At 38.7% G+C, this 143,373-nt stretch overlaps 9 protein-coding genes and 1 long non-coding RNA gene across 15 annotated transcripts in view; 4 read left to right on the top strand and 6 right to left on the bottom strand.

The window, feature by feature from the left end:
• Positions 1-11,515: 11,515 nt before the first annotated feature.
• Positions 11,516-11,926, bottom strand: LOC148854656 (uncharacterized). Its single transcript, XM_088984850.1, has one exon. It carries the CDS (start codon positions 11,924-11,926, stop codon positions 11,516-11,518), a length of 411 nt encoding a protein of 136 aa, XP_088840976.1.
• Positions 11,927-28,563: 16,637 nt separating this feature from the next.
• On the top strand, positions 28,564-34,449 carry LOC148854655 (enolase 1, chloroplastic-like). Its single transcript, XM_088986162.1, has 7 exons — positions 28,564-29,308; positions 30,231-30,538; positions 30,913-31,067; positions 31,624-31,941; positions 33,092-33,238; positions 33,330-33,380; positions 34,035-34,449. Exons 1-7 carry the CDS (start codon positions 28,872-28,874, stop codon positions 34,098-34,100), a joined length of 1,482 nt encoding a protein of 493 aa, XP_088842288.1. The 5' UTR covers positions 28,564-28,871; the 3' UTR covers positions 34,101-34,449.
• Positions 34,450-39,804: 5,355 nt separating this feature from the next.
• Positions 39,805-43,211, top strand: LOC148854654 (uncharacterized). 3 transcript variants are annotated; one of them, XR_016113185.1, is made up of 8 exons: positions 39,805-40,325; positions 41,002-41,082; positions 41,183-41,242; positions 42,082-42,125; positions 42,349-42,391; positions 42,494-42,516; positions 42,645-42,746; positions 42,850-43,211. XR_016113185.1 is itself a non-coding variant. In XM_088985726.1 (8 exons), exons 1-8 carry the CDS (start codon positions 39,966-39,968, stop codon positions 42,967-42,969), a joined length of 882 nt encoding a protein of 293 aa, XP_088841852.1. In that variant the 5' UTR covers positions 39,805-39,965; the 3' UTR covers positions 42,970-43,211. The 3 variants fall into 3 exon arrangements, 2 of the variants coding, with proteins under 2 accessions (XP_088841852.1, XP_088841854.1); XM_088985726.1 differs by having other exon boundaries at positions 42,494-42,565; XM_088985728.1 differs by lacking the exon at positions 42,349-42,391.
• Positions 43,212-53,993: 10,782 nt separating this feature from the next.
• On the bottom strand, positions 53,994-68,321 carry LOC148854653 (uncharacterized). Its single transcript, XM_088984663.1, has 6 exons — positions 68,064-68,321; positions 65,461-65,876; positions 56,111-56,256; positions 55,538-55,814; positions 54,878-55,150; positions 53,994-54,617 (listed from the first exon to the last, which is right to left on the bottom strand). The coding sequence occupies exons 2-6, from the start codon at positions 65,767-65,769 to the stop codon at positions 54,141-54,143; spliced, it is 1,482 nt and encodes a 493-aa protein (XP_088840789.1). The 5' UTR covers positions 65,770-65,876; positions 68,064-68,321; the 3' UTR covers positions 53,994-54,140.
• Positions 68,322-69,483: 1,162 nt separating this feature from the next.
• On the top strand, positions 69,484-82,469 carry LOC148854652 (NAD(P)-binding Rossmann-fold superfamily protein). The gene is made up of 10 exons (XM_088985621.1): positions 69,484-70,059; positions 71,255-71,372; positions 71,483-71,571; positions 73,794-73,849; positions 73,941-73,996; positions 74,890-74,983; positions 79,935-80,014; positions 80,529-80,571; positions 81,691-81,782; positions 82,068-82,469. Exons 1-10 carry the CDS (start codon positions 70,004-70,006, stop codon positions 82,239-82,241), a joined length of 858 nt encoding a protein of 285 aa, XP_088841747.1. The 5' UTR covers positions 69,484-70,003; the 3' UTR covers positions 82,242-82,469.
• An 8,216-nt stretch (positions 82,470-90,685) lies between these two features.
• Positions 90,686-91,624, bottom strand: LOC148854651 (stress-induced protein KIN2-like). The gene is made up of 3 exons (XM_088985620.1): positions 91,419-91,624; positions 91,225-91,293; positions 90,686-90,929 (listed from the first exon to the last, which is right to left on the bottom strand). The coding sequence occupies exons 1-3, from the start codon at positions 91,476-91,478 to the stop codon at positions 90,855-90,857; spliced, it is 204 nt and encodes a 67-aa protein (XP_088841746.1). The 5' UTR covers positions 91,479-91,624; the 3' UTR covers positions 90,686-90,854.
• Positions 91,625-104,060: 12,436 nt separating this feature from the next.
• LOC148854649 (proline dehydrogenase 2, mitochondrial-like) lies at positions 104,061-107,086 on the top strand. Its single transcript, XM_088983325.1, has 4 exons — positions 104,061-104,849; positions 105,821-106,466; positions 106,591-106,831; positions 106,937-107,086. Exons 1-4 carry the CDS (start codon positions 104,307-104,309, stop codon positions 106,992-106,994), a joined length of 1,488 nt encoding a protein of 495 aa, XP_088839451.1. The 5' UTR covers positions 104,061-104,306; the 3' UTR covers positions 106,995-107,086.
• Positions 105,571-107,073, bottom strand: LOC148854650 (uncharacterized). The gene is made up of 2 exons (XR_016112666.1): positions 106,764-107,073; positions 105,571-106,121 (listed from the first exon to the last, which is right to left on the bottom strand). It is a non-coding gene; the product is annotated as an uncharacterized LOC148854650 (long non-coding RNA).
• Positions 107,087-109,643: 2,557 nt separating the features above from the next.
• LOC148854648 (choline/ethanolaminephosphotransferase 1-like) lies at positions 109,644-128,048 on the bottom strand. 3 transcript variants are annotated; one of them, XM_088983324.1, is made up of 19 exons: positions 127,928-128,048; positions 127,224-127,421; positions 123,096-123,105; positions 122,935-122,985; positions 121,457-121,534; positions 118,066-118,141; positions 117,950-117,972; positions 117,769-117,869; positions 116,124-116,218; positions 115,902-115,970; positions 113,454-113,523; positions 112,936-112,999; positions 112,822-112,862; positions 112,639-112,723; positions 111,472-111,534; positions 111,286-111,344; positions 110,962-111,014; positions 110,480-110,552; positions 109,644-110,033 (listed from the first exon to the last, which is right to left on the bottom strand). In XM_088983324.1, exons 2-19 carry the CDS (start codon positions 127,358-127,360, stop codon positions 110,012-110,014), a joined length of 1,170 nt encoding a protein of 389 aa, XP_088839450.1. In that variant the 5' UTR covers positions 127,361-127,421; positions 127,928-128,048; the 3' UTR covers positions 109,644-110,011. The 3 variants fall into 3 exon arrangements, 2 of the variants coding, with proteins under 2 accessions (XP_088839450.1, XP_088839449.1); XR_016112665.1 differs by lacking the exons at positions 123,096-123,105; positions 127,224-127,421; positions 127,928-128,048 and having other exon boundaries at positions 109,644-109,826; positions 109,950-110,033; positions 122,935-123,090; XM_088983323.1 differs by lacking the exons at positions 123,096-123,105; positions 127,224-127,421; positions 127,928-128,048 and having other exon boundaries at positions 109,644-109,822; positions 109,964-110,033; positions 122,935-123,090.
• Positions 128,049-141,095: 13,047 nt separating this feature from the next.
• Positions 141,096-143,373, bottom strand: part of LOC148854647 (cell division protein ftsH) — a 7,042-nt gene continuing 4,764 nt past the window's right edge. For both annotated transcript variants that reach the window (XM_088941299.1, XM_088941298.1), the window contains 3 exons: positions 142,625-142,948; positions 142,241-142,541; positions 141,096-141,510 (listed from right to left, as the gene is read on the bottom strand). In XM_088941299.1, coding sequence (XP_088797425.1) covers positions 141,311-141,510; positions 142,241-142,541; positions 142,625-142,948 — 825 coding nt within the window. In that variant the 3' untranslated portion in view covers positions 141,096-141,310. The remainder of the gene's footprint in view (positions 141,511-142,240; positions 142,542-142,624; positions 142,949-143,373) is intronic.

Raw genomic sequence — 143,373 nt, 5'->3', positions numbered from 1 at the left:
AGATAGTTTAACCACTAACCCTCCACTTGGTTGGAAAAACCATTTTGCTTTTTCAATTGATTTTAAATCATGTATTCTATTTTCATCATCGATTAAAAGTAATTCTTATTTTCACATTTATTTTTGTTTATTATGGTGAATATATAATAATAGAAATATATCAAAATTGCTTTATACAAAGCTTACATTTTTCTTTGAGTTTATATATATATATATATATATATATATATATTCGTTACCTAGTTATTAAATCATAGATTGACCCATTTGACCCGGAACATTAGATCATTGACCTACCTAACATCTAGATATGGAATTGGTTTTAAATTTTGCATTTCATTTATATCATTGATAAAATAATTATTGTTTATCATACTTATTTTTGTTTACATTATTAGTATAAATATTACAGATGTGTCCAAAATTGTTTCATTTTTTTGTACTATTCTATTTAAAAAAATTAATTATACATCCTGCGTTAATTTCCCATCGATTTGAAGTTGTATATTTGATGTCCATCATTAATAAAATTATGTTTATTTTATCATACTTGTTTTTTAATATGACAAAATATATAATAATAAAAATGTGTCCAATTTTTTTTAATTTCTTTTTTTCTATATTTTTTATATTTCTAAATTTGTATTATTTATTTATGACATCATGAAATTATCCATTTGACCCAAATGGTTGAAGTACTTACCCACCACCTAGATGGAAACTGTGACTTCATTTCTAGGTTTATTTTAAAAATATAAAATTTCAGTCTATTAATAACTATTGTGTATAGATTTATTAGTGGAATTTAATGGTGATAAACAAAAGTATAAATGATGGATTTAATGAGAAAGAATGTGATTTATTTAATGACTTAAATGTGAGACTTAATGAGAGGTAATTAAATATACTTAATGGTATTCTACTACTTATATTTTCTGCCATTTTCAGTGGAGATGAACTAAATTCAAGAGGAAGGGTATTTTAGTAAAGAAAATTTTCAAAAGCCACTACCTCCTCATTCACACTTTTATAAGTAGAATAGATATAGATATATGGGGAAAGGTTCCAATTGTGTTGTGTATTCCCATGCTTTCACAATGTGTATAGAGTTTTCACTTGCAGAGAATCTCATTGCCTTTAACCATTATTAAATGCCACCTCAAAGGCAAATTGTTAATTAGAAACTCAATTCAACAAATTTGGCATTAATTTGACATCAAACCAAAAGAGGTGCAACTTCGGTTGGCTCAATCAAGTTGGCATTTTCCATGACTTCAAGTTTAGGCCTTCATGCTAGGCCCATTCAAATCTATAAATATAATAGAAAAAGGAAAGAAGGGAAGTAACTATTAAGGGTTTTTTCACCACAAAACTCACACATACCTGCCCCTCTTATTTCTCACAAATACATTTAGTTAATTATTTTTAAATTAAGTCATAAAAATATAAAAAACCCAATAAAACCCTTTCTAGTCTTAATTGTCTCTAATAAAATCCATCAAATACTCGAATTAAAACCCTCTTATGTCTTAATTATTTCTAAAAAAATCCATTATTACTCTTTAGTATTACTCTCTCTCTCTCTCTCTCTCTCTCTCTCTCTCTCTCTCTCTCTCTCTCTCTCTCTCTCTCTCTCTCTCTCTCTCTCTCTCTGCAATAGTCAATGTTTGTAACATCTTATCTCATCTCATTAAATCCTAAATCCCAAATCTGTAGCTATATATATTAAAGCAAGGTTATCCAATCATACTTCTTTTTTCTGTTTTTTTTTTTTAGTTTTTTCTTTTTTTTTTATAAATGTTATAAACTCTAACAGTTACAATGATGACAGTGGTCTTGAGTGCTCATAAAATGAAATTTACTAATATGTGGCAATCTTGGGCACTCACAAATTGAAGAGAAGTTAACAAACTGGTAACCCGAAAAAGTTTTACCCAGAGTATTACTTTATTGGCAATTTCTTCCAAATTTTTCCCATAGAAAGTATTGTGGCAATCCCTTCCCTTCACTCTAATATACTTTCTTGGCATAATTTCCAATAAAAAAGGATTTTAATGTTTGATAAGGTAGACAAAACAGGTTCCATTGTAAATTGAATGATTAATTTATGGTACAATATACAATATAGGAAAATAAATTTTCTTATAATAATTACTGATTGTGATAATAAATAATAATTATCAAAATTAATAATTTGTATTTTATCTTGCCCATTGATTTTACTTTGACAATATTCATTTGCCCATTGATTTTATTCCCCACTATGATGTTATGGTTCCACGTAAAAAATGTCATAAAAATTATTTGACTTTTGGCACAAATTATTTTCAGGCACACCAATTTAGTTTAATATATGCACACTGCAGTGATTTAATTTGATATGACCACATCACATTTTGCATGATATTATGTGCATGAGGTATAGATGAACGGAGTAGGGTTGCAAATGCATGGTAGTTACCTCCACTAAAAGGCTCATTTCAAATGAGTTATTGCTTCCAGATAAAATTTGATTTAATCTCTTTCATTAATTAAAATATTAAATAACAGATCTATATATCAATAAAAATATCAAATAAAGCACTAACCAAAATTTATTATATAAATAATGGTGTCAAACAAAATTGATTAGAATACCAACCCCATACTTAGTAATGGGGTCATTCTCTAATTTTTACAAAAAACCCAACTTGAGCCCATCTCAGTTGCACTCATACACAAAGCATTGTGCATTGAGTTATAGGAGGAAAGGAAAAAAAAGAACCTTTCTTCTATAACAAACAACTTTGTTACCTTTTTCCAATTAGAGCCCATTTGGGAGGGCTTCTGCAATGATGGAGCCACACCGACTGAACCACTTCCAAGAAGCTACCTACAATCTTCATCAAAAAGTCTATTTTTGGCTCATATAAACCTTCTTTCAACTTCCGGATTTTTACCAAACACAATATAATGACCTTTTGAGTTTCCTGGCACATGTAATGCTAGAAGCGGCTATGTGAATGCTTCACAAACAGGCACTAATGTTGTAGAAAATGGCTTAAAAAGTAAAGGCCATTTACTAAAACATCCACTGTAGTTTAATGGACTTATTAAAACCTACCCTATAATTAGTGTTTTATACTAGAACACCCATATAGTTAGCAACCGATTTACTTAATCAACCTTCCATTAGATTGAAGTGGAAAATTACAATTTTGGCTTTAGCATTTGTTTGGACGAATTTAATCTATAGAAAATATAAAAAGAAAATGCCACTCTTACCCTTAATAAAACATGGGAAACAATTTTTTTTGCTTAATTTTGTTCTTTATTTGAATAAGGAAGACAATGCCACTCTTACCCTTAATAAAACATGGGAAACAATTTTTTTTGCTTAATTTTGTTCTTTATTTGAATAAGGAAGACATGTTGTTGCAAATTAATAACACGGGATGCATTGTTCTCTCTTCTTCATTCTGTTGAAACCAAAAATTGTGTGGTAGATTTGAAATGCAAACAATAGTTCATTTTAAAGGTTTGGTGTAAAGTGATAAGGTACTCTGAATAAAATACCATGGGTCCATGCCCTTAAACATTTTTCACTCAGTATGGGTGGTCAATTTACCTTTTTCAGACAGTAATATAAAAGATTCTTGATACAAGGTCGGCTAAGTAAATCAGTTGCAAACTATAGGGAGTTTTAGAAAAACATAAATTATAGGTAGCTTTTAGTAAATCTGTGAAACTATAATGGGTGTTTTAGTAAATGATCCAAAAATAATGTCATAAAAAGCATATTTTGTGATGACAAAATCCGAATTTGGGTAGTGGAACACATTGGTGCCTAGCTCTAGTACATTTACCACCAATTTGAAAGATCACCATGATAATTAGTCCATCAACATCAACTTTCAACTATCAACTACATTTAAAAGCTAATATACGCGAATTAAAAACCCCATAACTAGAGATGTCAACTAGTTAGGTTTGGCACGGGTTTGCCTTAACCCAAACTCAAACCCGACCCAAATGAAAAATACATAATTTCTGAACCCGACTCAACCCTATAGGGTTTAACCTGATATTGACCCAATTTGACCCATAGTATTTCAATTGTATTTTTTAACACGTTTTGAAAACCTAAAAGCCATCAATTAAGTTAGACATATGTTTTATAGATTCCAAGGTATCACTTATTTTCCATTAAAAAAAAAACTAAAATCAACATATAAAGAAATCCTAACCTTGAAAGATATGAAACTCGAAGTGAAAAGGTTACAAGAATACTATGTGTATATGTAGGAGTATCATGACCCAATGTGGAGGGTAAGCCAAAACCAGAATCCAACTCACGCGAGTCAAAGAATCAAAATCCTAATCCGACCCTAAAGCTGAATATGCCCGATCTATAGGGTTGGGTCAAGCAGGGTTTACCATTTAACCCGACCCATTGACGTCCTTACCCACAACTACCTTCTCTTTTAATTGCGGTCTAGTATTAGGAAGAGGGTCCCCAATTAAAATGGTGTTTGGTTATGTGGCCTTTTTTTGTTTGAAAAACAACACCAGCTCGTCACCATATAGGAATTTATTCCAAAATGCTATTTGGTAAGATGGTTATTAGATAGATGTTTGTCTTAGTTTGTGTAAGAGTCAACCATTGAAAGCAACACCATTTTTAATATTTCTACAATACACTTTTTGATTCCATGTATCTCATATACATTTTATGGGAGATCTACACAGTCGATCATAAATGTCTAATTTTTGCATTTTATATGGTAAATAAATTGACAAAAAAAGGCATCAATATGTAGACAACACTTTCATTTTTAAATAATTAAAAATATATATTATTTTAAATATTAAAAATAAAAAAATGAGTATTTTTAATATTATTTTATTGATAAAAATATTAAAAAATAATATTTAAATAATGAAAAAAGAGTTGAGAAGGAGAACTGTTGGACTTGTGCTAGAATTAACATTAAAATTATTATTTTATTAATAAAATATTAAATTTAAAAATTTAAAAAGTATTAAAATATTAAATAAAATGAGAGTAATTGGACCAATGTAACGCAAGTGCATTACACTGAAACCTTCCCACAATTCGTTGTATATATGCTGATATTGCACATACAAACATGTGTACTTTGTCATATGCACTCATCGTCGTGATTAATTATGTAGCCAAACACTCAAATGTTATTGTGTACCATTCACTAGACCTTTTTATGGGCCAGGCTTCTACCTCGGCCCCAAGAACATTTTTTACACTACTTTAGTTGGGTCTTTTCAAAATTTGGCAAAACCTCAACCCAACCTCAGCCATGAATACAGAACATTTCACGCCCTTACATAGTGTTGTGCATCAAAAGATGTTCCCAATGCACGGAGTAGTGTTTTGTGGGTAGGTATGGGTGGAGTTGTCGTGGATACTCGAGGGGAATGGTCAATGGACTTTGGATCTACCAATCATAAAATAATTTTGGCCACATCCTATACCCACAACAATAAAGCGAGTTCGCATCTCCGCCCCCACACAACGTGCTAATGCCACATGTCCAGTCACATGCAGTGGGCGTTCCCGCGTGCGGGGCTAAAAAGGCAAAAACTGAGTTTCTCCCATATTCCCGCCCCTCAACCTCAAATCGGAGTGTCTAACCCCATTCTAGCCCGAGCTCGGATCCAACACCATCTTCAAAGTTCAATTCAACCCTAGCCTCTAGTCTGCCTCTAGTCCTATCCATCTTAAAACCAGGAGCTATCTAGAAAAGAATCAAAAAATGAGAGAAGATTGATTAGGAATGAAGAAGCTCTACAGAAATGGCAAAGTTCACTCATCTCCTCCGATTGTCTCTGACCACCTTGCTTTCCTTCCTACGACAATTCTGACGCTCATCGGGGAGAGGACATTGGTGGAGATAAAGAAGTGGAGGAGATGGAAAAGGGTTCCGTGAGGAGGTTTGTGAGTTTCATCGGGAGTGTTTGGGGGCTAATAAAATGAAGGAAATCGAAAAAGGTTAGTATAGTTCAATCCTCTGTTCAAGGAGTTGTTTTTTTTTTTTTTTTGCTCTGTAGTTTTTCCCTTTTCTTCCGCAACTTTGTTTTTGTGTAAATTAACTTTTTTGCAATGTAAAAATTAAAAAGACAATGACTAATTTTTTTTGTTATTCTGAAGCTCCATTTCTTCTACTCATAATTTGTCCTCTCTGTACATTTCTTCCTTTCTATGGGTCTCTCTGTGTATTTTTTTCCTCATAATCAATCGGTGGGCTTGGAAGCAGACCGAATTTTTCTGATAATATGATGAAATTTCAGTGGAGGATTATAGGTTTCATCCACAGCAACTGAAGCGTCATCTTCATTTTTTTTTTCACCTTGTTCTTTATTCCTTTTTCTCTTATTCCAAGTTCCCTTTGAGTGTTGAAACATCAACACAAGTCCCATTTTCCTTATTTTTTATGTTCTCTATTTCTGATCATTCTGATTTTTTTCGTTGGATTGTCTTTAAGTTTGAATCCATTTTTTATATGGTTTGTATATCGGGCAATCGCCGATAACGGTGAACTGGCCGGAACGATCGCCGGTGCCAGAGATGGTATAGGATCTGAGCTCAGGCTAGAACTCAGAGACTCCGATTTGAGGTTGACGGGCGGGACTTCGCACGCGGGAACGCTGCACCGTCTGCAACTGGACATGTGGCAGTTGCAATTGTGTGGGGCTATTGTGGGGCAAAGATGCGAACCAATAAATCCAAGCCACACATTAAAAATATCTCTCCCTGCTTGATGCCCCAACCTGTGTAAAAGCACGACTTGATTCCAGGTCTATGGGACAAGTGAACCCACGAATCACTTTCATCCACGTCGACCAAGAGAAGGAACACCTAAAGTTAACGGTCAAAAGTCCCATTAGGACGGGTTCGGATATTCAACTAAACACTAACAAGACCTGATCTGCTTTTCACATGGTGCATCTCAAACGCACATCATACCATGCATTGGGAATATCTTCCATACTTTTATCTTATTATTCACCGGAGATGTTTCTAATAAATAGTAGATGTGCATGTGAGGCGCCGAAGTGTGTGGAGCAGATCACGTTCCGACTCTAACAGTTAAACTATTGTTCTAACAATACCAGAGCCAGAGGTGGGCCTCTGCTATCCGATTTCTAGAAGAATGCGCCTTCACGATGGAAAACTGTTTTTTTAATGCTAATTCCATTTACCTTTAATTGTAAAAGCCAATTACGTGCCCTAGAGCCGAATCCTCTCTGAAGATGATATGTAGGCAGACTTCCATCCACACAAACTGAAGCAGAAAAAGTAAGAGAGTGAGAGATGGTCAAAATTTGGTAAAATGAAATCTAGATCAACCGGATTAGATTAAAATTGCAGGAAAAGGAAGGAAATGAAAAAAATGAAAAACTGGAATTAAGATTGATTCGAATTCGGTAAGGATATTAAATATTACTTTAAAAAGTACAAATCGCTTTAACAATATTTCTGGAATTTTTAAAGGATAAAATTTATCCCTCTATATTTAAATTTATTGATAAAAAAATGAGGGCAAATAGGGTAATTGGTTCTTGAAAAAAAGTAATTTAAAGATATTCAATTCATTCAATTCTCTTTTATTAAATCCAAAATTTACGTTATTAACTTGCATTCATGTTCATTGAATCGTATATGATGATGTGCGATCTACAAACTCCTATCCGTAAGGTTGCTTGGACGTTGCTCACATGGCGAGCTGGATCAAACTGCAAAATAGGAATTAGGGAGACCGGGGTGGATGACTCGGTGAGGTCGCTCCGATGCTAAAGTTAGTATTCTAGTTGTGATTGCGAGCTAAAACTTGAATGCTAAAGAGTTTGAATGTAAATAATCGAGCATACATTGGCCCTAGAGGGGTTGATGCCTTTATATAAATGAGTTGTCGTAGGTCTCGCGAAATGGTTCCAGGATCTTCGGCCTAAGTAGATGAGATTCGTTTCCACTTTAGTTAATGAGAACGTACCAATCAAAGAAGTCTATCGTTACTGTCCGATCTGGGTGGGGAGAGGATAAGGCATGTCGTTGTGCGGCATGATCTCGGGAGGTTCGGAGCCCCCTGAGAAGTTTCTATAGTCGACTACGTTTCACTTTGATTCCTGGGCCCTGAATTGCCCTAGGTGCTGAGGTGGCTTTGTATCAATGTGATCGAATACCCGAGCTCTGAAAACTACTGACTAGGCTCCTCCTGTTGAGTTGTCATCTTACAGGTAGATCGCGTTCACATGACCTTTACTTACTAGGTCGTGCCAAATTACGCCTCATCAATTGCCCCCCACTCCTCGTGCCAGGGGTCCTAACCCGGTGCGGTGAGTTCACGGAGAGTCCATGTGGTTTTGGCATGAAGTCTAGGTGATATGAAAGGCGGACCATTGGTCGAACCTGTTCAACCGTTTGGCTCAACTAGGAAGTGACCTAGACCGCGTATTAGGTATGCGCGGACGTCAAGCCAATTATAAACTTTGCAGACATCAAAACGCATGCTAAACTGATTTCAACCTCAGGTGGTGTATAGTCGGTATTCCTAGGAGTTGTTGGATCGCGCAGATCTCGGCCATTGATCCTCGGATATATTGGTTATAAATAGGGGCCGAAGAGCCCATTTTCTTTGCCACAAAATCGTGAACCCAAAGTCCTTGAGATCGTGTTCAAGTATTCCAGCTCGGTGTCAGTTATTCCTGGGCCCGAGGTCACCTTGCTTTCTTCGGTCTTCTTTTGGTGAGTTCGTCTTCTTTTGCTTTCGATTCCGTTGTCATTTCCATTAGTATGTCTAGTCTTAGCTTAGATAGCCTTCTAGATGGGAGCGGTGAGTCCGTTAGGACCTCGGCACAGGCCGCAAAGCCTCATCCTGCCGAGGTGGGCACTTCGGCATAGGATGTGGACACTAATCGGTCTAAAGTGGACTCACCTCGATGAGAGCGAGAAGCCTCTAGCAAGTCGCCCTCCACCTCTCACCGATGTCGCCTGCTAGACAACTTCGGTCCATCTACAATGACAGCAGACAGGCTCCTATCTTTAGTAGCTCGGTACAAACTTCCCGATGATTTTGTTTGTAGTATTCCCTTAGGCAACTTTCCTTGGGATCACGGTTATGATGAAATCGTGGTCTTCAAGGAGCAACTCGTAGCCAAGCTATGTCTTCCACTCCACCCTTTCATAGTTGAAGTCGTTAAGTTCTTTCACATCGCAATAGACCAGCTACACCCAAACTCCATCAGTAGCATCGTAGGTACCATTTCCCTTTTCCATGATTACAACCGACCTCTAGACCTCGACATCTTCTCCTTGATCCTTTCCATCAAGAAGAACTTGGCCTGTGTTCTACCCAAGCACAGGCGAAATTACTATATGTCTCCTCGCCCCAGGTACAAGCTGCTGCACAAGCTCCCTAACAAAGTCCCAGCTTGGAAGAGACGCTATTTTGTGGTTTGTAACACCGAGGGGTGGCCTTTCTCGACTTACTGGTGAGTAGCCATCCAGGAGCCCGGCATCAGATTGGACCCAAAGACATGGGAGGAGGTCCGATCTTGGGCTAAGCTTGGCCTGAAGTTCAAAAACTTCGTGACTAAGGAGAAGCTCTTACAAGCTAGTCTAAGCCCTCTTGGTAGGTCACCAACTATTGTACCTTCTTTTCTTTGTTTGTTTTACTTTGATGTTGCATCTAACTTGGTTCGTTATCTTTTTGCACCTACCATAGATGACATCCCCGCCAACGAGCTCTTCGGGAGCATGCAAAAGGGGAAGAAGAAGAAGAGAGCCTCCAAGAAGGCTCGCCTCCACACCGAGACCACCACCTCCAACGTTGGCGCCTCTGTCTCCGAGCATGCACCGGTCACCGATCAGCCTCCCGTGATTGACTTGGTTGAGGAGGACCAAGGCAAGGCTACTCTGCCTCATGTACCCGAGGAGACCACATTGTTTGAGCCTCAACCCGTTCAGGCGACCATCGAGTAGCAATACTTCTATTCGAAGCATTCTGATTCCAAAGTTCGGCCTCCTCAAAAGAAAGGATGCAGTATTTTTCGAGGAGGTAGCTCGTTGGGCTGACTTACCAGCCGCTCAACTCGAGGCCGGAGCGGCCACGCACTACATGGTGGTAGGTATTCAATTCTTCAGGCTGCTTTATACTTAGATTTTTCTTCAAACTTATACTTGGTTTCTTGTTTTAGTAGGTGAACTCCTCGATCCACGCCTTGGCCTACCAGTCTGAGGTAAACTTAAAGCAAGCTCTCAAAACCGAGGAGTCCTCCCGAACTGCCCACTCCAAGCTCAACTTAGCTCATAGGGAGATCGATCAGCTTAAGAATGATGCACGACCCAAAAAGGAGCTATTGACTCTGCCAATGTCAAAGAAGAAGGAGCTCGAAGTGGAGAAGAAGCAGCTTGAGGAATGTGAGGTGGACCTGAAGAGAGAGAACGAGAGCCTCGAGGCGCTTGTGAATGAGCAGACTGGAATTCTGCTCCAGGTTATGGAGGACGCCAAGGCCAAGGCTGTCAAGGAATATAAGTCTTCGGCAGAGTATCATGAGAAGATGGTCGAGGTTGGGACGACGGGCTACCACAAGGGATTTAAGCTCTATAGGTGGTTGACCTAGCATAAATTTCCCCACCTCAACCTCAGCACCATCACGATATATAAGATGACCAAGGAGATGACCGTCGAAGCCACGAAAGACCTAGACTTCGAGTAGGAAAGTGAGGACGACCCTGTCAACGATGAGACAACGGGAGAGGGGGAGGGAGCTGATGCCGCTAAGGACCACATGGAAATAGATCCACCCGTCGATGCCTCTGTTGGGGATGTGAAGCCCGAAAGTGATTGATGCCTCTTTTCTTGGACCCCCCCCCTTTGTAAATACTCGATCTCCCGAGCCTCCAAGCTCAACTAAATAGTTGTAATCTTTCTTCTTCTTTTTTTCTACTATGTACTCGAAGTACTTTATCAATGGAATATAAAATTTTTGTAAAAAACTCATTGTGCGCCAAATTTTTCTAAGTATAGATTACTCCCGAACTGGCGAGCTTGACTCAAATGGGAATAATCTAATCGTTATTGTACACCAGGGTGAGCAGACACTGTAGGTTGTACATGCTCGACCTTTCTGTGCCCGGGCTACTTTGCCTTACCCATGCCAAAGCGATTGGGTTTTAATGAGCTCGTGCCGAAGAGGCGACTAGGACTTCTCTGCCCATGCTAGAGAGGCGACTGGGTCTTATATTGTGCCAAGGTCTCTTGTTAGCTTGACACCATGGCCCTTAGGCTTCTGGGAAGTGACTTGAGGTTTACAGGTAGTATATCCTTAGGTTATCGATATTCCAAGCTCGAGGTACCTGCTTCCCTTCCATGGTCTCGATCTCATAGGTTCCTTCTCCGAACATCCTTCTCCCCCGATAAGGACCTTCCCAATTTGGACCGAGCTTACCCACGCTAGGCTTAGGTACCATTACCTTACAAAGGACCAGGTCGTCGACTCAAAATAGTCGCTTCCTAACACGAACGTTATAATACCGAGCTACTTGCTGCTGGTAAGATGCCATTCGAATGTGGGCCAGATCGCGTACCTCCACAATTAGGTCCAAGATAGTCCTGAGCTCCTCGTCGTTTGTCTCTTCATCGTAGGTTTTGAGCCGCAACGTTGGTACTTCAATCTCTACCGCAGTTACAGCTTCCGTCCCATATGTGAGGTTGAAGGGTGTCTCGTCGATCGCAGTCATAATGGTAGTCCAGTAGGCCCAAAGGACACTAGGTAGTTTGTCCACCCACAGGCCTTTAGCTTGTGCAAGGTGAGCTTTCAATCTGTGGAGGATTGCCCTGTTCATCACTTCGGCCTGTCCATTTGCTTGTGGATGCGCTACCGAGGTGAAGTTTGGCTGAATCCCCATCTTGATGCACTAGTTCTGGAACTTGATGTCTTCGAATTGCTTCCCATTATCTGAAATCAAGACTATGGGCAATCCGAAATGGCACATAATGTTTTTTCCAAAAGAAACTTTGCACGTTCTGAAATGTAATGCTCACCAACGATTAAGCTTCCACTCACTTCGTGAAGTAGTCTATCACCCCGACCAAGAACTTCCTCTACTCGGTTGTGGATGGAAAAGGACCGAGGATGTCGATTCCCCATTGCATGAAGGGCCGTGGGCTAGTGAGATACTTCAAATCGGTAGCAGGTTGATGGAGGATGTTGGTGTGTCTCTGACATCTGTTGCATTTCTTGACAAGCTCGAGTGTGTTCGCCTTCATTATGGACCAATAGTAGCCCTGTCTTAATGCCTTTTGGGCGAGGGCTCTGCCCCCTAAGTGTCCTCCGCATAAACTTTCATGGATATCGCGAAGTACGAACTCAGCTTCCGATGGTCGTAGGCATCATAGTTGGGGAGTGTAAAGGATCTCCTACACAACCGTCCGTTTATAATGTTGTATCGAGCTGATTGATGCTTTACCCTCCAAGTTGCATTGCGTTTTGCAGGTAGGGTCCCATGGAGCAGATAATCAATGAGCGAGTCAATCCAGCTCGATTCCGCTTATAACACGGGAGCGACCTCCTCTACCCCCCGGGGGATGCTGGGCCGAGGCAGATCTTTTATGTACACAGTTCGTATAGTGTTGTCGCTTGTATTTTCTAGTCGTGATAAGGCGTCGGTCTTAGCATTCTCGGACCTCGGAATTTGCCTAATGAAACAAGAGTTGAATCCTGGTAGGATCTCTTTGACTTTGGTTAAGTAGGTTGTCATAGTCGAGTCACATGCTTCATAGTCACCATTGACTTGGTTAACCACCAGTTGAGAATCGCTACAAACGATGATGTGTTTTGTTCTCATTTCCTTTGCTAAGTTTAGCCCGATAATTAGTGTTTCATACTTCACGCCATTGTTTGACGCCTCAAATCCGAACTGAAGAGTATTCCAGCTTGACCTCACTTGGCCCATAGAGTATCTATCCTACGTCGCTTCCTCGCTGGTTGGACGAACCGTCTACGTGGTGGATCCAGGGCTCCTCATCCCACGTCAGTACTACTTTGACCGGGACCTGTGTCGCACTGGTTGATGCCTCCAACGCATTAGCAGGCTTAGTCAATTCAGGGGTCGGTGTGCTGAATGTGCATTCCGCTACCAAGTTTGCCAAGACTTGGGCTTTGATTGTTGGTCGTGGCTCAAACCAGATGTCGTATTTGCTAAGCTTGATGGACCATTTCCTCAATCTTCTTGATACCTCGGGCTTAAGTAGGATTTTCCTCAAGGGTCTATTAGTAAGAATGATGGTGGTATGGGCTTGGAAGTATGGTTGTAGTTTTCGAGTTTCCACTACTAGCGCGTATGCCAGCTTCTCGATGTCGGGGTACCTGGTTTTCGTATCCTGCAACACTTTACTCACATAGTAGATGAGGGTCATTGAACCCGATCTACTTCTCTAATTAATACCGAGTTGACCACCTCGTTACTCGTGAAGAGGTACAGCTTCAATACATCACCTTCCCCGGGTCGGGTTAAAACCAGTGTGGTACTCAAATACCTTTTCAGCTCATCAAACGCGAGCTGGCACTCATCAGTCCATTCGAAAGTCTAGTTCTTTTTAATTGCTTTAAAAAAGGGGAGGCACCGACCTGCCAATTTAGACATAAATCAGTTTAGGGCAGCTACCCGACCAGTTAGTCATTGTACCTCCTTGACTTTTTGGGGTGGTGGCATTTCTAAGATAGCTTTGATTTTATCCGGGTTTGCTTCGATGTCACGTCGGTTAACTATGTAACCGATAAACTTGCCCGATGTGACCTAGAAAATACACTTATTTAGATTCAACTTCATAATATATTTCCTTAAAATTTGAAAAACATCATCTAAATCATCAATTAAGGATGTAGAAAATTGGGTCATCAACATAACATTCCACTTTATCACTGATCAAAGGTTCAAAAATTTTGTTTACAAGCCGTTGGAAAGTTGCTCCAGCATTTTTTTAAGCCAAAGGGCATAACTTTATAATAGTACAGCCCGATCTCAGTTGCAAAAGTAGTCATGTCTTTGTCAGCAGTGTCCATTCTAATCTGATTGTTGCCAGAGTAGGCGTCCATGAAGCTCAGCAACTCATGCCTTGAGGTCATGTCTATCATGCGGTCAATTCTGGGTAGGGGGAAGCAATCCTTTGGGCAGGCTCTGTTAAGGTTGGTATAGTCAACGCACATGCACCATTTGTCGTTGGCCTTCTTCATGAGCAAAGGGCTGGTGATCCAGCTCGGGTAATGGACCTCCCTGATGAAGTCTGTAGCGAGGAGCTTCCCAACCTCCTCATCAACTACCCTCCACCGCTTCGAGGCGAGGTTGCATTTTCTTTGTCTAATTGGCCTGACTAGAGGGTCCACATTAAGCTTGTGAGTTATCACACTAGGGTCTATTTTGGGCATTTCTGCTGCGGACCAGGCAAAATATCTAAATTGTTGAGTAAGAAACTTACTAGCTGTGTTTGGAGTGGCTTGCTTATTAGTGCACCGATCTGGAGAGTCTTGATCAGTTCGATCTCAGAAACCAAAATGTGGGTCATCTCTTCGGTCGGGGCAGCTTGCTCCTCGGTGTAGTCTGTTGGTTGCTCCAATTTGACGTCTTCTGCTAGTTTCGCCTTTCCTTTGAGGGTAGCCATATAACACTTTCGGGATTCTTGTTGGTCACCTGGTATGACCCCTACTTCATAGTCTGTCGAAAACTTCATCGCAAGATAGTAAGTTGACACTATCGCGCGTAAGACATGTATGATAGGGTGACCTATGATCGCTCAAACCAAACTATGTTTGGCCACGTGCCTGCCTCCACTAGTACGATGACCCGACCTAGAGGTCTCACCTCTTTTCTGCTAAACCCTACTAGTGGGATGTTTGCTGGTTTTAGATTGCTCTGTTGTAGCTGCAACTTGTCAAAGGTTTCTTTGAAGAGGATATTGGTCGAACTGCCTAAGTCCACCAAGATCCGCTTCACTTCGAAGTCATTGATAATCATTTTCACAACCAGTGCATCGTCATGAGGATACTGGATCACACGAGCATCCTTCAAATAGATGGGTTCTTCGATTTGAGGTCGCTTGGGCGAGTTCTCTGCCTCGTTTTCTAATTCCCGGATTGAAGCTTTGCTGGCTTCTGCTGAGCACTCCGCTACATTGGATCCTCCAGTGATCATATTGATCACAACATGGATCAGTCTCTCTTCTGGTAGCGAGCGAGGTGGTTGCTCGTTCTGTCTGCTGCTTTCTACGGTGTCTTTCTTCCGATCTCCCTGTCAATCCCCCTATTCTTTTTCCTTGTGCAAGATGTATTTCATCAAGTACCCAAGGAAGATTAGCTCTTTGATCTCGTCGCAGAGGTTTCTACAGTTTTCTATGTTGTGACCATGGTCTCGATAAAAGTGACAATAGACATTTGGGTTTTTGGTCACTAGGTCTCCCCATAGCCTGGGTGGCCATCGAACAATGGAGGAATCTTTAATGGCCATCAAGATCTCTCCTCGCTTCACGTTAAGGTCTTGGAATGCCGACCCGACCTGTAACTTTGTGAGGGGGACTTACTCCTCGAGCTCGGGGACTTGCTTCTTCGCTTAGGAGACTTGCTTTTTTTCCATTTCTTATTGCTCGCTCCTTCTTCCTCTCTCTTCCTCTTCTCTCACCTTGCTAGTTTTCAATTTTCTATTTTATTTCTTCTTCTGTACTGATGAATTGATTTTCCAGCTTAAGGAACTCGGTGATGTTCTTCGGCTTATTTTCCACGATGTGCCACTTGAACTCCTTGTGAGTGATTCCTTTTCACGCTACGATGAGACGTACTGTTGGGTCAAGGTCTGGTATCTGCAGGCATGTCTCGTTGAAGCGCTTGATGTAGCTTTGAATCGACTCTCTTCCCTTTGCACCACATTTAGAAGGCTCTCTTGTGACTTCGGGCACTTCTTACTAGTGATGAAGTGGGTCGTAAACATGTCTACGAACTGTGCCCAGCTTCTAATGGAACCTAGAGCGAGGTTTCTATACCAGATCCAAACTACTCCTTTGAATGTTGTCGAGAAAACCATGCACATGCAAGCCTCATTGGCCCCGACGAGATGCATCTGGGACTAAAATGCATATACATGATCGTTGGGATCAAAGGGCTCATCATACTTGTCTAGCGGCGGTACCTTGAAATCTTTCGGCATTAGGGCTGCTAGGAGCTCGGGTGACAGGGGGATGGCCAGGACAATAGAGCAAGTGTCGTTCTTGTGGCCACCGAGCTCACCTCCTCTCTTTCTCGACCTTGCTCTGCTGGATGGCTAGGCTTCGCTGGTGAACAGTTCCTTGCTGATGAACGGCAAGTCTTGCGGCGTCGCCGCTGCTACTTCTTTGGTGGTGCAACGTTTGTACTGCCAGCGTCAATGTTGTCAGGTACCTTGATCTTACTCCGAATGGTAGGGCGAGGTGGTTCAAGGGTTCTCCTCACCGCGTGTTCGGTGCTGACCGTTGCGGGTAACTGAGGGGTCTCCTCTCAAGTCCTGAGCTGACGATCTACAATACCTTGATGTGGAACTTGTTGACTACATCTCTTGGTCTGGCTAGATTCAGGCCTATCCCTCAAGCTCTCTCTTCAGAAAGAAGGGGGAGTACATCGGTCGCCTACTGTACCCCGCGGCGGGTCCATCTCGAGGGAGGAACCAGTACCTGCAAAGTTCTCTCACCATGGGGAGGGGATTGGCGAACATTCTGATGAGCCCGGTGCTAATTCTGGTTTTGAGTCTGCCCTTGATGATGATTTGCCAGTTGGTTCGGTTGCAGCGGTGGGAACTGCTGCTGGTACTGTTGATAGAAATAGTAGTGCTAAAATTGTTGGGATTGATGGATTTGTTGCATTTGAATCTACAACGCTCGGACACTCTGGACGAGGTCGTTGAATTGGGAGTGCCTGACCCCATAGGGGATCACGGAAGGCTCCGAGAATGTGGCGCTCACTTGGAGGAGTGGAACACTCACCTATTGTGTAGTGTGCGGCAAAGATTGTGATGGAACTTCGAAGACAGTCAGGGAAATGGTGAACTGGCCAATAGTCACCAAGGAACCCCGGGGAGTGATTGTTTGCTACTCTTGCCCTTAGTGATGTTCATGTCACTCTTTCTGTTGTGGCTGGATGATGCATTTGAGGTTGAGATTGAGATTGTAACTATAATTGGAATGACCTTTCAATCATTCCCACGGATGGCGCCAATTGATGATGCACGATCTAGAAGCTCCTAGCTGGAAGGTTGCCTAGACATTGCTCACATGGCAAGCTAGATCAAATTGCAAAACAGGAATCAGAGAGGCTGGGGTGGATGACCCATTGAGGTCCCTCCAATGCTTAAGTTAGTATTCTGGTTGTGGTTGCGAGCGAAAGCTTGAATGCTAGAGAGCTTGAATGTAAATAATCGCGCGTACCTTGGCCCTAGAGAGGTTGATGCCTTTATATATTTGAGATGCCGTGGGTCTCATGAAACGGTTCTGGGATCTTCGGCCTGAGTAGATGAGACATGTTTTCACTTTAGTCGAGGAGTAACGTATCAATCAATGTAGTCTATCGTTACCGCCCAATCCAGGTGGGGAGAGAATAAGGCATGCCATTGCACGGCGTGATCCCGGGAGGTCCGGAGTTCATTGAGAACTTTTTGGAGTCGATTACATGTCACTTTGATTCCTGAGCCCCAAATTGCCTTAGGTGCCGAGGTGCCTCTTTACGGAGGTGGCTTTGTACCAAGGTGATCGAGTACCTAAGCTCTGAAAATTGCTGACTAGGCTTCTCCTGCTAAGTTGTCATCCTACGGGTAGATCGCGTTCATGTGACCTTTACTTACTAGGTCGTGCCAAATTACCCCTCATCAATATATTTGTCATTTTTGTTTCTTCTCATCATTAACTTCTATTACTTAAATCCATACTTAACAAAATAATAATTCCAATAACATAAAATCTTATACTTTTAAAGTCTACCTAGAAAAAAATAGTATTTTCATATAGGTGGTGGTAAGAAATTAAATCATTTTGGGTCAAATGGATTAAAATTAAAAAATAGAAATTAACAAAATTGTGAACATTTTTAACATACATATTAAACAATAAAAATATGGATATAAATTTTAAAACAAATTAGAAATAAAAATATTTTCCTATTCTCTCTCATTAAACCCTATACTTAAGATATATTTTTCTCATCATTAAATTCTTGTAATTAAATCCATACCATTAATTTTAATAGTATAAAAATAAATATTTTGAAAAGTAATTTGAAAACAAAACCATTTTCTTCCCTCCCGTTGGTGGACAAGCAATTCGACCATTTGAGGTCAAATGGATTAAAAAATAATGCCATAATTAAAGGATTTTATGTTGGGGGGGGGGTCAAATACTAATGAATCATCAATGGGGACTGTAGAGATTTTCAAAGCATGGGGGGGGGGGGACTATGAAATGTAAGAAGTATTTTTAATATTGATAAAAATGGAATTCCAAGTTCAAAATATACCTAGAAATTAAATGTCATAGTAAAATAATAAAATTTTTAATTATAGAAAATACAAAGAATCACAAAACTAAAAAAAAGACAGAGAAAATTTTGGGAACATATCTAATGTTATATATTTATAAAAAAATAAAATATTGGATACATCTCTAATATTGTGCATTCATTATATTAAACAAAAATAAGTTTTATAAATAAGAAATAATTTTATCATTGATGGAAATGTAATATAAAATTTAATGTCAACATAAAAATCAAACAATTTTTACTTTTAGATGGTGGATTAGTGGTTTGAGTTAAATGATACCATAGACAAACAAAAATTAAATGTAGAAAGTAAAAAATATTTTATATAATGTAAATGAAATATATAATTTAAAGGGAAAATTATAGTCAAAGTCGGTTGTATATTTAAAATTAGGTTGTAGGTTGGTCTAGAAACCAACAAAGCTCTGATAACCTGCTCAACATTTCAAATTCTAAAAACCCCCGCCATGTCATCGGAGGCTTATGTGGTTGTTGCCAACATGAGACTTTTTAGTCCATGTTGGGCACAACAAAAAACCTATACCGAAAATAGGTTTTTAGTTTCTCTCCCACTCCTTTGTCTCTCACAGTCGATTTCGGCGATTAAAATTTGAGAGTGGAAATGAGATTTTGATCTCCACCCCTTCTCTCTCACTCTCACAGTCATCTCTCATCTCCCCCGTAAAAAAAAAAACTGATATTTTATTTTCGTGAGTTGTAAAGTAAGAAAACCAGGTGATTTCGGCAATTAAAATTTGAGAGTGGAAATGAGATTTTGATCTCTAGGGGAAAAGCATGCAGCTTAAATGCAAAATAAGGTTTGCCATGTCTTTTGATTTCTATTTTGTCATTTTGTGGCCGGTTTTTGTCTGGTTGAACCGCCGAATCCAAACAAACAGGACTTTGACTGTTAACGTTATGTATTCCTTCTCCTGATCAACGTGGACGAAAGTGATTTGCGGGTTCACTCGTCTGGTGCACAGAACACGATGTCCCTTCTTGTGGCCAACGTCTTGTGACCAGCAAATCTTAACTCCCGTGAAGGCCTTATTCGTCCATATATGTTATCCATACAGCTTATAACATGACCTATAGCCACACATCTCAACCATGTTTAATACTTGTGTATATTGTCATATTAATTGAGGGTGTCGATGTTCAGACCTCTTCAAATGGGACCATGATTCTGATGAAGCTATGAATCGGAAAGAATGGACCAAGCGAGATCTAGTATTGCAGAAATAATCACTTACTAGCATGAATTTTTGGTCCTAAGTATAACAACAATGAATAATTGCTTTAGGGCTGTCCTATAGATGCAGTAACAATTTAGCTACAAAGGGTGGAGCTAGTGGGCGGCTGAGGATAAGCGTGTCAATAACTTCAATTTGATCCAGTCCAATGTGTGTCCGTTATAAATAGATGAGGTCTAATCCAATCTAATGAATATTTTGGATCAATTTGGACCAATCGAATTTAATATCTGAACCATCTAATTTGTTCAAATTCATTTTGATTTAGATTGGTTTTAACCCAAACTTGATCCATTGATACATATTTTTATCTTATATTAATAGACCAAATATTGGCTAAATTCAACCCAATCCAATAAAATTTGTTACGGATAGACCAGGTCCAATCCAATCTAATAAATATTTTGGACTGGATTGGTCCAATCCAATATGTCTTGTTAGTTCATCCAATCCATCCAAATTGATTTTGGACTGGACGTGGTCTAATACAAAATCAGTCCATTAACACCCTTAGCTGAGGGTAGCCATGGCCCCCCTATACCTTAAAAATCCCCGATCCCTATTGATATTCCACTTATATTTTGGCCCATCCATGTTTATTTAACTTTTGAACCCCAAATCCCTCATTTAACTTTTGATGCCCTCTAATAAAAATTCCTCGCTCCTACTAGTTGTGCAATTTGGGTGGGTCCAACTAAGTCCAAAATTTTACAAGGGCTAGACTTGAATTTTTGGTCCTTAATCTAGGCTCAAGCCTGGCTTTTAGGTAGTCTAAACTCAATCCGAGCCCAACCCGAATGCATCAAATTACAATGCGGGCTGGGCTTGGGTTTAGAAAGTCATACTTGACCTCAAGCTTGGTCTGGGATCAGGTCTTAAGCCCAAATCATAGGGTTAGGCCCGAGTTTACCATAAAACCAGCCCAACCCGTCCAACTTGAGCCCCTATCGGCTACTATTTAATATGAACAAAATATACCAGATCTTGATCTCCCCACTTATAATTGGGACACATAATGCAGAACCAAAGCCTATATGACATGGGTTTGGTTTGGTTCTATCAGGTCTCCCAATGAACTGAACTTCTTTTTTGGTAGTATAATTGAACCAGAATCAACCCTTTTTCTGGATGCATCCAAATCAACCCTGTGTGCATTATTGGGACGTGCTTATGATGGTTTTAGACCCTGGTTTCAGATGAAGGTGGTGTTTGGTTCATGGATCGGTGGTATAGTTTTAGAACCATACCAATCTTTTATTTGAAAATGACAATTTTTTTGAAACTGCATAATAATATGTCAGCATGCATTGGATGTATATATGGTTTTCTGAAAAAGAAACAGAAAGCGTCAGTCAGTGGGTGGTGCATAAATGATAATTGTATTCCTAGTAGAGTAGATCTCAGCAATACAAGCATGCATATCCCAACTTGTTTAGATGAAGAGTAATCAATCATCATACAACACTAGCTAAGGGTGTCAAATGTCAATGGGCCAGCTTTAGTTTGGACGGGTCCAGTCCAAAATCAATTTGGACGGATTGGACGGAGCAAGAAGACATATTAGATTAGACCAATCCAGTTTAAAATATTTATTAGATTGGACTGGACCTATGTCCGTTGTAAATTTATATTGGATTTGGTTGGATTAAACCAATATCTGATCCATATTGGATTGATTAGACCAGTCCAGTCTAATAAATTTATATTGGATTAAACTAATGGATTGGGTTTGGGTTGAAATTAATTTAAATTAAAATGAATTTGAACAGATAAGACGGTCCAGATATTGAATTGGACCAGTCCAAAATGGTTCAAAATATTCATTGGGTTGGATTGAACCTGGTCCACTTGTAACGAATTCACATTGGACTGGATTGGATTGGACCAAATCTAGTCCAATTGGCACCCCTAGCTCTAGTAGCTATGTCAAGAGATGATCTAGCGAGCTACTATCAGATAGGGGTGATCATTGCCCAGGTTGAGCTTTGCCTTCATAACAACAGGCTTAGGCTAGGCCCGAGCTCGGCCTGACCCCACTATGGGCCTAAAAATATAAGCCCGGGCCCAGCCCTACATGGACCCAGGCCAGGCTGGGCCAAGATCCCAGGCCTAATTATTATATTTCAGTTACGAAATTAAACAATTGTATTTTTTTTTTCACTTATTGTCGTGACAACTATAGTAGCCTATAAGAAACTTTAAACTTAATATCAAGATAAAAGCTTCTAATACAGATGAAATTAAATAATTATACCTTGTAATTTATAAGTTTCAATTGGTCATTAGTATGCTAAAAATGATAGTTTTAAGAAACCAATTCTTCTATCAACAAAAAATCAACCTATAACCTATAATATCTATCAAAAAATAACCATCCATTGTCATGTAATATCCACAAAACAACTTTAAACATCTCTATAAGGGGCTCCATCTTCTATTCAACTCCTACAAATAAAAAGTGAAATAAAAAAGATATTAGCAAACTAAGAAAAAATAGTTCAAATTAATGTAAATAAATAAGTAATAAAATATTGAAAATGGTTTCAATTTCACCCAAAACTTGCAACCACTCTAAACTTCATATGTATCTTCATCACTAGAAGATTTGTCTTTTGGTGAGAGAGAGAGAGAGAGAGCCGAGAAGATTAGGGTTTAGTAATTTATTTTCAGTAATTTCTATATTTCATTACATACTAAATTAGAACTTGGTAAGATCTAAGACCATAGGATTAAAATCTTTAATCTCCTACAAATCTCTATTAATCTCTATTTAATATATCAATTATCAAATATTTTTAAATAACATGTATACATAAAGAAATATATATTATTTATAAATATCCAGTTGGGCCTGAAAAATTAGGACCAAGCCCGGCCCTAAATTTTGTGGGCTCAATGCAGGCCTAGGTCGGGCCTTAACAAAAAACCTAGGCCCAAGCCCAAATTTTCTAGGACAGGCTTGGCCAAGCCAAGCTGAAACGATCACCCCTACTACCTGACCTTACATTACATCATTCATGTGTATGGTCCCTTTGGATTGTTCATGTGTTGACTCATAAGCGTACTTTGATAAAAGTACTTTCTTTAAAATGCTTTTGTAAAAGTGTTTCTGTAAAAGTACTTTCATAAAAGTGATTTTAGAAAAATACTTTTGCAAAAGTGTTTTATATAAGTGCTTTCTTAAAAGTACTGTTGTAAAACTGCATTCTTAAAAATTACTTTTGTAAAAGTGCTTTCATAAAAGTTCATGCATGTAAAAATACATTTATAAAAGTGCTTTCATAAAAGTGCATGCGTGTAAAAATACATTTATAAAAATGCTTTCATAAAAGTGCATGCGTGTAAAAATACATTTATAAACATGCTTTCATAGAAATGTTTTTATAAGAGTAATTTCATAAAAGTACTTTCATAAGGGTACTTTTATAAAAATACTTTCATAAAAATGCTTTTATAAAAATAATTTTATAGAAGTGCTTTTATAAAAGTACTTTTGTAAAAGTTCTTTTATAAAAGTGATTTCATAAAAATACTTCAAAGTACTTTGGAGAGTTTTTAAACTTGACCAAACTGCTTTTCAGTGTGATTCACATATTTAATGACTTTGGACTATCAGATAAATCAGTTTTGTCCAAATACAATCCACCATGTGTACAAACCATTTATATTTGGACCAGTCAAACCATTTATATTTGGACCGGTCCAAGTCCATATAATCTTTTGGACTGTCCAACCTGTTCAAAAGACATTTGGACTAGATGGGTCCAACCCAAATCCAATCCATTGACACCCCTAGCTGGAAGCCAATTCTAATCGAACTAGAAAAATCAAGTTGAGTTGGGCTGAACTAACAATCGAGGTTGAATTTTGTCAATCCAACTTCACTTTAGGTTGGGTTAGGGTTAACCATTGAACAACTAGACCCAACCCTGAACCCAACTCTATTACTACTATGTACAATTGTACATATCTATTATAACCTTGTTACATACCTTCATATCAAATTGTCTCAACTCTAGGTCCGTTTGCTTTTTGGTAAATTACTTACTTGGGGTACTCGGGTAAGTGCATTTACCCATGTTCTTTTATTTCTTAGGTAAACAATATGATGGTTGTTTTAACCATAAAAATCCATTATTAAAAGGGGCATTTTTGTCCCATCCAAGTGTTGACAACTTTCCCCTAGGTGGGAAAGTTATTTACTCACCTGGGAGATGGATACCACTTATTTGGGTAAATGATACCTAGGAAAATAAATTTTCTCTGATCCCCACATAAATCTGAAAAAAGAACATATGTTTCTTGGTCAATAGGAACCAAAATCCCATTGACCAACTTTCCCCTCTCAAAATCCCAAAAACTAACTCCTCCTAAAGTACTAACCCAAATGACAAATTGTCATTAGTAAATTTCATTTCACAAGTTCATGTCTCGTTATTGTTAATTTCATGATTTTTAGATTTCAAAAAAAAAAGATCTAGTATAATTCATTATAGACTATAATCACTTGAAATATCCTTTCTTTCGATCATATTTTGTACTTAAAAAATCAATAAAAACATTGAACAAGCAAGTACCAATAAAAATTTTGTTAGTATAATGATCATAAAGGTTCAATTTAGGTTTCTTTAGTCAAAGGATAAAAGAACCTAAGACATTTTATAAAATTTTGAGAAAAATGGGAGAAAGGTTAGGTTGGGCCTAACTTGAGCCATCATGGAGTAAGGATGATGGATTTAGGTTGTGATGAGGAGTAATTTGGTCATTCGAGTAATATCACGACACATGGCATCCAACTGACACCTCAACGTTGAGTGAGTAGACCACCTCGGTAGGTTAGCTAGTAGCATCTCACCTAAGGCCGACCTAAAGGACTCCCATGCAAGGAGTGACCTCCCTCAGGAACCGGCCGAGCTCAGTAGGGTACAAGTGGCGACCTGCAAGCCATGCTAGCCAACCTATTACATGGGTTTGCTACCATATCGAGTTCTCTGGAGTATTAATGGTCGGCCGTTAGGTCGACCTATCCGTGTCAAAGTCGATCGGATGGACCTCAGTTCTTTTCACAAATTATATAACCGACAAAGATACCCTCGCCCAACTTAGTGAAAACGACTCTTTGGGGATCTAGAACCCATTATAGAAGGTCTCTAACCCCTCACACCTATATAAAAGCACCATTCTCCTCAAAGAAGGTACATGCGACTAAGCTCTTGCATTCTCCAAACCTCTTGGCAATCTAAAAAACTCATTGCTGACTTAAGCATCAAAGTGCTCACCCTGGGTAAAGCAACATGTGTACTCTGACATTATCTCTTTGAAGGTCAACCTAACGAACTATCCAGCTTGACATCTGAGCCACCTTCTAGCAGCGAACTCATCAGCTCGATGTCCAAATTGTCCTCCAGCAGGGAGCTGCCAGATTGCACATCATTTGGTTGGGTTAGGGTTGAGGGTTCAGAACATTTGGTTGACTTTGGATTAGGTTGGACTGAATTAAGGATGATTGTTGGATTAGGGTTGGAGACTCAGAACGTCAGGTTGGGTTGAGACTTTGAGAGTTGCATGTGTGTCGTACAATCAAAGAGCTACTAGAAATGCCTCTGATAAGGTATATTTTTCCAATTTAGATTGCAAACTCCATTGTACAAATGCCTATACCAATTTGTTTTCTTGGTGATGCTAAAGACACATTCGTGTGGAATTATACATCCAATGGACTATTCTTTACAGCTGCAGTGTACCATTTCTACATCAAGGTTGGCTCAATTCTTAAGCGCACACATTGCTTTTGGAGATGTAGCTTGGAGGCAGTTTTGAAAGTTCAAGAATATTCACCCTCGAGATCTTCTTCTTCTGTGTAAAATGCCTCAATTGCTCCCATCCTTTTAAGATGGAATTGACACAGAAATCATTTGATGGAGTATAGGCTTCTTTTGGAAAGAGTACAAATATAAATATGTAAAATACAAATAATATATACAAAATACAAAGTTTTGAACTCTATACATTTGTATTTGTACTCCTTCCAAATTTAGCCATATTGTTTGTCACCAGGAGGAGCCAATAGACTACATGTTCTTTAGGTGCCCTCTAGTTTGGAGGGTTTTTCACTTTTTTGGTTCATTTCAAGAATAGAGTCTCATCAAGAGTGGAGGCTTCATGGTTGGTAGAACCATTGGGTAGAAATTGAAAGTTGATTGTTTTATGGCAAGAATAGAGTCTCATCAATTGTTGCTCAATGTTCAATTGTTTTATGGCACATATAGAAAGCATATGAAAGTTGATTTTCAACAAACCATTTGAGATCCATACCATTAAGGGGGCATTCTTTTTTCGGATTTTGAGAGGGGGGAAAGTTGGTCAATGGGATTTTGGTTCCCATTGACCAAGAATGCCATGTTCTTTTTTCTAATTTATGTGGGGACCAGGGAAAAATTATTTTCTTGGGTACCACTTACCTGGGTAAGTTATACCCATCTCCTAGGTGGGTAAATAACTTTCCCACCTAGAGGGAAAGTTGTCAACACTTGAATGGGACAAAAATGCCCCTTTTAATAATGGATTTTTATGGCTAAAATGGTCATTGCCTTATTTACATGAGAAATAAAAGAACATGGGTAAATGCACTTATCCGGGCAAGTGTTTCCCAGGAAAAAACTTACCTAGGTAACTGCATTTACCTGAGTAAGTAACTTACCGAAAAGAAAACAGGGCCTAAGTGTTAACAAAAAAATTGTAGCCCAATTAATGGATGCACTGTAAATGAAGCCACTAGTCTCGTCTACTCTTTGGTGTCGACCACCAGCTCCACATATCAAAATTAATTTTAATGGTGCTCTCTCTTCTTATCGTGCTAGAGTTGGCTTGGTGGCAATAGATCATAATAGTGCCTTTATAGTTGTCATTCTTTTATGATGGTTAATGTGATGGCACAAAATATAATTTGAACTACTATATTTATCCTTATTCAATTCCCCCTCATTAAGTCTTATTTTAGAGTATTAGCTCCCATTTTTATTAAATCCTATATTTAAGAGATTATTTTCACAAAATAAAAACAAATAAATTCTTTCAATTAGATCTACATCCAATATTTTTATGGTGGTTAATGTGAAGGCACAAAATGTAATTTGAACTATTATATTTATCCTTATTCAATTCCCTCTCATTAAGTCTCATCTTAGGGTATTAACTCCCATTTTTTTATTGAATCCTATATTTAAGAGATTATTTTTACAAAATAAAAACAAATAAATTCTACCAATTAGATCTACATCCAATACTTTTAATGATATAAAATACATGTTTTTTTTTTAATTTATCCAAAAGCATAACTGTTTTTCCATCATGGTGGCGATTAAGCAATTCAAACATCAGGATCAAGTGGGCTAATCCATGATGTCATAATTAAATAAAAACTTTTAAAATATAAATAAATAACAAATCTTGAAAATTTGGGCACGTCCCTAATGTTTTATATACATTAATCACATTAAAGAAAAAATAAGTGTGATAAATAATAATTATTCTTATTGATGTTGGAATGAAATATAAATTTAAAACCAATCAAAAAATAAAAATTATGTTTGTGGTGGTGGGTCAACAATTCTAACTTTTTAAGTCAAATGTGTCAACACTTGATATCATAATTAAATAAAAAATGAAAAAAAATACATAAAAATACAAAAAAACTTGTAATAACATTTAGACACTTATCTAATATTTTATATTAATCATATCAAAAAACAAGTGTGATAAATAATAGTTACTTTATTGATGTTGGAAATAAAATATAAAATTTAAAACCAACCCAAAAATGAAAATGCTTTTCTAGTGGTGGGGTCACAATTCAATAAGTTGGATCATATGTGCTAACCATTGATTTCATGATTAAATAATGAAAATATAAAAATAAAAAAATAAAAAAAAAAGAAAAAGATAGAAACTCTGTAAAAAACAATTGGACACATTTATAATATTTTATATTAATCATACCAAAAGTTAGACACAATAAATAAGAATTGTTTTTAACATTTTATTGATGATATAAATAAGATACAAGATTCAAATCTAACCCAAAAGTAAAATTATTTTCTTGTTTAGTGGTAGATCAATTCAACATTTCAGATCAAATGTATCAATCCATGAAATTATAATTATATAATAAAATTTTAAAAAGATTAAAACACAAAAGGTATATAAAATATATAGAAATATTGGTCATATCTATATATTAATGAATTGTGACAAATAACAAATAACAATAAGAAATATAAAAAAAAAATTGTGATGTACAAATCACGTACACACATACTAGTGTATTTGTGTATCTGATTCTCAATGCATTTTATTTGAACTAGCTATGTATTAGTCCCGTCCTATTTGAACCCGGTCCGGCCATCTTGGCTGATCCATAAAACATGGGTGGGTAAAGTTTCAACTGTTCCTTTCTTTTTTGTAAAGTTCCAACTTTCAGCCACGTGATATATAGACAGATACAATCCAAGGTCAAAAGACGGCTAATCAACAGCAACCGACACAAGCACAATTGACACACACCTACTCAAGTGAATCCGATTTCCTCTACCCCCTCAATAATCAGCCGGTTGGAATGACACAACCAGTGAATCTTTCATCTTGTGACTAGTGCGAACACGTACATCTTTTGAGACACATGAAACTATCATATATCACACAGCACTATATCACTAATGGGACCTACCTTTTGAAACCCACGCACTCTCACTCCACTGTCCACACGGCCACACCTACCTCCTCTCTCTCTCTAGCGCGCGGGTGCTCGCGTCTTTGAACGTCTCTCCAGTCTCCAGAGCCCCCCAACTCCAAGTCTCCAACAACAACCACACCAGGAGTCGGAGGCATCTTTGCTTCCTTCGCCCATTGACAGACTTCTCAACCAAACCAACCCCTCCTCCCTCCCTCCACTCCACTTGTATATATATAGATAGACAAGAGCCCTTGTTGTCTCCGAAAACTGAGAAGCAGGAGCAGCCCTTACATCCTCAACGGCTTTATTACCGCCTAAAGATGGCCCTAATCACCTCTCTCTCCTCATCCAAACCCAGCACTCTTCTCGAAAATCCTTTCGTTTCTTCCAAAATTTCTTCTCTCTACTCCCCTTCCACTCCTTTCCCATCTTCCACCTCTCACAAGTATCCTCCTCTGTCCGTCCGCAGCTCCATTACCATCACTCCTTCGCCGGTGAATGCCGCAAAGGAGTTTGTCGTGAAATCGGTGAAGGCGAGGCAAATCATTGATAGTCGAGGGAATCCCACTGTTGAGGTTGATCTTGTAACTGATGATCTATATCGATCTGCCGTCCCCAGCGGAGCGTCGACTGGGATCTATGAAGCATTGGAACTCAGAGATGGCGACAAGAGAGTTTATGGTGGAAAAGGCGTTCTCAAAGCGGTTCAGAACATTAACGAGGTTTTAGGTCCCAAGCTCATTGGTGTAGACGTTAGGTGGGTTTAAAATCTCTTTGGAAGTTTCTCATGAAATAACTGTTTTTTTTTATATAAAAAAACATGGATTTTGTGATTTCTTAGAATAATTTATGATCCTTTTGCTTTTAGTTATTAGGATTTAACTGTAAATGTGGCTTTCTACTGTATATGGTATCTAGTTGTCGCTTCTTTCATATTATATTAATTGGAGCTTGCATATCATTAACAGAAGTTACAGAATTCAAAACTTTTAGTTGTCTGTGCTGATTTTCATAGTCATATAAAAGTTTTTCTTTTTTTTTTTTTTTTGCTTGTTGAGTGACTACTACAAGCCACTATATGTTTAAACTTGACATCGTTGAATCTTTATCAGCTTCAGTGTTGGCTAAATGGTAAATCGTCAGATTGATTTAAGACATTAATCATTAATTACGGCCTTGTCTTTAGAAAAACTTCTTTGTATGCTGGATCGCTTAATGTCCCTAACCCGTCCGGAATAAATTGTTTTCCTCCAGATTTATTTGATATTGCTTTATATAATCAAAACTAGTCTAGATCATGGATAGGGAAGTTGATGACGGTGTGTCCATACCTCTATGATATTGGATGGGATTGAGACAGTATGCTGCTTCCTGCCTGTGAGCATGGAGCTGTTTTGGAAGAAAATGGAACTCAGAAAGTAAATATGATCCTTCCGAATGGACCCAATCCAACTTAAGCTACTTAATCCAAGATTCATTTGTTTACTTGATCTTTGGATATCTGTATTTAAATACGATGTTCTACTGTGTTACTCTATAACCATATTGTGCCGTTATTATGCTTCCAGAACTTGATGATTGTTGAAGCTTCAATTGGTCTGTGTGCAAAATTTCTTTCATTTACAATGTGGGTTGTGATACTTATGCATTTCTTGCTCCGTTTTTGTTTTTCCAATCAGAAATCAAGCTGATGTCGATGCTATCATGTTAGAACTTGATGGTACACCAAATAAATCAAAATTGGGGGCCAATGCCATTCTAGGAGTATCCCTGAGTGTCTGTAGGGCTGGTGCTGGGGTAAAGGGGGTGCCTCTTTACAAGCACATTCAAGAATTAGCTGGAACCAAGGAGCTTGTTATGCCAGTTCCAGCTTTCAACGTGATAAATGGGGGCAGCCATGCTGGTAATAATCTTGCCATGCAAGAATTCATGATACTACCAGTAGGTGCTGCTTCATTTTCTGAGGCTCTGCAGATGGGCAGTGAAGGTTAGTACACTTTTTTCTGACATCTCCCATGGAGAATAAATGAATTTCCTGTGTTTCCACCACAACAGAATGATAATTATCGATTGGTTTTGGCCATCAACTTTATGTTGTTTCTTAGTTACTGGTCAGAAAGTAGCCTCCTGATTTTTGATTTTTCAAATGGTTTAAAGGATCTTGACTACTGTTTTTCATCCAAACTAATTTATTGGGTTGCTATGATCATTGGATGGATGCAAATTTAGGGCTAGAACTAAGGCATTTTAATATCATATAATAGGTCACTGTAGCTTGGGGACTTTTTTACTGCATTGATCTACTGGGAAATGAACAAGAAAATCTAAAATGACTACTTTAAATTATGTTTCTGGAAACAGTATATCATATTCTCAAGGGCATCATCAAGGCAAAATATGGACAAGATGCTTGCAATGTTGGAGATGAAGGAGGATTTGCTCCAAATGTTCAGGATAACAGGGAGGGACTGGTTTTACTCATTGATGCAATTGAAAAGGCTGGTTACACAAGCAAGGTAGAATGAGTAGTGCTAAATATTTTTTTCATTCCACATCTAGAGGGTCTTCTATTTATTTATTTTTTGATAGATGCATCTAGAGGGTGTTTGGGAAGGATGTGTTTCATGATCAACTTGTTGCACCAGCTTGCCACATCAGCATTCGTGCAGAATCAGGAATGCATCATATTTAATAATATTGATTCGTGCAGAAACTGTGGTGCAATGATCCACCTAAAATTCCACGCAGAAAGATGATTCTTGAATTGCCATTTTTTGTGTTTCTTAAATCACTGTGATGATGATCTTGAATCATCATTCTGATGTGTCATATTGAAACGTGAAAAAACAGAACTTTTCTGATCTGTCATATCTTTATTGTAACAATAAAAACAAAGTACTTTAAACGCCTAATCAGCATATATCTCAGCCAAACACATATTTGACAAAAACAATGCATTATCAGGTGCATTGCATTCCTGATTCATCATAAATGAGATGCATCTCTGCCAAACACCCTCCTAGTTTTTAGTGTTTACTATTTTAGAAATAACGTAAAAAATGAATGATGCAGATCAAAATAGGGATGGACGTTGCAGCTTCAGAGTTCTTCACAAAAGATGGGAAATATGACCTAAACTTTAAGAAGCAGCCAAATGATGGTGCTCATGTCTACACAGCTCAGAGCCTATGTGAAATGTACAAGGAGTTTGTCAGAGACTTTCCTATTGTATCAATTGAAGACCCCTTTGATCAAGATGATTGGAGCTCATGGGCTTCATTACAGTCTTCAGTTGATATCCAACTTGTAGGTGATGACTTGCTGGTCACTAATCCAAAGAGAATTTCTGAAGCTATTCAGAAGAAGGCTTGCAATGCTTTGCTATTAAAGGTAAGTATTTATAAGTATTACTCCTTGCATACTTGCATGTTCTAATTTTCAACTTTATTTTTGCAATGATATTTTTTACTCCATCTCTACAGCTTCATGGACAGTCTATTGTTCCATGCAAGGCAAATCCTGAATTCTATGTCAGCATGAGACATCATGAAAAAAGAGACCATATTTCAAAATGTTTGTTCAAATTCTTTCTCCATCTATTTACCATTCATTTTCCACAAGTTACCTTTTTTATTAGCCACTGTGGGGTTAAATATCAGTAAGTCACATTATTTTGGCTGGAGAGCAAACAAGTTTTGCCCAGGATGATTGGATATTCAATTGAAAAGATGTGATGTGATATCGGGAATTTAGTATCTTAAACTTAAAATAGGACATTTTTTGGGGGTCATTGTTACAATGGCAATATCTCTGGCTGACAAGCATGAACACAATTTCAAGTCTGAGAGTGGTCACTTTATTTCAAAAAAAAATGTCAAAGGTTAAGGTCCATATCTAATTCACTCTCCAAGACCCTTGGTTGTCTGACCAATATTGGGAACAGCCCTTAAATATGTTATATTTTTGGTTTTTAAGGAAAACCCAGGAAGAGGACATAGTGGACAATACAAATATATGGTGCGCTTTACCCCTTTTTTCTTGGGAGGGGGGGGGGGAATTTCTGGAATGGAGATATTGTGAAAATATGCATGAGAAATAGCCATGTGCTGCATTTCATGTGGTTGGCCTTCCATCTTTCTGAATCAAGCAAGGCCTTGGCTGGTCTCTGTTGGAGTCCCTATTTCCCTGCACATCTCAACCTAGCAATGACACCTTGTGGCCAATCCGGTATGATGCCCTTTGGGCCTTCCTAAGCTTTCTGTGCAATCTGTGAATGGTGGGAAAATTGTCATAGTATATTAAACTTGACTGTGGTTATATCTTGAAATTGAAATGGTCGGGGGATATACATGATTTGCATTGTGTCAGATTGGTTTTCTCACTGATAATGGGACCCACTTCTATCTCCCATTGTGGAAGTTGGATTGGTGATTTGATCATATAATGCAAGCAATGAAATGCCAGCTGCATCATCAATTGCCATTTTCGTTTTTGCATGCTCCATGTTAAGGAACTTATTAATGGCCATTTTCTTTTGCAGGTTAACCAAATAGGCACGGTCACTGAATCCATTCAAGCAGCTCTTGACTCAAAAGCTGCAGGTTGGGGTGTGATGGTCAGCCACAGGAGTGGTGAGACAGAGGATAATTTCATAGCAGATCTCTCTGTTGGTTTGGCAAGTGGACAGGCATGTTAATGCCCTTAAAAAATTCTGGTTAATATTAACTTTTTCAGAGATCATAGGGTTAATTTGTGTATGCTACTATGCTGTCTTGCAGATCAAAACAGGAGCTCCTTGCCGAAGTGAACGATTGGCCAAGTACAATCAGGTAATAGTTTCTTATCTCTTTCTCTGGGTGCTCTGATGGCTTTTTGGTTATTAAAAAAAAAAAAAACCTTGTTTTATATGTTAGAGGCATTTTTTAACCTGGAGAATGAAATTCACCTTTTGGATAACCAAAAATCATGCATTTGTTGGAAAACTGCCAAAATGGCAATATGGCATCTAATATAACCAAGGGCCATTTTGATCTATTATATTTGTAATTTGTTTTGCTTTATTGGTTAGTCAAGAAGAGAGGTAACGATTTATGAAACTATGAAAGGCATACATCAAGTTACTGGCTAAATGTTCAAGGATATATATAATGGTAAGCAATGTATAGGTTATATCTAAAAGGATTAGTAATATATTTAATCTGTAGTTTAGTTTTGTCTGTGGATACACATTGCTGGAAGCTTGTGTAGCCATGCTTAGGTGATCGAGGGAACCATTATTACTTCAAGAATGTTTACTGGGTATTGGAAATAATGATGTAAAAAATAGTGTATTTTTTGTAATGTCGTTATTTCCTAATTAATCTTTGACGGTATCAATGTTCTTGGTCAATAAAAGTTACCGGAATTTGTTCACTTTTTATATATATTCCTTGATCCACTGACATAATTTTTGCAATCCTTTTTTGGTCTCAACTTTAATGCAGCTATTACGGATCGAACAGGAACTTGGAAATGTGCGTTATGCTGGAGAGGCTTTTAGATCCCCATAGAAAATAATGGATTGAACTCAAAATTCTTATGGAAATGACATAAGTAGTGGATCAAATTCACCCATGTGTGAAAAGAAAACCATGCCTATCATGAAATGAAGGACCATAAGTTATGATCTAGAGTAAGTCCAGCAAGAATTCAAATTGCCTTGATGGAATTTAAAACGAGTGTCTGTTGATTTTTGAGGAGATAGAAATTTTGTTTGTAACTTTTTGCCATGGAAATAATTTATTATGCTACATGCAAAGCTATTGTTCTTTTCAAATGTGATTGGGTTTAGAATAAGTCAAATCCAATTTTGTGTTTGTTACTTGTAAGTCTGGCTTTTAATGAAATTATCTTTGTCAATTCAGTGAACTGTTAAGGGGGCGTTCTTTTTTTGGATTTGGAAAGGGGGAAAGTTCGTCAATGGGATTTTGGTTCTCATTGACCAAGAATCCGATGTTCATTTTTTAGATTAATGTAGGGACCATGGAAAGTTTGTTTTTCTGGGTATCGCTTACCTAGGAAAGTGATCCATCTCCTAGGTGGGTAAATAACTTTTCCACATAGGGGGAAAGTTGTCAACACCTGAATGGGACAAAAATGCCACTTTTAATAATGGATTTTTATGGATAAAATGGTCATTGCCTTATTTACCTGAGAAATAAGAGTATGGGTAAATGCACTTACCTGGGCAAGTGTTTCCCAGGAAATACTTACCCAGGTAATTGCATTTATTCGAATAACTTACCGAAAAGTGAACAAGGCCTAAAATATAAATGTTCTTTGCACCCGTTTTTTGTTTTTTTATTAATCACTGCCTGACACCCCCATAGGGGTCTTTGCCCTTGAGTTGGTAGCCCAGTTGGTAGCTCATTCTATTGGGTTTTTCGTGGCTTTCAAAATCGGACCGGACTGTTTGGTCGGACTGGAAAAATGGGAACCAGTCAGGTGATTGGTTACGTTTTTTCCCAAAATCGGAAATTTTTCCAAAACTGTTGATTTTGGTCAGCAAACCGCTGACCCAGGCAGTTAACCATTTGACTGATTTTGATCGTTTTTTGATTTTTTAATTTTTTTGTTAGAACGGACCGACTGTTCGGTTCGAATGGTCAAACCATTTGATCCGGTAACCGGACCTCTGACCGATTCGGTCTCCTGGTCGATTTTAAAAACCATGTTAAAAAAAAAAAAAAAACTGAGCTGTTTTCCTCCTGTACATGTTATTTAGCTTGTATTTTTCAGTGAAACAGCCTTTCATCGTGTAAATTGATCCAGATTTAACCAGCTTGCATCATGGTCTTAAAATACAAACATCAAGGTGGCAGAGCTGCCTATGACTGCCAATCTCATTTGTAATGGTCAGAATAAGTTGTGATTTGAACAAAAGTTTTTTAAAGATAAAATGGAACTCCAAGTTAATCAATATGATCTGTGTCTAAACAGTTTTGTCTTTCATATCAAGTCAATAATCCAATTCGCTAGAAGAAATTCATCACAACCTTGAACCTTCACGCCAAACCATAAAAGAAATTTACTCACCTAATAATTTTCAAGTTTTCTTTATTGATTCGAATATAATTCTGGAAAGACATGATACCGAAATTTACGTAGGAGAGGGGTTTGTGATTGGTCGGGGGGTGGTTGGGTTGGTCACAACCTTTCTCGTATTATATCTTTCGGGCATAATTGTCCCTTATACTCCTCCCCTTTTCTTCACTCTTCTTTCTTCTTCCTGACTAATCCTCTTCTTTCTTTCCCCCACTATTCTTTTGTTCGTCCCTTTCTTGTCACCCAATCACTCTTTCCTCTCCCTTGTTTTTCTCCTTTTTTTTTCATTTTTTATTTCCTCTGTGCAAGGATTTTGGCAAGGGGGTTGCCTTCTCTCTAATCCTGTGTTGGGCGATCGATGGGAATGGTTGCTGCTTTGACTTTGTCGTCCATAGTTGATTCTTCCTACAGTTCACTGACGGGTGTAGTAATTGGTGGCAGTTATAATCTTTAGTAGCCGTTGCAGTTTTTGAGGCTTTGCCATCTTTTGTGGCTTTACTCAAACCATGCTATCACCAACACTTTGCATTTTCTTTTAGGAACCTCTATTGTTATTTTATCTCTCCGTTTTTAGTGGTTGGAGATGCATTGGATTGCTACTTCTGTTGGTGATTTGCTACACCCCTAGGCAGGAATCAATCCCAAGTATTTGGTACAATCAAATTGAGACTACGTGTGAATGGGATAGCCCATCCCTCAAATACATAACCCCCAAACCCTAACGTAGGCATAATTTAATCCCAAGTCTCTACTACAGCCAGTCCGAGACCTTACCAACTAGCCAATTGGCATATTGGCACCTTGTGATGTTACTTAGAGTAATTAGTTTTTTTTTTTTGTTTTTTTTTTCTTTTATTGGGGGGGGGGGGGGTAATTACTTATATATACCCTAAGTAAGGTTTGAGGAAACTACTTATATATAACCTATAGTTTCAAAAGTTACAGACCTTGTTGACCTTTCATATAGATAAAATGGAAAAGACAAATTCATTAAATTTTCAAAAACATGCCTACTCTCTTCTTTTCTCTGTTAAAACACCATCAATCAAAATCAGCAATGTCAACCTTCTTTCCTCTCTCTCTCTCTCTCTCCCTTTCTCTCTCTCTCTCTCTCCATTCTCACCTATTTTGTCATTGCTAAGGTCACCAGACCAAGGGAACTCACCCTTTGACTTACAAAATCTACTTCTAAAATGACCTTCCCCCTTTCATTTTTATAATATAATAACTATAGTCGAACAAACAATATTTCCTCTCTGGCTTAGGTGTACCCTTGTAAAAATTAATCAAAATTAATTGTTCATCCATTTCTTTTTCATCCTTTTGTTCAACCCCATTATTTCTCAATTTGACAAGAGAGAAGCCATTGACTCTATTATGGTGACAGAAGGAGTAAGAGAGAGACGGGATTCTTCAATCGGGTGATTGAAGGTGAGGAAGAGAATGAGATGAAAGAGATAAAAAAAAAGGGGTATCAAGCTCTCCTGTCTTCCCCCAACCCCCTCAACTTTTGTACTACCTCCCTCCCTAAGGATTTATTGTTTATTTGTGTTAGTGGTTCCTAAGGCCGAACTATTCCCGGCTTGGTGTAGTTCCTCCCGTTTCTTATAAAAAAAATTAGAGATAAAAAAGAAGGGTAAAAATTGAATTATACAAAAATTTAATGAGCATGTAGAATGTCCTTAAACGTTTTCTTAAGAGATGATCTATTCGTTTTTTTTGTGGCCATCTTATGAGCTACGTGAAAATAGCCCAAGGGACAGGATGGGTTAGATAGCCCAAGTGCCCAACACATAAGTCTTTTTTTTTTTTTGTAAAAAGATATTCATTCAAGTAGAAAAAAAAACCAGAGAACAGAACTACAAAGAATAAAGAAAAGGAAATTAAACACATCTGGCACACTCCTAGCATAACACCTCAGAGAGCACAAAAGGAATAACGATGGTTTTCAAAACTAGACCAGACTGGATGATCGGACAAGAAAAATAGGGAATCAGGTGACCGGTTTTGGTTTTCTCCAAAACCAGATTTTCTTCAAAAACAATTGATTTTGGTCAGCAAACTGCTGATCTGGACAGTTAATCGTTTGAACCGTTTGAATGGTTTTGACTTTTTTTAATATTTTATTTAGAACGGACTAACCATTTGGTTCGAACGATTGAACCATTCGACCGAATAATCGGACCCCTGACTGGTTCAGTCTCTGGGTCAGTTTTAAAAACCATGCCCATAACTGGATAAAAGACAAACCATACTTTGCAGCTACGTGAGCTGCCCCATTCAAAGATCTTGAGTAAAACTGGAAATTTATCTTCTTCTCCCAACCAATTCAGCAATTTCACGACAGCAAAAGACAATATCAAGATTTTCCTTGTGATTGACTAAACCACATGATTTCACAAGACTTTCACAATTCGATTCAAAAACCACATTAGAAATACCCAACTAATCTACAAATTTTACAGCTTCCCACAGTGCTTTTGCCTTGGCAATAAGAGGTGAAGATGCCCTCATAGCTCCAAAAACCAACTGCCAAGCAAAAACCTTGATGATCTCGCAAAATGAAGCCTCATTAGAGGACAAAAATCCAACATGACAGTTCATTTTCAACATTCCTTAGATCAGTGGCTGACCAACATACCGCTTCATTCTTCAACTAGGATTAGAAGAGCTTTCTGATTTCAGCTGTTAGAGAAGAGATCCCTCCACTATTGACTATTGACCTATAAATATTAGCCAACCCAATAAAAGATCACATCTTCATTTTCAAAGTAAAACAGATTTCTATCTTTCCAAATTTCCCATAAAATAATAGCCAAATTTGCTACTGAACCCAAGGAATCAGATCCTAAAGAGTTCTTAAACTACTCTCCAAAAGAGGAGCAAAGATCTGCCATGTTCTGGATTAATTCCGGCCCCAGGGCCCAGCTAGATGCACCTAGATTTATCACAAAATAGAAGGGCACGTAAAATTGATTCAGGCTCCTTTCTACACCTTTCACAAATGTTCGAATCAACAATACCTTTCCAGTAATGTTTTCCTTGGACCAACAGAAGCAGAGGACTCTTCCTCTTTGAGCTTCTTTGCAAAAAAATAAAAACAACTAATTTTTACTTCCTACAAACAACAACTCATCTGGCCACGGATTTACAAATAAATCTATGTTGAAGATTTTTTGCGTTGTTGTAATTGTAAAGAGATCATTGATTTTATTTACATTCCAACTTCTTCTATCATGATCAATAGGCTCATCTACCCTGTTGAGAATTAAAGGGTTTGGGTCCAATTGCTTTAAAACCTTTCAACCCTAGAATCCAGGGGTCATCCCAAACACCCACCTCTAAGCGACTACTAATTTTCCAACAAGCACCCCCCTCTACTATCCTTCTTCCATCAAAAATACTTCTCCAGCTCCATGAAGGACAAGAATTAAAGAAACTTGTAAAAAATGGGAATCATGAAAATATTTTGCTTTTAAAAATCTAGCCCACAAACTTGAATTATCAGAAGAGCACAACTTTCAAGGAAGCTTTGCCAAGAGGGCAGGGCAGGATTGAAAGCCATTGCATCCCTAAATCCCAAGCCATCATTTAATTTGTTTTTACAAGCTTGGTCCCAACTTGTCCATCTTATTTTATTTTATTTTTTCCTCGCTATCCCCAACTAAAAACCTTTTTGGCTTTTAATGATGAAATTTATAATGTTTTTTGGTAAGAGAAAACATGACATACAATAAGCTGGCAGCATGGTCGTGAGGACAGATTTAATGAGCACCTCCTTACCTGCTTGAGAAACTAACCTTTGGCTTTGCTAGATAGTAGATACTCAAAAGATTTGGGATTTGTTTGTACCAATGAGAGTGTGGAGCCTAAACTTTTTTTAATATGCAAGCAATTTGATATCATTTTCTTAAACTTGAGATGTAAATTTTGACTAAATAAGACTTCATACTTCCAATTATTCACCTTTTGACACGTGACTAATCAAAACCAGCCTTTGAGAAGATAGTTGAAATCAGATTGGCCCACAAGGGCCCACAGTTGGACGCTACAGCCTACAGCCTCACAAGGGCCCAATCTTCAACCGAACCCGAATTTGGATTGAATTCAGATTGGCCCAAGGGCTCAAGCTGTCTAAGTACATATTGGTAATTTTAAAGAAGGCTGAACGATAAACTCGGTAATATCACTATGCCCAGACCCAGAATTCCCTTTGTGTGGCTCTGTCTCCCGCCCTTGTTGGTCGTTACAGAGAAAGGATAAAACAGAGAGAATAATCCGTCCATTTGTTTACTCCTTCCCGTTCTCCCTCTCTCCCTATTCTCTTCTTTATGAATCTTCTGAAGCTCCAACCCTCGTATTCACATATTTCACAGATTGGCCTTCTTCATCCCTTTCTCTCTTCACCTCAAACACACACTCTCTCCATCTCATTAGTCTCCAACGAATCGACATCTCTCCTAAGACATCATGTCATCTCTGCAACTCTCTCTTCTCGTACCCCAAATGTTCTCTATAAACGTGAACTTCGACGCCCTAGGGTTTCGAATAACGAGGTTCCAGCCGGGGAATTCGAGGATTTAGCAGCCGACGGGGACGTTTACAAGAACACTCTGAGATTAGTGGAGTGCTCGATGTTCGCTGCCGTTGCTGGACTAGCTTATTTCTTGAGCAATTCTCTTGCAATCGAGGTATGATATTTCTCGTTCCGTCTCCGCTTTGTATGTGATTGTCGACCATCTTTAGATGTTTTCAGTCTCAATGTGATTGTAAGAGATTTCTTCTAATATCTTAGATGCCACTTAAGGACTTTAAAGTAGGAATTTGAGGATTTTTTTTTTTGTCTGGTTAGTTTTTAATTTATAACTACGTTATTTTTGCATTACTTTTTGCAATCTGTTGTAGTTTTTAATTCATAACTCCATTTTGTATGTGCTTGTTGTTTTATAAAAAAAATGATTTTTTCCTTCTTTTCTGGTCAGAAATTTGGTTGTTGATAACGGTTTAATGGGTGAAGACGGGCTTGAAGTCCCGGTCTTTTATATCAACATTCGCATTACCAACCTGCCTACCTTGCTTTTTGTTTTATGCATACAAGTTTTGTCACATTTTCGGCACTATTATTTCATGTTTGTTTCTGTTATATCCTTTCAACCCTCTGTAGTTGTTAGTGAGATGACATGGTTGACTTTGTGTTCACACTTCTCGTTTACCCGAAAATATACTTCCACTCCTGGAGATTAGAGATTAGAGTTGTAGAAGTGATATATAGCACGGAGCTGTGCGTGTATGTAGCATTTGTAGTTTTAAGATAGTCTTCTATCACTTTAATGGAACATGTTTAACATGGGTTCCAATTCTTTGCAGAACTATGTTGCATGCTTCTTTTCATTGCCAATAGTTATAACCTCCATGAGATGGGGCATTGCAGCTGGTAGAAAGACAATGGTTTGTTTTTTGGCTTTGTCCTACAAATTTTAAAACTTCTATTCAAATCCTTTGGCCCCCTAAAACATGAATTTTGATTATCATATTTCTTTCCTTGCAGGTAGCAACTGCCATGCTTTTACTTACATTGTCTGGTCCAGTAAAGGCATTAACCTATCTGGTGAGTATGCTTGGAGCTTCTTCAGTCTTTCTAATAAAACCCTTCTTTCATGTAACCTGTCTGGTCCAGTAAAGGCATTAACCTAAAGGACCTTCTTTTTCAGATCAAGTAGCTTTTTTTTTGTCAAAAAAAGGGAAAGAATAACAAGGAATATTTGATTCTTATATTAAGATTGAAGCATTTTCGTGAACCTTAAGCTGTCTATGGTTGAGGTGTAACAAATGATGTGGTTTCTGTTACTTAACTAATCTAGGATATAAAGATGTCAAATTACAGAATACTGCAACAATTAAACATTTTGAATGCCACTCTTTCTTAGAGATGTCTTGGGTTTATCAACTGTAATAGATTCTAGGCATCAAGCTGCTCCTAGCAATTGGCTTTCTTAGAAAGACTTTCTTGTCATGTGAAATTCTAAGCCTGAAATAGAGTTTTTATTGACTATAAGTTTGTTTCTATCATATGCCAGTAAGAAATTCACTGGGCAGGTGAATTCCAGCTGCATGTATTTGGGCTTTATTTTTTACGCACAATATTTATTTAGACTAGTTTAGGCGTTTGAGCTTGAATATGCTGTTTAATAATAGTACAGAGAGCAAAAATTCATGACAAGAAATATAATATTGGATATTTATTAATCATTTTTTTGATAAACGATATCGGATATTAATCATTGTTTTCTGATTGTTTGACCAACCAACTTCTTCCATATTCCTGAAAAACCAGAATGTTTGCTTGTTTCTTTACTTGTATTTTCATGGCTGATTTTCAATTTATATTTCTATCAAGAGAAAAAACTGACTGCTGTCTTTTACTTTTGGGATTACTCTTATTTGTAGCTTATGCATGGATTAGTTGGTCTGGCCATGGGTACTTTGTGGAGGTATGGAAAGGCAATTAGGCATGATATAATCTGTGCAGATGAGCTATTTATACATGTGATTTATTTTTTTTTCTTGGTATCTGTAAATGTTGTGGCTTATCCTAGTCGTAGCAGTTAATAATTCTATTATATTTTCTTACTTTTATCATGGTGATTTTATTCTTGTGCTTTAAACATCAATATAAAATGGTTCAGTTGCTCAGTTGCTCTTTTATCTTGTCAGGTTGGGCAAAAACTGGGGACTTTCTATCTTCTTCTGCACATTTGTACTCTGTTGCCTTACTCAATTTCTTTACACCCATTTTGTGCTGTTATATCTTTTGGTTCTTTAATTGTTCTGATGAGGTTAACGTTTTCTTAACATGCAGGTTCGAGCAATCGGTGCAATGGGGTATGTTCTAATATCCTCATTCTTAATAAGAGAAAACATACTTGCTCTGGTAATCACCATATGAGTCTCTATATTGGCTTTTGAGAGTGTAGGTAACTTGCTTCCTAAATTCTTCTTTTTCCTTGCAGATCACCATAAATATCCATACTTCTCTCACCTACATGCTCACAGCTATAGGCATAAACTCAATTCCATCAATGAATACAATTTATGCTATATTTGGGACCCTGGTATGATTTCCTAACTTACCCTGTTTCCTTGTTATTTCATTAGTTGGTTTTTTGTTTTCTTCTCCATCATGCACGGGACTAAAGTAACTGTTTATTTTGTCAGCTTTTGCTTAATTGTGGATTCTTTATATTCTTGCTACACATTCTATATGCGGTTTTCCTCACTAGGCTTGGGATGAAAACTTCGTTGAAACTGCCAAGATGGCTGGAGAAGGCAGTATGAAGAGGCTGCCACTGCTATCCAATTATTTCATCACTAGTCATTCTTATGCCCTGTTAAGAGGAAGCCCAAAAAATGCAACGACCATCTTTATCTTTCATTGGCATTAGGCCCATCTCCATTGAATTGGCCTCCATTATATCTGCAACATGACAATGCCAGAAATTATATGTGAAACCTAATGTTTGTAGATTATTACATGTTTAAAGTATGGAAGGATGACATACAGAAGTGCACAATTGAAAGACTTTAATCTCACCAAAATATGATCCCTTCAAAAAAAAAAAAAAACCACCAAAAGATGTGAATCGCTGCTAGCTTATTGAAAGACTTCAATCTCACAGAAGTGCACAATTTAATGTAGTTTGGTTTGGTGGAATCTATGCTATATTCTAAAATGCCGTTGTTTACGTCAGATTCATATAACTTCCGAATCCTTTTTGGAATTTTGTGTGTATGTTTTTTAATTTTTAAAAATTCAAAATTCAAAATGGAGCTATTTAAGCTCATCTACAACCAATTCAGTTAAGAAGCCAAATGTAAAATGAGAATCCATCCAACACCAGTGTAAGTAAGCATTTCTTTCCAAGTTCTTTTATTTATTTTCTTTTCCCTTGTATAAAGGCAAGTAGAGAAGAATGGATTTCATGAAGGAAAACTTCTACTTAAGGCAAATAAAAAAGGGGGGAAAGGCCATGAGCATTCTACCAGTTGGTTTAGTGTTACCACTTATCACTACCTGCAACATTATTGGCGCAAATAAGTTGACGGCCTACCTAAGCTATGGTGGGTTTCAATGTGGCAATGGATTCCCCCTAGCTGCCCTTTGACACATCCCAAGATCATGCGATCAAGTCCCCCGTGGCTTACTTAGAAAACCGTTGCTAGTGTGCCTATTTTTAGATTTAATTAAAATTGTAACACTTTTTTATTTGTATCCCCTCCATGCTAGTTTTCCTATTTTAGATTGGTATTTGATAAGGTGCAAATAACTCAGCCAACTGGTATTTGTTTCTTCAGTAAAATTAATCATGGCATTTGGATTGCCATTTCAATGAATGTAAAATAACAATGTTAATTTGACTGGGTTATTGGATATTAGGCTCAGTTTGGAAAGAGTACAAGTACAAATTTGTACTGTGCAAATGCATATAAAATAATACAAAATACAAGGTTTTGCACTCTATAAATTTGTATCTGTACTCCTTCCAAACTGAGCCTTTGTTTGTTAATGCACAATGTGTTGTATATATTGAACATCAAGGATGAACAGGTTTTGCAGGGAATTAATTGCAATAGTCAGTGTGGTGATGAAATTCTACTTAGGCTCAGCTCAGTTTGGAAGGAATACAAATACAAATATGTACAGTATAAATACATACAAAATAATACAAAACGTAAGGTTTTGGACTCTACATATTTGTATTTGTACTCCTTCCAAACTGAGCCTTAGGGCAGTCAATCGGTTGGGTTTATCGTTTACCTGATGAATCCGAATTGACTGAACCTATTATAACAGATTCAGTTTTGTGATTTTGTTCTGATTAATTATTGGGTCAATTCCAGTTCCTGCCTATCTCAAATCAATTTAGACCTGGAACTGATTACTTTACTATATATATATAATGTTTTCTTAATTTCTTATAATTTTTATCATATTTTATGTTTAAAATGATAAATTTAATAAATAATAAGATAATATTAGTTAAAAATATTTAATTTATTAAAGTATAAATAATTTAGTATTTTTTATCATTTTTATTAAGGTTATATTATCAAAACTTAAATTTTAAATTATTATTTAAATAAACAAATATTGTTTTAAGTACAATCAGGTTTATCGGGTCCAAACCTGATAGGCCCGACTATTAACCAGGACAGTTTTTGGTCTGTGATTTTTGTCCTGATTCGGACTAATTCTACCTAAACTTGACCCTGGCCCAACCCGTTGACAGCCCTAATTTTAGGTTATGAAAGTAAAAAAAAAAAAGTAAAACTCTGAATATAAAGAAAGTTTGAAATCTAAACCTGAGTTTTGAAATATAATTATTTTACAGTTTTACCCTGAGGATTTTTACTCACAACTATGTCCATTTTTTCTTTTCTGTGGGAGTTTCACAGCTGGTTGCGGGAAATTAATCTAGCTTATGGTAAGCCTTCATATCTAGATAGCAATCCTCTAATTTTATAGGTTTTGAATATTCCTATTTTGCCAATTAAAAGAAAGAGAATTCGTTGGGTCTATTGGCACTTCCCTTCTCAATTCGAGTTTAAAATTAATGTTGATGGACATGTCGCAACAACCCAGGAGACAACACTAGTGGAGGGATTGTTAGAAATTGCACTACTATTTTTTACTTTGCTTTTTACAATTGCTATGGTCATGGCACCTCTCTTAGAGCCGAATGCATGGCGATACATAAAGGAGGTTTAAAGCTTTGATATGAAAATGGTATAAAGGAGGTGGAAGTGGATTGTGATAATCAAGGTTTGATAAATATTCTTCTTGGTAATTCTTCAACACCTTGGAGCATTATCTACTCCTAGACATGTGTTTCACTCTTTCCAAGATCTTCATCGGGATCTCTTCAACTTCATGAAGGAAAACTATATGCGGCTCCCAATCCTTCGGTTAGACTGATGCTTTATCTGACTTCTGCATTTTCCTTTTCATTGTTTTTTATAGGTTGAGTATGGAAGGAAGTGCTTTTCTTGTTTGGGTTTTGGGGCCAAGTGGGCTACATCCTCTCCTGTAGTTCAATTTCCTTTTGATAATGGTTGATCAATGAAATTCTTAGGTGGTTGCCCCTCCACCTGGAATAAATTTTGGGGCTGAAAAAAGAGTATCAAAGGGAAACTAGTATACAGCAGTTAACTAAGATGAGGCTTATCTTCTTAAGTGACATTGCTGGACAAACTTACAATGGACTAGAATCTGGAGCATAGCATCAGTAGTAGCTTTTCATCCCCCCTCCCCTTCAAGCTAAGTTGGGTCTCTACCACACGAAGCTTGTTGCTCAGCTGCAAATCAGGCATGGGTCGATGGTTTGGTGAATATATCAGCAAATTGATCCAAAGTAGAGATTTAGCTACTTTTTCCTAAACAAAGTGAAAATCAATTTCAGTATGTTTTTTTTTTTTGGGACGTGAAATATGGGATTCACACTAAGATAGGTAGCCCTGATGTTATCAAACCAACGAATTGGTGGCCGAGGGGGATCAATGGCAAGTTTTTTAAGGAAGGATTGGTGTTAGCTGGTTCATTCATACTATCTCAGGTCAGTTGAGCTGTTAGCTGGTTCATTCCAATAGAGAGAGACAAGGATTCAAATCTTGCTACCACCAGATTTGGAGGGGGTTATAGGTGTGGTACTGCACTGTTCAAACAGCGCCTATAGGGGATTCAGGCGTAGAACCAAGTACCCCCCCCCCCCCACAAAAAAAAAAAAAAAACTACAGCATGGTACTTGGAGAGATCTGCTGTGGAATACCATCCAATGAAGAGAGTCTGATGCATGAAGCCATGGGTGTACTGTATGGCTTCGCACCTTCCGTATGAGCTTTGCATAACAAATGTGACTTCCGTATTGTCCTCGTGTAGGTGGGCAAGCAAAACAGTGAGAAATACCATTTTTAATAAGAAATTGTTTAAAGTTGATAAATTCTCGGCCCATTGTCTGATTGAACAACCTCTATAGATGGCAAATTGCTTCTCAACATAAGTTTTAAATGAAATAAATAGAGGCAAAGTATATAATTTATTGAACATAGGATAAATCCATGTGAAATCCCTGTTTCGTGCTATGATAGTGAATTCGACAATGTATGTGGGATCATTATTGTTGGTGGGGTTATGAGCAGGGAGAGGGGGATGAGCTATTCCCATTGTGTAACCCCATGAAGAAAACTATGATATGAATTCCATAACTTGCACATCAAGCAAATGAAGTTAAGACATGGTGCCATACATACAAGAATAAAAGGTCTATGAAATTAGCAACAAATCTAGGAAAAGTCATGCACACAGTGGAGCATAGAAAACCACTGATACAGGTGCCATTAGAATTCCAATGGTATGAATAAAGACTTATTCTAATCAAGTAATCATATGGAGCCAGCTCTATGTATCCTATTTCAGCATTCTACTATATCCTCCTATTGTTAAAATGTAAGTATCATTTTTCATTACCACATGGCACTTGGTAAAAACAGATAATTATCTTAACTTCTAGTGTTTAAACTAGCTCTCTCTATGGGTTTTAAGAGAGTACAGATGGCAACTTGACCCGTTTCTGTGGGGCCCCACCCTTCCCCGCCTCGATTGGGGCAGTTTTTTTATTACTGGTTGGGGTTCGGGGACGGGGTGGGGATGGTATTTGTTCATCCTGCTATGATTTTGACTTCGATCCTGCCGTGATTATATTATATAACATAATACATATGAAATTATTAATATATCCTAATGTATATTGATGAAGGAAGATTTGGCTGACCTCTCTATTACGTGACACGTGGCAGAAACAACAGCTCGGCAAAAGGGGCCAAGCCTAGGCGGGAACAAGGGGACACGAGCAGACTGAACTCCCTACCGGGGGCCCGAACTGACCCACCTTGTAACAGTTCGGGATACACTTCGCCGAACTGACCTTGTAACAACTCGGGTTATACTTGCCAAACTAACCTTGTAGCAGCTCGGGTTATACTTGCCAAACTAACCTTGTAGCAGCTCAGGTTATACTTGCCAAACTAACCTTGTAGCAGCTCGGGATACACTTCGCCGAACTGACCCACCTTGTAACAGCTCGGGATACACTTTGCCGAACTGACCCACCTTGTAACAGCTCGAGATACACTTCGCCGAACTGACCCACCTTGTAACAGCTCGGGATACACTTCGCCGAACTGACCTGCCCTATAGATACCTCCGAGCTCAAGACCGCCTCACTCAGCACTTCGCATCACTTGGCACCAAAACCAAACAAGTCGTACCACGCCTGACACTAAGGAAGTTCGTGCCCAAGGGCGCTGCGCCTGACTGACTTGGGATCTGACGTTTGGCAGTAGCACCCTAAACGGCCACTTGCCACCGCCACTGACACCGCCATCTCCAGTTAGATGACGGTTAGGCAGTGACGGTTCTGTCTCAGCAGAAAGGACGACGGCCAAATTGACAAGCACAAGGGTAATACCTGACAAGGGCCCCGGGACGAGTGCACGAAGTGACTATAAGAGCCCCCTGCCCCCCGACAATAGAGGTATGCAAACTTTGCGCTATCTGGTATTACCTTGCTTTGGAAGGATTCTAACTTGAGCTTCGGAGTCTCTACACCGGGTTCCCCCCGGAGCTTCCCCATCTGCTCCGTTTCAGGTTCCCTGCTACCCCGTTCGGAAGCAAGGCGGCGGACAGCTAAGACCGGCCGGATCGCGCTCCATCAATTGGCGCCATCTGTGGGAAACGCTTCAAAAAGCCTCCCTCCAAACTCCGATAACCCCTTTTCTTCAAAAAAAAAAAAACCCAACACTCATGGCCTCCTCCAGCAACACCGGACATGGCACGAAGACAAACGCCACCGGGGAGCAACTTCAAGTCCCCGTAGTGTGCGTTGGACAGTTCACCATCCCCCTTTCGGCGGATGGGATCCCCAGCTTGAATGCGCCACAAGCAGTGGCACCCGTAAACCCTCCTACCACAAGCATCCCATTTCCTCTCCCCATTGAGACAACCTTCACTGAACCAACTGCCGTCCCCCTGGCAGCTAGCCAAAACCAGTTGGAGGACCAGATGCAGTGCATGCGGGCAATGCAAGCCCAAATGCAACAGTTCCAGCAATACCAGCTTCACCAGCACCAAGTTCTGCACAACATCTCACAGTATCACTATCAACAGTAGTTCCCCCAACTGTCACTGAACCAACCACTACTTCCGCCCCGTCACCCGCTCCGAGGCCGGTCAAGGCCTCCCCGCAGGATGGGCGCCCCCACCAGGCGAAGGCCTCCCGGCCCCAGAACCACCCCAACAGTCGGGCCTCGTCCCCAGGCCGAAGAGAGAAAAATGTCATCCGCGCCTCGCAACCTGCGGGCGGGTCGGGAACCTCGCCCGTGAAGTCGGCACCCCGGCGCTCCGAGCCCGAGCTCCCGCTCACCGAAAACCGATTCAGCGCCCTGGCGGCAGACTACCATCATTTCGGGTCCATCGAGCTCGGTAACACGGAGGCCAGCAGTGCCAGTACAAGGCCCGCTCAATGGCGAAGTCGCCGAACCACCACCCGTGCCTTGTCGGCATTCAGAGGCAAAGACATGAGCTCGGACGAGGTAGGGGCTGCCCCGGCTCTCTCCGTTCCTTCCCCCCTCGCATCGGAACTCCTGGCGGTCCCCTTACCCAGAGACTTCAAGCTCCCACCTCTGGACAAGTACGACGGGTCCTTCGACCCCAACGACCACGTTGACGCCTTTCAGTCGCAAATGCACCTCGCCAGGGCCAGCGAATCGTGCATGTGTGTGGCCTTTACCACCACCCTCAGGGGGGTAGCCCGCACTTGGTACAGGAACCTGGCCCCCGGGTCGATAAAGTGCTGGGCCCAAGTCGTGCAAGTCTTCACCACACACTTCGTCACCAGCCAACGGTGCCCCAGAACAGAGGAAAGCATCTTCGGAGTAGTCCAAAGAGAAGGAGAATCTATTCGGGGCTACATCAAGCGATTCAACGAAGCATGCTTGCAGATACCGCGGTTGGACCCCACAGTGCAGCTCGCGGCGGCCAAAAGAGGGGTGACGCACAAAGAATTCAAATGGCACATGGTGGCCAACCAGCCCGCAATCGTGGCCGAATTCCTCAAACTCGCGGATAAGTTCATGAGGACAGAGGAAGAAATCAACCAACGAACCGAATGCGGGAACGAGAAAAGAAAGAGAGAAGGCGAGCTCTCCAACCCAGTGAATAGAAAAAACCCGACCCGGGAGCGGAAGCCGAACCAGTCATTCCGGGCCCCCCTAGCAGTTCGGACGGACTACACGTCGTTAAACACAAGGCGGACAGAGATCTTAATGACGATCAAAGACGCCCCGTACATTAAGTGGCCACCTCGCCTAAAGGGAAATCCGAACGAGAGAAATAAGAATTTGTATTGTAGTTTCCATAGAGACCATGGTCATAGCACCGAACAGTGTAATAACCTCCGGGACGAGATAGAGGGGCTCATCCGTCGCGGATACTTGAGAAACTTTGTACAGCACAACAATAACAATAAAGAAGGTCGGCAAGGGGAGCACGAAAAGGATGCCCCCGAGTCTAGCAACAGACCTACCGAACCGTTGCAGAAGCAGCCTCTGGAAGAGAGGCCAGTTCGAGGAACCATCCATGTAATAGTGGGAGGTTCGGTGGTAGCGGGGTGTACCTTGGCAGCAGCCCGGACTTCAGTTCGCGAAGCGACCCTCGAAGAACGGAACCCCCCAAAGAGACCAAAGACCGAAGAACCAATCTTTTTCACGGAGGACGACGCGCGAGGAGTCCACTACCCCCATGATGACGCGCTTGTCATTAAACTAAGGATCAGCGACTTCGAGGTCAGGCGCGTACTCATAGATTCGGGCAGCTCAACGGACATCCTCTTCAAATCATCATTTGACCAGCTGCAGTTACAGAGGAGCGAGCTGAAGCCCGCGAACACTCCCCTGGTGGGTTTCAGCGGAGAAGAAGTCAGGCCCCTCGAAAAAGTAACTGTCCCTGTGGAAGTCGGCACATGGCCTTGTGCGGTCAGACTCAACCATGATTTCCTGGTAGTCGCGACCCCCTCCCCATACAATGCCATAATAGGGCGGCCGATCACGCATATCCTACGGGCGGTGGTCTCCACCTACTATTTGGCCATGAAGTTCCCTACGGACTTCGGTATAGGGGTAGTGCGGGGCGACCAGCTCGAGTTGCGCAAGTGCTATGTTGCCGCCCTGAAGGGAAAAACCAAGGCGGCCGACGACCTCGAACTAGAGCGGCCTACGGAGCAAGGTGAGGAACGAGCTTCGCCCACGGAGGAAACTGTCGCAATCCCGACTTCAGCTACGGACCCAGCTCGCACACTAAGCATCGGAGCTTCCATCGAAGACCCCATACGAGCCGAACTGGTGAGTTTTTTACTTCAAAATTTAGATATTTTTGCTTGGTCCGCGGTCGACATGCCCGGCATTAGCCCCGGACTGATAACTCACAAACTTAATACTGACCCTGTAGTCAGACCCGTTAGACAGAAGAAACGCAACTTAGCCCCAGAACACTGGAAAGCGGTCGACGAGGAGGTCGAGAAGCTCATCGCAGCAAACTTCATAAGGGAAGTCCATTACCCGAGCTGGGTGGCCAACCCGGTGTTGGTAAAAAAGGCAAGCGGCAAGTGGCGCATGTGCGTCGACTATACCGACCTGAACCGAGCTTGCCCGAAAGATTGCTTCCCCCTCCCCAGAATTGACCACCTAGTGGATGCGACCTCGAGAAACGAGTTGCTAAGCTTCCTGGACGCCTACTCTGGCTACAACCAAGTTAGGATGGACCCATCCGATGAGGAAAAAACCAGCTTCATAACCGAGTTCGGCCTGTATTGCTACAAAGTCATGCCCTTCGGACTAAAAAATGCCGGAGCGACTTTCCAAAGACTTGTAAATAGGCTATTTCGGCCCCTGATTGGTACGAAGATAGAGTGCTATGTAGACGACATGGTCGTCAAGACTCAGTTTTCACAAGAATTAATACAAGACTTAGATTCTGTTTTCCAAATCCTGCGTCGGTTTAGCATGAAGTTGAACCCTAACAAATGTGTCTTCGGTGTCACCTCGGGCAAGTTCCTAGGCTACATTGTCAATCGGCGCGGTATTGAGGCCAACCCGGACCTTGTAACAGCTCGGGTTATACTTGCCAAACTAACCTTGTAGCAGCTCGGGTTATACTTGCCAAACTAACCTTGTAGCAGCTCGGGTTATACTTGCCAAACTAACCTTGTAACAACTCGGGATACACTTCGCCGAACTGACCCACCTTGTAACAGCTCGGGATACACTTCGCCGAACTGACCTGCCCTATAGATACCTCCGAGCTCAAGACCGCCTCGCTCAGCACTTCGCATCACTTGGCACCAAAACCAAACAAGTCGTACCACGCCTGACACTAAGGAAGTTCGTGCCCAAGGGCGCCGCGCCTGACTGACTTGGGATCTGACGTTTGGCGGTAGCACCCTAAACGACCACCTGCCACCACCACTAACACCGCCATCTCCAGTTAGATGACGGTTAGGCAGTGACGGTTCTGTCTCAGCAGAAAGGACGATGACCAAATTGACAAGCACAAGGGTAATCATACTTGACCTGACAAGGGCCCTGGGACGAGTGCACGAAGTGACTATAAGAGCCCCCTGCTCCCCGACAACAGAGGTATGCAAACTTTGCGCTATCTGGTATTACCTTGCTTTTGAAGGATTCTAACTTGAGCTTCGGAGCCTCTACACTGGGTTCCCCCCGGAGCTTCCCCATCTCCTCCGTTTCAGGTTCCCTGCTATCCCGTTCGGAAGCAAGGCGGCGAATAGCTAAGATCAGCCGGATCGCGCTCCATCATATATTATGCCATAATATATTATTATATATTATATTTTATCATATTATATTACATAATATAGAATAGTTCTAAATAGGTTTAAAAAGATAAAAAAAAAATATACATATACAAGTAAAATAACTGGGGTAGGGCGGCACAAAGTCAATGATCCTTATTTCTTGTGGAAACAGGAATGGGGTTAAGATTTTTAGCTCTATTGGGGTTCGGGGCAGGACAGGGTGGGGAATTTCAGTTCGGGGTCGGATACAGGGCAGGAACCACCCACCCCGTTTCTATTGATTGGATACAGGTCGGATACAAGCCATAATTGATTGGATGAAGAAGAGATCAAAATCAGAGAACCATTGTAATTCTTCACTTTGTCCAAGCTTTTCCATTCTAAAATCACATACAGGGAAGTGTTCACCCTAGCATCTCCTGCCTACCTGGTTGTCCTGTCAGAACTGCTGGTAAAAGTGCTACTACAGTAGTCTTCACTGCCGGCATAGGTCAACTCGATTTATAAAAAAGTATTTTGCATATTTACTTTACTAGCAGTTATGACCACAGGCACAGATCAACCTTATTTAAAAATATTTATTTTGTTTTAAGATTATCATTGGTCTAAGTCGGCGGTCAACCGTCTGCCGTTTAATTGACTGTCACCTTAGATCAAGTCATCGGCTTAGGCAGAAAAGGCTGCCACGGTGTCACCTTTACTGGTTGGTCCAAGGCGGTTCACAATTCCCCTAAGTGATGGTTTTGTCAGAACTGCTGGCTTATCTTATTTAAAGCGGCGATTTAGGTATTATATTACATTATTCCCGTGAATTGAAAATATTTCGAAATATATAATATTATATAAAAAATGAGATATTCTTCATATACACCTACTAACTTGACACTACCCCCAAAGTTTAAGGTACTAAAATGGAATTTTCCCCAAAATTAATATTAAACATTTACACATGAGCCGCAAACTCTACAAATTAATATGCATAATTCATCCAAAATTAAACCTATTGCAATTTAATATGAATTTTTGAATGATGTTAAAAAATGCATTTAAAAATTTATAATTTATAAATGGGAGATGAAAACCCACAAATCCAAGTCTAACTTACCATGCAAGATATTTACTTGTACATTTTACAAGTATTCACGTATATTTTTCCCCATATTTTGTTAAATTTAAAAGCATGTAATTTTAACATTAGAATTTGCATTTAGATGGTTATCAATTCAGAAAATCAAATGCCCAAGTCTGTAGTTCCTTTTACGGAGACAGAACCCCCTTTTTATTCCTGATTCATAGGACCATCTGCACTCTAAATAACAGGGGGTAGCCCATTCCCATCACAAGTATCCGCTACAACGAGGCAGAGACCCTGCCAACTGAACCACTATCAGTTGTTGAGATATAACCCTGTTGAAGAGCGCAAAATTAGAAGACTTGTTTAGAAAATAATTCTTTTGTTATTCCAACTAATGGTAGAATCCCATGTTAAATAATTAAGTTAGGAAATATAACGAGTCAAACCCATTAATTATTTATTAGGTTTTTGAAACATATTCCAGAAACCTTCCCAACAAAAACTGCTACTCAAAGCTTCAATTTAAGAAATCTTTTTATTATTCCCATCATTTCACCTCCTGGAAAGCGCCCAAGACAACCCCTTGCCGCTGCTATCTCATTGAACTCACTAACAGAATCACCACTGAAAGCTTTTTGCAAGATGTTTCTCTCTTCTATACCCAAGTCTTCTTTTAGGTCTTCATCAGTCTTGACAGTTGGAAGAGGGAATGGATCTAGGGAGGTTCCCATAACAATGTCATTCCCTCCCACAGCACCAACAAAATCCTCTAACCGGCACAGTGCAAATGGGACTGGCTCAAAGCTGTGATCTCCATACTCAACTGGGGTGGAGTGGTCACCAGTGACACAAAGAGAATATTTGAAGTTTCCAGTCGATTCTGCCTGCCAGAGGAGCTTGGCCAGCTGACCTATTGCTCGGTCAACAGCTTCTAAGGCTTTGACCTTGAAAATGCTTGCCTTATCGTGACCTGCATCATCTATTGCCTGTTGGAACAGCCACCAACTAGAGAATTAGCATTTCTGTAATAAAATGAAGGCAAGAAAAATTTTCCTAGAAAACCACGATTATACATGCATACATATCCACATATTGCAAATAACAAGGATATGAAGACATCAACATAGTGAGAACTACTCTTGTTCTAAGGGCATGGATTTTGAAGTTGTAAATATGGACATGTGGATTGTAGAAAGATCCCCCAAAAAAATTGATAAATATTATAAATAACTCATTGAATTACCACCTTGATGTGAAGAAAACCAAAGTCATAACCATCAGCATGGCCTGGCTTGTACTCATCCTCTCCTGGTACAAAAACACGGGGACATGACTGTAGTGGAGCAGAAAGTGCATTGGCTATAGCGGTTGCCTTAGATGTTAGAAGTGTTCGATAGTCTCCAGTTGCTCCAGGAGCTTCTAAGATATCAATGCTGAGTGAAAGACCCAGCCCTGCTATAATTTTGGTGGGAGCTACCATGCATGGCCGAAGTCCATGTTTATTTTCAAATGGAGGAACCTGCATGGTAAACAAAAGAGCAAAATAAATTTCCAGAGATGCGATCAGGTGCTTGAATTCTCCAAATTAGCAAAATCATATGTTTGTATTGCTTGTCTTGTGAAAATACTTTATTGATGATTTCAAGAAAATGCTCTGTAATTTTGTTTTTGTTTCACCAAATCTCTTCCCCTTAATGTATCATGAAAGAAAGGGGAAAAAGTTCAAGTAATGCTACTTAATTATCATGCATCAATAGATACATGAGAAAAGATGAAAAGAAAATTTAGTTCCAATCCAGTAAATGCTACTCATTTCCATAATTGAAGACCCACCAATTGTATATAAAAAAAGGGAAAAAGAAAAGGATGATAGATTTAGATTTAGTACTTTAGTTGAGACAACTACCTCGATTCTGATACCACATCCTCGTAGGAGGACCACATTTGCAATGTTCTTTCCTTCTGCTACACGTTTTGCATTCACTGGTTGAGAGACCAAAATTCTTGATATCTCCTTGGATAACTCATTGACAACTGCAGCTGTGTGCTTTGCTTCATTAGAATCATCAAGAGCCTCAGCTTTCAAAAGTAATTGATTATCCTTCAAAGGATCTGTCCCTGATATATTTCCACTCAAATTTGGCCCTTTCACAACAACTCCACATCTGTGTTCTGTTGCATATCTTCAGAAGATCATACTATGTTAAACTTCTTTGTTTACTTAATGAAATTATCAACATTAAATAAGCATATAAAAAATTAGTTGAATATCTTTTTCTATTTGAAAATAAGTTGCAGGAAACTAGTCAGGCTTGATAACTGGTATTCAAGGCTGGATATTATATAGTAATATAGATACTAGTGTTATGGAACCTTCAGTAGTTCTTGGAAAGAAAGGAAAAAAAAAAACAAAAAAAAAAAACAGGGTCTTTCTTTCCTCCTTCAAATTTATTTTCTGCCAAGTTAGAATTTTCCACACCTGACTCTGACTTCATATTCGGGAAAAGATGGTAGCTTCATTCCATCCAAAGCAGCACAAAGGATGGGCCCCTCTTCCTCAAAGTGCCTGTCAGCTCTCCTGCTGGTGACTATTCCAGTTTCCTCATCCAGGGTTGCAAAGTTTGACTGGATATCAAAATGATATTGCATCAGCAACTGAAATAGCAACATTGGAGAAAAGAAAAGAGAGAATGGAAAGCTAAATGATTCAAAATGTTCCCACACCATGTGAATATAGAAGTCATTATGATGAAAAGTCAAACAAGATGGAGTGAAAACTTCAGTTTTTCTGGTAAAATTGAGGCTAGCCAATTAATTGTGGTTTAGTTCAAAGGCCAACAAGTTTAATATCGTTTTTGTATGGACTATGGAATAGAAAGGATAATTCATGGGTTTGCAAAGTGGTATTATTAGTTTCTTTTTCTTTATTAGCCTATAGAATAAATCATTCATGGCTAAAATTTAACAATTCACTCACTTTTATGTTTTATTATATCTTGTTTTTATCCCTTGAAAGAGTGGAATGGTGAAACATGACTTACGTAGCCAATCCGTATAGTTGGGAAAACACTTTGTTGAGTGTTCTTTATTAGCCTATAGAATAAATCGTTCATGGTTAAAATTTAACAATTCACTCACTTTTATGTTTTATTATATCTTGGTTTTATCCCTTGAAAGAGTGGAATGGTGAAACATGACTTATGTAGCCAATCCGTATGGTTTGGAAAACACTTTGTTGAGTGTTCTTTCTTCTTTTAAATCCCCTCATCTGTTACATGCAATAAAACACTAACAAAGAATTGATGCAAATAGATTCTTATTTAATACTTAACAAATAAATGATTAAAATCAAGAATTTTTTTCTTCGAATAAATTCTTTGGATATTGGTTTTGTTGGTTATTCCTTTTTAAGGTACAAAGTGAGAAAGAAAGTGTTGGTTCGGCTGATATTTTGTTATCCTCTTGTCTGGGTTGGGTGTGAAGTCTTTAGTTGATGGGCCTTAGTTACTGGGCCTATTTTTATTTAGTGTCTTATTTGACTGGGTGTCCCATCACTAATCAGGGGCATCCTGGTCCTTTTATGTAACTTTATGTACTGTTATTATATAAGTGAACAGGGCCGGCTGATGAACAGTGCCCATTCGAACATTTCTTCCTTTCTCTTCTTCTCTTCCTCTTCTTCTTCCTCTTCTTCTTCTTCTCTGCTCACTTGACAGGTTCAGTTCAGCAAACATGGTATCAGAGCACTAAAACTCGCCTGGTTACAGCAGCTGCCTCGCACCTCTCTCTCTCTCTCTCTCACCTTTCTCTCTATCTTGGTACTGCAAAGAAACCCTAGGTCTGGTCGTAGAACCCAGCAGAACCTATATCTAGGGTTTCCCTTGGTTGTAGGGCCCAAGGGGAGTTGGTCCCAGTAGCTGATGCCCTAAGAGACACACACAGCAAGTTGTAGCCATTCGGCTAAGTGAGATCTGTGTAGAACAGATCTGGAAGAGAGGACTGATCTCAGCAGTCCTAGAACAGTTCGTGGGTGAGGGTTCAGCCTGCGATAGCAGTGGTTAGCGTGTGGTAGAAGCCACAACAGAAAGGTCCAGGCTGCGGCAACAATGGCTAAACACAGCAGAAGGGTTTCAGTTTGGTGCTTCAGCAGTTTGGTGGCAGCTTGCAACAGCAGTAGTTAGAGCAGTACAGTAGAGTGGAACTTGGTATTTCAGTCCTGATGCGGACCCTCCAGTCTGAGTTTACAATGCTGCAAGCTCCGTAAGTCTGAAGTGGTTTCATATAACTTGTGTGACAGTTTTTGGTACTCTTGCAAGTCGGAAAAGATGTCTTCCATATCCGTGGAAGTGTCTTCTAGAAATGTTAGGGCTAGTGGGAGGTCTCCTAATCTGGAGAACCCAAATCTGCACAGCCTACAGATAGCAAATGTGTTGCTAGACGAATACAACTTTAGGGAATGGTCTATTTCAGCCATGCTCTTTATCACATCCCGGGATCTTACCGGCTACTTGGATGGGCAAAAGAAAGAACCTGAAATAGGGAGTGCTGAATATGCTATTTGAAGAAGAGAGAATGCTACAGTCATGTCCTGGCTACTTGCTTCAATGACTCCAAGGGTAGCTAGGACTGTTCAATACTTCTCCACAGCTGCCAAGATATGGGAAAAGGTGTCTAAGACCTATGGGCAGAAAAAAAAATAATGCCCGAATCTATAGACTGAATCAAGATATTGCTGCCCTGAGGCAAGGAGATATGAGTGTTGCAACATACTTTGCTACATTAGAAGGACCATGGGAAGAACTGGATCACCACCTCATCATTGACTAGAAGAATGCCAGAGACAAGGAGAAACATGACAAACAAGTTGAAGAGGGTATAGAGCATTCAAATTTTTGGCTGGCCTAGATCCAATATATGAGAACATAACGTCCCAAATTCTGGGAAGAGATGAGATGCCCGACTTACATCATGTCTACTACCTTGTGAGAAATGAAGATGTGAGAAGAAAAGAGATGCAAGTTGATGCTCAGACTAAACTAGCTGAACAGTTTATAAAACATTCAGCCCTAATTTCTACAAATCAAAGGGGGAACAAGTTCTCTAACAAGAGACACCTGAAGTGTACTCGCTGTGGGGGAGAAAAGCATGTGAAAGAGACCTGTTGGGTTCTCTATCCTCATCTGAAACCAGCTGCATTGAGGAAAGATAAGAAGCACCAAAAGGGAAAATCTGCAAGTGGGAACCTGGCAGCAAGTCACAATGATAGAGGTTCCAAACACTCATCCACAGTTGCTTCCTCCTCCATGGGACAGACTACTAGTTCCCAAGGACATGGGTCTATGGATTTCACAACTAATGAGGTAGAGGTACTTAGCCAGGCACTGGCCCGCCTAAGGACAAATTCCCCCCCTTCCACCTCCCTTGCCAGATCAAGTATTGTCTCCGCCTTTAGTGCAACTAGTTCCATTGATCCAACCTCCTGGATTATTGATTCCGGTGTGACTGACCACATGACTCACATATCTTCTTTATTTTCTTCCTATCATTTAATGCCTGGCCAAGACAAGATGAAGGTTGCTGATGCTTCCCTCTCTACCATAACTGGGAAAGGAGTGGTTAACCTAAGCAAGGACCTCTCACTCAAATTTGTCTTGCATGTTCCCAATCTCTCTTCAAACCTTTTATCTGTTTCAAAACTTACCAAGAACTTGAACTATAGCATAACCTTTTTTCCTACTCATTGTGTTTTTCAGGACAGTTTGACGAAGAGAACGATTGGGAGCGGTCATGAGCGTGGAGGCCTCTACTACCTTGATGCAGACATCAACTTGGCCCTACAAACATCTACTACTAGTGGTAAATCTAATGTGGAGTCATTAACTAAGCTACACCTGTGGCATGCTAGGCTAGGTCATTTACAGTTTTCGTCATTGGAAATGTTGTTTCCAGAATTGTTCCAAGGTGTTTCAAGTCAAAAGTTAGTCTGTGAAATCTGTCAATTATCAAAACAGCGTAGAACTGTGTATTCAACTTCCAGTAATGAAATTCAAGCACCTTTTGACTTGGTCCACTCTGATGTTTGGGGTCCTTCTCCCATTGTTTCTATTGATGGCTATCGATACTTTATCAGTTTTATTGATCACTATTCTCGATGCACATGGATCTACTTATTAAAGACACGAGATGAAGTGTCGCGGGTAACCATGGCATTTTGCAAAATGATTGAAACACAATTTGGCAAGAAAATCAAGAAATTCAAGTCAAATAATGTTGTTGAATATTTCGAAAGGTCCTTAAACTTGTTTATGGAGGATGCGGGAATGATCCATCAGTCATCTTGTGCTAGTACCCCCCAACAGAATGGGGTTGTTAAGCGCAAGAATAGACACTTATTGGAGACTGCACGGACTTTACTATATCAGCACAAGGTTCCAAAAGCCTATTGGTCTCAAGCAATCCTTGTTGCATCATATCTGATAAACCGAATGTCATCTAAGGCCTTGGGGATGAAGACTCCATTTTCTGTTCTTTGCCCTTACCTTCCTATTTTTTCTCTTCCACCGAGGGTCTTTGGGTGTGTATGTTTCATACATGTCAAAGACCCGAAGAAGACCAAATTAGATCCTCGAGCTACGAAGGGAATTTTCTTGGGATACTCTCCTACTCAGAAGGGATACAAGTGTTACGATCCAGTCACCAAGAAAAAATGTCACAAAAGATGTGGTATTCTTTGAGTCTCAATTGATCCTTCTACTCCCTCCTTCTTTGTGCCCCTCTCTGCCACGGATCTTCCATCCTCTCCTCTTGATCCTCCCAGTTGTCGTATCCCAAGTGAATCTAGTGATGCTCCCATTGGCCCAGCTACTACTAGTGATGTTGCAAATGTTACTAAAGACTCAAGCAGGCAATAGAAAGATATCAGAATCACCTACAATAGAAGGAAGAAGAGTTCTCCAACTCATGACAACAACCAATTGGACTCGGATCAACCTATCTCAGTAACTCAAGGTAATCTTATCAATTCCTCTGACTTGGATCTTCCAATTGCCCTTCGTAAGTCTACCCGTTCTTGTACTATCAGACACCTCATTGCTGATTTTGTGTCTTACTCACATTTGTCCCCTCGTTATTGTTCTTTTGTGTCTACTCTCTCTTCTGTGCATGTTCCTACTAAGTACTCAGAGGCAGTGTCTGACCCAAAATGGAAAGAGGCTATGAATGAAGAAATGAATGCCTTAATGAAAGCAGGGACTTGGAAATTAGTAGATCTACCAGAAGGGAAAGGCACTGTTGGATGCAAGTGGGTGTTCACTGTGAAGCATAGGGAGGATGGGTCCATTGAAAGATACAATGCTAGACTCGTAGCAAAGGGATTTACTCAAAAGGAAGGAATTAACTACAAAGAAACATTTGCTCCGGTAGCAAAACTCAACATTATTAGAGTTCTACTATCATTAGCTGCAAATTTCTCGTGGGAGCTTCATTAGCTGGATGTGAAGAATGCCTTTTTAAATGATGATCTACATGAGGAGGTATTCATGGATCCTCCATCAGGTTATGAATTTGGCAAGAAAGTATGTAGACTAAGAAAAGCATTATATGGCCTTAAACAATCCCCTCGAGCTTGGTTTGAGAAGCTATGTGGAGCCATGAAGAAAGGTGATTATACTCAAAGCAGGGCAAATCATACCATATTCATAAGGAAGAGAAATGGGAAACTTACAGCTCTTATCATCTATGTAGATGATATGGTAATTACTGGGGATGATAAGGAAGAATTTAAAAGGCTGAAGGAGGTCCTAGCTGCTGAATTTGAAATCAAAGACCTGGGTCAACTGAGATACTTTCTAGGGATTGAAGTTGATAGATCCAAAGAGGGCATCTACAACGGAAATACATCATTGACCTTCTACAAGAGACAAGCATCTTGGGGTGCAGGCCAGCAGATACTCCAATAGAACCAAACCATGGTCTACAGGAGTCGGTAGGAGAGGACTACCCTAATAAAGAAAGATACCAAAAGCTAGTAGGGAAGTTAATTTACTTGTCCCTCACTCATCCTAACATTGCTTATGCTATTCATGTTGTCAGTCAGTTCATGCACAATCCAAAAATTCCTCACATGAAAGCTATAGAAAGGATTCTCAGATATTTGAAGTCTTGCCCTAGGAAAGGGATTCTGTTCAGAAAAAACAATAAAATTGAAGTTGAAGGATATACTGATGCAGATTGGGCTGGTTCTGTGGGTGATAGAAAGTCGACTTCAAGATACTGCACTTTTGTTGGAGGAAATTTAGTTACATGGAGAAGTAAAAAACAGAATGTGGTTGTCAGGTCTAGCGCAGAGGCTGAATATCGGACTATGGCTGTGTTGCAGAACTGTTGTGGCTTAAGATTCTTCTTGGTGAATTGGGAGTGAAGATTGAGTGTCCTCTCAAGTTGTACTGCGACAACAAGGCTGCCATCAACATTGTGAATAACCCAGTGCAACATGATAGAACAAAACATATTGAGATAGACCGTCACTTTGTTAGAGAAAGAATAGTCTCAAGAGAATTCAGCATTCCTTACACTCCCTCAGAAATGCAGATTGCAGATGTCTTAACTAAAGGGCTAACCACAGTGAAATTCTTGGACTTACTTGGCAAGCTAAACATGATTGGCATCCATGCTTAGCTTGAGGGGGAGTGTTGGTTCGACTGATATTTTGTTATCCTCTTGTCTGGGTTGGGTATTAAGTCTTTAGATAATGGGCCTTAGTTACTGGGCCTATTTTTATTTAGTGTCTTATTTGACTGGGTGTCCCATCACTAATCAGGGGCATCCTAGTCCTTTTATGTAACTTTCTGTGCTGTTATTATATAAGTGAACAGGGCCGACTGATGAACAATGCCCATTCGAACATTTCTTCCTTTCTCCTCTTCTCTTCCTCTTCTTCTTCCTCTTCTTCTTTGCTCACTTGACAGGTTCAGTTCGGCAAACAGAAAGCATGAGGGTCAAAATGTAAAAAGGACTGATTAACTTTCACTCAGAACCTGTCCAACACTGCAGCCCAGACCTCACCAATTTCCCAATCTTGGAAGTTCAGGTCCAATGTCTAACTGGAGAGTAGTTCAAGCAAGTCGACAACCTCACCAATTTCCCAATCTTGGAAGTGTCTTTGGAAGGAGGGGCACCAGGAAACAGAGTGCAGAGAGACTGGGCCGAATGGACCCTAATATTTCTTTTATGTTCAAGTAATGTTATATCTGTTTTATGTGTTAATAGGCCTGTTGACATCTTTTTAAGATATCTTAAGTTACTGCTTTGCTGGCCGCTCACTTAAAGGGCAGACTCGTAATTAGCATGATTAATTAAGTTTAATAAAAGATTAGTGAAGGGAGAGAGAGAACCATCGAACTCTCTTCTTCTTTCTCTTCTTCTTCTCCATCTTCTTCTTCTATTCTATTGTAACCTTTCTTTCCCTCTTACTTTTCCTTATTTCTTTTATCAGTTTTATATCAAATTTGAAGGACAGAGTCACATCTCAGAGCTGTCACTTACTTCACAACAGTCAGCCACAGCCACATTCTGATTCTCTGTAATTTGATACAACTGTGGGAATAGTTCTGATAAAGGCCTACTACTACACCATGAATCTTTCCAAATGTTCAGCCTTTGACCATTGCCCAACTTAGGACTTAGCCCTCTGCTGAAATAAGGTAGAGTATCCATGATTTTCCTCCATATTGAGAAACCTAAGGAGGGCAAATATGAAATGGTTATCCAGTCACCTCTAAATGTACTGTACTTGGCAGCAATTAAGTTTCTCCACCAACTTCCTCTTTCCTTCTCAAATCTCCAAATCCATTTACCCAACAGCGTGTTATTAAAGATCTTCACTCTCCTGATTCCAAGGCCTCCTTTCAGCTTTGGAGCACATACCTAGTTCCAATTAACTAAATGAATCTTTTTTTCCTCCTCTCACACTTTCCACAGAAAATCCCTCTAAGTTTTTCTATGCTTTGGGCCACTTTCACCGGAATTGGAAATAGTTGAAGGTAGTAAGGCGGCAAATTAGAGAGGGAACTTTTTAGAAGGGTGGTTTTACCTCCCAAGGATAGATAATGGCTTTCCAAGAGGCAAGCTTCTTTTTATGTGCTCCAAAACAGGGTCTCAAACCAAGGAAGAGGTGCATTTGGCTTCCAGAGGGAGACCCAGATAAATAGTTGGCAGAAAGATGACCTGACATGTCAGCATCTCAGCCAGCCCATCTATATTTTCTACATTTCCCACAGGGATTAGTCTGCTCTTTGATCAATTGACTTTCAGCCCCACCACTACTTCAAACAAGCTTAGGACCCCTAACATTAGTTTTATTTGATCTACATCTGCACCAATAAAGCAGAGGGTGCCATCCGCAAACTGCAAAAGTTGAACCCTTTCCCCTCATGGAGTCACTTCAAACCCTTTCCACATACCCACCTCCCCCACTTGTTAAAAGGAGATTGTTAGGTTACAATCACACAAGGTATGTGATTGCCAATAAGATTTAAAACTCATCAGTAGACAATGATGATTTCCCCTTTACTTGATTTAAGTTATAAGCTACAAGCCTACAACCACACAACTCTAGAACATTACTGCACTATAATAGAACCATGATATTCTTAAACATGGCATTATCCTAAAGAAATTCAGCATTATCCATATAAATCATTTCGGTAACAACTTGAAGATACATGGAAATTGGGTCCCAAGTCCCAACCTTAGAATTTTTTACTTAACAAGAGACATTTTTAGAAAAGGATTGACTCCCTCAGCCTCCTGCCTCCTATAGAATATAAACTACTACCCAGTGGTTATTCCTAAACTTATAGTCAGCCTGGGTGCTTTGACCTGCCTTTTTGGATATTTTTCTGCATCTATGCTTGCACTCCTCCTGTCAAAGTTAATTTTTAGTATAATAGATAAATTTCACTTATCTGATGAAGGATGTATTACTGTGAATGGAGTCATGTGTAGATACAGGAAGATGAACATTTACTACTGTAAGTTTAGAGTCAACCTAGGTGCTCTGACCTGTCTTTTTGGATATTTTTTCAGCATCTATGTTTGCACTCTTCTTGTCTAAGTAAATTTTAGTACAATAGATAAATTCCACTTATCTAGTGAAGGATATACTATGGGGAAGATGAACATTTAGTACCACCAACATAATAGGTACTATTTTATCACTGTCGACATGGTGAGGTACTACTATTTATTACTGTCAAAATAATATGTATATTTTATTTTTGAAATATGTGCACATATTTCAAATATATAAACCATCTATACAAATTCCCTTTTAGATGATGCTTGTATTCTCATATATGTCCAACCAAATACCAATTTGCATATTAACCTCAAATTCTCTTTGTAATGTTACAAAGCAAATCATAAGGAATGCAATTTTACATAGTATTTTTCATATTGCAAGTTTTATCCAAAAGGTATTATATGGCATGAATTAAGTCATGAGCCATGATACTAAATTACACTGATCACTGCTATGTGGATACCTGTTTTACCTTATGTGACTTCATATTGTGAAAGACAGAACCATCAACCCAAAACTCTCTCTCTCTCTCTCTCTCTCTCTCTCTCTCTCTCTCTCTCTCTCTCTCTCTCTCTCTCTCTCTCTCTCTAACACAAATTAATACACAAATACAATTGTACGGATAGTTCCTTTTTCATATTATTTGATTATCAAATGTTGCATAATGTATGTTGATGTACTTAAAAGCGGGGAAAAGGAATACAGTGAAGCATGGAAGATAAATAAAACCTGGAGAGAGAAAAATTCACCTTGAAAGCAATGTCACCAGGTGACATTGCCAATCCAGCACCCATGGACTCAAAAGCACCTCGACCTCTATAATAAACTCTTGGGTCATACCCCAATAAAGAGAGGTGAGCTGTGTCACTACCACAAGCCAAACCCGCTTCAACAGGGTCCATCAGCCCATTAACTCCAGCAGAAGCAATGGCATTTAAGTTGGGTATTTTGGCCACTTGCAAAGGAGTTCGGTACCCAAATTTTGGAATTGATACATCACCCAGTCCATCAATCAGAACAAATGCCACTCTCCTTTTGGGCTGCTCAGGGTTTCCCATGTTATTTCTAATCTTTCTTTCAACTCCTTTTACTGAAAATGTGATGGAAATAAGCAAAACAACGAACTTTCCTCAGGTTGGTTTCTCAATGGAGCATCATCTAAGCCCTGATATCAACAATAGTAAGAATAAAAAGACTAAAGTGAACATAATCCTTCCAGATACATAAAAATTTGGGTTTTATATTTAGTTTAAATTGGGGAGGGTGGGCCTTGGCGCAACGGTTGGGTTGCTCCATTTTGGCCTGGGTGACCGGGGTCAAACTTGGAAACAGCCTCTCTGTATGTGCAGGGGTAAGGCTGCATACATCTGTCCCTCCCCAGGCCCTGCATTGGCAGGAGACTTGTGCACTGGGCTGCCCTTTTATTTTAGTTATAATGGTTTTTGAGTAAAAAAGGAGACAAGAAAAGAAGTCTGATTTCCCACCGATTTCCAAGAGGACCTATTGCTGCAATTCATGGAATTTCCAACAATTAAAATGAATTCAGAATAAAAAGAGCAGAAACAGAAAACTGGGAGAAAACACTGTGAATGCAAAAATTAATGCCATATGAGGCTAAGAAGCCCAGATATGCATACCAACACAGAGTTCACTAAACTGACAATGTTTTTCTAAAGTTCAAACAATTTGCTTATCTAGTTCATATAAACATAGAGTTCACTAAACTTACAATGTTTTCCTAAACTTCAAACAATTTTCTTATCTAGTTCATATAAACATATAGTTGACTAAACTTCAAACAATGTTTTCCTAAACATTCATGCTGTAAGTTTAAACATCAATCATATTACAAACTGTAAATTTAAAAGATTGACAACAAAACAGATGTCTTTGTGTCAGGAAATATTTCTTTGGCGACCTTTAAACCTCTTTAGAGGTTCATATTCACCAGAAGAGAAAAGGATAGTATTAGAAACTCAAAAACTCTAGCAATTAGATCAATAGAAGTGAATAGAATCAATAGATGTATTAACCACACAGGGCCAACAATGTAAAGAAATGGACATAACAAGGTTCAGAAAGCCTTACTAACATAAGCTGTCCTTTTGAACTACCTAATCAGTTACAATCAAGGAAAAACATCTTTTAAAGGTTGGCTAATAATAAGTCAATAACTACCAGTGAACTTTTCTTCAATTTTTTCAGGTAGTGGGCATATCCTCAATAAAGTTCAAATATAATTATTTTGGGCATAGGAATTTCCATATCTTAAGCCTCTTAAATTGTATTATTTGTCAAGGCTGTAAAGAAAGTTAAGAAAATGAGGAGGCTGCCTTGGTACATTAAACCTACTTCTACTGTTTACTAAATAAGTATATTAAATAAATACTCCATTGGCAAAATTTCTTCAATTTTGAAAGAAACTTGAAAGTGTAATGAGGAGACTGCTTTGGTACATTAACAAGAAATAGGTTTGCAGGGGAACTCAGGTTGTATTCAGTTCAAGTTCAGCAAACTAAAAGCTTGGAAGATAATCCTTTTTCTTTTGGACAGATATCCATGGATAAGTCCATTCCTGAATACAGTCTTAGATTCCTCCTTGTTAGAAGAACTAATATTTTTTAATGCTCAGACACATCCATAAGCAACTCATACAGGGAAAAAGACATCTCTTTTATAGCACGAAAATTGCAAAAACAGTGTAGGTAGGTAAGCTTAAGGAAGAGACAGAGCTAATAACATATACCCAATTATAAGTAGAACATCCACCAAATATACATTTCTTCATTGCAACGATATGGAATTTAACCAGAAAACTAGACAGTGGTAAACTGCATAGTTGACATTCCACTGGAACAATTTGTTCAGAAGACAACGAAAACAAGGATTTGGTAATGCAGTCTAGGTTTTTGTTTCTATCTTACCTATGAAAAATTAAAAGGTCGTCTATATAGTAAAATGTGTGTCGCCCACAGCAATACTTTTTAAAACAAGAAAGTCTAATCATCTTGATAATGGCAGAAAAAAAAAATAACAATGACAGGAAACAGAGTTGAATAAGCATGAAATCTCAGTAACAGAATTTTTTTTATTATAATAATCAGACTCCATCCCCTCAATCTCTGTAATAAAATAGAACTACAGAAGAAGATGTTCACGTCATAAGGATATTCCATCATTCCATGGGCAAGAAAAAAAGACGAAATCACATAAGTCCCAAAAATAAAATAAAAATAAATATAGGCAAACATGTATTCTATTCTGCATTCCTAGTTGAGGCGATTAGAAAAGGATTTCAGAAAATATAAAACAAGGGTTCATCATAATATGGTATGACAGAGATCGGCTCAACTGCTACTGCCGTAGCATGTTAGAAACCCCTGGACGCCGCTGCAAGTCCTCTTGATAAATAGAGGTTATGCAAACCGCCGTAGACTGCCGTCGCCGGTCGCCGTGAATCGCTATCGATCGTGGCTGCCGCAGGTCGTCAGTCGGGGTACGAGGGCTGAGAGGAGGGAAGGGTTAGAACGAAAATGAAATTCCATAACCCGCGAATGAAATTCGTAAGAGCTGGGAATCAGAGGGATATGGAGACTGGAGTCTTTTTCTTGTTTTTATTATTATTTTTTTTAAATTAGCGAAAATGAAATTCGTAACCCGCGAACCGCTGCCCGAGTCGAACGGTTTACGGTTCGACCTCCCGGGTCATCGGTTTTCTGACCTTTTCAACGGTTTTTTAGGATTTAACGATTTATAGTATACCGGACCGGGGGCTGAACGGTTACCGGTTTTTCCGGTCCGGTCCGATTTTGAAAACCATGAACGACAGAATTCAATCATACTTACAATTACAAATAACACCAAAAGGAGAAGATAGTTTTTGGATCGTTCAAGGAGAAACAGGTGGAGTTCCTGGTGGCGTAAATGTTTTCTTACACAAATCGTAGATAGCCTGAACAGAATTGCTCTTATCGAACGACCGAGATTCTGTGCTTGGAAGCTGCAACTCAACTCGCCACTCGAGAGAACTGCTCCTTCTACAACTTTAGAGTGATTTCCTCAACGCTCAGATTATACAACAAATACGATTTATCATAGCTTTGATATTAGGCCATTAGGAAACTTTCCAACAAGATTTGCAAAGGATATGTGGTACGTGCGGTTACGTTGTTATGAATACATCGCCCGGCATTCCAATGTGGCACAGTTATAGGCAGTAGCACGCACCGCCCGGTAGGTAGCATGCAGCACGCACCACACGGCAACAGTATTAGGCAGCAGCACGCATCGCACGGCAACAGCATGTACCTCATGGCAACAGTACTACGAGACGCATGCACCACTTGGCAACAGTAGTAGGGTAGAGCCCACATGACAACTCATCAGGATGGGTCCACCCTTGTCTTGCCATAACAACTTTGCATTATCCCCCATCTATCATTCATATCTTATCTTACATTCTTAGTAAGAGTTTGGTTTGCCACTAGAAGTAGGAATTGTCTTACCATTAGAAGTAGGTAATTTATTTATAAGTAGGAGTTTGAATTTGAATTTGATTACCCTAGCTTAGTTGTATCCAACAAGGAATTCTCTTTTATAATCTCCTATTTAAGGAGTTATGAATTAAAATAAAGGCACTCAGTTTTCTAGTCAAGAGAAGAGTGAGGAGAATTCGAGTGGTTTTTTTGAACAAATCACCCATTCAGAGAGTTTGAATGGTCTCTTAGACAAATCACCTAATCAAAGAGTTCAGATAATCTCTTAGACAAATCACTCATTCGGTTTTTCATAGTAGGTTTTACACCCAAGAAAAGTCACATGGGAAAGCAAGAGATTTTCCCCGTATACCGAACCGTGATGAAACGTTAAGCGCGGGCCCATAACATACGTTTGCGGCGGAAGGGAGCCTTTGCTCATTAAACGGTTCCTACTTCACATGTGATATTAGTCGTTGATTACACTGACTGTCAAAGTATCATTCGACTTATCTAATTAATTGGGCTTTTATAGATCTCCTTGATGAGACGATCATGGCATTTCAGCATACGTGTGAGCCTTACGGGCTGAGACTTGTCTCCATTACGCGCCATGTGTTCCTTAACACACACAGACTCTCTCTCTACCTGTGAGCTCGTGAGCTTTACTCGTGTCTATAAAATTTTGGTCAGACGACATCGTTCCTGCACCAAAGGGGTGAGAAAGACACACAACATCATTTCTCCTTCGATTTGGAGTTTTGGAGTTTAATAGCTACCCCCAAAACCCAGAAAAAGCAGCAAAAAGAGAGAAGCAATGAGGTTGATCATATCACGCTTGCTTCATACAGAGTCATCTCTCCCAAGGCTCTAGTAAGTTCTTATTTCGATTTATTTTCATTAATTATTTCGAGATTTGATGACAATATTTAATTACTCATTTTAATTTTCAATGAATTTATTGAAACAATTCCATCTTATTTTTGCCGAAGTTGCACTTGTTTTTAAACTAATTTTCTTAATTTTGACACGGGTACGTTTGTTTGGAACCTTTTCCGAAAGTTAGTTTCGTGCACTCGTTCTGCATTGATAGCTAAATTGGGTAGAGGAGGGAAATCTGGAAAACGGTGGAACAGAAACCAGTTTATAAAATTTGGAAACTGGATCCTGTTGAATTTGTTAGCTTGTAATATCAACAGTTTTTTAACGTTGTTACCCTAACTGTTGCTTATTTTTTTGTAATTGTTAAGGTCTAGGGAAAGTTTCATTTTTGGTGTTCCTTGTGCTAGTCGAAATTCTAGTTTCGTCGCTGAAATTATACTAGGAGAACCGTGTCCTTGAACTGGCAAAACTTCTTTAAAGCACTTGACCTCTGGAGATCAATAACTTCATCATACTTTTACTTTCCTTAATCCTTCCTCCCTAGCTGTTCTTTGTTATTTTGATTTGACAATCGGTTTTATGTAGCTTCGAAAAACAAACAATGACAAACCAGAGATGACTATGATAGAAAAGCAAAAGAAATACTAAAATGAGTTTAATTAAAGAAATACTATGACAAGGGCAAATTACTCATTTTAGTATGATAGAAAATGAGTAATTAAATAAGGGCAAATTATTTCGATTTTTTTCATTAAGAAACTTGCCCTTGTTTTTAATTACTAAAATGAGTAATTAAGAAAAGCAAAAGAAATACTATGATGGAAAATGTAATGAGATCTCATTAAAGAAGCAAATCAGTTGGCGTTGCCATACTTTCCGAAGTCTGGGATAAAGTAGAGCATCAACCTCAATAACCTCTATGCTTCCATTTGTCATAAATTGGCACTTGAACCTTAAGGTATCCCTACTGAACTTTGTTATATTTTGCCTGCAATTTGACTTAGAGCTTAGTCTATATGGGTACTGCAAGACTAAAAACTTTGGCAAGTAATGTTAGAAAAGGGGGTGGGGACAAAAGCTACAGTTTGAAAATATTTCTAAATATTTTCTACTTGTACTGCTTTTGAGAATTTTGTAGACTTGATTTATTGAACACTCATGAATTTCCCTGTTGCTGCTGAAACAGTACAGTGGCTTTTTCCAGAAATGGGAGGCTATTATCAACAGACTCCAACAAGGTAGATGAACCCTTAAAAGTTCAGGAAGCAGAAACAGTAGATGTGCCGCCACCTCCTACAGAGAAAGTATTTAGCTAGCAGTCTGGACTAAGATTATCCTTATGGTTCATTTTTTTTTTTGGACCTAATGTACGCCTCTGAAGTATAGATAACTGACGTAATTGCTTTTGATTCAGTTACTTGTGTTGGGTGGCAATGGATTTGTTGGCTCACATGTTTGCCAAGAAGCTTTGAATCGTGGTTTGTCTGTCTCTAGCCTTAGCAGGTAGTATTTTTTATAATTGTTGGCAAATTTCTTAAAGTACCCCTACTGTTTAGCTAACTGTACCCTTACTGTTTAACTATTGTCTTGCACTACCCCTACTGTTTCTGACAATTGACTAGCTCTACCCTTACCTGTACACACGTGACACCACGTGACATAATTTTTTTAAAACCCAATTTTACCCTTACCTGTACACACTGTCTAGCCGGTTGCCGATGTGGGCCCTGTTCATTGGCAGCAACTGAATCACATGTTCCTCCTGCTTTTGCTTCTGATCTACATTTCCATCCTCTCTTCACTTCGTCCATTTTTATCTTTTGACAAAAAGTGAACCCAGAACTGAAACTCTAGGAAATTTGTTCATCCCATCACTACTAGCAGTGATGCTGTCATATCTCTTAAGAATGAACATGACCGCTCCTGCTTGCTGATGATAGAAAAGTTAATAACTGATTCCATCTCCGGCGATGGCAGTTCCTATCACCTTTCATCCTTGCCATCTTCATTATGATGATCATTGGTAGAGAAAGGCTGCAGTTCATGCCAGCAAACTAGGCAAGAATTGTGAATTCACAACCACCGCATAGACAAAGATTGTGAAAGTAGGCGGGGACAGTGACAATGGCGGCATTGGTCACCAGGGCTGGCAATAACCTTGAAGTGCCACAATTTAATATCACTCTAAACAGAAGCATCATTGAATCTTCTACCGATCAAATGCTTTGCATCTCCGATCAAGGACGAGATACCCACTCATTTCGCCCTAAATTGATTCCATTTTTAAACTCTACATCTGATTTTTCTTGATCACTCAGCTCACAAACTACAAACCCTAAATCTTGATCTCACGTTGCATGTGACTCAGTATTCGTGTCTCTGCAGCTGCAAGCGAACCGACCATAGAACCTTGATAGTTGTTCTCTCTCTCTCTCTCTCTCTCTCTCTCTCTCTCGAGCAGTGGAGGACTTCTATGTCAAGCTTCGGGTTGGCAAGTCCCAGACCAGAGTCGTTAAAAACCATGTCTGGAATGAGGAGTTCGTATTCAATGTTCTTGACATGGATGAAGAGATTATTGTCTCCATTTTACACCCTAACGACTACCATGGCTTCTTCAATTTCTTTCACAATTTAATTGGTCATGTTCAGATTCCGCTTTGGTCCATCTTCGCCGAGGAGAAGAACACCGTACCCCCAAATTTCCGGCGATTAAAATTACGAGACCTCTTTGCTTGAAATTTGTTTTTTGTTTTAATTTATAATTTAAAAACACAATAAGAAGGCTTTTTTTTGTTTTAATTTATAATTTAAAAACATGGTAAGAAGGATGACGAAGGAAGATGTACGCAGTAGGTTACAGCAATCCGGCCATGTAATCTCACCGACTTCAACCTCTCCCAAACGTTAAACCCTAGAAAGCCGAAGCCAACAAACACACAGTAGGGGTGGTGCAAGACAATAGTTAAACAGTAAGGGTACAGTTTGTCAATTAGCTAAACAGTAGGGGTAATTTAAGAAATTTGCCCTTGCTTTTATTTCCATTGAGGGCTTGGGTGCTGATTAAGTCAGAAAATCTAAAATGGTCATTTCTTCTTTTTCTTTTTATTATTTTTCGTTTGTATTATGTTCTTGCAAGTTTGTAAAAGCATAAATCTTCATTTGGTGCTCCTTGGATGTTTAGACATGTACTGGGAAAACTTGATCAATTGCAAGTAATGTAATTTTATTCAGTTGGGAAAGAAGTACCACTAAAACTTTAGCAGACTCCCTTGCTAGAGAAGGGATGAATAGGGAGCTCTTTTGGGGGCTTTCAGTCTAGGAGTAGGCATAGTGCTTTGGTATTTTTGGGGAGTAAGTGGGACAGCTCAATCGGATGTTAAAAATTGATGGCTAATGGCTCTGTTTTTGCTGTATTCTCTTTGGTTAAGCTAGTTTTGATAAAGTCTGTTCTGTTCTTTTAATAATAAAAAATAATGAAAAGGAAGAAAATTAGAAGAAAAGAAGAATATTGAAAAACTTCTCACTCTACCAAATGTCTCACTAAAAGGAACTATACATAAAATACAAGACTCCCACTAGATTAATTTTACAGCAAAAAACACATTATCAAAGTCTTTTTCAAGTCATATACGTCACTCCTAGGATTTTTTTTGAGTTAGTTTTCTTTCTGAATTAAGGAAAATTCATGTTATTCTTAATTTCCTTTCAACATTTTTTGGTTTCAGGTCAGGGAGGTCATCTGTACATGATTCTTGGGCTAACAGTGTAGTCTGGCATCAAGGTCTAGAATTGGTTTAATACTTTATGCTTATTTAGCATAAAATTTGTGAAATGTAAGATGAAATATTTTTCCCTATTCCCTTCTCTTTCAGGAAACCTTCTTTCATCTGATTCATTAAAGGATGCATTGAATGGAGTGACTGCTGTGGTATGTGAACTCTTCTTATATCCTTTCTATTTTCCAGGAGGTCTTTTATTTAATCTTAGTCTTATATTCTTTCTATATCCAATCAATAGTCAAAGGCTTATATATATATATTCTTTAGAAGTACATTTTATCAATCATTTATGCTTGACTTTTATGTCACACGAGTTTCATCTACATGCTTTAGAGTTTCTTTTCTTTTTTTTTTCTTTTTTTTTTTCTGGTTTATGATATATGGGTGGAGGGAAGGTTTTGTGGAGATTGAGTTTGTGAGGTAGGAAATCCATATATCAACAATATTGCCTTCTTTTAATTTATACCTGGTTTTGGTACTTGATGCAGACAAGATGGCTTTATTTGTACTTTATGTGAACATGATTGTTTCAAGAACAACTTATCTATATATTTTGTCCTTTATTTCTGGTAGTGCTCTATTGAACCCCTTATTGATTAGACAAAAAGCTATATGCCCCTATTGTAATCATACATTTTTTTAGTTAGTATGAACCACCATCTTGACAGTGTAAAGCATTAAACTTTTCCAGGATTTAGCTAGACAAATGACTTAAGTTTGGTAAGTTTTTTGAAATTGTATCAGAGATATGTACTCTCTTTCACTGCTTTTAAGTTACAAATGCACGACATGTTGGTTTTAGGAACAAATTTCTTCTATTAATAGTAATCTCAAAATGAGTTGTATAGGTTCTTGTACCCCATGGATTTTAGTTCTTTGTTCCTTTTAGTTTCTCTTTTTTATGCTAACCTTGTATTCTATGTCCTGAGTTCTTGAACTAGTAATTTTTATTAAAAACCAAGTATTTTACTTCTTTCTATTTTACATTTTTTTGAGTCTGGCATATACTGATATATTTTTTTATTGAATGTGACTTTTGTAGATTTCATGTATTGGAGGTTTTGGCTCAAATTCTTTCATGTACAAGATCAATGGGACTGCAAACATCAATGCAATTGGATCTGCTGCAGAACAAGGTAAATATGCTTCATGTATGCATTTGTGCATGTAAAATGCCTGGGTTACTGATATAGACCTAATCATGGGCCAGGCTTTGGGCTTGGATTTACACTGTTTCAGGCTTGAACTTCGGGCCAGGACCATTCAAATTTTGGCAAAAGCCAAGTCTGAGCCTGACCCATGAACAGGTCTACTAGGATATATAAACAATTGCTGCACATATCATATGAAACCAGAAAAGAATGCAAAGAATCTCCATGAAAATAATAGAACTCATTTTCTATGTATCACTTTGTAGCCAAGATGAATCCATCGACATACATTGCCACTGAAAGATAAATGGCAAAAGGAGGTATCCTTGAAACAAAGCCATTATCCCATTTATTTATGAACTGAATGACCTTTTGCAGGTACATTGTGAGATCCCAAAGAAAAAGAAACTAATGAAACTTTGCCTGCAATGTAAAGTTAGTTTGGACTCCTTGGACTGCCTAAATGTAAAGTTAGTTTGGATTCCTAGGGAACACAATCATACAGTAGATGGCTTAGCTAAATGTGGTGTATTCTTAGAGCAGCTATATAGCGACAAGCTTCCTCCATTGTAGTTTGTAGGGGTCCTTCCCCTGCGTTGTACATCTTCTCATGTACCTCTTTTTTTTTTATTAATGAATCTTGGTTAACTTTTTCTCAAAATATATATATATATATATATATATATATATATATATATATATATATATATTAAACAGCCTAACCAACTAAACAGGAAAAATCTATGGACTTATAAACTGGTTTGTCAAAAGCTTGTGACCTGAGAGGGTGATCCTACCTCTGAATAAATAAATAATTTGCACACCATCAGCATCAATCATTCCATTTGGTCTCTAGTTAGTTTTGTTATAAGTCATTGCTCTCTGTTAATTGTTATTCATTTTTTAGTCACTAACTGGTGATAATTTTATTGATTATAAAATCCATACAACAAAATATACAAATAATACAGATTTATGTATGAATCCCATTGAAGATTTGGAACTAGTATGTATAATGCTGCTTCCTCTCACTGCTTTAACTAGAGCCCCAAATAAATTAAACAATCAAAATTTGTGTCATTCTAATGGATACCCACATATGCAGTGATTGCCTACCAACTCCCTCATGGGCTAGGGAGTCAGCGTCAGCGAATGAACTATCTCCAGATAATGAAAGTTCTGGTTTTATTAAACTGGGAATAAACCCTCTAGGTCTATGGTTCAGTCTCTTTAAAGGGAAATGAAACTAACAGTTATATACATATCAGTTTGTTGGTTCATGGTATGCCCATGTGTTGAAGATGTGCATCAATCTTGGAAAGGCCAGTTAATTTTCTAAGCGAACCAATGAAACACTGTTAGATGAAGTTGACAATTTGACATTCACATTTGAGGATTCTCATAACTTTATAGTGGTCAAGTTTTAAAGCGAAATAGAACTGATAATTTATATATGTTTCAGTCTATTAGTTGGTGACTCTGTCCATGTATTGATATGTGCATCAGTTCTGGAAAGGCTAGTCTACTTTCCAAGTGGAAAGCAGACTGACAATACATAGTTAGATGAAGTTGACCGTCACAAGGAAAGTCTCACAACTCCACAATGCTTGCTGCATTGAAGTTTGGGTGGGTAATTAGAAAAGACAGATGAACTCTGTGTTAGATCATAAGCTGGCTGAATCGAGAGGATAAGTTTCTGTGTTTTTTCAGTAATGAGTTTAAAAAATTCAAATTATTTTCAAAAGACATGCTGGTGCTCAGAAAACTGCATTGCTGATCATTTAGCCAAGCGAGGGGTTAATAGAGGGTATTGCTTTTGGGCTTCTTTGTAATATAAGAAAATTTTCTGCTAATTAATAAAACCATGTTTTCAGTTGCTGATTAAAAAAAAACTGTGTATTAGAGTTCGTATCTTCTACTATTTGCTTCTTTGTCCCTGATAATATTCTATTACTTGTTCTATGACACTCTGATCCTTAAGTTGTTGTTGGTAAAGTGAAAAATGTATGGGAGTATATTTCATTACTGAACCCCTCCAAGAACTCATTTTAACTACTCCCTCTCATTTATATTCTCCTTTGACACTTCAGCTGGAATATTTGTTAATTAGAAGTCTTTTGTTTGTTTGTCTATTTTTTGTTTATCTATTTCTTGAATGTATAGATGGTTATCTTGTACCTGGGTGTTTGTTAATTATATTCTCCTTTGACACTTTAGTGGGATACATTTGATGCAATGGTTTCTGAGCAGTGTTGCATGGAGTCTCCTAAATTTATGAATTATTTATGTTGGGCACATTACTGATTCTAAAACTCCATGGATTTTTTAGTGGAGCTTATAATTTATTTTCATTAATGAATGCCAATTTTCCTATAAAGTGTTATTTAGTAACAAAGGCAACTTTTTTATGATAGATGTGTAATGTTGGAGTTCCAAAACTATGACACATTTTAATAGTACATACTTTTCTGTAGACATGTTTGCAAGTCCATATTTTTTCTTCTTTCTGAACCAGACTATTTGACATGTATCAGATTCCAATTCCCATATCAGTGTCCATGCAACACTGCTTGTGAGATCACTCCATGTGAGTAATAAAGACAACATTTTAGGGTCCGTTTGGTTTGCAGTCGGAGTCGGAATCGGAATCACAATCAAAATCCTCTGGAATCGGAATCAGAATGGTCGATTCCCATAGTCTGTTTGGTTCAGACGGGAATGGGAATTGAAATCAGCAGGAATGGGATTTCATCCCCGAGGGAGGGGCAGGGAATGGCCATTCCATCAAATGGGGGAATGCCATTCCAGCAGGAATGGGTATGGGATTCCGATTCCATCCAACCAAACAGTCGGAAACGGAATAGCCCATTCCGATTCCGATTCCAGACCCCTATTTCCACAAACCAAATGGGGCCTCAGAGTTTTTTTAGGCATGTAATGTTGAGCTCAAAAACTATGATACATTTTAATAGTGTATACTTTTCAGAAGACATGTTTTGCAAGTCCATATTTTTTCTTCTTGCTGAAGCAGACTATTTGACATGTATCAAATTCCAACTCCCTTTCATGGTCTCAGCAATGTCAATCTTAAGACAACACCCTGACTGTGACCACCAAGACCAGATCCATAACCACATGCCTGTCCATTTATTCTTTTTGAGCAGACTGTATCAAGCAACAGATTGAGCAGTTACATGCTTAAGCCATTGTATGGTAGGCATGAAAATAAAACACAAACACAAGGTAGCTATTAATTACATGCATGTTTTTTATATTTAAGTGCTGAAGCTTATCTAATTAGGTGTCTTTATAGAACACTTTGGGAATTTTATGATGTTAATTTCTGTTTGTAGTTTGTAGAATGGTATAGAAGGCTCGCGTTCTTTTAAAGTGCTATTCAGCTTGCTCTGAACTGCTGGATATAATGAGTGGCATTTTTGTAAGGAGTTCTATGATGTAAAAACCTCAATTTTGTGGAACCAACCTCACTCATTTCCAAGACAAGCTATGAATGGCAGTTGGCTTGACCATATCCTTGTACACATCTGGAATGGATCACAACTGAACTTCTGATCTCTTCAACTGCGCTCATTTTTTCTGTTAATGTGCATGTGTCTGTATTTACTTTGTAAAAGTAAAAACATGTTGAAACAACCCAAAGCAATTGGTGTAGCTAGTGTTGCATGGACTTAGACATGGAAATCAGAATCTGACATGTATCTAAGAGTCCTATTTGGTGAATCCAAAATATAAGTAGTATATGATACCTAAAAAAACTGATAATCAACCAACCAGTATCATAAAAGTGGTATCCTTGTACACATCTGGAATGGATCACAACTGAACTTCTGATCTCTTCAACTGCGCTCATTTTTTTCTGTCAATGTGCATGTGTCTGTATTTACTTTGTAAAAGTAAAAACATGTTGAAACAACCCAAAGCAATTGTTGTAGCTAGTGTTGCATGGACTTAGACATGGAAATCAGAATCTGACATGTATCTAGGAGTCCTATTTGGTGAATCCAAAATATAAGTAGTATATGATACCTAGAAAAACTGATAATCAACCAACCAGTATCATAAGTGTGGTAACCAATCAACTGGTATTCATCAAAATTCACTGGTGGTGGGGTTCTGATTGTCAAAGTTCTTCTGGTATCATACCTTCCCGGAATATTAAAATTAAAATTTTTAATGTCATTCTTAAAATTAATAGAACTATACAAGCATAACAGCTTAAATAGTTAAACAACAATTTACAATTGAAAAATTAAACTAGCAGGCAACAGCCTTTGGCCATTAGCTACATGGCCATGCTAGTTGTTTTTCATTGTTTTCCTAATTTCTCCAACGAATCATAATTTTATGTGTAAATTGAAATAATACAGATACTGGAATCCCCTATTGGACAGTTTAAATAATTGGATCACTATTACATAGAGGTGTTTAGAGTGAGGATTAGTAAATTTGGAGAGTCAATGTGGTGGGCATTCTGGTAAATTTGTCTGATTTGCAATGTAGCTGAGTCCGACATATTTTAGAGATTCAGACATGAGTTGACCCGTTGACATGTGTTGATTCTAAGTCCCCTCCAAAGGTGGAGTGTCCACAATGCTAATTGTTGGTGAGCCTTAATTGCCTTGGGTCACTTTATCACCTTAATAATCTTTAGTTTATTTTGTAACTTATGTTGATACTTGTTCATTTTTTAAGAGCTTGTATATTTGTAAACAGTTAGTTTGAGGGTGGGGAACTCCACCAGAAGACTGTTGATTGTTACTGAAAATGAAAGATTTGATTAGAATGACATGTATTTGATGTTAAAAAAGTTGTTTTTTATTTCCATTTTCTGTAGCAGCCTTTTCTCATGATTGTTTTCTTTCTTCAATTATCCATCCCTATAGATGTTGACTGGGTTTTCAATACCATTTTGCAGGTGTTAAAAGATTTGTATATATTTCTGCTGCTGACTTTGGTTTGGTAAATTATCTACTTCAAGGATACTATGAGGGGAAGGTACTTTCCATGGAAAAAATATTACAGATTTTTCACAGTATATATGAATTATTAATCCTGAAAAGTCTGGAGATAACTGATAAAATTAGAATGTATGTAAAGAAGATTAGTATTGTATCATGTTCCCTGCACAACTTGCAGAAATCAAGAAAAACCACCAAAATTATTTGCTCTAAGAATCTTATACTCTTATAGTGAATTGTAGAAGGGAGTGAGTTTTTTCTTTTTAGTTATTTCTGAATATTTCTCCTATCTTCATTGGGCTTTTTTTTTGGTCCAACTTATAGTTGAAGGCGCTTTAGCACTTAGGTTGATATATGCATGTATTTACAGATTTTTTTTTCATATCCTGTAGCTGTACAAATTGGTTGGTGCTCAAATTTCTAAACTATTTGTTTATTGAGATATTTATAGTAACCTTTCAATTAAAATAGCTTTTCTGTATTCTGGTAATGGCTGAATATTATCCATATCCCTTTTTATTAAAAATTACCATGTCATTGTTATGATGCAGAGAGCTGCTGAAACAGAGTTGTTGACGAGATTCCCATATGGAGGTGAGTTTTCTTATTCTTCCACTGCTATTCTTTTATAGTTTGTAAGTATATTACAATGATATTGTTCAAATTTTTGTGAAATTTCTCTTGGGACATATCGTGGTACAAATAATTGCCTTCATTATTAGGGACAAAGCCCCTGTTTCATAGAAGAAAGATAGGAAGGAAGGAAGGATGATTGGCAGGCAATATAAGAACCCAATATTAAAACTTTGAGTTGATTCCCAGTTCCTACTTCTAAAATTCAAAATGGCAAAACTGTTGACTCCCCTCTATTATTTGCATTTATATTGCTTTACCAATATAGAAAGGGTGACCACCCCTCAACTGAAACTATGAATGTGCCTAGGTGAGTGGTTCAATCAACACACCTATCAAAACCTGAGGCAAGTAGGTCAAGGCAATTGTATAGCATCTGACCTTGCCTGACCTCACTATCCACGTAAGCAAGATGCTTGCCTTTAATAGCATTGCTCTTGAATCAGCATGTCAATCAAGTTCTACCATCAACATAACTATATAGTAGTCGTGCTCTAGATATAATCACATTCCATTAAGAGTAAAAAGCAATATCTATTCAAATTCAAAATTTGCAGTTTGTGGTCACCTTGTTGGCCCTACATTTGGTTACAGACTTCTAGTTCAGGGACTTGCCGATATTTCTAATATCTTTCTAAAATGGAAGCTTTTAGAACAAGCATTGAAACTCTTAAAGGATTATATCCAGATTGTGCAGTAACAAGCGTATTGCCTTAGTGGGTAGGTAATTGAAGCTCTGATGGTACCAAAATTGATGTGTTTTTTATTTAGAAAACCAAGGCCAAGGGTAACTGATGAACTTGAGGATTTCAATTTTTTTCTGATAATTTTGAGGTTTTCAATTTTGGATATGGTTAAGTTTGTTTAGTTTGCCAACCAGGGACTGCCTATTGGTACCCTCCCTAGCTAAAGAATCTGCAATGAAGTTAGCAGATCCAGGTATCCAACATATTTCAGCCTGCATGGCCACTGTTAGTGATCTGGCTTTTCTAAGCCTCCAGGGCCCCATTTGATTTCTTAGCAACACAGAAATTGAGACCATGTTTACATATTAAAAAAAAAAATCATTTTCTTTTTCAGGTGTGATCCTTAGGCCGGGTTTCATACATGGGACTCGCCAAGTTGGGAGCATGAAGTTACCTCTAGGTGTTATCGGGGCTCCGTTGGAGATGGTAAAATCTTTCTGCCTCCATATTACTATTATATCCATGTAGTTTTTTGTTAACAAAGGGTCAGAATCCTACGAGTGTATTCCACTCTCGCTGAAAGAAAGACTGAAGAAGTTGACCAACTGATGTAGTTTCACCTATCACAGCATTAGATTTAAAGGAATATTGGCCCATTACTTGCATGCATCATCCACCATTTACTCAGACTCAGAGGGGAACCCACAGTTTGGTGAGCAGCCCACCTCAGCCCTTATGCATAATAACTTGATTCATATTCAATTATTGCAGATTCTGCAACATGCAAAACCACTCGGCCGAGTGCCGCTTGTTGGGCCACTTTTTATACCTCCTGTTAATGTCACTTCAGTGGCCAAAGTTGCTGTGAGAGCTGCGACAGATCCTGTGTTCCCTCCTGGTATCATAGACGTATATGGTATACAACGCTACAGTCAGCAAAAGTGAATATAAAATTTTCATGTCCTTTTTTTTTTTAATCTTTTTTCTATCCTTCAGTGTAGAAGAAAGATTTAAACCCCATCCCCCATTTGGCAAAATAATGATGGCAAGAGCCTAAACTCAGAGAAAGTAACGCTGTAAGTTTTGGGCATCTTATAGATTGAATACCAACTTCTCATTTCATATCTCAACATATTTGAAACAATAAGATCCGAAAACTGTTTATGCTTTTAATGTGTTCTTGGTTGGACTTGGTAACATACATGATTACATGGGTGAGTATTGCTGGGTTGATGGCTTGATACCGAGATAAATAAATGATAGAATAAGGAAAATTAGGGCTATGTCAAGCCTGTGACCCCCGCTATTTGCCTCTACAGTAACCGTTTCGTTTCGGGGTATGATTTGCTTCAGGGGGTAGACAGGTCTTATACCCCCTGAATCTGTTTGAAAGAAGAAAAAAAACCTCATGTGGAACTTTGCAATGTGGCTCAGCCGCTCAGAGCTTTATAATCAATTTAAGGAAAAACCTGACTTTTGCTATTGAACGTGTGCAGTCAGATATGTCATGTTTTACAAGGTTTTTAAAAATGAATCGGACGAACCAGTCCGGTTCTTGGGTCAAATGGTTTCACCATTTGAACCAAATGGATGGCCCGTTCTGATAAAGAATAAAAACAGTCAAAACCATTAGACGGTTTGAAAGGTTTGACTGCTCGGGTCAGTGGTTTGTTGACCAAATTAACGGTTTTGGTGAAATAATGTTTCTGAGATAAAATAGAACTGATCACCTGACCAGTTCCCGGTTTTCCGGTCCAACCATCCAATTGGGCTCAGTTTTGAAAACTATAATGTATTAAAAGCGTTCACAATCAAGAGCAAACAGGTTTCTGCCTCCTTAGTATTGACGCCCGTAGCTAACAAATACCTTCAGAATTTCTTAATTAAAACCTAAACTATGCAATTCCGTTAGAATGTTGTTAATCAATCTTGATTTTGCTCTAAAGCTATTACTTCATCCAATGATGCCGTTTATTAATACGAGAGAATCAGCAAATCTTATAGGTGAAACCCATCGGGGTCCAGATCCAGACAACATGCCACATAAACACCAAATGACAAAGTCAGCAGTATTTTGCGATTAATCCATTTGCAGGAAACACTAAGAACCCGTTTGGAGTGTATTGTGGAAATTGAGATGCGGTGGTTGAGCACCAGTATTCTGGAGAAGCTATTTAGAAAAGTTTCATATTTTTAGCAGTGATTTAGGTGTTTGGAAGACTCATATTGGCTTTCTATTATTTTTACCAAACACGGCTTACAGCGTTCCCATGTGGGGCCCAGCTCCAAACACCGGAAGTTGCCTCCTGAAAACCTTCCCAAATGGGCACTAAATCTATGCCTCTAGAGCCGGTTTATATTTTATTGGGCTTATTATTGAATTAGTCTATCGGACAAACTTGAAAAACATACACGATTACACGAGGGATGGCTCAGTTTGTATGTAAGCTGACAGATCATTTCAGCCAGACCAGATCTGTTCCTCACACAGGGTGCCTCACGCATGTCTCACATACATATCGTACCATGTATTGAGAACATTTCCAGTATTTATAAGTTATTATTCATGGGACATGTTCCCAATGCACGGTGGATGTGCATGTGAGCCATGCCTGTATGATGAGTAGATCCCGTTCCCATTTCAGCATAGATGCAGATTTGATTCTCACAACCATCCATTTTGGAGAAAGGAGTTATTAATGTGGGGTGTATCATCAAATACAAAAAAAAAAAAACATGAAAACCATTAATTCCTAATTTTAGTATTTTGGGTAAATAAAAACATTTATAATTTAAGATTATAAATACAAATATATAAAGTGTAAAATCTTGTATTTTATATTATTTTGTATGTATTACTTTGTACGTATTTATGTTTCTACTCTTTCCAAGCTAGCCTTACAGATTCAACAATTTCCAGCCACAACTTATTTGAGACTTGGCCTGATGTATGGGAACTAGACTTGCTTCAGCATCTACCGCTTCTGGCATCACTTCTGACTTCATTTTCATTCCAAAAAGTCGAGCTCTTTTAAGTTTTAGAATTTAGAACCAAATATAATGATTCTTTGATATAATTAAATATCATTAATACTTAAAAAGGAATTTTCTTAACTATAAACAACAACATTCCTACATTACTTATAAATAGTTTTCTTGGTTTTATCTCTCCCTGGTTTATAGGGTTGTTGCTCTTTGTATAATTCTGAGGATCAGGTCTGTAAATCCCGGTTCAGGGTTATTTGCACTCTAGTTCACTTTTGTCTGTATTTGACAATATTATATTTATGCATTGGTAAATAACAGAAAATACATTTTTCAATGCATAATTGCATTGATAATAAGATGTAAAAGTACATCAATAAAAAATAAGTATATCTGCATTCAAGTGGGATTTTGATAAAAAAAAAGGCATATGTTTTATTGGAATTCGTGTTTGCATCTATTATATCTAAAAGTCTGTTTGATAATAAGGTAAATCTGTCAGTGCAAAACTAACCAAACTTTACAATTTATATGAATTGTTTTACACTCTACATATTTGCATTCACACTTATTTGCATCATTTCTAAATGCAGTCCAAATCCCTAAAAAGGGCAATTTAGAACAAGAAAAAGTATAAAAAAACAAACAAAATAAATCAACAATTAATAAGAATCACGGTTAATGAAATATCATTTTCATTTGTTCATTCGGGTTGCATCCTTAACAGCATCAACGGCCCCTTGTGTCATGGCCTTTATTTGCTCACCAGCCTGCATCATTGAATGTTAGAATAAAAATGCCAAACAATTAAAATATGAGAAAAAACCAGTTTTTGCAGTACGACACATTATACTTTGGTGCAGTCTTGTTTGGAGTTGCACCTTAGACTCCGTTTTGAAGAAGTATAAATACAAATATGTACAGAACAAAATATTGTATATCATATTTCTTAACCTTGTATTTGCACCATGCATATCTGTATTTGAATTTTTCCGGTTCAATTTGACAAATACAAATATGTACAGTATAAATGTAGGTTTAGAAATACAATATGCAAGGCTTTGTACTGTACATTTTTGTATTTATACTCTTTTCAAACGGAGTCTTTATGATGCTCAGTTTAGAAAGAGTACAAATAAAGATATATATATATATATATATACAAAATATAAGGCTTTGCACTCTAATATTTGTATTTGTACTGTTTGATCCAAACTGATCCAGTATTTAAGTAATAAGTACTACTAGATCAACCCAAAAAAATTAATTAAGCACTATATATGGTACAAACTGGAATAGAGCTCAGAATTTTTTGGTGTAGTGCACTAAGGAGTTGCTAATGGTGTGATTTCCGGGTGATGGATGAACTGGATTAGCAAGGTGTAATGATAACCTCTTGGCATGATTCCTTTGCAGATTGAGCAATATTTGATGCCTTGTCCATCAGATCGTCCTTCTTAACCTGTAAGAAGAGAGGAAAACCATTAATATCACCTTGAACAAAATTAACGTCGTCCGCAACGAAGCAGGAGGAATCCCTCACCTGAGCCTGGCCCTTGCCCTCGCCAGCTTGGTAACTGAGACTCTGAGAGTTGTCTGCCATCTTTAATTGTTATCTCTTTTGGCTTCTGGGTTTGAACTTTGAACTTTCCGATCGTTTTCCTTTGGCGAAGAGAAGATTAATTTATAGCTTTTGCCATGTGGGCCTTGACCAAGCTGTGCCATTTGGTATCACATGAATTTATGACAAGTGAAACTATTTGGACCAAGCATTAGAAATTTCTGCCTATTGACGAGGAACCATTCTTAATAACTTGTAAAATTCAAGTTCTTGTAATTTTTTAATTATTTCGTATTTTTCCATCAATATATATATGTTCTTTTACAGGTGGCCAATGGGTGCCAAAAAAATACTATCTAGTTTTTATTGGATGTCACCTGGCCAGGTATTTATAATACATGGGCCGAGTGCAACATGCAGGTACATCAGTACAGTGGTGCAATTTTTTTTTCTCTTGTTAATCTTACAAAAAAGCAGTATATAACTTTCAAAGATTCCTGGGGGATCAGGTGGTTGAGAATAAATCAACCTACTCAACTGTGTTGTGTTTATTCTAATGAATACCAATGTATGAGAAACCATCAAATATCTTGTACTACTGGGCATTGATGTTGTTTGATTTAAGGTATCTCAAATCAAGATCCTAGTCAGATAATTCTTCCAATTGGGTGAGACTGAGGTGGGAGGATGAAGCCACGCACTAGAATCTATAATCAAGAAGGAAGGTTAAAGGCCTGAGGAATTGTTTCCTAGGTAGGCACTTTGACGTTCAAGTCAATTGAATGGAAGGGTATGAGGCCGGGCCGAGCAGGTAAGAGTAGTGCCGGTTCAAGCTGGTGAAGCAAAGTAGGAGTATAAAGGTGTAAAAGTCCCTTACCTTGACCAAATGTTACCTATTTATAGCTAGAGGTCTGTGTTTTACTCGGATGAGGCTTCTGGGGTTGTCGGGATGAGATCATCCATCGACTTCTTCGGGATAACTCCTCTTCCCCAACAGAGTTAAGTTCCTCGTCCATACAGGACACTCATTCTTGGTTGTATTTATCTGTCCTACATGGTGCTAATGTGGCTAAAGAGAGAAAATGGCCGTAGAGGTTACCACATGTCTAGAGAGAGAAGGTAGCTGCAAAGGCTACCATGTGGCATCCTTGGCTTACTCATCCATAACCCAAGCAGACATCAAATTGTGCTCTATGGATGGATTCTTTGCTACTATGACTGTTTTGTATTTAACTAAATGGGGGGTAGGTTATGTTTTATAGAATTCAACACAATGAGCTTCCAAAGTATCGAACTAATATGTGAAACCAAGTCATTACAAAGTTTAACTCATATTTTTCAATGTCAAATCAAGGTTTATATTGTTTTTAATAGCATAGGTTATAAAAAAAATGCTGCAAATTAGATCGAATAAATTGGATTTGGGTTAATTAGATCATGATGTAGGCACTTTCGCCAGGCCTATGGCATGTTGACACATGGCATAGCGCAGATCCATTCAGCGTGTCTGGCAGGGCAGTGGGACCAATGGCGCAATCACACGTGGTGAGCTTAGATGATCACTCCGTCAAGATCGGATTGCATTCTAACCGTCCACATGTGTCCGCCTACAAGCGACCTCAAGTATAAATAGGGCATGCCACCCCCAAGGTAAGGGGTCTCTTTGTCCATTAGACTTTCATCTCTCCAAACTCCCTTGCTCCCTAGCTTTCTAGCGACCCCATCTGAACTCCTCGAACTTTGTCTGCCCTCTTTGCTATGCCCTCACTAACTTGATCGTTGGAGTCCCCGCCTCGAGTTATCACCCAGGGTCTTTGATGTTCCCTTCCTCGCAGGTACTTGGCCTCAATCGGCATTGGGTAGACTTCATCAATCCTCGGCCATAGCACACATTGAGCTCCTCTAGCCCTCGAATCCCTCCACTAGCCAACCCATCCAAGAAGTTGAGCAAATTTACTATATTGCCCCCGACCAATCCGAGCATCAACAAATCACATGGAACCGGTATGAGAATTTGAGAACATCCATGGATTTGGCAATTTGTCAGTAAAAATAAATTGGCGTTTTATGGGCATAAAATGGTATTTATACATTTTTTTTTAAGGATTATACATGATGCATGTAGGGTACGTAATATTTTCTTTGTATTGGCAAACGCCCATTTTGAACCAAACAATGTTGTTAAATAAACACTATTTTTCATTGTAAAAAAGCACCTTACCAAGCGGTTTTAAAGTTACGTTTTAAAATTATTTATCCAAAAGTGCTTCTAAATAGCCTATTTAGAGGAAAGAAGCCCCACCAAACGCAGCATAAGTAATTAATTATTAGTGGGGGTCTCTGAAATGCATAGGCTTTATTGAAAGAAATTGCACTAGTCATTGGGGATGGATTTGAGCCAAACCAAGCCGAATAGCTAGCTATTCGAGCTTGAGCTCAAGCTCTGCTCGAGTCAAAAGCTCATAAGCTCGAGCTTGATTCGGCTCGAACTCGACTTGAGAAAAATGTTTTATAAAAATAAAAAAATTATATATTTAAAATATTTTTATTTGATATTTAAAAAATTAAGAATTATAATAAATAGTTATTATTATATATAAAAATAAAAATATTGTATATATAATATTTTTATTATATATATTTTTCTATATTATTATTATTATTATTATTATTATTATTATTCGAGCGCGGCTCACAAGCCGAACTTTATTAGGCTTGAGCTCAAGTCGATTAAACGAACTTGTAAATTAGGCTCAAACTCAACTCAAAACTTGGTTGAAACCGAGCCTAGCTCAAATGACTTGGCTCGTGGCCACCTCTAAATATGAATTCACATTCTCTGTGGCTGTCAATGAGTAGGTCTATCCAATGGACCTGAACCGACCAGACTGATTATAATGGTTTTGATTCCAAGGTTTGTATGGGTGAGGGCTGATTCCGATTCCTGATTATCAGTTCCGATTATCCCAAACTGATACCCTACAATTGATTCGACCAAACTCTTTCATTTTGATTTTTCGTTTTCTCCATTTATTCCCCTCCCCCTTCCTCTAACCTCTTATTCATCTACAGTAACCTAGCCTTAACTCAGTGGACAATGATTCTCTTTTGCTCTTCCCCCTTTTTTTTTGTACTGTTCGACTGAACTCAACTCAGTCTCTCTTAACCCAAGTCCTAAAATCTACAGCAGCGGCAACGGTGGCAGGTGGAGGCAGCAGCATCCACAGCGGTGGTAGCGGCAATTTTCAGTCTCTCAAACCATCCAATAAGGCAGTGGCGTTGTGGTGCTATGGTGTTGTATGAACACTCTGTATTCTACCCACAAATTGTTCTTAAATTTCTATCCATAGAACATTATTTTATGGAGAACATCTCTCATGAATAATAAGAAAGATATTCTCAAAGCGCAAATTTAATATTCCATGAGTAAACATACAAATTCAGTTTGGAAGGAGTATAAATACAAATTTATGGAGTGTAAAACCTTATATTTTCTATGTATTTGTATCATACATATTTGTATTTGTATTCCTTTCAAACTCAGCCATAGGAATAAATCCTGGACAGCAAATCCGAGCCCCCTATAGAAGGCTTTGTAGCTCCTTTTTCTTTTCTTTTTTTCTTTTTATTTCGGAATTGGAATGACTTTCGGGTTGGGTTGTCAAATGCTAGACCCTAACCCTAAATGTTCGGGTTAGGGTTGCACCATGGATCAATTTGGGTCATCCCAAAAAAATAATTGAAATAAAAAAAAATGAAAAATTACAAGAAAAATGTCAAAATTAAAAGAATTAACCTTAAAATTCTAAATATAAAATAAAAAACTTAAACATTTAACAATTTAAAGAATAAACAATAAAAAGTAAAGACTAAATAGAAAAAATTAAAGAGTAAAAACTTTTAACAATGCCTAAATAATCCCAATTAGACTTGACAATCGGGTCAACGGGTTGACCTATGACCCAACTCAACCCAACCCAGTTTTTTTTGGATCAGGTCAGGTCGGATTGGATCGCTTTCGCATTAGGGTAGTTAAATATGAGACCCTTACCCTGTTTTTTCGGGTTGGGTTGGGTCAACTCTTTGCCAAGTCTATGGCTCCCCCGGCCCCTCCCCATTATGAAAGACATTTGTAATTTTGTATGTCAATTGGTTGATCCCATCATGTAATCAGATCCAATTTCCCAATTCTACCCTATCCGGATACGGGACAGTCCCACCGAAATAATTAATAGTAATCCGTGGCTCAACTCAAGCCTGTCGTTTCCCATTTCAAAATTGAAATCATTTTCTCTAAATGCTGTGACAGATTGTCTTGGTTGTGCACCAACGGTGCAATATGGAATCACAACCATCATATCCGTGGAATTAATTGAGGGTTCTCACTGACGTTTGGTCAGTGGACCTAATGTCCACCTTACTCTGTTATGTCCCCAACCTTTAATCATCTCTTATCGGTAATTAATAACACGGGTGTTAATGGTATTCGAAAAATTGATTTTAAATTTGAGATTTAACATGATCGAATTGAATTTGAATAAATTGAATATTTAATTAGTTATTTGAATATTTTATTAGTTCAATTCGATAAATATTAAAATTTAACTTATTATTTAATTCTTATATATAATATATACAATATTTAAATACTTTATATAATTTATATAAATAAATTATTTATTTTATATATTTATTAATTACCAAAAATAATTAATTAATAAAATTTGAATAATAATTTTTAATATCTGTCAAATATCGAATCAAATTTGAATATTGGATATTCGCTGGTTCAATTTGAATTTGATTTAGTTACACCCTAATTTGTAATACTAATTAAAAAAGATTTCTTAAGAGAAAAACTTCTCTCTAATTTTTTTCCTTTATTTCTTCTTAATAACCATATAACCGAAACAAACTCTTCAAAAGAAGAGCAACCAAACAACATGTAAAAAAAAAAAAAGATCAATCGTCAACAAGAACTCAAACAGCATAAAGCCGGCCTTTAATTCCTTTCACTTGTTCATGCCGGTGGCATCTTTCATAGCATCAGCTGCCCCCTCTGCCTTAGCCTTCATTTGCTGGCCAGCCTACACGATCATCAACATCAAAACAACGCAAACAAAATAAGATAAACAGCTCGGAACACAAAAATAAAAAAAATGTTGTCTAATAAAAATTCCCATCAACCTTGACAATTAATTTGATCAGTCAGTCCGATGCCAATTCACCTTGAATAGGTTTGCATGATCAAATTAAGTTATTGGATTGATTGATTGATGAAAACTAGCCACAATCATTCAGCTCCAATTTAAAATTTATATAGATAAGATGCATCGTTGAACAGGAACTGCATTGAAGTTGAACTTGAACTGAGCCTCTCACCTCTTGGCATGATTCCTTGGCTGATTGAGCGGTATCGCATACCTTGTCCACCATCTGACTTGATTTCTCCTGCAGCAAGTAGAAAGCAATGTATCAGTACTGAACTAAACGTGGTCATGCATGGAAATCCATTTCATCATCCATCTGATCATGGCGATATCGAGAGCCCACTGAAAGCATTATTATTTAATTACCTGAGCTTGGCCCTTGGCCTCGCCAGCTTGGAAGCTCATCTGATTGGAGTTGTCGGCCATCTTCGCTTCTCTTTTGGCTTTGCTCGGAACAAAATAAACAAAAATGAGGAAACTCAATTAAACGATCTCTTTTTCTGAACGATGATGGATAAACCGTTCGATGTCAATAGAATTTATAGTCTTTGTGACGAAGCTCATGATAAGGCACTTGTCATGCGAGATGGGGTCATGGCGATAAAGGCTGTTGGGAACTTACGTGTCAGAGTCTTGAGTAATCCTCGGTAGCTTTATTTGTGCCGGGGAAGTCGGTCAATACAAATGTGAAATGTGGTTAGGGTTTGAGAGGTGCTTTTCATTTTCTTTTTTTTTAATATCTGTCATCGACTGATGGATTGTTTTCGGAGGCTTTACAATTGTTATCTGTAAGACCCAGTTCGGATTTCCTGTCTTTCCTCTCTATTAATCCCTCCGATAACTTTATTTTTATGAATTAATCTTTTGAGAAAAGATTAGTAGGAAATCCAAACTGAGGTTAGGCGGCCCAGGATACACGACCCATCACCTCTCCCTCTCTCCAGTCTCGACTGAGATTGGGTTCTGGACATGGCGACAGCTGGGAGGTTGATGGAGACTCGGTTTAATTAAAATTCATTTTGAGGAATATATAATGCAAATATACAGTAGTTGTTTTTTAATTTTTATGTGGGGTAATAGCATATAAGGGCAATTTTTGGGGTTTAATATTAATAAAAGTAATATATTAAAAAAAAATCAAAAATAGATTAACATTTTAAAAATAATATCAATAAAGGGCAAAAACAATGTTCTTCTTCTTCTTGCTATTTATTCACCAAAGCCGCTATCCGCTGCCACCCTCCATTGTCCGCCATTGCCATTTAGTGCCACCCGCTGCCGCCATTATCCATCTCCGCCTTCACCTACAGCAACGTTGTCGAAGGTGGCCGGAGGCAAAGGTGGCGGCGGTGGTGCTGGTGATTTCTCTGTCCAACGCCCTCACTTCCGCCTCCGCCTCTGGCAATGTTGCCGGAGATGGGTGGAGACAGAGGTGGTGGTGGCAGTAGACAATGGTGGCGGGTGGTGGCAGGCGGCGGCAAACGACGGTTCTAGTGAACAAATGGCAAGAAGAAGAAGATGAATAGTGCTTTTGTCTTTTATTGATATTATTTTTAAAAAGTTAACCTATTTCTAAATTTTAAAAAAATATATATATACAACTTTTATTAATATTAAACCCCAAAAATTGACTTTATATGCTAAAAACCCTTTTTATTTTAAATCCATAACAATTAATTGGGAAATTAAAATTTGAGTGAGATTTAGATCTGAGCGTTGCTTTTTAAAAGGATGCTTTGTAGTTAGAGAGACAAGAGACATGAAGAAGAGAAGAGAGTGACTTAGTAATTAAAGATATGTGGTTGCCACTCTATAAATCAAAACCTACCCATGAATTTTGATAAATAACACATAATTTGCTATTAAGCCTATAATTTCAATTGATTGGTCAGTTATTTTTCGGATATCATACCTTTTCCATATCATAGTTGATCCCAAAAAGAGAAAATCTTGTGGGAACCGTTTGGAGCGGTCTTGGCCTATAAAAACAGCTCTGGGTTTTCCATTTATCTTTATACTGACCAGGACGATGTCCTTTTCGCCAGATCTTGGTTCTCCAAAAATGAACCCCGAATCGAATCGGAAGGAAACTGGGTTTTGTCTTTGTTACTTCCTTCTTGGTTTTCGGCACTGCCGTCCTGTGCAAATAAAGTTGCATTCAAGTGCGGTTTCCGGTTGGAGCTAGCAATTTGTTTTTATAATAATTAGCGTGCATTAAAGCTTATCTGCAATTGTAATAATTAGAGAACTAAAAAATAATTTAGTTAATGGAAGTTAACTTTTGTGCGGCATTTATTGAGAGGTTTGACAGATAGGTACAAATGGCCTGATTTGAGTGAATTAGCAGAGAAAAGAAAGGAAAGATTAACAGGAAATCCGAACTGTGTCAGATTCATCAATTACTGAAAATGTATTGTTTAAGATGATTTCAATAGAAAAATCACACGTTAAAAATCCCAAAAAAAGAATAAGGAATGAAATAAACAAGGGGTAGTGAAAGCGTGCAACTTGCGCGGATTGAACGCAAGCCCGGCCCATTGCACAACTTAGGCCTTAGGTTTTTGGGCTGCGGACTCGGCCTGGGCAATGAAAGCTTTGGCCCTCCAAAAAAAAAACTCATCAATCACGCATTTGTTAAGTTTTATCATTATACAATACAGAAGTAGTCTCGATTACCATCCGATTATATTTACATGTATTGTAGGCTAAATTTATACATATTTTCATTTCATTCTATTCTTAAATTGGGCCATAGTCCGACTAATCCAAACTTAATTATGTTGGCTTAAGTTTAGATTGGGTCTGAGTTAATAAACTTGGGAGTTGGGATTAACTTCAGGTTGACCAGGCACAAGTCCAAGGTTTGCACCTTTAGAGTTGGGACTGGATTGACCTTAACCCCAATTAAATTCGCCCAAGTTGCATTTAGGCTTTTATAAAATAAAAAAATAAATACAATGTATGGACAACCTATATATAATTGTACGAGAGAATTTATCAAAAAGAACGAAGAAGTAAAAGTATTCGGGTTATGGTTGAATTGGCTCCAAATGCCACTTGTCACCTATGTGGCCATCTTGTCTCCTTGGCATGCCAACACTGCATCACTTTCACGGCCTTACCTTATCTCTCCAACTACGTCGGCATCACGTCATGCGGATAAGCACAACCAAGACAGGATATCATCGTACGAATGGGGACAACTTTACTATGGATTAGGTCTTATCCCAAAGACTTCAATGGTTAACCTCATCCCGATAACCCCGGCAGTTTCATCCGGCTAGGACACAGATCTTCGGTTATAAAAAAGCATCTCCCACTCAAGGTAAAAGGTCAAACTTTTGACTCCCAGCCTGTTACTCTACTCAGACCAGCACAGTTATCTAACTGTTTAGCTCGACTGCCCACTATTTTCTATTGACTTGAGCGTCGAAGTATCTACCCGGAGATAACTCATCAGGCCTCTAACTTTTTCTTGATTACAGATCTTGGAGCGCGGCTTCATCCCTCCACATCGACTCTGCCTAATTGGCAAAGATTATATAACTACGACCTCAGTTCAAGAATTACCTCAGATCAAATAGCATCAAAAAGAAAGGACAAGGATGTATAACAATCAAACATGTTAGCAAGTTTGCCTCATCTATTCATAGGGAGAGGGTTTAGGGTTTAATAATCGAAGAATGAAAGAAGAAAGGGTAAGGAGATGCAATGGTGGTCAGCAACTAGTGGACTGAAATTCGAGGGTTAACTTTTAGCTGTTGGGGGCTAACAGTCTTTTCTGTTGAGAAAAGTTTCTGGATTGGGCACGTTTACAGCAGTTCACCAATTCATCGGCATGCTTTTATTTTTATTCAAAATAAATTAATGGGCAATTATTAATTTGTCCACACTTAACGTGTCCAACCCAAAAACTCTCTCAACAGGAAAGCTGTTGGACCCAACAGTCAAGGTTTTTCCGAGTTTCGAATACCTCCATGAGTTGAGTTTTTCTTCTTCACCACTGACTAGAAGGAGTGCGTAGGGAGATGAGCAGGGGCCGGCGATTAACCAAAGCGTACGGTCGGGTCTTTCTTATTCACCACCGACGGAAGGAGAGAATAGGGAGATGTAGCCGCTGTCGATGATTGAAAAACTAAGGTTCGAAATTGGTCCACTGATCCCTGTGGTTTTCTCCTTCACCTCTGATGAAAGGCAAAATAGATTTTGGTCTTCAGTCTTTCCACCATTGTAGAACAGCGCCAGATCTGGTGCGAATCCAGATCTGTGTTCTCCCAAACCTTTCCGAAGTTGCAACAAATCTCTCTCATCTTCCACCATTGCAGAACACAAATCTCTCTTGCTTTTCTTTGTGATTTATGTATTTTATTACAATTTACGTTACTTCTTTTTTGTAATTATTTTTCAATTTTTGTAACTTTTTGTTTTTTAATTTTCTGCAATTTTCTTGTATAATTTTCAATGTTTCTCTGTTTTTCTATATTTTTATTTTCTTATTTGAAAAATATTTTTATTTTTCCACAAGTTTTGGATTGAAATATATAATTATTTTGAATTTTTGTCAATTTAGGTACTTTATGTAATTTCAACTTTTTTTTTAAATATACGTATTTTAAAATTTTATCGTTTTCATTTTTCCTACAAATTTCTATCAATTTTTCGCTTTATTTTTTTTTTTGTAATTTTTGTGTTTTTATTAATATTTTCAATAATTTTCTTAATATTTGTATTTTTGTTTGACTAAAATATTTGTATTTTCTTAATATTTGTCTTGAATTAAAGGGTCATATGGGTGGGTCAGGATCAAGGTGGGTTATGACCCACTAAGACCCAATAAATAGGGCGGCAGATGGGTGAGTGGGCCAATGTGGGTGGGTTGATACTCAACATACCTCACCCAACCCAATCCAACACACCCATTTGGCACCTGTAGTCTGAATTGTCGCTGCAACCCTTGCCAGAGACCTTTGTAACAAATAGATCAGTTTATGGGTCGAGTCGGACAGGCTTTGTATTCGTATCAATAGAATACACCCAGGCCTAGGCCCAAGCCTGAGCCCAACCAAAAAATTTGAAAACAGAACATTTTTTTTTTATTCAATATAAAAGTGTTTTATTTATATTACAACCTTTAAAACACAAAAATAATAAAACATCTCACTATTACTTGGAAAAAACCAAAATAAGAACAAAGAAAAAATATTGTATATATATATTTTTATTAAATAAAATATATTTTTATTGTTTAATAAATTGTATTAGGTTGGGCTCGGGCTCAAATTGGGCTTTGTTGAAAAAGCCCGAACCCGGCCCAAAAAAGTCAGGCCTGGTGCTTTAGGCCAAAGCTCGAGCCCACGGGCCTAAAATTATGACCAAGCCTGACTTAATAGCAGGCTGGATCATGCCAGCCCATAGGACTACCCGGCCCATGAACATGTCTAGTAGCGGACTGATTGGAGGTGTTCCAACTACGTTAGCTTACTGCTATAGGCTTTCTATAATCCGGTTGAGGGGCAACGGCTTCAATGGGATCAGACCACAGGGTCTGTTTCATCTTCATTTAGAGAAATGGACCTCTCAAGAAATGAATTTAGTGGTTCAATCCCAGCTAGTTCAAGAAGAATATTTGAATGGGGATAGTGTTTTGGGAGTGCAGGGATTCATCGTTGTTGAATGGAGTAACTACCGTTAAGTCTCTCGTTATTGAATGGGGAGAGGAAACATGATGTGTTGGAATCCTATTGGATGGGACAGGAAAATTTTTTGTACTAGATCAATAGCAATCTGTCACACCAACCTCTTTTCCTCATTATAAAACTAAAGTGTTTTTTTTTAATGATTAGTGATTAAGAATTTGCATTTGCACGTGGAAATTATAAATTAAAAAACAATTATTATTATTATTATTATTATTATTATTATTATTATTATTATTATTATTGTTGTTGTTGTTGTTGTTATTGCTATTATTATTATTATTATTATTATTATTATTATTATTATTATTATTATTATTATTATTATTAAACTTTGTATTCCATTTCTTGCATTGATAAAAATATTTTTTTTATTTTAATAACTATTTTTATTTAATATGATGAATATACAACATTAGAAATTTTTCCAAATATTTTTTATAAAATTCTATACTTTTTCATTTTTTGTGTTCTAACTTTTTTTTTAATATTTATTATTCCATTATGACATCATGGGTTTCTTTGAAAAGTTGGATCATTGACCCACCATCTAGATAATAAAATAGCTTTGCTTTCTAATCAGTTTTAAGACAAAATGTAAACAATAAGGATAGAGTTAGTCAATTTTCTAAACCATAGGTGTCCTTTAAATTTTACTTTCCATTTTCATCATTAATAAAAACATTTATTACTTTTCATACTTATTATTGTTTAATATGTCGAATATATGATGCTAAAAATGTTTCTAATTTTTTTGTATTTTATCTATTATTGAATTTTATTATTTGATTGTGACAACATGGATTGGCCCACTTGACCCAAAATGATTTAATTTCTTACCACCACCTAGACGAAAGCACTATTTTTTCTAGATAGATTTTAAAAGTATAAGTTTTTACGTTATTGGAATTATTAGTTTATTATGTATGGATTTAATTAATAAAATTTAATGATAAGAAGAAACAAAAATGCAGTAAATATATGGTCAAATGAAGGTGAATACAAGTTAATACCTTAAATGTTGGATTTAATGAGAGGGAATTGTATGCATTGAATATCTTAAAATTACCTATTTTCAACTCATTTAATATCAATAACAAATTACCCTATTTTCCCTCATTTTTTATCAATAAATTTAAATATAGAAGGATAAATTTTGTTCTCAATCAAAAAATTCTAAAAAGCTATTTGTACTTTTTAAATTAGTATAGATATAGGTATATATGTGATAGATTGTTATTGGTCTGATATAGAAAAAATTTCTGTACTAAGGGGGCCAAAGATGTGAACTATGTGGATAGATGAATCCTACGTTGATCATGTTACCAGAACAGAATCAGGATATATATGGAGTAATTGCTTAATTTAGATCATGACAGGTGATTGTAGCGCAGGCCACCAATATGGGCAGGGCTCTAGATTCCAGGCATTCTGAATGGCAAGCCATTCTACAAGGTCTGTTGATGGGCAAGGAAATACACTTCCTTTTACTGATGCTAAAACTCTAGTTGAAATCAATGTTTTCAAAACCGGATTGGACCGGATGGTTGGACCAAAAAAACCAAGAATTAATCTGTTTTATTTCAAAACCGCTATTTGGCCCAAAACCATTGATTTGATCAGTAAATCACTAATCTGGGTGGTCGAATCACTGAACTGTTTGACCTGAGAATGATTTTTGCTGTTTTTTTATTTTTTTATTTTTTATCAGAACAGGCCGTCCATTTGGACCAAATGGTTGAACCATTCAACATGAGAATTAAACCCAGGACGATTCCCTATCCGATCAATTTTAAAAACCTTGATTGAAATATTACTCGGTTTTAAAAACCTTGGTTGAAATGTTACGATCCACTACTGGGGATATGGCACGGATGAAGTTCTAGAGCAGATGAAGTGTCTTGATACTTGTTTTGTTTATCTAAATTGAAGGTACATAACAATTTAGTCCATGATATATCTACTATTGCTTGTAAAAAAAAAATATGAATCTAGAATATCAGATTTCAACACAGGGTATAGATGTATATAAATGCTTACGCTGAATGAATTGATACTACTGTCCGCCAAAAAAAACAAAGAACTTACTAGTCCTTCCCTAAGAAATCGAGTGATTAGGTATCGAGTGATCAGGTATGTGATGGTGATGGTCTGATGTATGGTTCAGATTGGCCTTCTAATTCAAACTTTCGTTAAAAATTTATATAAAATGAATTAAATCAAATATTTAACCTTTCGTATATTACCAATTATTTTTGTATTTTATTTTAGAATGATAAAAATTATAGAGAAGTTTGGATACACCTAATATAGATTTCTGATTCCCACTGCACAGCTATAAACATTTAAAATGTTCAAAAACCACACCCTATGCATTCATTCCCGCCTGTGATTTGGCATCAATTCCGAGTTAGCACCTACCCCAAATGTACTTTGAACCTACAAATTCTGACACTAGGGGTATTGATCATTCTCCCTAAAAATTAAACAGTGACAGATAACCAAACCCATATTGTTGGGATAAGGCATGGATGATGATGATTGTGATAGATGGCATTAAAAGTAGCCCTAAGAGTACAACTTAGGTGGGTTTGATGCTTTTATCAAAATTTGAATAGAGTCAACCTGAAGTGCCCAAGCCCAAAGCAGTGTCAAAAAGCTAATTTGGGCCAATCCGATTTGCACACTACCCAGACTTTAAATTTACTCCTCGCGTGCCTCTTATATTTTAGGGTTTGGCAAATCTTTTTTGAAAGATCTTCTAGAAGTTTTGACAATTAAAAGACATAGTGAGCTTTTGCATTAAAATCTTAGCAGCTTGAAAATCGTTTGGTTTAGGAATGACTTTCTATGCGAAAAATAATTTGAAAAAAAAAAAACACTCCAAAAATCTTCATTTGAAGTTTCCTGAAAATCGTCCAAAACGAGCTTTACACATCTTTTCAGTGCAATGTCTTTTGATGGCTAAATCTTTTCTCAACCAAATGAAAAATAAACGAAAACAAGGGTTGTCAGACTTCTAAAAAGCCGACAGCCCACACAAAAAAGTATGCTAAATGGGACCTTCTTTAAAACTCCAATTATGCCTCCACTCACTTGTTTTTCTTCTTTGTCCTGCTCCATATGTAACCATCAAGCAAAGGTATTAACCTCCCTTATGCTTTTGATAGTGCAGTAGCTACTCATTGAGGTGCTTTTATTTTTTTCATTTGCTTCTGCATTTGAAAGTTGGTTATTCAATTAAGGCTCAGTTTGGAAAGAGTATAAATGCAAATAAGTACATTGCAAATACATAAAAAATAATACAAAATATAAGGTTTTGCACTCTACATATTTGGTTATGGAACTATATAAGGCTTAGTTCGGTAAGAATGCAAATACAAGTATATACATTTCAAAATCTTGAAATAAAGGTACCAATTAAAAAGAGTACAAATATAAACATATACAATACAAATATACACAATAATACAGAATATAAGAGGTTTTGCCTCTACAAATTTGTATTTGTACTCGTTCCGAACTAAGCCTAAGGATCAACTCCATGGTGGGAACTCTCATATTGATGTAGTTAGGGATGCAAATGAATCAGATTGGATTTGAATCAGGGTATATCAGAATCCGATCCAATGAACTGTAGGTCCAACCCAAAGATCTGATCAGATCTCACACATATTGACTCAGATTTGAATCCGATAAGGATGTCAGATATCTGAACTTGATCTAATCCGATTTAATTTTAAAAGAAATTAATGAACTATTAAAAAAATATAATAGTTTAAGTAAAGAAGAACAAAAAAATAAATATATTATTTTTCAATTATTTTCATCATATATATATAATATAATATAATATAAAAAGTTTTACAAAAATGCAATATAAATAACATATTTATAAATAAAAAATTAACATATATATAGGATCTAATAATCCGATCCATTTGCACCCCTAGCTTAGTGCAGGAATCAACGCATTGATCACAATGGTTTTAGGATCTGTAATTCATGCATTCCAATCAAGGTTCTAAATATCGACACAGGCCGATACACCAGTCCTGTATTAGTGTTTTTTTTTTATGTTTTATTTTTTTTTTCAAAACCAGTTTAAAGGGATAGGTTTAAGTCCCGACTACCCTCTAAACCATGGTCTGACCCGATACAATCCCTGTAGGGGCATATCGAGAAGCTCCTGGCATAACACATATCGGATGATATATACTTTAAACCTTGATTCTAATAGGTGATAGACTTGTTATTCCCAATGGGGAAATGAATCTCTTTATTCACCCTTCACCCTCAAATAATGGTACATCTTCCCCTGCTCTGCTAGTGGTGTCCATGATAGGGGCAGCTTCATCTTCAGGACTCACTTGTGACTCCTCCACCTGTCTTAGGCCACTGAATGATCACTTATCAACTTCAATAAATCCAATAACTTTTTCCATTGTCTCACATATGCTCCCTCCCATTGATTCCTTCCTTCCTGTGTTGCAAGGATAATGCCACTAGTTTGTCGCAGAGATCGTATGGTCTGGGAAATCTGCCAACTTGTAAAACGACATCACAAAGAGATTGTTGAATTAAACATCATGTTTCAGCAGAATCTGGGTTTCTTAATTCATCAGCAGCCGAAACAGATATTGAATCACTACGACTGGAAACAATGGATTAGTAGCTTGGAGACCAATAGGTGCTAACAATAGGTGTAAAATGGGCTGGGCCGGTTGTGGGCTAGGCCTGTGTGATACAGTGTTGTGTGGTGCCTGTCCATATAATCTATATCTACATAATAATAATAACAACAACAACAATAATAATAATAATAATAATGGTAAATTGTTGAAACCTCACCTGAATTTTGGTAATTGCAATCACCTTTTTTTGAATTTTTCAACATAATTGAAAATAGACCCCCTCTAGTAGAATCATTTAGGGTTGTTCATAAGAAGGCCCAACCCAAGTCGGCCGGGTTTTCATCAGCACCGGTCGGTTTCGGGTTGTACAAATTCATAAACTGATGGTTCAGGTCGGTTTTGGTTTTCTTTTGTGAAAACCGAAACCGACCCAAACCAAACCGATTTAGTTCCTACTTAACTATTTAAATATATATTTTAATTTTAAATTAAATCAACCAAATCTATTTAAATATATATTTTGATTTTAATTTAAATATATTTTATATTTAAAACTGTTAAATAAAGATATTTCAGTTTTTCATAAAAATTGAAATATCTGACAACCCAAACTTGCACCACACAAGCACATGGGCCATGGGGGGCATGGGTGAACTTAGAGCCAAAACCGACCCAACCCGACTCAAACCGACCAGGTCGGTTTTGCTTAACACTGGGTCGGTTTTGGTTTCCATCTCAAGTAACCCGACCAGGTCGGGTCGGTTGGAAAAATATCAGTAAACCGACCCAACTTGACCCGTGAACAGCCCTAGAATCATTTAAAAAGAGGCATGAAAATCTCTAAAATATCCATGTAGTTACTTTTGACAAAAATGATTATTTTCTAAATTTTCTCTTCATATGAAATAATACCCCAAATCCATCCAATCTCTTTTTTAAAATTGATTTATTTTCTAAATTTGCCCTTCATATCAATTGCTTTAAAGGTAAAGGTGCAACTTTAAATTCTCTTTGTTTTTATTGTTCATAAAGTTTGTATTGTTTTTCTCCTCCTGTAGCAACCAGCCTCAATGGTAATTGCATTGGGATTTTAGACATTTTCATGCCTTTTTTAATTAGAAAGTTCTACTTGAGGGGGTCTACTTGCAACTGTATCAAAAAGCTTAGGGAAGATTTCAGCAATAGTTAGAAACTTAAAGGGAGGTTGTGTGGAGTTGGGTTGCAACTTGGAAGTGCCAAGTGTGTATGTTGGAGAACAGAGGAAGATGAATGTACACTAAATATTCATTGTTAGTTTGAAGTAGGCGTTGGTGTGTGATGGGGAAAAACATAAGTCATTAATTCACAGTGGAGGAATAACTAATTGTCTGATGCATTTTCCCAAAGCAATCAAGTGCATATATTGAAAATAATTAAAAACAATATATATTTTCTGGTTAAATGCTTTAATAAGGTATATTTAAGTGGTTTTAAAAACAATAGGGTATATTTTAGTTTAGCAAAATCATATAGTATATTCAAGTAATCCATCCTGTATAACATCATGAGTTCAAAGTTCTGTTAATTTCAGATCTTAATCTACCACTTTAAAGTTTACTTTATTGGTTTTATGTTTCATAATGCATTTTAACATTTACTAAGACTAATAATTAAGCAAGTGCATTATACGTGAAAAAAATTTCTTCAAATTAATTACTTGAATTTTAGATATATCATAGTTAAGATAAAAATTGAAAATTAGCAAAAATAACAATATAATTAAAAATAAACTTAAATTCTTGTAATAAATGTGCACATGCATTAAACATAGAAATTGTAAACTATGTGCAATGCATGTGCACAACAACAACAACAATAATAATAATAATAATAATTTTGTATTCCATTTCTGTCATAAGGAAAATAATTTTTATTTAATATGATGAATATAGAACATTAGAAATATTCCCAAATGTTTTTCACAAAATTCTGTGCTTTTCAATTTTTGTGTTCTATCTATTTTAAATATTTGTTATTCAATTATGACATCATAAATTTCTTTGAAAACTTGGATCATTGATTTACACTTAATTTTTGTTTTTAGATCAGTTTAAAATTATATATTTCATCTATGTTATATAAATAATTTTTACTTATCACACTTAATTTTTATTTGACATAATTAATACATCATTTGTATATATTATTTTCTTTACCTATACTTTTTTTATTTTTTAAAGTTTTAATATATAACTATCATATCATCTATTATATATATTAAATATATGTATATGTATATATATTAAATACATAATAGTATTTATGTTATTTATAATAATTTTATAATATATATATATTTAAAATATTATTTATATTTTAATAAATATCTTTCTAAAATAAATTTTTAATTAAAAAAAATTCAGAAATTCAGGTCGCTAATGGGAAAATCCTCTCTGTTAAAGACCGAAAATGCAAGCTAAAATTTTTGACAGGAATTGCACGAGGTCAGGATGGGGAATATAATCCCCACCCCGAACCCGCCCATTGTCATTCCTACCCTGGGGTCATCCTTTAAACCGAAACACCCCCAATCCCATAAATATACCTCACTAATTATAATAATAGAATTTGGGTAAGAGCTAAGCGTTTCCCTTGTTTGGCAAGCTTTTCCCTCCAGCTGGCTAATGAAATATCTCACTAAAATCTATTGGATTCTCCGTGACTTTTGCACCATCTCTGTTCACATCCAGTCATCCACCATGACCAACTTACGAAATTAGCCCTTTTATTCTTGTATAATCACGAAAATACCCCTCATAGCACACGTGAATACGTGATACGTCTATATGACCACAGGCAGACGCCAGCGGAGGAAGAGCATGCGCTGTTGAACATTGAAATTTGAAACGGAAAAGCAGAAGCTCAGGTCTCCAACTCAATCTTTAATGGCTATGCGGTCGTCCTCAAAGCTCCTTCGTGACCTCCCTTACATCGTCAGATCCTTGAATTCTTCTTCATCAATCGTCGCCACCGTTCCTCCGTTGGGTTTGTCAGAGAAAGCCGATGGCACAGTTGTGAAACCAGTCGCCGTCGCATCTCCCTGCTCAACTCTAAACCTCGACGATGTTGAGAAGTTGTTCAAATCGGTTTCAACCGTTCAGTTATTAAGATCTTCATTGAACCTTCACATGGCTGCGTTTGGTCCGGTCGTCGAGTTGGGTATGTGGGTAATGAGGTCTAGGTTGGTAGAGACCGCGATCATCAGGGAGTTCATATTGACGACTGTGAAACACACATTCTACGAGCATTTCTGTGCTGGTGAAAACGTGGAAGAGGCCAGTCGGACACTTCAAAGACTCTGGAATGATGGGCTGACGGGAATTTTGGATTATAGTTTGGAGGACGCCACTGATAACGATTCATGCGACCGGAACTTGGAGGAGTTTCTTAAGACTGTCGATTCTACCAAGTTTCTTCCACCTTCTTCTGTAAGTTTCTGTTTTGAACTTTTTGTTTGCCCTGTTTTCTTATTTTTGAAGAAATTTATCTGACTCATGTTATGGGTTCCGCGGTTTCATTATAAGATCAACTTCTTGTTGTTGGATTTTTTTCTTCTTCTTCTTTTTTTTTTTTTTTTCCTGTTGATCCTGTTTTCCTAATTTGCTGCCTATTGAATAATTTGAAATTCAATTTAGTGGTCTTCATTTATTCAAGGCAAATCCTTCTCATTGAATTGGCTACGATCACTTGGGAAGCGTAACTTGGGAAGAGTCGCTTGGGAAGCATAACATCAACTTTTTCTGTTTGGTACAATTCCTCCAAGAGATACCGAACTGTTCTTCACGCGCCTCACTCGCACATCGTACCATACATTGGAACATCTCCCTTACTTATACGGAAAATTTTCTCAATGCACGATGGATGTGCATGTGGCGTAGATTCCATTCTGCTCTAGAAAACGTTTCCAGACTGGTACTAATTATTCAGCGCCACATCACTGCCCTCAACGAGCTGCATTTCCAAGAAATACCAAATTTGGCTTGAGAATACCGTTTTTTCTGATGTGGTGCCATTATTGGAGAAAACGGCAACGATGCCAAACAATCCCTTGGGAATTCTTTTCTTTCTTTCTTTTTTCTTGTTGGTGGTTTAATGTGATTACAATTCCAGAATCTTGAAGAATCTGGTATCTTAGGTAAAGACAAATTTCTGAACAAATTTTCCATCTTGGAATCAAATATGATGTCTATTTGAATTGACAGCAACTCGCATCTTCCAGAACAGAACATATAAGACAATATGGACCATACAGTAGGGCTACCTTGATCATCTGGCTCCTAAAATTTATGTCCGTCACATGATGGCAGACCATCTTAATTCCATTAGCGGGTAGTTGACAAAATTTGATTTTAGACACAGTGGATTGAGCTTATGAGATGAATTACTTTCTTGATAACAGGTAAGCTTTGCCTGTGTGAAGATCTCTGCAATTTGTCCAATTTCACTGCTTGGGCGTGTAAGTGATTTACTGAGATGGAAACACAAAGACCCCACTTTCCATCTTCCATGGAAGCGGGATACATTGCCATTTCTTACCAATGCCAGCCCTTTCTATCACACTCTCAAAAGACCAGACCCTTTGACTGCAGAAGAGGAAAAAGATCTCCAGCTAACCCACCAAAGACTGATGAAGCTATGCCAAAAATGCCTTGAAACCAATCTTCCATTGCTTGTTGATGCAGAGTACACATCAGTGCAACCTGCAATTGATTATCTTACTTACTGTGCTGCAATCGACTTCAACAAAGATGGCTTTCCAATCGTGTTTGGTACAATTCAAGCATACTTGAAAGACTCAAAACAGAGGATGGTTCAAGCAACAGAAGCAGCAGAGAAGATGGGAATTCCGGTTGGTTTTAAGTTGGTGAGAGGGGCCTATTTGTCTAGTGAAACCCAGATAGCATCTTCTTTGGGTTTTTGTTCCCCTATTCATGGAAGCATTAAGGAGACTCATGCGTGCTACAATGATTGCACTTCATTTATGCTAGAAAAGGTCGCTAGGGGGTCGGCTGCTGTTGTTCTTGCCACCCATAACCTTGAATCAGGTAAAGGAATTCAATCCCATTCCATTTTTTCTGTAACTACATCTAAATCTAATAAAGCAACTACAGTTACCATTAGTAGTAGTAATTCCACATAAAAATGTTATTCTATGAATGATCTCAATAGGGAAGGTGGCAACAATGAAGGCACAGGAATTGGGGATTGGAAAGGGAAATGAAAAACTCCAATTTGCCCAGCTGAAGGGAATGGCAGAAGGGCTTTCTTATGGTCTGAAGAGTGCAGGATTCCAAGTGAGCAAATACTTACCTTTTGGACCAGTTGAGAAAGTCATGCCTTACCTTCTCAGAAGAGCTGAAGAGAACAAAGGCCTTTTATCTGCGTCAACCTTGGATAGACAGCTGATGAGGTATTTGCTTCTTTTCTGGTTCACTTGGTTGGATTATTTGTTGGGTTTCCCATTTTCTTTTCTAACTTTCTTCTTCTTTTTCTTGTTTTCTATCTATACATATAGCAAGGAGCTAAAGCGGAGATTAAAAGCTGCAATTTTGGGGGGTAAGACAACAAAATAACAACTTCTGTTAGATACTAAGTTTGTTAAAGTCTTTGTAACTAAATTCCAATTTATCAGGAATTGAATTGGTGAAGTCTGGTTCTTTGGTCAGTTTATTTTTCATGATTTGTAGAGAAAATGGGCCAAACAATCCGATTCAGGGGCGGTAGAATCTCCAAAAGAAAAGGAAAAAAATATAAGTTTATAAAAAAAAAAGAGTAATTCTAAATGACTAAAACATGGAAAAGAAACCCAAATCATTTTCATGAACCAGTGCCTTCCAGTAATTTCCAAATTCCTACCCAGATGCATCCAAACAGCAACCCCAGCTCGAGCTTTGTGCAGGAAAAAAGGGACCCAGTTGAGGTTGCCTGTTGTCAACTGGGTCAGTGGGTCCACAATTTTGGAAATTCAGATTCGTTCTGTAAACTTCTTGGACCCGTTTCAGATTTGACCCGGGTAGATCATGACCAATCCCACGTTTGGTGACTACTCTTAAAAATTAGAAAGCGACAAGCAATTTGTTTTAAGCCGCATGAAGCACTTCAATGTGGTATGGACGATGGCGTCTCATACTAGGAGAAGAACACGGACTTCATGCGTGTGCTTGAGCTAAGTTATTAGTTGTTTATTTAAGGAAAAGGATAACGCCTGATGTAGTGTCGATGTGGAAGCACAATCCATATTTTTTGGAGTTGGTTGACTCCCAAAGTTTGGTGATGAATCCATATTAATGAAATCCTATGATTTGTTAAAGAATTTGAGGACTGTAGTGTTTCATCATATGAATCATATTGTTTATTGATCTGGGATGGGGGGGGGGGGGGGGGGGGGGTTGGGGTTCTAGGCACATGTCATTAGTATAATTGGCACGGTAGGCGTAGTATTTGTAGACCAGATTTCATCAACAGCAAACCCAGACCGACAACTCTGTGTCTCTGCTCTTTTATTTTCTTCAACGGTTCAGCATGTTTCAAACCCAGACTGACTCCTAACCGGTCTGGGCCCATAACTTGCCACTTGTCCTAGATTAGCAACATCAGGACCCACCACAATATGTTGAGAAAATATCTTACATGGTGATTAATTGCTCTATTTGAACTCTTTGAAAGCTCTGAGGAAAGTATGAACCGGATGGTGTAAAGAGGGCTGATCTTGTTGATTTTATATTTTTGAATGCTTCTGAAATGCTGTCGTTAACAGCAGCTCCACCCTTAGGTGCGACAGCTTCCATTTTTATATTTTCACCGTTTACATCACAATTTGTGTCAGCAAGTGCATGCGCGCTCGCAGTCTCCTGAGTTCTAATCTTTTATGTTAATGAATTATTATAAAAGTGAATCAAGTTGCTATCTGCCAAGAAGTGTCGAATTGACGATTCTATTTCTAAAGGGAGTCGTTCAGTGGAGAAGTTGCAGGAGGCCAACGATTTAAGTGAACCGCAGCATATTTGGTGGACCAGATGGGGTTATATACTTAATCTATGACCAATCGTCTCAATGGCTTAACTTTTGCCATATTCGCATAATCCATTGAATCTGATTCTGATTTCTGATATTATTAAACTGTTAGGGATTTGTGGTGGAGAAACTGATGACATTCTGAGGCCACCAAAAAACATATCTACGCTGGCAAGCATTGTGAACCATAAGGATATGACAGACCTAAAGGCTAAAACACAGCAAAATGAGATAAAACCTAATTAAGTAAATACGTATGCGAAACACAATTCCTTTGTCATAACATAGACTAGTCTGAGTCGAGAATTTCATCATAAATTTCCGTACTAAAAATCAGTTAAATTAGCACAAAATATTTTCCAAGACTTGCGCATATTGGCATGTCTTCGTCTTACATTACATCTCTAGAATTACAGTGCTAATAGGGAACGCCTTCAATTCCTATCAAAGAACATCATAAATTGACTGCTTTGCCATTAGATCCATCAGTTTCTCCACCAAAAACCCGGATAAATTTTTATTTTTATAGTTTCTTTTGTTTTTGTTTTGTTCCAAGGTAGCTCATCCCCCACCCCAGGTGCAGGCAGGATTGTCCACTACGGACTGGTGAAATCTTTCACGACCACAATCAAATAACTTTTACCATTGTTGGACTTGGACGGATTCATTGCAGCTGCAAAGTACAAATATCTGGGATGATCTTTTGATTTGCCTGGATAGTCAAGAGGTTCCAACTGCTTTGCAAAATAAGAGTCAGCCATCTTGGCAATGTCTTCACTTTTTTTGCAACACAAGACTTACTGAAGAAAGTTCAGCCAATTTTTTTTTGTCATGTAAATACTAAATAGAAAAGTCAATACCCCAGCCCACTGTTAGGCCCATTTAGCTAAAACTCTTATAGAACGTCACGTTTGGTATGACGCCTACCCTCCGGGGATCCCGGATGCTTAGCAGTTTGTTACTTTAATCTTCAAGTAATATGGTTTGTTTATTCAGCAAAGAAGAAAAAAACATACCCGAGTGGCGGGTGGCCACTTGAATAAACCAGGAAGCAGTAAACCACACAGAACATGTGATTCTGAATTTCTTTATTCTTCAGTAATATATAATCAAATTTGAATAGTTATCCTGATATTCACAACATTGCAAATCGTCAATCCTCCTAATTTATGTTGATGAAATGAAATTGATAAATTTGCTCCTGAATGTTTGACTAAAACCCAAAAATTAGCAATTTAAAATGCTGATTCTGTGCCCAGAATAAGAGTTGGATAGAAATAAATTAGCTCAGCGACCTTGAGTCAGTCCTTGCTAACTGGAAGAAATAATACACCTTAGACCAACAAATCTACAGTCTCATGGTCATCATCACTATATGGGATTCTGCCTCCCTACAAAAATCCCAAAAAAAAACTGAGGGATATGTTTGAGAAACTATCATCCAAACTTCAACTATAAATAGCAAAACAAAAGGAAAAAAAAAAACCCTGTCCAGATGCGCCAACCAAACCCACCAAATAAATAGTACATGCCTTCGGAGTTGATTCCCCAAAAAATAATAAAATGTTAGCTGTTCTCAAGCTTCTTTCCTCGTTATCCTGTCAATTAGTAAGGAAATAGTTAGAAACACCCTTATGACTTTGAAACAATCTCTAAAGAATTTTATAAGGTACCAAGTCGTGAGGCCAAGAACTTATCCTAGCATCCAGTACATTCTCATAAGGTCATACTATCACATCTATCTTATCTACTCTTTTAAAATGTGGCCACATTTATGCAGCTCAACAGCAGTGGGACTGATGCTTCCATGCTTTATGGAACAACAGGACCATAGGGAATAATTATCAGTGACTTTTGTAGTAAATCTTTAGGTGGGGAACCATTTATCCTCATTAGAAGGAAATGATGAAGACATGTTTGATATCCAGGCCTGCCATTTCAACATAAACAGATTTTACCAACTTAATAAGCTAACGACCAGAAGCTACTCATTGTTCACTTATCTGAACCAACTCTGAACAAGATAGAGCACACTATTTCTCACCTGAAGCAGTAGATTCCCAGAGCAGTGGTGATTTCATGGATGACAGAAGTGGCAAAGTGCAAATATAGTACCACTGGTTTCAGAGGAAAGAAACACATGAGACACAAACTATAAGAATAAAGTAATTGGGAGACATGGAAATTGAAAACCAGAAAGATAAGCATGCCCTTGGGGACTCAGAAATGTCGAAGGATAGAAATGGAGTCAACAATTCTGCAGAGCTTCATGCTTGGTTTCAATTTAGTCAGTTTATGCCCAATTTGCACACACACTAAAATATGAGAATAGGGAGTCCAAAATAAATATTTAAAAATATTCTTTACAGAGATACAAATTGTAACATGAGAAAAACTATGCAATATAGAATGATTTAGGAGCTAGGTGGATGATTTTCGACCGAAGGATTTGGTTATTGCTCTGAATGAAAGATTGGTAATAATGCATGGTATTATGAACCACAAAAAAATAAGCAATTCATTTACCTGTGAAGCCACAGTAACCAATAAGAACCAAGCTCTCATCAACTAATGGAACTCTGTCACAAAAGAAACACAGAAGGTGCTAAGTTGAAAAGGTGCTGTTAAAGTCAATCTTTTGAAAGCTGGACCAAATTGGCCAGTTGAACTTGGATTGGGAAGTGGACCCTAAATTGGTTCAATGATTTTGGTGGTAAACTGAAAAAAAAAAAAACCGACTCCTTCCACCTTTCCAATCCAATGTTTGGTCCAGTTTCAAAACAATGGTTAAAATAGATAGAGTATATTGCCTATTTATTAAACTTCACATGGAACAGAATTGCCACATACCCATCATTGAGCCTAGCTGTAAGCGCATTTGCAATGGCAAATGGCAGATATAACAATGACTGTTCAAAATAATATAGAATTTAGTATTCTAACTGTCAGCCACAAATATATCCTATATTTCTAAAATTTGAATATATATATATATATACGGGAAAACTAATTTCAAGTTAATGATGTACGACATACCATGCACATTCCCGTTTTTAAGCCCTTGGGCTCATCACACAAGTGAGCCAGAATCATCCTTCCCTGTCAACATGTATTTTCTATCTCAGGCCATCTAATCAAAGGGAAGAATGAAATCACCACAATCACATGAAAACAACATTAATAAATGTGTGAGAAAGCAAATAAGGAAAGGTGTGAAGGCTGTAAAGTGAAATTAAAGGGCATCCCCCCTTCCCCAAGTCCATGCTTTAAATTTTACAATATTTGGGAAGTTCTAGCCTTCTAGGGAGTTTCTATATAGGTCAAACTTTGTACATTTCTCTAGTTCTTATAGTCAATACTTGGGCCATCATAGCACTGTCTTTGATTTATTTGATTAATGTAAGAATGTTGGGAATCAAAGAGTGTACTAGCAGTAAGGGAAGCTTTTTTTTTTTTTTTTTTGAAAAAATATAGAGAATATTAGGGGAAGCATAGGAACATTTTGACTGTTTTTGATAACTTTAATAAAGGCTGTGAATAAAGGGAAGCTAGATTTTTGGCTTCCAATACAAGCACCCTATTTAGTTGGTTTCAAAGGCCAGCCAACTGTAGCAGACTCCCAAGAAAAGGAAATACATGAGTAGCAACTAATGCACGGTACTGTCTCAAGAAGTAGGTTTTCTCCATTGCTATGTACGTCCACCATGACTGTTTTTTTTTTTATTTCATTGTTTGTATCACCTTTGGTTTTTAATTGAACTCGGGCCGTGTCAGGAACTTAAAATCAGACAACCCACATCTCTGTATCACTTGGTGCTGCTTATAGTCATTCTATAAATTGATCCCAAATTTTCATAAACCACTCAATTTATGCTGCTTATTGGCATTTCCCGCTTTTCACAAATCAAGCGGAAAATTACCCAAAGCAAGAAACCGAATTGATCCTGCCTTGTTTGAATTGGTTGTGCCTGCCTGCCTGGTTAGAGAGTAGACCAATAAATAGACATTTATGCAAAGAAAATTTTCAAAGCTATGGGTATCCTGAATCTTGATAGCCCCTACTGTGCAACATCTGCCATGGAAACCCTCCCAAGATTCACCACCTCATTTCAGTGTGGAATTAGAGAAACAGAAAAACATTTAGAAATCCTTCAAACTCAACCCAAAAAAGATATGTGCATGGTGCATTCATGAAATCCTTACCACAAGGAACCCAAATGCAAGTCCAGTTCCCAATATAACTAAATGAGGGTAGTTTTCCATAATATCTGATGGAGATAAATAATCCCTGAAACAAGATAATATTTTTCATGAATAGAGATAGCATTTTGGAGGAAAGCATATAGAAAAACATGCAGCACAGGTTAAAAAATATTAGAATCATACCATACTAGAACTCCTCCTAGCAGAACAGCGAAAGGGTAAAGCTGGAAAAAATAGATGCATTTATTAGGCAACCTGTAAAAGCAATAGGACTATATTCCAGATAAACAGTATTACCATTGCTAATGCCAGTAACATGCTTCCTTTCCTTGCTTGAACTACCTTATAGACATTGTATACACTGCACAAAGGCATAACACACAATGAGAGAAGTGTCCCACCCCCCCCCCCAAAAAAAAAGGAAGAAAAAGAAGATAAAGTGCCCAACAATCTTTACCAAATGAAAGATAAATCAAACTATAACCCAATCTTGTAAAAGTTAAGTATTTATAACAGCTAAAGTTCAAAATCAACATTATGCACATTTTCAAAGAATGGCTATTCCAATTTGTGTAGCATTTCACACAGAATATGAAGGTGCAATCGATCCATAAATGACATGTATCATAACTCATGCTTGTACAAATTTCTTTCTCTGTCAAAATAGGTGTCCCAGTGGAATTCAGAAGATCAGGTACCACAAACATGGGTATGCCAGTTATCACATGATATATAGTAAACTCACACAATACCAGAATTGAAGAGCACATAAAACAAAAGCATACAACCTTTTGGAAAATTAAAAAGCCACTTACTTGAATATGACTGTTGGAATAACACCAAAAGTTATCATTAGAAACAACACAACTTTGTATGTTGGAATTGCTGACATTTAAGACAAGGTAAAAAACAGTCAAATTTCTAAATAAAAATGGCATCACGAATAGAGCATTAAAAGATTCACAAATTGGGCAGGAAAAAAAAAGAATTAAAGAATAACTAGGAAATACAAAAGAAATGACAAGATATGAAAACAAATACTCGTAGCTTGGGAAATCTGGATGGAAAAGATTATCAAGCATCTTAAGGTGTGGGAGATTAGTAGTATATGAGCCTCCAAGAAAAGAACAGAACCAACTGTCTGGTTCAATTTTACAAAGCTTATGTTGACAACTTAATAATGCCTTTTATTGAGAACACCAAAAATTGCAATAACTGCCACGCGGCATCAAAGAGAGGTTCTAAATTTCAAGCAAAGTTAGAATATCTTACATTGGGCATCAACTTGACCAACTTGGAGGATTCCAAAATCCAACCAAGGCTTGTACACTATTATACTATATTTAGTAACCCCTGTACTTTGGGGACAATCACAGTTAGCACCCTGTATTATTGTTCATGGCATTTTTTTTCTTCTGATCAGCATGTTATGATACTTGATTACCTGTACTTTTATATAATGTTGAACTCCTGACTGCTAATGGTGAGTGGGCAATTACTACATTGCCCACAGATTGTTGATGCTTTTTATACGAGGATGAAGAAGTTAGGTGCAATAGGGGAGAATATGAGGATGGAGAAAGTAGGATTTGGTGGTGGGAGTGATGGCAGAAGCAATGGTTGAAGTGGAGGTGGATATGGATGGAGGGGCTGTGGTAGGGAAGGTGCTGATAAAAATGGTGATGAAGAGGGCCAAGGGTGAAGTGCGAAATTAAACATGTGGTAGTGAGTGGACACTAGTGGAGGCGGAGGACATGAGGGTGGTGGTACTGGTTTTGGGGAGAGTGGTCGCAAGGAAGGTGGTTGTGATACCCAATGTTTCTTAATGCCAAAGTACATTTATTTTACCATGTCAAAACATTAGCACATAACTTAGGTGGTCTAGATACATTGACTCATTACTGACACCAAGGTTCAAAGTATCAATAAAGTCTGATACGCTGGATAGGACATCAGACCCCTCAACAACACGCTTCTTTTTGTTTTTTTTTTTTTCAAACATGATCAGGGGGTCAGTATAAGGCCTGCTACGCCTGCTACCCTTGAAACTCCCTATATTTCACATATTGGTGGGTCACCAATACATTGCAAAATTTTGATCCTTAATTGACACCATAATGAAGAACCAGATCATTGCCTCAAATTGGCATATCAGATAGATGACTTTGATTGATTGATATCTTGGAACATCACTTGAATGGGCAGGATAGATTTTCTGCTCTAGGAGACCACTTTGATGGGAGAGATTAGTTGAGATCTTAGGAGGCTATTTTGATGGCCCAGATCTCAGGTTTTATTTGGTTTATCACTTTACATGGCCTGGACTTTCAAAAATTTTCAGTGCACTACTTGAATGGCTACGATATTTGAAATCTTTTACAGCTTTACTTGGATGACTAAGTTTAATTCCTTGTTATTGGGAAACAACTTTGATAGACTAGAGTTTTGGGTCAAACCGGTACATCATTTGGATGTCACAAAAAGGTTGAATTACTTGGATGGTTGAGAGTTGACACTAATCCACCAATCTTAAATGACTGCTTTGATGGCCTAGATCTTTGGATTGATTTGTACAATGTATTGAATCTATTGATAAAAAAAATGATTTGTACAATGCTTGAATAGCAAGAATCTTTTAGAAATTTTGACATATTGCTTAAAGGACAAAGACTATTGGACTGATTTTTCCAGGAATTTCTCTTTTTTCCCCTTTGTCCCACCTATTTCCCTTCAAAGTGATTTGTCTCTTTGTTGTTTACTTAAAACCAACAGTTCTCATTCTTTCTAATCTCTTGCTCATTCTTCGGTGGATAGCAAGCTGTCTACTTGGTATTCCATCCCTATTCTATATTTCCCCAAAGCCCTTCCTTCACCCCCACAAAGCCCACCATCACATCTGAAATTTGTAAGACCTACCCTGTAGAGGTGTTCAAACAAGATCATCAGTCAACATCAACAATCAAGGTTGATTAACAATAAAAGAAAGGTAGGGTCAAATTTAAAGTAGGTAACATAAACAAGATCATCGGAACAGAGCACATTAGATGCAAATCACCAAAGCAAGTTTTGCTAAAAGGAAACCTAAAGAAAAATCACTTATAAAAAATTAAAAAAAAAAAAACTAAAGCAAATATATGGAACCGCACTCTATCCATCTATTGATTTGTACCTTCAGATCTATATATGGAGAAACAATTCCATGAAAAAGATATTCCAAGGCAATTTTCTGTAACTTATTAAATGTTGGATGGAGTCAATTTTACCATAAACAAATGGTATCCAACTCAGAAATGGCATAGACTTCCCAAAGTTGTCTACCCACCACCCAGCACCTGAAAAAGAAGAAGGAAAAAACCATCACATCACACAATTACTAAACAACAAAAAGTTTGAAAGCACGTTAGAGTAAACTGTGACTGAAATGATGTTTGACCACATAAAATTAGGTATGTATGTTTACTTCATGTCCAAAGCTAGGGGAGTACCAACAAAAGCTGTAAAAAAGTGACACATGTAGATCAGCATTAGACCTTCTGTAGGTCCATTTACTGCAGGAAGAATGAGTGTATTGGTGAAAAAGCTGGACCAAAAACAAATACATTAGTAACTTCTGGAGAACCCACTATAACATTACTGGCATTGAGAATTTGTTTAAAAGGAAGTTAATGAAGACAAAATGCAAAATCAGTGAATCATTGATAAAATGCCTGCTAATATTACTCCATGTAGATATACTTAATCAGCACTACACATAGCTCAGTAATATCATCATCCATGTGATAATTGCCTCCATAACTTTATTAGTCCCGAAAAGAAGCATCTCAGCCATAACCAATGAAGATTCTTGCTATTTAAACATCTAACATCTAAGAAAAAGGTACCAATAAGCAAATTTCGTTGACCACAATAGCTTGTCCATCTCCCCCCCCCCCCCAAATAAAAAAAGAAAAAGAAAAAGAAACGAAAAATGGACAAACACAGCCACATAACATATTAAAGATAAAATAAAACAAAAAAAATAGCTCACTGACAAGAAAAGATGCCTTGACTCAGCATGGGAATTCACTGCAGGAGTGATGTTTATATATATACATATATATCACACACACACACAGAGAAACAGGCATCAGAAAAATTATATTCTTTCTGTTATAAATGGAACTCAAGTAAATAGTGACTAAAACAATGCCCATAAATCAACAAACTATCTTGGGCAAAATTATATTTCTAGAAAGAAAAGGAAAAAGGGGGATTTTCAGGGAAAGGAAAGCAAAAAAAATGAAAAAAAAAAGGAATTGGAAAAGCATTGTATTCCATGGCCTTGGCAGGGCTGATTTCAATTTCAATGGAAGCAAATATCAGACAGGATTTTCCAAAAGAAAAATCTGTTGAATGATAAAAGCATGGTTGGGAAAAAAAACTTGGGTGGTGTCTTCCAAATTTATCCTACCTGAACAGAGACAACCTTCAAGGAAAATAATAAAGTTATAGGAGATTTAAAATCTAGTGAATACAGAATAGAGCCTGAAGAAATTAATAAGCATGCACTCCTTTAATGGTCAAACATCTAGAACTCCATTGAGTGTTGAATTGGAGAGAAACTTACATAGCTACATATCCCAAGCCCCAAAAGAATTGAAAAGATCATGTAGGCAACAATCTATCAAATGTTTCTCAGGCAAACTGTAAGCATACAAGAGAAGTGCTAATAAAAAGGGATTGCATTCAAAGATATACAAGATCATCATTGTATGCTGATTGGTAGTTTCATTTAAGTTTCCCTTTCTACAAGCACAAATCAGGAAACCTTTCTGAGGATTTTCCATTATGGCAGCCCAGGACCCTTTCAAAATGTAACAATTACTCAACTCAGGTCCACCCAAGCAGCACTCCTTTCCACTTCTTTGACAAACTCGTGAATAACTCATCCCCCTAAAATGCAATGACTAAACAGTCCTAGGCAATATTGTCAGAAACAAAAAAAAAAAAAGGAATGTGCATGAATAACTGGAGAACTAAGTTCCCCACTAGTGATAAGGTGCTATAGATGCTCTACCCACAAAAACAATTTTTAAAAAAGGAAAAGAACATAAATATGAATATTGAGGTAGTACTCTTAGCATAACTTACTGTTCCCATGTTGCACAATAAAATGGGACAGCTGCAAGAACCCAGAACCAGAAACTGCTCCTTCCACACATGGAGGTACTCCCAAAAGCCATGGTTTCAAACTGATAAAGCAGAATGCAAGTCCTTAAGGAAACCCAACTGTGACAGCCATAAAATGACAACCAAAGGCAATAATACATACTGCACATGCAAGCGCATCACATCCTGCAATTGGTTATTGAAGATTAACATTTCAGCAAAGTAAAAGCATTAAAATAGAAAACAAATGAAAAAAAAAAAAAGAGTAAGGAAAGCTACCGTGGTCAAAAAGCTCTCCCAACGGACTGGAAGAATTTGTACGTCTTGCTTGCTTTCCATCAACAGCATCAAACGTCTGGCATGCAAGTTATAAAAAAATAAGTAGAGTGATTGATCAAAAAATTAAGTAGAGTGATAAAAATAGAAAATGAAGTAACAGAAAGAAGACAATTTATCCTTGGCAATCGTAGGAAAATATCATGAAATATGAAATGAGATAAAATTCACAAAAACTGCTTCAATCTCAATTTTTCAGGATAACATTAAAAAACAAAAGGTTCAATCCCAGTTCATCATGACAAAAACATGAATTTTGTTTCACCTATCCCCAGATTATACAGGAAAAGAGGTTTTTTGTCATTAATAAGAAATAAAATATTGGAGAAGAGCCACAAAAAGATGTACAGTTGAAGGCTTGAGCCCTAATAAAAGGTGATAAGATCACCATGTCCGAAAAGTGGGAGGGAGAATGACCAAATGAGTAAATTAAAATAAGATTAAACTAAACTCTAATAGGAATAAAGTATGTCAAATGTACTAAGATTGGAAGGAATTCTTGAATCTCCTTAATAATACTTTAAAAAGTAAAACGGGGAAAAAAATTCAAAGATAGAATGTGTATGATTATAGGCAACAGTAAAGCGTCTAGCCACTTAACCATCTAAGACAATGGTTAGTCTTTGAACAGAAGAGTAACCAAGTGAAGTGATCAATGGTGTAGTGGAGGCTCTAAGACACTGGTTATCAGTCTCCTCTTTTTGCTTTTTGATAAATGAGTAAAATTTTATTAATCCAGCAAATAAGAGTTACAGGCAACGCAGGGAAAGGCACGAGATGCAACCTTACCTGTAAGATTGGTCACAGAATTATAAATTCAAATAAAATTACAAGGTAGCCCAAAATAAAGAAGCCCGAGAAACCCTTTGTTTTGTAAGTGAGTCAACCATTGAGTTTGCTGATCTCCCTACCCACTGAACTCTAATTGTCATATTCCTTTTTAGTCATTTAACCTCTTTAAGTAGATCTCTACAGCTCCAGACCACAGAATCCGGATCCTGCAACCAACCCACAATCACCTGGGAGTTCCCTTCAATAAGCAAATGCTCTATTTCTAGCTGGTTTGTGTACTCTCCTCTTTTTTTAGCTGTTTACTTTTTGGGAAAATCTGAATCCTATGTAAAAAAGTGCAGTTCTAATAGAATTACTTTTCGTTTATCAAAAAAAGTACAGAATCTCATTATACAGTTTCACCTTTCGATTATACTTAATACAATTTACCGTCCTCTTCTCAAAAAAAAGAAAAAAAAAAAAAAGCCAACTAACCATCTAGAGTAACTTCTTAGGTTTATGTACCAATCAACAAGCATATAAAATAGAAAAATTGCTTACTAAATAACAATGAATTTCATATGAAAACGTGGTAAGTTACCATTTCCAAAAGAAAATAGCATTTTAAATCTATTAATTTCAAATTTTCAAACACAAAATTGCAATATAACATGTAATAGAGCAATTGCATGTCAAAAAACTATTAGTAACTAAAGAATGCTAGAATTTTTAGAAATCAAAAATCTAGATAGAGATTAAGAGAAGAGAAAAAAATTAAGGGTCCATTTGGTTTGCAGTCGGAATTGGAATTGGAATAGTCTACTCCCAATAGCCTGTTTGGTTCAGACGGGAATTGGAATCAGAAATGGGATCAGCTGGAATGGGATCTCATTCCCACGGGAGGGGGAGTAGGGATGGCAACGGGATGGGTTCGAGGAGGATTTTGTAAATTCTAGGCCCTACCTGCCTATATAAACCTCCCAGCCTGTACCCACCCCAAAACCCATAGCTGGATGAATTATGAGAATCCAAACCCCCATACATGAAAAAGAACCCCCCCCCCCGACCCTACCCTCCCTGTATTCAAGGGTAGGGCAAGTTGGGTTTAGAACCCGCATCTAATTTCCTGTTATTTCTTAGCAATAAATAAGTAAAATAGCATGAACAAACAGCGAATTTTCCAATTATTTGATTAATACATGTAAAAAATACAGAATCTATCAATTATCCTTCACACAAAATTCAAAATATTATTAAATTTAACACCTAATACATAAAGTTCATATGCTTTCCAACAACACGTGGGCCAGGGAGGGTTGGGTTTAGCCTAATACTGTACCCTATGTGTTGTAGAATCCCAAAACCCATCCCCGCCTCAAAACCTGTCCTTCAAGCAAAAAAACCTGCCCCAACCCCCCAGGTAGGGTAGAAATTGTCATCCCTAGGAAGGGGAGCGAATGGCCATTCCTTCAAAATGGGGAATGCCATTCCACTAGAAATGAGAATGGGATTCCAATTCTGACCAACCAAACATCTGATTCCGATTCCAGACCCCTATTCCTGCAAACAAAACATGCCCTAAAATGTAAAGCCCCTATATTGTTTAATATGAGTAAAGTAATTTCAATAAAAAAGAAAAAAATGAAAGATCAAGAGGGGCTCTCCTCCATTTCCTTTTTTCCCCTTCTTCCTCCCTCCTCAAAACCCTATCTTTTGTATTTTAATCTTAAAACCCTAAAATGAAAAAAATAAGTGATAGGTATAGTTTATGGTAAGACATTAACATGCATATTAAAAAGATATACCCCATATTAAAATTATAATAAGGCACCACCTTGTTATTTTTGTTGCCCTGTTGCCTAGCCAATACCTTTCTGAAATAACTAATGGCATTCAGGATAATGCATATTACTAAGATTTATCCCATAATAAAATTACAACAAGGCACCTGCCTTGTTATTTTTGTTGCCTTGTTGCCTAGCCAATACCTTTCTAAAATAACTAAAGACATTCTGGACAAGCACCTGCACAAGGGCACCTTTTCCCCTAGGCAGGTGCCTAGGTGATGCCATGACAACTAAGTATGTATGATTATTTTTTGTCACTTTGGTTCCATATACCCCTTTGCCAGAGCACATTCACTTCATTGCTATACTTTTAGTTTTTTATTCAATGTAAAGGCTTACTTACGCATGGTTAAGGGATTAAAAAAACTTCAGAAAACATGTAGCAGATAAAAATGATGGTAAATGGTTAATGACAATTCTCAACTACGAGGCCTACCCTCCCGACTTGAGGCATGAAAAAAGAATTTCATACCTCACCACAATAAGATCTAAGCCATATATTTCATACCAAAAAATAAATTTCACATGCTTAACCTTGTTGCTTGACTTGCTTCAATGATTTTCTTTTCATAAAAAAGGCATTGCTTAGAACATCTATAAGTAAAACAAAATGTTACGATAAAGCATATTATCAGTGCATGTGCAAGTAAAAGCAACAAAATACGAAAGTAGAAGAGATGCATAACTGCCATTTCTCTAAAAAATTTTCAACCTACCTGATATAAAAAGAGAAGAAGTCCATGTGCAAAATGAACCCATCTTGGGGGAGCTGAATCTAAATGAGGTGAATACATCTGCAATTTGGAAGAGATTAAAGGAATTTACAGATAGAGATAACAATTCACTAAAAGCAAACAAATTTTACAAGCTGCCTGCTTTAAAATAGTGATAAAGTAATGATTGAGTGAAACTAGTTAAATAGACAGATTCCTTGTAGTCGGTATGGCTTCTGTGAGTTTTTCTTGACACTAATTTCCATAACACAATTTCTGTTAGATGTTCATCCAATAAGGTAATTTTTGAAGTTCCCATTATCAGAAAAAAAAATCCAAGAAAAGATCGTGCATTTTTGTGATAAAAATTGTATTGTTGTTCTGACATGATTATATTTAAACATGTAATCCTCTATCAAAGCCATCTTTGCAGTTGATGTTATTTATACTGTTCCATAATGTGACTCCCTTTCTTGCCCACATTTGATGGAGTAATTGTTGAGAAATATACTCACTTCATGATAGGGTGCACACAGATAAGAAATACAGCTGGAAATTCCAGGCAGTATTCTCACTTCCTGATAGAAGCTTAGGCTCTGGGTTCCAGAATTCATCTGTTTTCCAACGTCCCAATGTTGGTAAAATTTGTAGTTTATGACTTAGCCAGGACACAAAGAGATTAGCCAGGTTGCAGTTCAGTTGGGGTTCCCATGTAGGGGCATAGGTATTTGATAGCTAGCTACCTATTGATGTACTAAGTTGTTTGTTTTCGTTTCTTTGCTGTAAATCTTAGATTGAGAGTGAAATGAACATACTTCTCTTGTATCTTCTTCTCATCTATGAAAAGCACCTCTCCTTGCCAATATAAAAAAAAAAAAAAGTTAAAGTATATAACTGCCTATAATGTCATGTTACCTAAACATGCTTTACATACTAATTTTGACACAAACACCTAATATAATAAATGATTTAATCGTTTTTAGATGTTACTCAACTTATCCTACTAATTAGCATACTTGTTTGATCAGAAAATATATAAATGGTACACTCCATGAAATTTTACCATTAGAACTTTGTAGACATTAGATGAACATTTGAATTTGATAGCATACCAAATACAGAAAGGGTAAGTAATGCAGAAGACAAAAAATTTGGAGCATTATACCAGCATAATGGATTTGAATACCTGAATCCTATCCCTAATCTGGTACCAGCATAATGGGTTTGAACACTTGGCCTTTTGTCACTAAGAAAACCAAACTAAAGTATATCACCATGTTTCTGCAAGTTGGTTAACATTGTTTCTCCTATTAAGCTCCACATAATACAAGCTACTTGAATCTTGCCAACAAGAAAAACAATAACAAGTTCTCATAAACTACCAACTAGCCCAATGCAACAGCATAGAACACTACCACAGATCAAGAATTAGAACACAACCATAAACCAAAGAAGTACAAATAAGAGAAGCTCCCACTTACGTAGCCAAGAAATGCAGATATAACCAAGAACATGAAACCCATAAGTGTTATCTGGGAAACAGAAACGAAACCTATTAGTAAATAAGAAAGAAGAAAAGCTAATATTACCAAGAAATACTAGTAAACATGACAGACAAGATGACTATAAAAGATTGCCTTACCATATTTGGTCTGGAGAAGCACCCAAAATTGAAAACATAGAAAAGAAAATTATAATTAGCACCTTCAGTGTAAAGTTACTAAACTTGGACTGACATAGAACATAGTAAAGGTATGTGATGAAAAATACACCCAATTAGGAAATGCTAGAAATACTGATACGAAGATTCAAAGAAACAGACATCATTTACTGATAATTATCAATCAATCATCAAATACTAAACATCTAAAAATGCTAAGTCAATGCTTCTGTCATGCTTTAAGCATGAAGGTCCACTACCATTTAGTCCATGGAGCTGCAAATAAGAGAACCCATGCAGTTTGTTTAATATTCAACAACATCCAAGACTCTTGAAAATGCGCGTTGAGTAATCATACACTCGTACAGTAAAGTGGTTCAACTGTCCCTCTCAAAAACAGCAACCACTATCTCCCCCTTCTCAAAATTCCAACCAACTGGCTGAACTTTTCAAAAGATAAGCAACCCTAATAGACTTTCTATTCTGAATGTTATGCAATCCCATCAGATAAATAATAAAAAAATAAAAAATAATTAAACTTATCAAAAAAAATCCCATCAAATAATTAATTTTAATTTTTTTATTAATTTCTTATCAATAACTCACAACTTTCATTAGATTAAGGAGAAAAAGATACAGGGTTACAGGTTTAGGGGAGATAAGCTCTCTTAACTTTCCCACCCAAAGACAAAAAACAAAGAGAAAAAATTACAAGATAGCCCAGAACAAAGAGTCCCTAGTTACCCCTTGTTTAGCTAACCCATCAGCAAAGGAGTTAGCACTAGGGGTGCTCATAAAAAAGACAGGAGATAGAAGGATGGCCAACAGGATTGGTCAAAGCATTGTCAAGAAACAGAGACTAGTGCCTAGGGGTGCTCATAATAAAACTGAAAAACCGAACCAAAAATTCTGGTTAACCAAACCGATCGGTGTGTGTGTGTATACTGATCAATAATATATATACATACATATATACTATTTATAATATATTATAAATATAAAAAACCTAATAACTGGAACTGGTCAACTGGTAGCTTAGGTTCGGTTTCAGTTTGGGGATTTTCAAAAACTGGTAGTACTGGTTCAGCTTTATAAAATAGCCCTGGGTTCGGTTAACTGAACCATGAGCACCCCCCAAGACAAGACCAACACTATATTAGATAAAATCAAGGACACACATAAGCCCTCTCTATACCAGAATATCTTTCCTTTTTGACCATTAACAAACCCCCCAAAAAAAACTTGTACTAGATAAATAAAAATGTATAAAGGATACCGCAGAAGCCCACCCTACATCAGAATTTAACAGCTCTGCCATCTAATTAATCAATCTTAAAATCCAAGAGAAAGAAACATCTATTCATGTTTGATGATGATAAGAACCAGATTTATTCTATAACACTGGACATCCTCTACCAATGTTTTTCTACATTCTTCTTCTCAATTTTAATATAATCCTAATGTCACCTTTAATTCATCCAACTTAAGCTGCTTAACAAACACCACCTTCCTCAAATGGTTGTGAAAGACCACTGGAATAAGGTGAACCTGGTTCCAAATGAAATAACCACCAAAATGCCATAAAGTAGCTTTCAGATATGACCATGCCATAAGGTGCCAATTCCTCAAAATAGTGTTTGTCAGTTCTATGCATAAACTTTGATTCTGCTGGTAACTTTATCTATACATGATTTCTATTTAAAAATCATCATATATCCTTCTTTCCATAAATATAAACAATGTCAAGTTTGTTCTTCTCACACAATCCTTCTAAAAATTCTTTGTTATTGAGTCCATTTATAATCTAAAACCTGCCCAACCTTACATTGGTTTCTTTTTCCATTTTCCTTGAAAAGAGGAATGGAGACTTATAATACTCCTAGGTAACCCCAGGAAGAACTCTGGATAAGGTTTGCAAAATTTAAAGTGCATTTCCAATCCTGTGAAGACCCAAAATATCACCAACGTGTAAAGATAGGATCAGTTTACATGGTAAACAGGTTAGTCAAACACTCTGAAGGGGAATATCCGTACATCCACCATCCGTATATCCAAGTTCCCATGGCGTTATCTCTTAACCAACTCACTACTACTTTAGAATCTCCCTCCACCATGATGTTTCTATAATTTAAACTCCTTCCCAGCTTCAGACCTTGTAACACCGCCAATAGTTCAGCCCTTATAGAGTTTCCATTCCAAATGGGCCCCAAATAAAAGGCCATTATTTTTTTTTTTCTTTTTGAAGGGCTACACAACGGGGGGTAGCCCATCCCCCAACCCAGGTGCAGGTGGGATTCGATCCCAAGGTATGCATACTTTGTATCTCACCATAGATGAACAAGCAATAATTTGCCAATTTCTTGCAACATTGTCATGGGATACTGAGACAAAGATGTTCAGCACATTTACCCAATGTGTCACTCTAGCCATATTGCCATATTAGTTCCAACTTCCAATTAGGACCTCTTTAGCTAGACCTTTATCCTCAGAGGTACTCCTGTTCCAGTCTTCCCACACTTCCACACCACTGCTGCTCTCAGACACTTCCAAAGAGCTCTACCCAGATATCCGTATATACTATTTTGCATATTTAAAAGTGTTAATGCTGTAGAGTGCATCTAGAAGTGTCCATGCATCACCTGTAAGTGTCATGTGTCTGACATCTACATGCTAGGCATGTATAGGTATCTAGGTATCATGGTTTGTACTACTCATACATATTATTTATCACGTTAATTTACTATTTAAAACTTCCTTGTCAAAATCCAATGGATTATCTGTTTAGACTATCAAATACCGTCATTAACTTAATAAAGACCATGTGAAGGCCTTTCCACTTCTTTTCAAACTTATTCACAAGTAACAAGCATAGCCTTAATAATTGATTAACCTAACACAAATCCAGATTGAGCTTCAATATATTTATTCCATATTTTTTTATCAATGGGTATTCCATATTTTAACCCTTGCTCAATTTGTCTCTTCCCTAATGTTCCATGATGTTAGTCATAAATGCCTCATTCCATACAACTTGTGCAACATTGTAGATCTAATTTATTCTTGTACATAGGTACTACAATATTTTCCCTACATTCATCTATCATTTCTGCCTTACAAAATGGTTTAACAACTCAATCAAATATACAAATGCCTCCAGACATTTCAGACCTCTATAAGGTTACAATCCAATCATAAATCCTATCTATGTTCATATTTCGAAGAACAAACTTAAACACCCATTCCTGCAAAAGTACATGTAATCTTTCATCTTCATGAAGTTGATTCCTTGTCCACTTAGCATCCAGCATGATCCTAATCTAATAATTTTCTTAAAAGGCATTATTCAAATTTCCTTTCTTTTCTCATCTTCCAACAAAATCTTCTGATCATCACTCTTAATGCATGTAATTTGGTCTTCATCATGATATTTTTCATACCTCCATATGATTGATGTGACAGCATAAGTTGCACCGCTGCAAATCCTAGTGGAACCAAACTTTGGAAATCTATTAAGAATATCTAGGTTCATGATTGATGTCAACAAGGAGATAGAGATAAAACATACCACATACCACAGAAGGTAACTTCTATAGCAAGATGATGCATACTCAAAAAACCAAAACAATGGAAAGAAAGGGCTAGCAAGATGCACTGCTATCGAGTCCCTAACATCTAATTGTTGTTTTAGTGCATAATTTTGCTTAGTATTTGAACATCAACTATATGCTCCAATCTTAAACCATCTTCTTATCAACATATACACAGAGGTTGAGTCAAGATCATATAAATACCTTGTATTTGTTCAAAAGATCAATATGTAACTACATGGAGAATAGAAATATGTGACCTAATCACTGTTGTGGTTGGACTTGCAATGTGAACATTCTGAGGAAAACCCATTGTTCAAGGTTTACATAACAAACAATATTAAAGTTCAGCTTCCAGTAGATAAGTTAATGTAGGTTCTTACTTCCAGTGCTTTAAGTGTTAAGTCAAGTAAAGGAGGCAGTAAGAAAACTATCTAAGTTGTATGAAGTCGTTAAATTCAGCTTGCCACTCTGCCCTACTGCTAATGAGAATAACACAATCAAAAGATAGGAAAGCACTTACGGCATCCAAAGAGGAAAGAGATTAACACAGCGAGTCCAGAAAGGCTGCAATACATATTTTGCGACATATGAATGATCCACCCCACTGTATTTATACTTGTGCAGAGTAGCAATTCCATGTTGCCCAATGTACCCCATTTCCTCTTAACGTTGAGATGCTCTTCACGATACACCAAAGTCTATTATTACCTGTTTAAAACTGAAAAAAAAAATTAAAAATAGAAGATTCATACTCAAAAATCAAAATTAATTTTCTGCGCTAAAATTAGCAAAAAAAAAAAAGAACAAAAAAGTTATGCTGAAAACGGGAAGTGAAGCCATTCTACGATTTCAGCGGAAAAAGGGAACCACATGACTCGGTATTAAACAAAACTGAAAAAAGTAATTTTTTATCAATAAAACAAAAAAAAGTAAAAGACTTCAAATAGATTGTAAAACAGATTATCTCTGTTCTATCACCAATTAGTAACTACAAAGATTTGTTACTGAATACTGTATAAACGTCAACAAAATATTAAAAGAAAAACGAAAAACTGGAGTTACGACCAATCGAAGATCAAACAGCAGCTACTAAAACTAAAACGAGATCTAAAAACTAACAAGCGTGATTACAATTGTAAATGAAGAAACGCAGGAAGTATAGATCTGAAGAAAGAATAGAATAAGAAAATAAAGCTAATAGAAAGAGAGATATGTTTTTTGCACCTTTGAGTTGCAGAGATCGCGAGAGAGCGAGGGGAAAGAGGGGAAAGAGGGTGACCGAGAGATCAGTTATCCTCGCTTTTGTAGGGAACAGCGGAAAAAGGAAAATTTTTCGAGACCTCCCGCCCTACTGGAAAATAATGATAAAAAAAATAATTAATTTTTAGAATAAATTACAAAGAACCCCTACACTATGAGAATAATGACAAATACACCCTGTCATTTTCGACAAATAACCCCTTAACTTTAAACTTTTACGTTGCCACAAAAGATTCCGTCCATTAAGTATCTATCACTTAATTTTAGAAAAGATTTTCAATTGATTGTTCAAAGCTATTTTAAATCCCAAAATTTCCATTTTATTAATTGTTTGAAGGATTTTATAATTTCAGCTATATTTTAATAACCCGATTTCTAAAATCATTGATTCTCATATGGTTAAAATAGTTGAGGTGGCAATATACATAGCTTCTTTTTGGGTAACAACAATAAAATAAATGTGATTTTTTTTTGTACTGTGAGATTTTTCTCTATCTGACAATAATATACCAAACCAAGGTTTTCAAAACCTACCCAGAGAACGAATTGGTTAGGTTCTGGTTCTCGAGTCAAACGGAAGGTCCGACCATTCAAACTAAATGAGCAATCTGTTCAAACAAAAAAAAAAAAACTATCAAAAACATTGAACAGTTCAAATGATTCAACCGCCTGAATCAATAGTTTACTGACCAAATTAATGATTTTTTGGAAAAAAATCTAATTTAAAAGAAAAATAAAACTGGTCACCTGACTAATTCCCGATTTTTCCGATTTAACCGTCCGATTTTGAAAACCATGTACCAAATAGTTCTTCATCAGTGAGATAGTGGTAATAACTTCTAGTGAAGAGTGATGTAAGATTCTTGTCAAATGGCTCTCGGGTAGTATATTTGCACAAATTAGGGTTTAATAATGAAAAAAATCATGAGCAAAGAATAATAGGCAAAAGGAGGAATGACTTTGCCTATTTTCATCATTTTAAAATTTCATTCCATGCCTCTTGATTTAAGAAGATGCTAACTTAACGGTTATAGGGATATTTTTTACAATGTAAAAGTTCAGGAGGGCCATTATCAAGAAACTAAAATAGGGGGTATTTATCAGTCTGACCACATGGTACAAGGGGCTTTTTATAATTTACCCTAAACCCTTTTCATTGTCAGGAAAACAAGAAAAATCACATCCAAAAAATGCCTTCGGTCGTGCTACAGTAGAACCGGGACCTACAGTGGATGTAATAGCTTTGGCAAAATGACAAGGGAAAGCAAGTTTAGAAATGATTTGCCTTTACGAGAAGGTAGACACGTGGACCCATAAAAAGACAAGTCCATTTTTACTTTACAGTGCGTCTTTCACAGTTTTCCGTTCTCCCAAGTCCCACCCGGCAAAATTTCCAAGAGCCACAGTCTTTCATGTTTGTTTTGTAATGCGTCATTTCACGGCCCTCGTCGACCGTCGTGTGTTGAGTTCTAAGAAGACAAAGGTACCCTCGTCGACCGTCGTGTGTTGAGTTCTAAGAAGTGGGGTGTGGAGTGGAGCACTGGAGCCGAAGGCATCTATCAAAGTTCCAATTTGCCACGTCATCATTCCATCTGGCCTTTCTTTTTTATTGAGATCAATGTTGCAAGAAGCACACGTTCCCTATTTTTACTGCTTTGTTTCAAACGAAGTTTATGAAGAAAAAAAGCATCTAATCTTCGTGAATAATACAATGGTTGAATGATTGATGCTAAAAGAATCATCATCTGCTAACTACTGCTGATATTCTGCATTAATAAAGCTTGATAGTGTTCCTTTCGGCAGGGCATCTCAATCTTTTTGTTGACGTCTTTTTCGCTAGCACGCCACGTGGTACAAAGCTTTTCTGACTTGAGTTGTCCACCCTTAATTAAATTTTATGCCAGGCATGATGGCTTATAAATAACACACCTGTCAATTCCATGCATAAGAACTCCACTGTGTGAACGGGAGCCAATTCTCTCCCAATTTCTCATAGGCAAATGCTAGTATAGTAGTATATGTGAAAATTTATGATGATAATGACCCCCCCCCTTGATATGCCTTCCCCATTATAACATGGGTCCCATCGGGCCCATGAAATTTGTGGCTGAGGGTTCTCACTTTTCCTATCACAAACAGTGGTTTCCAAATAATAATATGATTACTTAATAATTTATACAAATATGTTTAATATATAAAGCTTTCATGGTTTTTCTTGTAATTTTATTATACTTTATGTAAAGGGTAAATTTGATAGACATTACATGATGGAGCGAGATCCGGTTGGTCTTAGCTCTCCGTTGCCTTGCTTCCGAACGGGGTAGCAGGGAACCTGAAACGGATGAGATGGGAAAGCTCCAGGGGGAACCCGGTGTAGAGGCTCCGAAGCTCAAGTTAGAATCCTTCAAAAGCAAGGTAATACCAGATAGCGCAAAGTTTGCATACCTCCATTGTCGGGGGGCAGAGGGCTCTTATAGTCACCTCGTGCACTCGTCCCGGGGCCCTTGTCAGGTCAAGTATGATTACCCTTGTGCTTGTCAATTCGACCGTCGTCCTTTCTGCTGAGACAGAACCGTCGCTGCCTAACCGTCATCTAACTGGAGATAGCGGTGTCAGTGGCGGTGGCAGGTGGCCATTTAGGGTGCTGCCGCCAAATGTCAGATCCCAAGTCAGTTAGGCGCGGCGCCCTAGGGCACGAACTTCCTTAGTGTCAGGCGTGGTACGACTTGTTTGGTTTTGGTGCCAAGTGATGCGAAGTGCTGAGCGAGGCGATCTTGAGCTCGGAGGTATCTATAGGGCAAGTCAGTTCGGCGAAGTGTGTCCCAAGCTATTACAAGGGGTCAGTTCGGCGAAGTGTATCCCGAGCTGTTACAAGGGTCAGTTCGGCGAAGTGTATCCCGAGCTGTTACAAGGGTCAGTTCGGCGAAGTGTATCCCAAGTTGTTACAAGGTGGGTCAGTTCGGCGAAGTGTATCCCGAGCTGTTACAAGGGTCAGTTCGGCGAAGTGTATCCCAAGTTGTTACAAGGTGGGTCAGTTCGGCGAAGTGTATCCCGAGCTGTTACAAGGTGGGTCAGTTCGGCGAAGTGTATCCCGAGTTGTCACAAGGTGAGTTTGAGCCCCCGGTAGGGAGTTCAGTCCACTCGTGTCCCCTTGTTCCCGCCTTGGCCCCCTTTTGCCGAGCTGTTGTTTTTGCCACGTGTCACGTAATAGAGAGGTCGGACCAAATCTTCTTTCATCAATTGCCCCCCACTCCTTGCGCCTGGGGTCTTGCCATGGTGTGGGGAGTTTCACGAGGTAGCAGGTGGATTTGTCCCGTCCTTCGAATCTTCACTGCGCGAGTTGCTTTTGCTAGGGTTCTTTCAATTTCCGAGAAGGCTGGAAACGTGCTTACTCAAGAATGCTGGTGGTTGTGACAGCGCGCGTTTTAAATTTCAAACCAATTCGCGCCGTTGGGACGTGACAGCGGGTCATTTCAAAAAGGCGCGCCACTGCTGTACGTGCGCGGGCGACTGTCAGGGAGACGTGCGGCGCGTCAGTTACGGAAAGACGCGTGTCGAAGCGACGTCAGTTTCAAACAGACGTGCGCTGACGTTTCGCTTTTTTCGAAAAGACGTGCGCCAATCACGTCTCGACCTTAGGGGTCGTGCGGTCAGTAAGAATGTGGGCCGTCAGATCATCTTCGGTCTGCACGGTTGATTCTTGGTTACTGTAGCTATAAATAGTGGGGGACCCCAGTCGGTTTGTCACTTCTGCGGTTTGTCTACTGAGTTCGCGTCCAACCTTTCAGCTCGCGTCAAGGCTGGTTATACAGTCTTCACGGTTCTTTGGCTTTGTTCTCAAACTTTCAGGTGAGTACTTTCTTGAATCCATCTTTTCCCCAATGTCTAGCTTTGATAGCTCAGACAATTCTTCAAATAGGGCCGACGTAGGTTCCACCAACCGAGCCGTGTCCCCAGACTTCCTCAGTGATCCTGAGGTGGAGCTTGAGGACTATGAACCAATAGGCCGAGTTGCTTCGGGCAGTTTGGCGTCTACCTCCCGCCGAGGTCGGATGCTAGACATGTTTGGTCCTTCGACCATGACGCCTGAGGGGCTTCAATCCATACTTTTGTCTTACAATCTCCTTTGGGTTACACATATTTTATTCCTTCGGGTAGCTTTCCTTGGGAACACGGTCCCGACGAGATCGTGATTTTTCGAGAGCAGCTCGCTGCAGGGTTGCGACTTCCTTTCCATCCCCTTCTCGTCGAAGTCATAAACCACTTCGGTGTCACCATTGGCCAGCTTCATCCGAACTCTATTCGGAACCTGGTGGGGACAGTTTCCCTTTTTTGCGAGCAGAACTTCCCCTTAGACTTAGAGATATTCTCCTCTATCTTCATACTCAAGAGACAGGTGGGTTATCTTCCTGGGGGGAGACGGGCGTATTACCTTTCTCCTCGCCAGGGTTTTAAGCTTCTGCACGATCTTCCTAATAAGGTCCCGGCTTGGAAGCGGGACTACTTTGGCGTGCGAAGTGCACAAGGATGGCCCTTTCAGACCGGGTGGGGTGAGGCCACTCCCGATTTGGGCGTAACTCTTGATAAAGAGACGGTGAAGGGTCTCCGGCAATGGGCACGGCAAGGCTTAAAGTGCCACCACTACTTAACGGAGGCCAAGCTTATTGCAGCCGGCCTGAGTTCGGGTAGGTTTCTAGCTATGCGGTTTCTTTCATTTTTTTCGGATGTCGAACTCGTTTCTGTAGGTGTGATGGACGCGGAGAGAACTCGTGGGGGGCGTTTGTTCCAAGGTATGAAGAGGAGGAAGCGGGTCGCCAAGCGAACTCGTACCGAGCTGCCCCTGGATGAGGAGCCCCAAGCCCCAGACCATATGCTAGAGGATCTGCCTAGGGAGCCCGAAGTGACTCCATCGGTGCACGAGACTGCCGGGGCGTCTTACGTTGAAACCACTCATACGGGCGCTCCTGCGTACTCAAGTGCTCCTGCTCACTCCGGGTCTGCTCATACGCGGGCTGGGCCCTCAGGCTCGGGAGCTCAAGGAGAGTTTAGGAGCGTGTTGACGCCGAACTACGCTCTTCAGAAGAGTAGGGACGCTACTTTCCCCGAGGAGGTCGCGGCGTGGACCGATCTTCCCTTGAATCAGGTCGCTTGCCGCGCCGTAACACATGCCATGGTGGTAAGTTAGATTCTGTCTTCCTTTTTTATTTTGTTGCTTCTGTTGTCATTTGCTCACTTGTTTCTTTTGGTAGGTGAATTCTTCGATTCATGCCTTGGCGGCCCAAGTGGAGAGGAGCTCGCGACAGGCGCGAGCTGCTGAGGCTGCCGCTCATGCTGCTGAAGAAGCTTTCCGTGCTGCAGAGGCAAATACCCGGGCTGCTGAGGCGGCTACTTATGCTACTGAAGAGGCTGCTCGCGTCGCGATGGCCAGACAGGTGAGGTCTCAGCGTGACGCCGAGGCCATGGGGGTAGTTGTCAAGCATATGGCGGACGTGAAGTTGGATTTGCAGCATCAAGTCGAATATCTTCAGGAGGACATCAGGGAGAGAACACAGATTTTTTCCCAAGGCATTGAGGACGCCAAGAAGAATGCAGTTGAAGACTACATTGTCTCTCCGCGTTTTGACGATCTGATGGTGGACTCTTACAGGAGGGGGTTCAAGTTGAGCCGGTGGATGATCCGGAATACGTACCCCGACCTCGATGTAAGTGCCATAACCACTTCGCATATAACTCAGGAGATGGTCAATGTTGCCGATGGCAAGCTGGACTCTGAAGGAGAGGCAGGGCCTTCGGGTGTTGTTGAAGTGCCTTCTGATGGCGAAGAAGTGGCTCCGGGCATGTAATTTTTTTTTTTTTGCCAATGTACTGTTTCTTGCAATGGAGTGTCTTTTTCCCCTTGCTCATCTTCCCCGAGCTGTTTCTTTGCCGGGTTTTTAAATTTCCGCGGTCTTTTATGCCGCGAACTAATTTTTTACCGAGCTGATAATGTGTTGTCTACGCCGAAGTTCCTCGGCTTGCCTTGTGGCACATAGGGCCTGATTTCGTCCACTTCACTAGGTGGTTTATAGGTAGTATCGCTTTAAGTTCACGATGTTCCACGTTCGAGGTACTCGTTTGCCTTCAAAGGTTTCGAGTTCGTATGCGCCCCCGAGCGTTGTTTTTACTTTATAGGGCCCTTCCCAATTAGGTCCAAACTTGCCCATGCCGGGTTCGGGCACCATAATCTTACGGAGGACCAGGTCGCCAACTCGGAAGCTTCGTTGCTTTACTCTGCTATTGTAGTAGCGAGCTACCTGCTACTGGTATGTCGCTGTTCGGATTTGCGCGAGGTCCCTTACCTCGTCCAGTAGGTCGAGGTTGGTGCGTAACTCGTCTCCGTTCGTCCGATCATCGTATGTTTCTAATCGCAACGTTGGTATTTCGATTTCCGCCGGGATCACTGCTTCAGTGCCGTAGGTGAGGTTGAAGGGGGTTTCTCCCGTGGCTGCTTTTTCGATCGTTCGGTGAGCCCATAAGACACTTGGTAGCTCTTCGGCCCACAATCCCTTAGCTCGATCCAGACGTGCTTTCAGTCCGCGCAGGATGGCTCTGTTCATTACTTACGTCTGACCGTTTGCCTGCGGGTGCGCGATTGACGTGAAATTTTGCCGAATCCCCATGTTCTGGCACCACTCTTGGAACTTGATATCCTCGAACTGTTTGTCATTGTCGGAGATTAGAACCTGAGGTAACCCGAACCGACATACTATGTTCTTCCCAAAGAAGTTCTGTATGTTTCGAGCCGTAACAGTTGCCAGAGGTTCGGCTTCTATCCACTTCGAAAAGTAATCTACCGCAACAACTAAGAATTTTCTTCCGCCTGTTGCTGGTGGGAATGGCCCTAGGAGGTCGATGCCCCATTGTGCAAAGGGCCACAGGCTGGCGAGGTATTTGAGGTTGGAGGCAGGTTGATGGTGGATGTTAGCGTGCTTCTGACCCTTGTCGCATTTTCTGACGAGCTCGACAGCTTCTGCCTTCATCGTTGGCCAGTAGTATCCTTGTCGAAGTGCCTTTTGGGTGAGTGCTCTGCCCCCCAAGTGTCTCGGAGTACGAACTCGGCTTCGGTAGGTCGCAGGCAACGCAAATAGGGGAGCGTGTACGACCGTCGGTATAACCGCTCGTCTATTATGACGTATTTGGTCGCCTGGCGCTGCACCCTCTTGGCCGCATTGCGTTCTGCAGGGAGGGTTCCGTCTATCAGGAAGCTCGCGCGTGGATCGATCCAGCTCGGCTCTGCTTCTAAGACGGGAGCGACCTCCTCTGTCCCCCCGAGAATACTAGGCCGAGGTAAGTCCTCTACGTACACAGTTCTAATATTGTTGTGACTTGTACTGGCTAACCGGGACAGGGCGTCGGCCTTAGTGTTTTCTGACCTCGGGATTTACCTGATAATGTGTGACCAGAAGTTGAGCAGGGCTTCTTTTACTTTGGCCAAATATGCGATCATGGAGAGATCGCGTGCTTCGTACTCGCCGGTAACTTGGTTCACCACGAGCTGAGAATCGCTGCAGATGACCAAGTGTTTTGCCTTTACCTTTCGCGCTAGGTCCAGCCCGACGATCAGTGCTTCGTACTTTGCCTCGTTGTTGGATGCCGCGAACTCAAAGCATAGTGCGTATTCTAATTTTGTGCCGCTCGGGCCGCACAAGACTATTCCAGCTCCGCTGCCTTGTTGGTTCGAGGAACCATCTACGTGAAGGATCCAGGGCTCCTCATCCCAGTTCGCGCTTCGCCAGACCAGGAGAGATGCCACACTGGCTGCTATTTCACGGGGTTCAGACTCTATGGGCTCAGGAGCTCTGGGTTCGCCCGAACTGGGGACCTCGGGCTCGACCTGTGGGGCTTCGTGGCTGAAAGTGCACTCGGCGATAAAATCTGCCAAAGCTTGGGCCTTGATAGCGGTTCTCGGTTTGTACTGGAGGTCGTACTCGCTGAGTTCGATGGCCCATTTCGTCAGTCGACCGGAGACCTCGGGTTTGAGTAAAACTTGTCTAAGAGGTTTGTCAGTTAGGACGATGACGGTGTGAGCCTGGAAGTACGGGCGGAGTTTCAGAGCTGCTATTACTAGGGCGTATGCTAGTTTTTCTATCTCCGGGTACCTTGCCTCTGCTCCCTGCAAAATTTTACTAACATAATATATGGGTCGTTGGACCCGGTCTGTTTCTTTTATCAGTACCGAACTGACCGCCTCGTCGCTCGTCGAGAGGTACAGTTCTAAGACCTCACCCACCTCGGGCCGGGCTAAGGTTGGCACACTAGCGAGGTAACCTTTTAGTTCGTCGAACGCGAACTGGCAGTCCTGGGTCCACTCGAACCCTTTGCCTTTGATTGCCATGAAGAAGGGAAGGCAGTGGTCTGCTAACTTAGACAAGAAGCGGCTATGCGGCCGTTTAGCCACTGAACCTCTTTTACTTTCCAAGGTGGTTTTATATCTAGAATGGCTTTTATTTTGTCCGGGTTGGCCTCAATACCGCGTCGATTGACAATGTAGCCTAGGAACTTGCCCGAGGTGATGCCGAAGACACACTTGTTGGGGTTCAACTTCATGCTAAATTAACGCAGGATTTGGAAAACAGAATCTAAGTCTTGTATTAATTCTTGTGAAAACTGAGTCTTGACGACCATGTCGTCTACATAGCACTCTATCTTCGTACCAATCAGGGGCCGAAACAGCTTATTTACAAGTCTTTGGAAAGTCGCCCCGGCATTTTTTAGTCTGAAGGGCATGACTTTGTGGCAATACAGGCCGAACTCAGTTATGAAGCTGGTTTTTTCCTCATCGGAAGGGTCCATCCTAACTTGGTTGTAGCCCGAGTAGGCGTCCAGGAAGCTTAGCAACTCGTTTCCCGAGGTCGCATCCACTAGGCGGTCAATTCTGGGGAGGGGGAAGCAATCTTTCGGGCAAGCTCGGTTCAGGTCGGTATAGTCGACGCACATGCGCCACTTGCCGCTTTCCTTTTTTACCAACACCTGGTTGGCCACCCAGCTCGAGTAATGGACTTCCCTTATGAAGTTTGCTGCGAGGAACTTCTCGACCTCCTCGTCGACCGCTCTCCAGCGTTCTGGGGCTAAGTTGCGTTTCTTCTGTCTAACGGGTCTGACTACAGGGTCAGTATTAAGTTTGTGAGTTATCAGTCCGGGGCTAATGCCGGGCATGTCGGCCGCGGACCAGGCAAAAATATCTAAATTTTGAAGTAAAAAAATCACCAGTTCGGCTCGTAGGGGGTCTTCGATGGAAGCTCCGATGCTTAATGTGCGAGTTGGGTCCGTAGCTAAAGTCGGGATTGCGACAATTTCCTCCGTGGGCGAAACTCGCTCCTCACCTTGCTCCGCAGGCCGCTCCAGTTCGAGGTCGTCGGCCACCTTGGTTTTTCCCTTCAAGGCGGCAACGTAGCACTTGCGGGACTCGAGTTGGTCGCCCCGCGCTACCCCTATACCGAGGTCCGTAGGGAACTTCATGGCCAAATAGTAGGTGGAGACCGCCGCCCGTAGGATATGCGTGATCGGCCGCCCTATAATGGCATTGTATGGGGAGGGGGTCGCGACTACCAGGAAATCATGGTTGAGTCTGACCGCACAAGGCCATGTGCCGACTTCCACAGGGACAGTTACTTTTCCGAGGGGCCTGACTTCCTCTCTGCTGAAACCTACCAGGGGAGTGTTCGCGGACTTCAGCTCGCTCCTCTGTAACTGCAGCTGGTCAAATGCTGATTTGAAGAGGATGTCCGCTGAGCTGCCCGAATCTATGAGTATGCGCCTGACCTCGAAGTCGTTGATCCTTAGTTTAATGACAAGCGCGTCATCATGGGGTAGTGGACTCCTCGCGCATCGTTCTTCGTGAAAAAGATTGGTTCTTCGGTCTTTGGTCTCTTTGGGGGGTTCCGTTCTTCGAGGGCCGCTTCGTGAACTGAAGTCCGGGCTGCTGCCGAGGTACACCCGCTACCACCGAACCTCCCACTATTACATGGATGGTTCCCTGAACTGGCCTCTCTTCCAGAGGCTGCTTCTGCAACGGTTCGGCAGGTCTGTTGCTAGACTCGGGGGCATCCTTTTCGTGCTCCCCTTGCCGACCTGCTTTATTGTTATTGTTGTGCTGTACAAAGTTTCTCAAGTATCCGCGACGGATGAGCCCCTCAATCTCGTCTCGGAGATTATAAAATTGTTCAGTGCTATGACCATGGTCTCTATGGAAACTACAATACAAACTCTTATTTCTCTCGTTCGGATTTCCCTTTAGGCGAGGTGGCCACTTAACGTACGGAGCGTCTTTGATCGTCATTAAGATCTCTGTCCGCCTCGTGTTTAACGGCGTGTAGTCCGTCCGAACTGCTAGGGGGGCCAGAATGACTGGTTCGGCTTTGGCTCCCGGGTCGGGTTTTTTCTATTCACCGGGTTGGAGAGCTCGCCTTCTCTCTTTCTTTTCTCGTTCCCGCCTTCGGTTCGTTCGTTGATTTCTTCCTTTGTCCTCATGAACTTATCCGCGAGTTTGAGAAATTCGGCCACGGTTGCGGGCTGGTTGGCCACCATGTGCCATTTGAATTCTTTGTGCGTCACCCCTCTTTTGGCCGCCGCGAGCTGCACTGCGGGGTCCAACCGCGGTATCTGCAAGCATGCTTCGTTGAATCGCTTGATGTAGCCCCGAATGGATTCTCCTTCTCTTTGGACTACTCCGAAGATGTTTTCCTCTGTTCTGGGGCACCGTTGGCTGGTGACAAAGTGTGCAGTAAAGATCTGCACGAACTGGGCCCAGCACTTTATCGACCCGGGGGCCACGCTCCTGTACCAAGTGCGGGTTACCCCCCTGAGGGTGGTGGTAAAGGCCACGCACATGCACGATTTGCTGGCCCTGGTGAGGTGCATTTGGGACTGAAAGGCGTCAACGTGGTCGTTGGGGTCGAAGGACCCGTCGTACTTATCCAAAGGTGAGAGTTTGAAGTCTCTGGGTAAGGGGACCGCTAGAAGTTCCGATGCGAGGGGGGAAGGAACCGAGAGAACCGGGGCAGCCCCTACCTCGTCCGAGCTCGTGTCTTTGCCTCTGAATTCCGACAAGGCGCGGGTGGCGGTTCGGCGACTTCGCCAGCGCCTTCGCCGTTGAGCGGGCCTTGTACTGGCGCTGCTGGCCTCCGTGTTACCGAGCTCGATGGGCCCGGAAAGCTGGTAGTCCGCCGCCAGTGCGCTGAATCGGTTTTTGGTGAGCGGGAGCTCGGGCTTGGAGTGCCGGGGTGCCGACCTCGCGGGTGAGGTTCCCGACCCGCCCGCGGGTTGCGAGGCGGGGATGACACTTTTCTCTCTTCGGCCTGGGGACGAGGCCTGGCTGTTAGGGTGGTTCTAGGGCCAGGAGGCCTTCGCCTGGTGGGGGCGTCCATCCTGCAGGGAGGCCTTGACCGGCCTCGGAGCAGGGTGGCGAGGTGGAAGTAGTGGTTGGTTCAGTGGTAGTTGGGGGAACTGCTGTTGATAGTGATACTGGGAGATGTTGTGCAGCACTTGGTGCTGGTGAAAGCTAGTGTTGCTGGAACTGTTGCATTTGGGCTTGCATTGCCCGCATGCACTGCATCAGGTCCTCCAATCGGTTTTGGCTAGCTGCCAGGGGGACGGCAGTTGGTTCAGTGAAGGTTGTCTCAATGGGGGGAGGGTTTACGGGTGCCGCTGCTTGCGGCGCGTTCAAGATGGGGATCCCATCCGCCGAAAGGGGGATGGTGAACTGTCCAACGCACACTACGGGGACCTGAAGTTGCTCCCCGGTGGCGTTTGTCTCCGTGCCACGTCCAGTGTTGCTGGAAGAGGCCATGAGTGTTGGGTTTTTTGAAGAAAAGGGGTTATCGAAGTTTGGAGGGAGGCTTTTTGAAGCGGATTCCCACAGACGGCGCCAATTGATGGAGCGCGATCCGGCTGGTCTTAGCTCTCCGCTGCCTTGCTTCCGAACGGGGTAGCAGGGAACCTGAAACGGAGGAGATGGGAAAGCTCCGAGGGGAACCCGGTGTAGAGGCTCCGAAGCTCAAGTTAGAATCCTTCAAAAGCAAGGTAATACCAGATAGCGCAAAGTTTGCATACCTCCGTTGTCGGGGGGCAGATAGCTCTTATAGTCACCTCGTGCACTTGTCCCGGGGCCCTTGTCAGGTCAAGTATGATTACCTTTGTGCTTGTCAATTCGACCGTCGTCCTTTCTGCTGAGACAGAACCGTCGCTGCCTAACCGTCAACTAACTGGAGATGGCGGTGTCAGTGGCGGTGGCAGGTGGCTGTTTAGGGTGCTACCGCCAAACGTCAGATCCCAAGTCAGTTAGGCGCGGCGCCTTAGGGCACGAACTTCCTTAGTGTCAGGCGTGGTACGACTTGTTTGGTTTTGGTGCCAAGTGATGCAAAGTGCTAAGCAAGGCGGTTTTGAGCTCGGAGGTATCTATAGGGCAGGTCAGTTCGGCGAAGTGTGTCCCGAGCTATTACAAGGGGTCAGTTCGGCGAAGTGTATCCCGAGTTGTTACAAGGGTCAGTTCGGCGAAATGTATCCCGAGCTGTTACAAGGTGGGTCAGTTCGGCGAAGTGTATCCCGAGCTGTTACAAGGGTCAGTTCGGCGAAGTGTATCCCGAACTGTTACAAGGTGGGTCAGTTCGGCGAAGTATATCCCGAACTGTCACAGGGTGAGTTCGGGCCCCCAGTAGGGAGTTCAGTCCGCTCGTGTCCCCTTGTTCCTGCCTTGGCCCCCTTTTGCCGAGCTGTTGTATTTGCCACGTGTCACGTAATAGAGAGGTCGGGCCAAATCTTCCTTCATCAGTACATATGCTAATTTTAATTTAAAGAACATTTGCTTTATTAATATATAAACTGATTTACTAGTTAATGTGTTTTATTAAGGTTATATATTGCACATGCCAAATGTAATTGTGTGTAATCAAGCCACACCCGATTAGCCTGATTGATTAGAAATTGGATCAGTTTTGGATTTGATTTTACAGAACCAACAGGGTCTGATTCAGGACTGCATCTGCATAGTTAACTTTTTTGGTTCATACCAGGTCCACCTTATCCTGGACCAGACCTGATCTATTGACAGCTCTGTGATTGAGAAGGGTAATCTTTAAATCTACATGCAAAGACATTTGAGAAGTATGGTAAAAAATTCAATATCTCTAAGCATCTTTTTATCACCGAAAAAAAATATATTTGCACATGTGCATATCACGTGCCCTTACACTAATCTTCAAAAAAATTTGACTTTTTCCAGCATTAATATGCTAGATATTCTTAAAGCTAGAGCATAATGGAGTTACAGGCTACAGCCAAAAAAACTAGAGCCAAATCAAAATATCAATATCAACTGAGTGTTTGGTATCCAAGAAGACCTTGCAATTTATCCTCTCTTGCATCATTCCTTCTCATTAAAGACGACATCCATGGAAAAAATTTTCCAAGCTCCTTGCTTATGGTACCAGAACTAAGCCTACTAGGGTTGATGCCAAATTTTGCTCTTTCTATAGAATCCATGATGTCTTCCCGAGTCACAGTCTCACCACCTATGATAACCAAAAAACCAAAGATCTCAAATAGCAGATTTTTATAAGATAAAAACTGCAATTGTAGTGACTCAATAAGTGTGACAATGAACTTGTTACAGTATGCAATATATTACAATAGTTATTGATTTGTATGTATATTCCTGGTTTACCAAATCCCACTAACTATGGTGATGCAACAAATGTGTCAATTGAACTTATTACAATGTGCGACAAATATAGCTGCAGGCTCTTCTAATTGTTGATATATGAGCTAGATTCCTGCTTTACCAGATTACTAAATGAATATAAAGACATAATTCCAAATGTGAATAAATAACAAGTACTAGAAGGACTGTGGGAGAAGTTGCACTTTACTCCCCTTGTCCACCAAAAAGCACATCAATGTGCTAAGACGAAGGCAAGCAACTAGTGAGTCCCATTAAATAGCTTCATTAAGTTCCAATATATAATTTTGAATAATGAAATCTGTAGCAAATATTGGTTGCTGAAGAATCTTATTGAGTCTGACATTTGACAGCCTAGAAAACATGAAATCTAAGTTGTTAAATAAGGCATTACAGAAAGAAGAAGTAAAACAAGAAAGGAATTTTTAGACTGTTATTTGAACTTCTGAAGGAAACTCACAAAAAGAATACCTCCCATAAGCCTGTCTTACATCAATTGTACTATTCTACTTCCATGTAAATCTCAATATACAACACTGTTCAGGAACTTAATTTCAACTTACCTCTGCGAGCGGCAAGTAAAGCAGCCTCGTTAACAATGTTTGCCAGATCAGCACCTACAAAGCCTTGGGTGAGAGATGCCACCAGATTGGAAATGACATGTATGTCTTCCTCTAAAGGAACTCCCCTTAAATGTACAGCCAAAATCTTCTTTCTGCCTTCCTCATCTGGTTCTCCTACAAATACTTTTCTCGAGAAGCGACCAGGCCGACATAGAGCTGGATCTAATGCTTCTGGTCTATTTGTTGCTGCAATAACAACAACCTTCATGTCTGACTCAAATCCATCCATTTCTGTAAGCAGCTGCAAAAATAAATAAGCTTTCCCAGTCAGATTTAGATCATGAAATTGTCAAAAGGGCCACTATAAGAGATACTAAAACTTGCCTGGTTTAGCGTTTGATCCCGCTCATCATTGAAACTTCTACCACGCTTTCCTCCCACAGCATCAAGCTCATCGATGAATATGATTGATGGTGCATATTTCCTTGCTACATTAAAAAGATCTCTAATTCGCGCTGCTCCTCTTCCAACAAATAATTCCACAAATTCACTTGCAGAAACAGTGAAAAATGGTACCCCTGCTTCTCCAGCAACTGCACGGGCTAGTAATGTTTTTCCTGTTCCTGGTGGTCCCACCAACATTACACCTCTGGGTAACTTTGCTCCTAATTTGTTGTAGTTGATAGCTCCTTGCAGGCACAAAACAATCTAGAGACCAGGAAAGAAGATTTAGATTTTCAAAAGAAAACAGTAAGTTAGCCCACCCAAGAAGATAGTAGTTTACTTTATGTTTCAGGTAACCAGACAAAACACAAAATTAAAAAAATTCAGTCTGGGGCTCTTTCAATGGTACAATCCATCCTCATCTGTCATCTTCATTTGCATATATTTATCAGTAATGGCCCCCCAAAAAAATAAAGGACATCTAGAAACTACAAATAAAAGGAAAAGTTGAAGGTGCTCAAACAGGAAAGTCATCCTCAGTAAGCAACTGGCAGTCTGGCATATATCACCAGTCATCTTAATTGTATGTTTGAGTAACTAGTTCTAGTTCTTGTTCCAAGGCAGAATAGGCTCATATGCTGAAAAGCACTGAGCATTGAGCTTAGCATAGTCAGGCAAATAAGTAATGG

This window comes from Nelumbo lutea, chromosome 4, assembly GCF_056320005.1.
Source record: "Nelumbo lutea isolate HS-2025 chromosome 4, American lotus-T2T, whole genome shotgun sequence".
Taxonomy (NCBI): Eukaryota; Viridiplantae; Streptophyta; class Magnoliopsida; order Proteales; family Nelumbonaceae; genus Nelumbo; species Nelumbo lutea.
The sequence above is the reverse complement of the archived record's forward strand: the minus strand, read 5'-3'. Positions and strand labels throughout refer to the sequence as shown.

Bases quoted from the DNA above. Each gene is read 5' to 3' on its own strand.
- LOC148854656 (XM_088984850.1), bottom strand. From the start codon at position 11,926: ATGGGGATTCAGCCAAACTTCACCTCGGTAGCGCATCCACAAGCAAAT.
- LOC148854652 (XM_088985621.1), top strand. From the start codon at position 70,004: ATGAGGTTGATCATATCACGCTTGCTTCATACAGAGTCATCTCTCCCA. The intron at 74,984-79,934 runs GTAAATATGCTT...ACCATTTTGCAG, and splicing joins TGGATCTGCTGCAGAACAAG to GTGTTAAAAGATTTGTATAT. The intron at 80,015-80,528 runs GTACTTTCCATG...GTTATGATGCAG, and splicing joins AAGGATACTATGAGGGGAAG to AGAGCTGCTGAAACAGAGTT.
- LOC148854649 (XM_088983325.1), top strand. From the start codon at position 104,307: ATGGCTATGCGGTCGTCCTCAAAGCTCCTTCGTGACCTCCCTTACATC. The intron at 106,467-106,590 runs GTAAAGGAATTC...TGATCTCAATAG, and splicing joins CACCCATAACCTTGAATCAG to GGAAGGTGGCAACAATGAAG. The intron at 106,832-106,936 runs GTATTTGCTTCT...CTATACATATAG, and splicing joins TTGGATAGACAGCTGATGAG to CAAGGAGCTAAAGCGGAGAT.
- LOC148854654 (XM_088985726.1), top strand. From the start codon at position 39,966: ATGAATCTTCTGAAGCTCCAACCCTCGTATTCACATATTTCACAGATT. The intron at 42,392-42,493 runs GTACTCTGTTGC...CTTAACATGCAG, and splicing joins CTATCTTCTTCTGCACATTT to GTTCGAGCAATCGGTGCAAT. The intron at 42,747-42,849 runs GTATGATTTCCT...TTATTTTGTCAG, and splicing joins ATGCTATATTTGGGACCCTG to CTTTTGCTTAATTGTGGATT.
- LOC148854651 (XM_088985620.1), bottom strand. From the start codon at position 91,478: ATGGCCGACAACTCCAATCAGATGAGCTTCCAAGCTGGCGAGGCCAAG. The intron at 91,294-91,418 runs GTAATTAAATAA...TACTTGCTGCAG, and splicing joins AGGCCAAGGGCCAAGCTCAG to GAGAAATCAAGTCAGATGGT. The intron at 90,930-91,224 runs GTGAGAGGCTCA...ATGATCGTGTAG, and splicing joins CCAAGGAATCATGCCAAGAG to GCTGGCCAGCAAATGAAGGC.
- LOC148854653 (XM_088984663.1), bottom strand. From the start codon at position 65,769: ATGGGAAACCCTGAGCAGCCCAAAAGGAGAGTGGCATTTGTTCTGATT. The intron at 56,257-65,460 runs GTGAATTTTTCT...TTTGATATCCAG, and splicing joins CTGGTGACATTGCTTTCAAG to TCAAACTTTGCAACCCTGGA. The intron at 55,151-55,537 runs GTAGTTGTCTCA...TTTACCATGCAG, and splicing joins GATGTGGTATCAGAATCGAG to GTTCCTCCATTTGAAAATAA.
- LOC148854648 (XM_088983324.1), bottom strand. From the start codon at position 127,360: ATGGGGTACATTGGGCAACATGGAATTGCTACTCTGCACAAGTATAAA. The intron at 112,724-112,821 runs GTATGATTCTAA...ATCTTGTTTCAG, and splicing joins CTAGGAGGAGTTCTAGTATG to GGATTATTTATCTCCATCAG. The intron at 111,535-112,638 runs GTAAGGATTTCA...ACATGTTGACAG, and splicing joins TTGCATTTGGGTTCCTTGTG to GGAAGGATGATTCTGGCTCA.
- LOC148854655 (XM_088986162.1), top strand. From the start codon at position 28,872: ATGGCCCTAATCACCTCTCTCTCCTCATCCAAACCCAGCACTCTTCTC. The intron at 29,309-30,230 runs GTGGGTTTAAAA...TTTTCCAATCAG, and splicing joins CTCATTGGTGTAGACGTTAG to AAATCAAGCTGATGTCGATG. The intron at 33,239-33,329 runs GCATGTTAATGC...GCTGTCTTGCAG, and splicing joins TTGGTTTGGCAAGTGGACAG to ATCAAAACAGGAGCTCCTTG.